Source organism: Chanos chanos, chromosome 7, assembly GCF_902362185.1.
Source record: "Chanos chanos chromosome 7, fChaCha1.1, whole genome shotgun sequence".
In the NCBI taxonomy this organism is placed as follows: Eukaryota; Metazoa; Chordata; class Actinopteri; order Gonorynchiformes; family Chanidae; genus Chanos; species Chanos chanos.
In genome coordinates this window covers 30,929,613-31,073,791 of record NC_044501.1, presented here as the reverse complement: position 1 = coordinate 31,073,791, position 144,179 = coordinate 30,929,613, and the positions used below count along the sequence as shown (strand labels likewise).

Genomic DNA, 144,179 nt, shown 5'->3' with positions numbered 1-144,179 from the left:
TTCTACAAAGACACGTTCGAACAGTATCTAGTCCAAGAAATGTCTGGATGTGTTTCTGACCTATGTGGTGATTCACTGACATAGAAATGAAAGGTTTAGCACTGAACGAACAAAGACAAAGCGCTTTACAGTGCTCCTATGGCTAGGTTAAACGAGTCACTGCCACTTGAAAATGAATGTCATTTTTAAAAGGTGGAACCAAGTGCTATCCTGCATAACGTATAATCAGCAAAGCTACTTCTTTCACTTTCATTCAGATTCAAAACCTGAGGCGTGCGTTATGTGCATGTGTTAAAAACGGATACTAATATTGGTGATAACCAGGAGTTGCAGACTGCAAATATAAGTTTTGACAGAAGAGTGATGTTAAAATCAACAACAAAGCAAAGATACAAGAGGTTTTTTTTTTGTTGTTGCAGAATGACCTCATCATTTCCTGTTCAGAGTTTCACAGAGAAGTGCAGGATTTCATATCCATTGCAGAAGTTGAACAGAGAATAGAAAATAAGAGAGAGAGAGAGAGAGAGAGAGAGAGAAAGAGAGAGAGAGAGGAAGCAGCAAGCTCAGCACAAAAAGCTACCACACCAAGCCAAAACCAAATTAATAGAATAAAATACTAGCTAAGTCTGCGTGTACAGTCCGGGCAGATCTTAAACCAGAGTAACCCTGTGGGCACGTTTATTTGCGCTTTAACTGGCAATGACTTTCCCTGATTCAATCAAGCTGCTCTGCAGTGACAAGTCCTCAGAGTGAATGATTCAGTCTCGGTTCAGTTATGAGCAAACTTTTCCAGGACGTCAACATCCCTGTCAAATCAGCTCACAGAGTGAGGATCAGAGAGCCGGGCTATGGGGACAGGCCATTTGGTCTCTGAACGGTTCCGGCCATAGCCGATGATTCGGGTCAGCGTGAGAGGCCGGAAGAAGACATAAACAAAGTCTCGTATTGCATTGCTCCTCAATCATCCAAGCGAGACTGCTTTTTAGGGAACAGCTGTGACGTATATGTGTGCGATGAGAGATGATACGAGAGAGAGAGTGAGACAGAGGGGGAGAGAGAGAGGGAGAGAGTCAGACAGAGAGAGAGAGAGAGGACAGACACAAAGAAACACCTGGAATCCATTCATACCAATTACAAACCTCCACATCTGGAACATAAGCAGCTCCCTACTACTGTTGGGGAAGGAGGGGGGAAAGACCAACCGTTTGATTGCTACTTTCCATTTTACTAGATGCAGGCCTTTGCCTAATCAAGCCACATGCACACGTACGCACAAACAAGCCCACACCGTACAAATTACAGGCCATTGTTTCGCCCCTTCTTCGCACAAAAACAAACATCCGCACGATGGTTCGCAAAGAGAGAGTTTCAGCGAGAGAGCTTACAGGGGCTCAACTACTTCCTGTCACATGATTGAGACAGGCAGAGAGGGGAGAGGGCGTGGACCCAAAACCAGGCCTCAGTTCCCGACGCAACACCGATGGTGTTAGAGAAAGTCAAACGGCTACCGGCCACCATCAGCTTCTTCAAAAGAAGAAGAAGGAGAAGAAGAAGAAAAAAAAAACGGGGACGAAAAAAAAAGAAAAAAAAGGAGGACGAAAATGGAAGTGCCAGAATCTCAGACCGCTGTGAAAACCACAAACTCTAAAGAGGGAACGGAAACATTCACCAGTAAACCTTGAGCTTAGCCCGCCCGCGAGTTTTAGGGCGTACACCGCTGCGCAGTCTATGTTGTGGCTCTTCTTTATTTCCGGGTGTGATGTGACGCTTTTTTGGGGCGAAGCTCGCCGAACGACTGCGAAGGCCTTGCGCTAAAAGCGGGACTGCGGAAAAAAAAACAAAAAAAAAATAGTCTCTGAGACTTGTAGGAGATTAGTGCTTTTCCATATGTGAAGATCGGTCTGCTTCAGAGATCGTTCCAGCTCCAGCTGATGAGCATTAGGCCACCATTTCTAAACATTCTGACTTTCTTTTTTTCTCTCTCTCTCTCTCTCACACACACACACACACACACACTCTTGGATCAACTACCTTGTCCTCCCCCTTTCCCTGACCTAAATGCATTTTATTAATACTGCATAAACTTGACATAAAAACCTGAGCACACAACAGCCTGCTCTTTCTTTCAGTCTTCCCCCCCCCCCCCTTTAGTCTAGGGGGAAACATCAGAAAACATTCCAGAACAAAGGATAACTATTAAAATAGGACATAACCTAGTAGAACCATAAAAAGATTGAGATCAACTCTCTGCCTTAGTTGGGTCTAGTGGCTGGCTGACAAGATGAGCTGATGGTGACACAGTAAGGAACAGACTCCTGGATCCCAGATGCAGGAACCAGGAACAGAGGAAAGACTGGTGTTCTAATGTCTAACAGGCTCCACAGTGTGGTCTGTGGATAACGTAGAGAGAACCTTATAACTTTCAAATGAATGGCTTTATACAGATAAGACTGAGCAGTCAATACGCTACTAATGAAGAAAGGGCGTGGCTGACTTCTGACCCACGTGAACAAAATTAATAGAGAGCAAAGCTACGAAGCTGTAGGGAATCCCCATGTGAATCGTTCCAACTCTGTGACATTCACAAAGCGATGCTTGTTCTCCATCCCCATGGCGATTTTTTTTTTCCCCTCTCTCGAAACGCCCCAAAAACAAGACGTATGTTTCTCCAGCGCATCCACTGACAAGCGAACTGTTCCTTCATTTCAAATATTATCACAAGACTAAACCATGGTCTTTCCATCTTTACGTCACCATCATCATAAGACTTCAAGAAAAAAAAACACAAAAAAACTAAATAATCAGCTGATGCCTGCTGGAGTTTCTGAGAAACATATTGGCTTATCTGATATCAACATTTGGGAGAAGACACTATATTTGTGCATATGTTTCATGATTTGTCTTGGAGAAAGAAAAAAATGTAGTTTGCACTGGGAATATGCACTGGGAATACTACTGGTTATATGGACTAAATGGACTAAACAGTGGGGTAAAAAAAAATCAAAGAACGATTATGAACAATTATGCTTCTTTTCATCTCTTGCTTTTGTAAGTCGTCAGAGAGGGAAATGTGGATACTCCTCCTCCTCTCTCTCTCTCTCTTTCTTTCTCTCTCTCTCTCTCACATACACACACACACACACACACACACACACACAAGTGTGTGTGGAGTCCATTCAAGTCCACCCCATACAAGCTCTGCAGAATGCCCTCAGAAAACACATTATAAGCACAATGACTACAACCTACCTCTAACTTCACACATACTAGTGATCCGGAAACGCAAATCTCTACATGGTAGAGATTCTGTTCCTCAGTTAGGGTTGGTCTATATTAAGCCCTGTTAGGGTTGGTGTATATCCAGTGCCTTGAGTCTAGCATTTTACACTTACAGTAACAGCAAGCAATCTCCCTGACAAATCTAGCCCAAACCTGGAGCTTTAGTTGTCGACATATTTTGTCATATAAGTGACTTTGTACTTCTACGGACAGACGTATAGTATTTTACACCATAAAATGCTTAGTCTAGTATGTTCACAGCCAGCGCATGTACTTGCTGATTTGAAGGACGGTAACGAGCAAGGCTGTACCTTTACAACACAAAGAAGGGGGTCTGGAAAACCATGTGTTCATGACTGAACAAAGTCAACGCATTGGTCAGGATATTTTCCTTACACTCCTCCATTTCTTAAACTTTGCGTTATGTAAATTTGATGTCTTCACTGAATCAGCGGGTCTTTGAATACGCATTCAAGTCAACGAAGCATAAAAACTAGCTCTGGATAATTAATATTCCACATGTCAGTTGTAGGTAGCTAGCTAACACGGCTCACTACCGGGTGAGTGACAGACGGAAAATAGTGGAATAATGCTCGCTGAAACGAGTGGCAGCAGTGTCACAAAAATACAAGAAACCCGTTATTCAATGGTAATGTGGAGTTAAAGTGAACAGTGGACTTCGCCAAAAGACAAGAGACACTACACTGGTGCTTGTTCTCGGAGCTGTGTCGAAGAGCAACGAATGTGAAGACAATTAAGGTTCGTTTGGCGTTACTGACCACAACAACCGATGTCCGCACAGCCTCTGAAACGCTTTGCCTGAGCTCTGCCGCCGTTCCAGGTTTGCTCAACCTTTTGGTAAATTTTCTCACTTCGGACATGGCTCCTTTTTAGTATTCCAAACAACGTAAAAGAGAAAGCGTGGACATGCCGAGGTATCGAGCGGCGATTCTGACAGATGCGGATGCACCAGCGGTGGCGTAGTGAGGCGGGGTTGTTCAACAGTCTCTCGCATCTTTGCGCTCCTCCTCCTCCTTCTCCTCAAGTTAAGGTTATCTCCTGTCAAATAATGTTGAAGCGAACTACTCGCTTCATTACCTATGTCCTTCTAAACAAAATATGTTGCAGCTTTTTGAGATTTTAAAAGGCAATTTTAAAGGACAGTTGAAAAGAAATTTAAGAAGGGTTCTTGCAAGTCACCGTAGTTTGAGAATAAAGCTTTGTTGTGCACAAAACAGCCGTGAACAAACTGACATATGACTAACAAGATAGCAGTTACGATCTGAAGCTCACACCTCGTTATCTTTCATACAAATATACTCATAGTGCAACCTCAGCACCTGCAAGCGAAGTTAGGCGCCTGATGCTCCCTGGTGGAGCAGCTGAAGACCTACAAGAAGCTACTGCAAGGTAGAAGGGTATCTGTTTCACATAGTTTAAGGATACTAAATTCACGTGGTACTTTAAGTCTTGAATCATTTTAGCCTAGGTTGATTTATTACATTAATGCACAGACCAGGGCTTCTTGTCACATGGGCAAATTGTCACATGGTTCATACCTCAAACACAATAGGTGCTATCTCAAAAATCAAATAGCTACTTTGTGTGACAACATGTTCAATGGTCAACTCCCTGTTCACATGTGGTCAAAGTCACTCTACTCTAAGGTGAGCACAATTTTCTTATTTTTCACCTTCAAAAGTAAAAAATGACACATCACATTTTATGTAAAACTTTGTTAGGTATGAATGTTCAAAATGATTTTTGTACTGAGGAGACATTAAAGTGTCTTTTGATACTTAAGCCTCAGTGCTGTGTTCAGCTAACCTTGAGATTTAGCCATAATTAGCACACATGTCAGTTAGAGGCAAGTTGTCTAAGTGACTTTGGGGCAGGTTGTGACATGTTGCAATCATGTTATGATCCTATGTTACGGATCACCCCATTCAGACTCCAGCCATGCCAGACCCCCAGCACCAGCACAGTCCTTCCCACCCCAAGCTAAGATGCAGACCTGCCATCAGCTCACCCTTTCCCAGCAATGTCAGTGCTGACACAAGTCTAGAAAAACAATTAGGAAAGGAAGAAAACAGCACAGAACAGCAATTTTAACTGACACACCAGTGAAGCAGGCACTAGAAATAAGGCACAATTTTGCAAAAGTCTGTTTCAGAAGACAGGGAGGTAAAGGGGGGAGTCGAAATCAGGATCTGTAAAGAGCAAGAAGACAGCTAAAAACAGAAAAATCCTAGATGAGTCATCATCAGATGAAGAGGAGTGCCTCTGCCTAGTCTGTGTGGAGCCATTCTCAAACAGCCGCCCAGAGGAGACTTGGATGCAGTGTGTGAAGTGCAACAAATGGGCCCATGATGTTTGCATCTCAGGCGAGGCAGGACTGTAACTCCGAAGATGAATCTGATTAGTCAGGTACGGATGTTTTGTTTGCTGTTATTTACGGATGATTGAGTTCTTTAATGATGTTCAATTTGGTTTTGAATTTGAAATAAAAAAAAAAAAAAAACAGTATTCACCATTAAGTAGTTGTGTTTTTATTTGTTGATAATCCAATGTGACAACTTACCCGACATAGTGTGACAACTTATCCGCTGATGGGACAAGTTGTCACAAGTGCGCATACTGTATTTAACTGTCTACAACTCTGTACTGAAATACGATATGAACATGTAATGAATACAAAATATGTACCCAAGACTTCTTTCTTTCATTTAGTATGACATTTATACCATTATACAATTGTGCCCATTCAGTGGAAGAAAAGTGTAACAAGATGCCCCAGTATTCCCAATTACCTGTCGGTCTACAACCACACAGGCAGGTATTGTCTCACTCTTTAGTAGTAAGGAGTGACCAACTCAATTAGTTCAAAAATTCGCAAGGCTCTTTATTAACTATCTAAAGCCCATGGTCTAATGCGCATGGCGCAAGTTCTTTTAGGACGTTGTTACCCGACTTTTGCTATTTTAAAAGGGCACAAAGTATGGCGCATGGTCTGAAGGGGCTGTGCTTGAGCACTTAGATATCCCAAAGGTGTGTTTTGGGAGTAACGTGCAATAAACCAATCAGAGTGTCATCTTTCATTCCCTTTACAAGCCACCTTCGCGTGCAATTTGGCGGACTGCTAATATAACGGCGTACTTAGCAAGAGCAAGAAACTAAAGAATCAAGGCTGAGGCGACAGACTTTCTCGTTCACAAGGTGAAAGCGCGAGCAATCTAAAGAGCAGACAGATCCCCAAGACGGAGCAAGCTTATGCTCATTTTCTATTATTTAAAATGTCCAAAATAACTTAAGTAGTCGGTGGACAAGGTTCTGGGCTTTTTCTCAATCAAATAAAGCGTTCCGTGTACTTACGAGGCTATGGATGAAGCATTTAATAACCAAATATTTGAATCGCATTTTCAGCGATCCAAACGTTCTCTCCATTACAGTGCGTTTTTTTTTTTCATGATAAATGACAAACACTATTTCAAGTACTGTTGTTGAAGTCCCCCTTTAGAATCTGTTTAAATTCTGTTGTGTATTACCATAATTCAAATAAGTAGCCGATTTCATCCAGTTATCTCTGTTATCACGTGTAACTCTAGATATCTTGATGTCCACAATATTATTTCACTACTATTTTTTTTTTTTACCGTAATTTTTTATTTTTTATGCAAGGGAATTTAACCTACTCGGATTTAACTCGGGGTTATCAAGGAAACTCAGGGTTGACAAACTCTGATTGCCTGGACTGGTGTCAAACGGTGCTACGAAGCTGATTATGGTGTCAGTTGATTCAGTGTTAACTTAATTGGAGTTTGTGCGCGTTCACATAAAAGGGGCGTGTTAAGCGACGCAGGAAGAGTTTTTGCGTGCTCGCTACTTTTCCCCCTAAGGGCTGGACGCTGATCATGATTGAATATGAGTAGTTTAAAGAGACATTATCGGCTAAATGTAATACCGTGACGGCCAGTAAAGCCAGGGAGGCCTGCTGGCAGCGCATTGCCCACGGACTGAACTCGTAAGAACAGTGTTCTCCTCGTATGTTCTCTATTTGGTCTTACGCAATCTTCTTTTATGTGTAATATGATTGAGATCTAAGGACACGTAAAACGGTGTATCTAAATATGTGAAAACAGTCAGGATAATTCCATTATAGCCTATACATAATCTGCATCTCTGAAACTGACCCGTTATGAATTAAGATCTATAGACATTTAGGCTGTAGGGCTACCTGTATGAATGTAATGCTATGGCTTTAAGAATAACTTCATTCTAACAGTCATTTCAGCTGTAGCCCCAGTGGAAAGCGCACCTGGCAACAAGTCAGCATGAAATATAAAAAATATTGTATCAAGTGGTGTCTGTTAATAGTTCTTGTCATTAATACTGAGTACAGATGTGTTGTGTAGCCTATGCTATTCATGTATTCACAGCAAACAGAAAAAAGGCAGCGATGTTGAGAACTGGAGGGCCACCTCTTGCTACACTTACACAGGCAGAGGAGCTGGCTATAGCAAACAATAGAGGAAGGCCTATAATGGAGGGGACAGTCAGTTCTGACCCTGGTGGCAGCTCAATGTCCACTCTTTAGACAGTTGTTTTGATTGCCCAGTTTAAAATAATTTTTATATAGCTCACATGCCTGTCTTATGTACAGTCAAGGGGGATACTATTGATGTCCTCCTGCCACCAGCATGCCCCTCATCTGACTCTCAGGTAGAGGTAAGTGTGGAAATAATTGAGGAGTTCTGTGGATTTATCAATGCTGATATACTGACACAACTTAACAGCTTTTCTCAAATTTTTTATTTTTCGGGAGGACTTGGGTGAGGAGACCGCGTCAGCCATGTCGGACACACACATCCAGGTTGACCCATTGCATCACTTGTACTTTTGTGTGTTTAACAGTGACTAAAAGGCTAATATTAGGCCATGTATGGCAAACTGTCGAAGCTGATATTTCCGGTCATACGTTTTTCAATGAGAATGAACCTTCAGGAGAACAAAGCTTTGGTTGGTTGGCAATCACGTTATTGTCTTTCAGGAGGAGCTAAATGAACCACTCTGTCCACCTATGGCTACCTCCTATCAAGCCCCTCAGAGAAGCCAAAGGGTGGCCTTACTTTTGCTGTTAAAAGGATCATTCATAGTGACCATCTGTAGCACTAATGATGCTGAATCCTGCATGCTATGTTCATTCTCTCAAATGGTTTTGCTGTGCAGCCTGAATCTGTAGGGCTCCAGCGGAGAGGGTAAGGAGCTTGAAATATCTTGGTGTCCAACCTACCGAGGACCTCTTATGGACTGACCACACAAACATTCTGACAGTGAAGGCATGCCAGTGCCTCTACTTCCCGCGTCGCCAGGCCAGGTTCTCCCCACAGGTGCTCAGGACGTTTTGCGTGGGCACCGTCGAGAGCATCCTGGCTGGTAACATTGCAGTGTTGTTTGGCAATGCCACAGAGCAGGAATGCAAAGTGCTGTCCAGGGTGATGCACTCAGCTGAGAGTGTCACTAAGTGCCCCCTCCCTGCCCTACAGGACATTTACCTATGGCAGTGCAGAGCCAGGGCAGGGAGGACAGTTAAGGACCCCAGTCACCCGGATCACGGCTTATTTTCAGTGCTGAGGTCAGGCAAAAGATACTGCCGCCTGAGAACCAACACCGAGAGACTCAGGAGGAGCTTCTTCCCTCAGGTGGTCTGGGTGCTAAACGAGGACACTTTTTAGGGGCTGCACCCCCAATCACCTCAAACCCCGACAGACATACACACCCTGTCCATTTATAGATATATTTACAGCTGCAGAGATAGCACAGAGGGGTACATATGTATAGACAGTCACAGATGTAGGCCCAGTGCCATGGGGGGGCGCAAGGAGGCATCCCCCTCCCTCAGATGGAACATCCCACCCCTTCAGTGAAGATTCAGGCCTAATCTGAATTTTTTTTTTTAATTTGTTTGTATTTTATAATACTAATACATAATTTAGCCCACCATAATTAGGCTAAAACCAAAGTCACATTCTAGCCTACATTTTCAAATCCACTTGACTGGTTGTCTGGGTGAGTGCGATCTAACAAACTATGCATAAGCTAGTTGTGCTGTGTTGTGCGTGGACTCCGAGTTGGCAACTTTCCCACAGGTAAGTATTTCAAGAAGGTAGCTAGCTTAGTTTGTTATCTAGCTTTAAACAAACATAATGGACATCTGAAAATGGATTAAAAAAAAAAAACATGATAGAGGACCCTGGGACTTGTGTATCAACCAGCAGATGCTCAGGACCACACAGGCAAGCCACTAATATGTCACTAATGCCACTAAAATAGTTTTGTTAGTTTCATAATAGTCTGCCTACAGGAAAATATGTGCCTGCTATGTTGCACTGCCTGTGTTAGATTCTCTTCTTCAGAAGCTCTGTTGAAATCAAGCTCAGAGTCACTAGCATGCGATGGTGTGTGGATGGTGCTTTCACTGTGATTGTCTCGACATTGTATGTATGTACGTGTATATGACGAATCAACACTTAAAGTTGAAAAAAAAAAAAAAACACTGGCAGACTACAGCCTTTAGTTCTTGACACAAGGTACGTAACAACATTTTTATTATACTGATGAAGTTTGGCAAAGTGGATCCTTCCTGATATTTGCTCTTATGTGCAGACAGCTGCTCTCCTCTCAACATTCGCTCAGATGAAGCTGCTGAGCTTTTCCTGAGCCCTGCTCAGGCGGTCCATTAGGTTCTGCATGTCTTTGCCTTGTCTGCTAATATCGGACTCTTCCCAGAGGATCTCATCCACGTTTGCACCATCCACCAAACCCAGGATATCGCTACAGAGAAGTCGAGCTGACTCCTTCAGCATGAGGTAACAAATCAGCATTGGCACCTGGTCTGCCAGACGGTGCTATCTTGGGTGTAGAAAAGTTGTTCCATTTCCAGCTGCTCTTTGATTGTCTACTCCACTTTGGCCTCCTGCTTTTACTGAATGTTGTCTATCCTGTTCTGAACGTTAGCAAATCATATCAACACAAGGTGTGTGTCCAAATTTTCCCAGGAAGAATGTCTTTTGATTCACACTTTTAGGTAATTCCTGAATGACACAGTGAAGGAAAGGGTAGTTTTGGAAACAGGTTTTGGATACATGAGTAAACTGTTTGTGGATGGTGTCTGTAGATTAGGTACACACACACACTGTTATAGCCATTTTCGTTTTACGTATTGAATTAAGATTTATGGTTAAGATATGAATAATTATTGAAAATTGTGACTGGGTAGTTTTGGATGTATATTTATGTTTTATGTACCGAACGTCGTGTTTGATGCCACGTAAGAGGGCAAAATCTATATGACGATCTATATGAAAGGGGAGCTTGGTAAAACACACTATTTTGACCACGCTTCTCCTCACCGATTCATGTTATAACCAGTTTTTCGTTAAGCATGACTATAAGGATTAATTTACAACCACTTTTCATTCAACTTCTTTTGCTGTAAACGGACAAAATAAATTATATATCAACGATACCCAAGGCGAGTGAGAAGTGTGCGTCAATCCAGCCAGGCTTGTACGTTTTTCCATGGCATGGAACGAATGGTCGACACACACACACACAGGTAAGAAATCAAGCTCTCAAACCAAGGGGCATCGCAGGAAAATCTACTTTGTGCATTTTATGTAAAAAAAAAAGGAGAAACTGATGAATGTGTTAGATGGGATTATGAGCAGTTACCTTTTATGATCTTCAGTGTGTCAATAGCTGGGCCTCTGAGTTCGATCACCAGTCTTTGCAACACCATCTCAAATTCACTATAGTTGTAGAACCCTGACAATTTCCTTCCTCTGTATTTTTGGTCATACTCTCTATCCACATCCTGCACAGTCTTGTGAACTGGTTGGAAAAGTTGATGAACAAAAATATAACACTAACATTTGACCAAAAGAATAGAATGGGAGTTTTTGACCCACTTGTAGTTCTCCGTCTTATTTCCCTTCGACATTCTTGCATTGGTATCATTTGTATTCTGCCTGTTTTGGAGGTCACGTTGAATAAAAGTATTTAATAAATGTAAATGTAAAACAAAGAATCAGTTTTTCTCCAGTTTGGGAAAAATCAGTTTCTCTTGTAATATTAGCTTCCATTGTTATGCTGACGTTACTCAGATTTTCTCACCTATCAAACACAGTGACTGCTCTGAATTGGGTAACCTTGAGGCATTTCTTTTTGCCACTAAGAGTTGGATGTCTTCAAGTTTCCTGATGCTTAATGCAGGAAAAACTGAAATGCTTGTCATTGGTCTCCTTGTGCATAAGCATCTTCTTAGTTATCTTACTCTAAATTTGACAACTGCATCATCTCTCAAAACTCTTCAGATAAAAATCTTGGTGTGATTTTTGAATCTAGTCTCTTGCTAGTCACTCGTATCAAAAACACAACCAAAACTGCCTTTTATCACCTCCATAATATTGCTAAAATTAGGCCCAAGCTAAGTATGGCTGATGCAGAGACTATTGTTCACGCATTTATCACATCTCGCCTCTATTACTGCAATGATCTGTACTCTGGTCTGCCTGCCTCTGGTACCAAAAGACTTCAACTGGTCCAGAATTCTGCTGGCAGAATCCTGACAAGACAAAATAAATTTCTACATATAAAATATCTATTATTGTTAATATATATAAATATTATAAAATTCTACATTGGCTTGTGCCAGCCCATCTGTCTGACTTAATTACAATTTATAACCCTCACCACACCCTGCGCTCTCAAGATGCTGGATTATTAGTCGTTCCAAGAGTTAAAAAGAAGTTCACTGGCTACCGAGCCTTTTCCGATCGCTCTCCCTTCCTTTGGGATAGTCTCCCTACAGAAATTAGGAAGGCAAACTCTCGATACCTTTAAAACCAAACAAAAGAATGATCTATTTTCTCTAAAATTATGGATAATGTAATTGCAATTTGACTATTAGGGAGGCTTTGTCTCTGCCTGTAGGCTCTCCTGTCATAGATTTAGTGCCGGTTTAGATGTCTCTGACAGTCTCTCTCCACTCTCTCTCTACTTTCTGTCTCGACTGTGTTGTTCTCTATAACTGACGTGTTCTCCTCTGTGTATGTGAGTGGTTGTTTTCTGTCTCTCACTGCATAGATGTGGCTCTCATCTTTAGGCTGGTGGCTTGACTCTGTCCCCTTGTCCTGTGTTGCCTGGCCCTTCTTGCCCTGCATGGTTCTGTTCCTCTTGTGCCTTTCACAGCCCTTAGCTTCACTGCATCTGTGCACTACATTATTTATTTGCTTTATTAAGTCCTGATACCCCACTAATGCTCTCCTTTTCCTCCCTAATCTTGCGTGTGTGTGTCTCTTATGCTTATGTATGAATGGCTTGTATGAGTGTGGCTGTCTTCCGTCCTCTTGATCCCTCCCTGTCAGTCTCCTCGTCATCGCCATCCCCTTCGTCCTGCTTTTGTCGACTTCAGTTTGTCTGCTAATGTGTTGTTTTGCATTATGACTATGTTACTTGTAATTGCCCACTGGGTTGGCACCTATTGCACACTGGTCTGGCCATGAAGGGGTCTCCTCTCTCTGTGGTCCTTAAGGGTTAACTGGTTAACATCTCTGTTCATGAGTCCACCATATGCACAATATTGAAAAGGTATGGTGTCCAGAGCAGGACATCTGGGGGGGCGCTGCTTACCAAACAAAACATCACTGCACGCCTGAAGTTTGCCAAAGAGCACCTTGACACTCCACAACGCTACTGGACTGATGAATCTAAGGTTGAATTGTTTGGGAAGGACACACAGTGCTACGCATGGCGAAAAATACGGCTCTGCATACCAACATGAAAACATTCCAACTTTACTCCGGTGAAGTACGGTGGAGGAAGCACCATAATTTGGGGCTGCTTTGCTGCCTTGGGTCCTGGAAAGCTTGCCATCATTGAGGGGAAAATGAATTCCCAAGTTCATCAAGGTATCCTGTGGGATAATGTTATAATTGTTTGTGTGGTATTAGGTTAAGCACATTGTGTTTGTCTACACTTGGATGTAGATCGGATCATGTTTTTTGACCAGTTAATTGAGAAAACTAGGTAATTCCAAAAGGTTCACATACTTTTTTTTTCTTGCCACTGTATGTGTGTATGTATATTATTTATTATATACACACACACTGCCTGGCCAAAAAAAGTCGCTATTTGGACCCTCTGGAGGCAGTGTTGCTTCAATTGGTCAGGTCTAGGCTCAGCAACATTATGTGGCAATGAAATGAACTCAGCTGATTACCTGAATGTACTGAATGACCAGGTTATCCCATCAGAGAATTTTTTTTTCTTCTCTGATGGCACAGGAATATTCCAGGATGACAATGCCAAGATTCATTGGGCTCAGATTGTGAATGAGTGGTTCAGGGAGCATGAAGAGTCATTTAACACATGAATTGGCCACCACAGAGTCCTGACCTTGACCCCATTGCAAGTCTTTGGGATGTGCTGGAGAAGACTTTAGTGAGTGGTTAGACTCTATCCTCGTCCATCCTCGTTACCATAATGTAAGATTAATGTGAGGTCTGCTATAAGAGATTTGCTAAGTCTCAGAGACAACAAACTTAAGGCATGATCAATCATTCCCTTTATTCCAATAGCATGATCAAGGGAGAGTGCACTCCAGTCAATTCAAGCACAGTCTCCCCGAAAACAGAGAAACACTGAGTGTTTATATAGAGGAATAAACAACTTACACATTACATAAGATGGGGTGGTCTCTTCTGGATATTATTCACATTTTCCTAGTTACGCTACTCCTGTTACAAGAACTCCTGTCTTGTCTTCACCACAAACATCCTTGACAGTTCTTTCTCTAGCGTAACCTTGGGGTGACTGGGGCGACTTGGGGTGACTGTCAGAAGAGTTTGGCACGTGTCCAATTCACTGCTTGCACTACATTCTTCATGTGCACGACTTCCTTTCTCTCTTATTTTCCACTGTGACCTTTTAATGACACTTAGGGTGTCAACCACAAAATGATATCACACACAGAACAGAACACTAATGTTTAGACAGTAATTAGTACGACTAAGGCGACAGCTGGCAGTCAATAGCAATCATCCATGGTTAATACATTCAAAATATTTCTCACAATGCCATTTGCGAATGACAGTCACATATGATTAGCCTGGAGAATTTTCACTCATACAGTGAAGAGGTTTAGTAATCAAAAGTGATACAGCTCCAGACAAATATAGAAAGATGTGTAGTGACTCACTGCATGACTCACAAATTCACATGTTATCTTGTAATGGTTTTGTATAATGTTATGATACATTGTTGAGGCTTGGCTTGATCCAGTGTTTTTTTTTTTAATTTTTTTTATTCAAATCATCTTTGCAGATCTAAGGGGAAATAAGAATAAAGGGCTTTCTTTCTTTCTTTCTTTCTTTCTTTCTTTCTTTTGAGTGACTCTCAGCTCATTTGCATACACTATGAGTGCTCTGCTTTGTCTTTAGTTCAGCTGAATTGCTGTACATCCAGCCAATAGAAATGCTTGATCACGCCTGGTTCTCTACTATAAAAAGGGCTGTAACGTTTCCCCCAGGTTATGCTTGCTTCAGATGTAGTGAAGAAACAATGTACAGTCTCTGTTTCATCTTGTTGTTCTCCTCTAGACTGTGTAAGTACACATATTGTTTCATTTGTCCATTTTATATGACAGTTCACATAAAGCTTAATGTGCTTGGGTTATTAGTGCACATGGATGTGGATATTAAATGTTAAAGAAGCACCTCAGCATGTTTGATATGAAAATATTGTAACTCTTGCTGATATAAAAAGTCTCAACTCTCTTTTGGATTTTTTTTTTTTTTTTTTTTTGCAGATGCAGACAGATTTGTTACAATTCAACAGGAGCGTGTGATAACTGCTGAGGTTGGGCAGGATGTGGCATTAAATTGTTTTTTCTCAAATAAACAAACGTTTTTTGTAGGATGGTACAAACAGAGTGTTGGACAAAAACTTTTCCCCATTGCCTTTATATACTATTTATCACCCATTATGGAACATGGATTTATTCACCGCTTCAGTGTATCACGCAACGGTTCTTATGCTGACCTGCATATCCACAGGGCTGAACCATCAGACTCAGGGACATATTACTGTGTTGTCATATTGAATTCTGAGCCATTATTTGGAGAAGGCACTGTTTTAATTGTTGATGGTAAGCATTCTTGTTTTTTTTCCCCCCCACTTTTACTATGCAAAGAGAATGAGAGGGAGTTCAGATAGTGTCTGTGGAAAAGGTTGTGATATATACCGCTCCACTGTTTGGAACATTCTAGAATGCATGTGAGGTGTAATATTGTTTCTGCGCTTATGAATTTTGTAGTTAGTGTGTCTTGTTTTGTTTCATTTCATTTAGTTTCTTTTTAACAGTCTTCCTGGGGTACAGCTTCCTGCTCTCTAAGTTTTCACTTTTTTTCCAACAGTCTGTGATCTGTGGTAGTTTCTATTATCTACTGATCAGTAAATGGTGGTTTTTGTGTCAACAAACAGAATTTGGAGATATTTCTCATGGTGTCATGATCTCATGCCAGCAAAAATCTTTAATTAATGTTCACAATATAATGATTAGTTTTGATAATAAATTGACAAATTCTCATCTGTTAGCCTTTATCACACACTTCTACATCAGTTGTATTTGTCATAGTGTTGACTATTCATTGGATTCTTAGTCTAATCACAGTCTAAAATGCCTTTGTAAACCTCCATTTGTTGTGGATTTGAAAAAAAAAGTGCTGACATGGAGATGAGTCATATATTGTTGTGTTTGCGCAGAGAAAGTTTCTTACGTGCACACACTGTGTCTCACTAAACTTGCAAACTTGTATTTACATTGAATTTCTATACAAGGTACAGCAAAATTCAGCGATAGTGCCATTCAGCAGCTGCCCATTTCCACTTTCCTTCAAACGGGAGAGAACGTGAATCTACAGTGCACAGTGCCAGCTGAGATCTGTGCAGGAGAACACAGTGTTTACTGGTTCAGACAAGGTTCAGGAGAATCCCATCCAGGAATCATTTACACCCATGGAAACAGGAGTGATCAGTGTGAGAAGAGGTCTGAGGCTGGTTCTCCTACACAGAGCTGTGTCTATCACCTCCCCAAGAGGAACCTCAGTCTTTCTGATGCTGGAACTTATTACTGTGCTGTAGCCACATGTGGACAGATATTGTATGGGAATGGAACACAACTACTCTTTCAAGGTAAGATGTCAATATTTTGTCTCTATTCTCTGTTCTTTACCTGGAGTATGGTTGAATAAAAACATATGAAATGTGTCCCAAAATATTGCTACAGTATTCCTTATGAATGTTTCTCCTCAGTTCTACGTAATGTACAAACAACAACTTCAATTCATTAAGATAAATTCATTTCATTAACGTTTTCAAATTTTAGATGATTCAAGTCTGAACACACATCGAGATCTGCTTGTGTACAGCCTGGCAGGTGGACTAATCGTAAACATCGCAATCACGCTCACCCTCTGTGTTCAGCTAAGGCTCAGACATCATGGCAACGGCAGAGGTAAAGACATTATTTGTGATCATGGGAACATACAACATTATGACATTAACATTGCAGAAGCATCTTCCATTCTACACGAAGGGCCTTCATCGCTAATAACTTAATTACAAGCATTGGCATATGTTTCATGATGTTTATCTTAATCAAGCACTATGTCGGTTAAGAGCTGTCATCCAGTTTCCCTCTCTGATTATGCTGATTTTGCAATATTTTGATGTTTTTCACATGGAATAAAATCTATTAGATTAAATTCCCTCATGTCTTGAGCTGACAAAGAAATGAGAAAAAATGCAAATAATGAAATTTCTTCTTCCAGGAAACAGACAACAAAACAGTTCTGCTGGTCATTACAGTGTACCCGCACAGCAGGTTAACAAAAATCACCTTTTTGGTTTATCAAATTATTCTAAATGTTTCATGATAATTATACTTACAATGAACAAAATGATCTTTTTTCTATCTCTCTTAAAACAGTAAATAATTATAAATTGTAGGTTTTACAATAAATTAAGTTGCACTAAAATGCATTAATTCAGATTCTTGTATCATTGTTCTAGCAGACTGACGATGACACAGAGAGGTATACAACTGTGAGATTCACTGTAAAAAGTGAGAGAAGAAACAGAATGAACAGAGAACAGAGAGATGAGGAAATCGTCTACTCTGGCCTGGTCTATTAAGAAGGAGGCTGAACCACTTCAAAATCAACTTCCTCTTGCATCGATGCACCTCTGCTGCTTTCATGCACACTTTTCACATACCACACGTTTCATAATGTTGGAGCTTGTCGAAGAGCACTCTCCTTCATGTTAGAGTGCCCTTTTATCTGCCAATTTACAGACCAACTGTTAAAAGTCTCAGTTTGGCTTGTTGAAGTAAACAGTGGTGCACAATATTCTTTTTCACACCCTTTCTGTTAGCCACTGGAGTATTAAAGCGAAATGTACAGGGTATCAGAAAACATGTTTTAAGAGAAGAAATAAAGCCTGACCTCTGGTTACATCAATTTTGCAAAGATGAATGGAAAGGAAGCAGAGTATACAAAGGTGATTTGATTTCAGACGTGTAGCATATTTATGCTAATTTGATCAAGTGCCCTTTCAGGATGACTACTGAGTCTACACATATTACCCATAAACATGATATGTAAGTTCCCCCCCCCCCCCTTTTCTTTTCTTTTGTGTGTGTGTGTGTGTACGTAATAATAAATTAAGTACTTAAATAAGTAAATGTGGAAATAAATGTATAAATAAATGTGTGAAAGTTCTCTTCTCCTGTTACCAGCACTACACTAAACAACACAGATAAGTTTTGAAGGAATAACAGTTGGACTTTTTTTTTAAACTGAAATGAAACACAGGAAGCATCAACCAAAACTTAAGGAGGGGGTAAAGCCAAAACAATAAACAAACCAAATCTAGCTCTTGGGAGTGAAATCTACCTTCACTAAATGGAAAAAAAAAACAAAATTTACAACAGAAACTAACCTCTTTCCCTAACTAACCAAAAACCAGAAGAAAACAGTTCAAAACAAAAAGGCATTCAACCTCCCTATGAAACTTTCCAGGCTATTTACAAGGTTATTTACAAATCTACGTACAACACAGGAAAAGAAAGAAACACATACCCAACAAAAAGGCAAACAAAGAGTACAACCAGTTATCAACAACATCCTACAACAGCAATAACAGCAACAACAGAAACAACAGTCTGAGGTTCTCTACAGCCAGTAGGAGCAAGGTTTCACAACAGACCCCTCCCCCGTTTCCATGGAGCTGAATTGCTTGCTGACAGGGAAGAGGAAGGAGCAGAGAGAGAGAGAGAGAGAGAGAAAGAGAGAGAGAAAGAGAGACAGCGCAACACCGTACAACTGCAACGAACAACATACAACTCCCAGACAACAGTAAAAGTACAATATTCACAGATGTAATGTGTGATACAAAACACTAAACAAAACAAACACCAAATAAATAAATAAATATATTAAATATGTCTTAGGACGCAACAACAAGCCGGTTTAGTTCTTGTGAAAATCCCCTCTTTGTAACTGTGATTGCTCAGAAGTGTACACCACTATCAACAACATTAATAAAATGAACATTTTTCATAATCTTGTGGTGGCCATGTTATTTGAATGCTAGATGGGTAGTGAGACCAGTTTTGGGCTGGCTGTCCTCACTTCCTGTCCTTACAACCAATCACATAACTTAAGTAAGTGTGTCAAAGAAAAATATAGAACACATTTTATTTTCCACTCTGGCTCTCGTTTCACTCCTCGTCCCCACTGGAGCGTTATTTACCAGACCTCTGACACAACGGAGAGGACAGACTTGCAGTGACTATGATTCGACTCTGTCTGTGTTTGCGGGTTATTTAGCATCGCAGGGCTTATCTTCAGCCCAAGAAGAGCGAGTCTTAATTCTCGCAATTTTGAAAACCAAGTTTGTTTTCAGATGAGGGAGGGAGGGACCAGGGTAGGACAGACGAATGAAGGAATAGGAAGTTAGGAAAAAACTTCATTTTGTTCTTTAAATTCTTTAAGTTGTGAAGACCTTGTTTTTCTTCAAATGTAATGTAGGCTCCATTTTTAGGGTGTTGTACATGCTTAAAAGAATAAACTTCATAATTCTCAAAATTCTGACCGCTTCCTTTGTTATTAACAGCATTTACTTGTATTTTTACTTTCAATACTTCAGTACATTTAATATCACAAAATTACTTTTGATACTTAAATACAGTAAATATCAGATACTTTAAGACTTTTACCCAAGTAATATTCTAATAGATGACATTTTAACTTCTAGGTGACATTTTCTGCTGTTGTTGTTCACACAAGAGTCCTTGTTCTCCCCTTCTTCCGTTATTGCACAGGTCTTTTATTGTAAAACAAGAGCAGAGACGTGGTTTTCAAATGTCATATTGAAAGTAAAGTTTATTTAAATTCGCTGTAATGGGAGAAAAGGAGCTGCAAGAGAGTGTTAATGCACAAGAAACAGCACCCTATTTAAATAAAAGTATAAAAGAGTGGGTGGTGTCTCTGTACTGTGATGCAAGCCGACTGCAGAAAGAACTAACGGGGGCTTACGTAGTTCGAGAGAAGAGTATTTACAACCGGCACACATAATTGTGAACGTGCACGCACTCACATTCACAGCGCACGCACACACACACACACACACACACACACACACACACAAACAACGCAAAAAGAGGTGCAAGCGGTTCTAGTTTATATGGCGCCTTAGGCGAACCTCCCCCTTCACCCCCCCCCCAACAAAAATTGTGTTCCCCCCCACCAACCAACAAAAACCCACACCATTCTGCACTAATTGTAATCTTTATGCAGACTTTTGGAACAACACAAATAAATAATCATAACATTTAATATTGTATAAGTGTCAGTACTCCTGTCAGGACTTTGTCTTTTGGCCACCCTACTGGCCATTCTGGGTATTGTGTTGCCATGTGCCTTTGTTTGTGTATTGCCATGTGCTTCTGTTTGTTCCTGTGCTCTCCTGTCCCCGCCCCTCACCTGATCTCTATTATTGCCTCATTTGCTTCCACCAATCACCTGTCCTTGAAGTCAATGGTTCTGTGTATTTAAGTCTGTGCTGGTATCTGTTCTCTGTCAGATTGTGACCGTTTTCTGTCTGTTCCTGCCTGTGTGAGTTCTGCCCCCTGTGATTTGTAAGTTTTACTGTGTTTACCTGGACCTGTTTCTGCTCGACGTTTCGGATTTGGTTGCCCTGTGGATCTCTGGCTTTGACCCTGTTTGTACTCTGTTTTTGACCAATCTTTTGCCTTACGTCTTGGAATTGTTTGCTCTCTGCACATCTGGATCTGACCTTGGACTGGACACTGTTTCTGAGATTGATTTTTGTTTTTTGAATAAATCTTATTTTACCCAGTGGGTCTGCGATTGGGTCTTGGTCCGTCAAACCCTCACAGTACAATCTGACCAAGATGGACCCAGCAGACCCCAGTCATGTGAAATCTGCCCTGGAACAGCAAGAAAGAATGCTGGGAAGACACCAGGCCCAGCTGAATTCCCTAAGCAAGACCCTGGATTCGCTTGCTGCCAACATCGCAGAATTAACAGTCCATATCCAGACTCTCCGGCCTTCCCAGAGTAGCCCACACGTCCCAACCACAAGTTCTTCGGATACCCTGACCTCCCCATCTTTGCCCTCTCCACATGTCCACGAGCCCCGCCTGCCTCCTCCTGAAAAATATGCGGGTGAGCCTGGCACTTGCCGTTCTTTTTTGTCTCAGTGTTCACTTATTTTTGAGCTGCAACCTTCTACATTTCCCACTGAACGAGCTAAAGTTGCTTACATTATCACTCAGCTGTCTGGTCGGGCGAGGCAGTGGGGAACAGCCGTCTGGGAGGTCAAATCACCTTTCTGTAATAATTTTCTGTCTTTTTCTGAGGAGATGACAAGAGTATTTGACCGCTCAAAGCATGGGCGTGAGGCTGCCCGTGAACTGCTACACATGCGCCAGGGGCGCCGATCTGTGTCCGATTACGCCATTGACTTTCAGACTCTGGCCACCTCCAGTGGTTGGAATCCAGATGCGCTTTATGACGCCTTCCTGAACGGCCTCTCCGAAGACATCAAGGATGAACTAATCACCCAGGACCTGCCCGACACCTGTGAGGCCTTGGTAGGCCTGGCCATCCGAATTGATTCACGGCTACAGCAGCGCCACCAAGGTAGAGTTCCTGGGGGTTTTCTGAGGGCATCCACCAAAGTTCCAGCCAATCAACCACCATTCCCATGTCTTTCATCCCCATCCCATTTCCACACTTCTGAGCCTGAACCCATGCAAATCGACCGTGCCCGCCTGACCCCAGTGGAGAGACAGAGAAGAATGGCTACCCGTTCCTGCCTGTATTGTGGTCAGCCGGGTCACTTCATTGCCACCTGCCCAGTAAAAAGCCGACGCTCTCCAGTAGGAGGAGGAGTACCGATGGGCGTGACTCCTGTCAAACTCTCCTCGATGCAACGCACACTTCTTCCTGCCACTCTTGAATGGGGGGACCAACGGCTCGAAATTTTGGCATTGGTTGATTCCGGGGCTGAGGAGAACTTCATCGACTCCTGCCTGGCCGCTCAGTGGGGGTTGCCCACTTCTACGCTTGAGGTGCCAATGGTGGCCCATGCGTTGAATGGACAGAGATTGGCAAACGTAACCCATGTCAGCACTCCGGTGAGTCTCAGTCTTTCTGGCAATCATCATGAACAGTTAATCTTACATGTCATTGACTCCCCTCAAGCTCCCATTGTCCTCGGTCACCCCTGGTTAGCCAAACATAACCCACACATAAACTGGAGCAGCAATAAAATTGTGGGCTGGAGTTCATTCTGCCTCTCTCACTGCCTCCGTCATGCTCAGACTCCTCTGTTTTCAGAACCTGAATCTCCTGAAGAGTTTCCAGATCTTTCAGCCGTTCCTTCCGAGTACATGGACCTGAAGGCCGTGTTCAGCAAGTCCAGGGCCACATCCTTACCCCTACATCGCCCTTATGACTGTGCCATAGATCTCCTGCCTGGCACGTCTCCTCCCAGGGGGCGCCTCTACTCTCTGTCCCAACCTGAAACGGAGGCTATGAATAAGTACATTCAAGAGTCCCTGACTGCAGGTATTATCCGTCCTTCCTCTTCACCCGCAGGCGCAGGGTTCTTCTTCGTTGAGAAGAAGGACGGATCCCTCCGTCCTTGCATCGACTACCGGGGCCTCAACGATATAACCATTAAGAACCGTTACCCTCTTCCTCTCATGACCTCAGCCTTTGAACTGCTACAGGGGGCATCAGTCTTCACCAAGCTGGATCTCCGCAATGCTTACCACCTGGTCCGAATCCGTGAGGGGGATGAATGGAAAACAGCCTTCAATACCACTTCTGGCCATTATGAGTACCTAGTCATGCCTTTTGGATTAACCAATGCACCTGCTGTGTTTCAGGCCCTGGTCAATGATGTTCTCAGGGATATGCTTAACCACTTTGTCTTTGTCTATCTGGACGACATTCTGATTTTCTCCAAGTCCCTTACTGATCATATTTCTCATGTCCGCAGGGTCCTCCAGCGACTGCTGGAGAACCAGCTCTTTGTTAAAGCAGTCCGGCTCAAGCTTCCTACTACTCTTCGACGCATTCATCCCACCTTTCATGTTTCCCGGATCAAGCCATATGTTCGTAGTACCCTGTGTCCTGCCCCCAAACCCCCTCCACCCCCCCGGCTCATTGATGGGTCAGAGGCGTACACGGTGCGCCAGCTGCTGGATGTCCGTCGCCGAGGTCGTGGGCTCCAGTACCTCGTAGACTGGGAAGGCTACGGTCCTGAGGAGAGGTGCTGGGTCCCAGCCCGGCACATTTTGGATCCCACGCTCATCAGAGACTTCCGCCGCCGACATCCAACTCCTTCTGCTACGACGCCTGGAGGCGTCCGTTAAGGGGGGGGTACTGTCAGTACTCCTGTCAGGACTTTGTCTTTTGGCCACCCTACTGGCCATTCTGGGTATTGTGTTGCCATGTGCCTTTGTTTGTGTATTGCCATGTGCTTCTGTTTGTTCCTGTGCTCTCCTGTCCCCGCCCCTCACCTGATCTCTATTATTGCCTCATTTGCTTCCACCAATCACCTGTCCTTGAAGTCAATGGTTCTGTGTATTTAAGTCTGTGCTGGTATCTGTTCTCTGTCAGATTGTGACCGTTTTCTGTCTGTTCCTGCCTGTGTGAGTTCTGCCCCCTGTGATTTGTAAGTTTTACTGTGTTTACCTGGACCTGTTTCTGCTCGACGTTTCGGATTTGGTTGCCCTGTGGATCTCTGGCTTTGACCCTGTTTGTACTCTGTTTTTGACCAATCTTTTGCCTTACGTCTTGGAATTGTTTGCTCTCTGCACATCTGGATCTGACCTTGGACTGGACACTGTTTCTGAGATTGATTTTTGTTTTTTGAATAAATCTTATTTTACCCAGTGGGTCTGCGATTGGGTCTTGGTCCGTCAAACCCTCACAATAAGTATAAAATTATGTACAAAAATAAAACTAATAACTATAAAAAAAAAACAAAGATAAATATCCATGTGTTGATTTGGCACTCGAGTCGCCTTGGTGGTGTGTAGAGTGGGGGGTGGGGGGGGGGCAAGAACAGGGGCATCCTAGGGGAAAATGTTCTTAATTTTGGCAGCTAATTGCACCATTTTCCCGCAGTCTGAAACAGAAACAGAAAGCCTAAAGGTAGTGGCGTTGCCAGGATGTCATAGCATATGCTACATTGCTACTTAATTTGATGCAGTCAAAACTGTGAAAACACAGACACCAGAGCTGGAGAGCTGGAGCCTTCCAAGCAGCAGTGGGACAGGAACGTATTTATTTTCAGCGTCCAGGGCAGCCTAGATGCAGTTATAAAGAAACTGTGCTGTACAGTCAAGTAGTCTCTGTTGGTCACTTCTTCATGAACATTATCACGTTATGTACCTTGTGATCTAGACGTAAGATTGGATGGTGATACGGAATGACATCATAAACGGGAGTCAAACATTAATCCCAGAACAATGTGGATTGGCCTGGCTATGAGCGCCCTCGCTTATAAGGGAGAACGTGTTTCTGCTTATTCTCATACAGAGTTTATATGGATCAGTTAAAGAAAGGCAGGTGACCCCACCCTCGAGCAGAGAAATATATCTCCCTGCACAAATCAGGGAGACTGTACATTAGAAGCGAGCTAGTTTATTAGAAGCGAGCTAATTAACTTCTCTATCTGTCTTTTGGCATAACGTGGATTGTGTTCATTAACATAGATATTCTGAGAGTCAAATCTCCCGCCGCCCCAGGTGCAGAATGGTCTCATATTATTCTTAATGATTTCGCACAAACCACCAAAAATGCTGCAATATGTCTGTGAAACTATATATTCACAGTATTATGAATGAATTGTGCTTAATTTGGTAGCATTTCATACTGTGACTGATTTTACTAATTGCATTAGAACTGTACAAAGTTAGGAGGTGTGCTATTTGATAGATTCCCCTGCTTCCCCTGACTCGGGATTTCAGTGAGGAGACCTGAGGTCAACCGAGCCCCGCCCATCTCCCCATCTCGTACTTCTGAGTGGGAGGCCCTCACAAATCTCACAATTCCAAATTTATTGTGCGAGTGCCCCATGCCACCCCCAGCAAGATGCCGCCCTGGGGAGCTACCTATGTTGCCCATGCCTAAATCCACCCCTGGGTGCAAGAAGGGGTTAGGTACAAGAAAAGCACATCAATTAAGCGTGCAGTGGCAAGGATTAATAATGGAAAGCCAGACTATGAGACCACCCCCCCCGCAGCATGACCGCCAAACACATGCCAGATCACTTTGCTCCTAAAGATGAGGAAACTAATACTGTAAAGAGCACGAGCAGTCGGTTTACCAAACAAGCAGGTGTAAAACAAAACTCAGGCCAGACAATAAACAGTAAAGCAAACAAAACAATAAACCCAAGCAGAACGATACCAGCCAAACAAACTCAGGCAGGCAAACTGACCAGGCTGCCTACCTGATCGGGTAAAACAGTACATGGTGAGCAAAACGTGATGAAAAAGTAAACTATAGGCAAAACAGGAAGCTAAAAACAAAATGTAAAGAAAAAAACTTCAAAACAAACAACAACAACAAAAAAAAACTCAAGGCAAAACAGCAGTTGCTATGACCCTAAAACACAATACAACGAGCGGTTAAGAATTGTCAAACGGTTCCAATAAAACACAAATATTAATAAATATAATCAAACTATTACCTGGACTCCCGCAGGGTAGCAGGTACTACTCCGAAGTAACAGCATGTTTGCTTAAACCAGGTCAGCTAAAACAAGATAAATGGTGAGCAACATTTTGAATTGGTTGGGCCAACACAAGTTGCTTCAGTAAACCTTAAAACATACCTTATCCAAGGGGACTGCCGGCACGAATCAGGGTGTGACTGGATCACAGATCCTGCAAGACGTTATTGGTTAGCTCGAGCCATAAACCCCATGTGTATAAATTGATGGCTATGAAGTACTCGCCTACTTAAAACCCACACTGAACCTAGGACACTGGAAGCAGGTTATCGAAACTCTTAGCAAAAACTCAGGCAGCTTATTTGCCAAAACACCATACCCACAGCAGCACTGGAAACCCAAAGAGTGTTCCTAAAACTCGGATAAAACTCGGTGCAGCTATTTATAGATTTAGGTTAAAATGGGTAATTGGATAGGCATTTCCCTACTCAATGGGCTAATTAAGAATCTGCGAGAGACACACTGTTAAGGGGGAAGGCTCCTCCCTATTGCATATAAACAGGAAATGTATAAATATAAAGCTGAATATATAAATGTAAAGCTGAATATATAAATATATTTCCTGAATATATAAAAGAAATTCTGAATATATAAATATAATTCTGAAAATATAAATGTAAAACTGAATATGTAAATGTAATTCTGAACATATAAATGTAATTCCGAATATATAAATGCAATTCTGAATATATAAGTACAGTTTTGAATATATAAATATAATTCCTGAATATACAAATAGAATTCCAAATATATAAATATAATTCTGAATATATAAATATAATTCTGAATATATAAATGTAATTCTGAATATATAAGTACAGTTTTGAATAGATAAATATAATTCCTGAATATATAAATGTAATTCTGAATATATAAGTACAGTTTTGAATATATAAATATAATTCCTGAATATACAAATAGAATTCCAAATATATAAATAGAATTCCTGAATATTTGAATGTAAAGCTGAATATATAAATGTAATTCTGAATATATAAATATAACTCTGAATACATAAATGTAATTCCAAATACATAAATGTAATTCTGAATATATTGTAGCAACCTGATGGGTCCCGTGGTTCCAGACAAAGGGACAAAAGCTTTAATTCGGGGAACTGCCATCAATCGCTGGCACGCTGCCGATCATCGACACGCCCGTGTCTTATACATCCCAGCTGGTGGTGAGCAAAACAAGTTTAACATTATCATCAGTAAAATTTCACAGTACAATCAAAGATAATCAAGCAAAAAGATTAAATAATTTAAATTTGAATGATGCAATAATCTGGACTTCACTAAGGGGTCCTTATTTTCTTGGTTTTAGGACCTTCTAAGTAGGGGAGCTAAATTTGACAGGGAATTTGCGAAGAGATGGCCCAAAGAGGTAGAGAAATAGTAAATAATCTCATATCAAGCGATGGTTTCATAGAAACCCTTGCTGCAAAATGCGACAGGAGCGACAGAACACTGTGTGCTAATGGCTAAACGGCAAGTTCCAGTGCACACCAAACTACAGAGGGAGAAGTCTGCATGCTATTTCGCCGAGTCAATTTGGAGAAGCGCATCAGGTTGTAAACAGGAGCAGGAAAACGTTCGCTTGGTTTAAAGCCTTGGTGAAAGACTGTGCAGACCTCTTCCTCCGTAGTTTGGTGTACGCTTGAACTTGCCATTGAGTTATAAGAATACCGCCGGTTAAGAGCTGGTTAAAAGATTATTTACTATTTCTCTAGCTGTTTTGGGCCATCTCTTCACCAGTTCCCTTTTGAATTTCGCTCCCCTACTAGAAAGGCCCTGTAGCATGTTCAAGTTCACCATGGTGTATAAAGTTATCAGATGTGCACAGTTTAGTTACAAGATGTATAGTTACAGGGGTTTATTTTGCTATAATGAACAGCTAGCTGTACACTATCTCGCTTATTACGCGGCTACTTAAAGCAATCAATTTGACACAAAATCTTGATAGAAAAATGATTCTTTTGATTTAAAAATTATTTTATTGCTTCTGCTAAAAAAATAGTTCCATAGCAACATTCTGTTATTCATAGCAACAGTCTGCTATTCAGATTCGTGTGTCTGCACTGAGTGGGGAAAGACATGAGGAAGTTAACTGTGTTCTGTAAGGCGTGGCTGTGGCCAACAACAGCCGAAAATAAAGACGTCAAGTTCTAAATGACATCAGTGCGAACCCTGCCGGCCCAATACCAAGAAAATAATGACCCCTTAGTGAGGTCCAAATTAGTGCCTCATTCAAATTTAAATTATTTTATATATATATACACATATATATATACTCACACACACACACACACACACACACACACACACACACACATATATATATAGACACACATATATATATACACACACATACATACATACATATAGATATATGTACACATACACTGCCTGGCCAAAAAAAGAAAGGCGCCATTTTGATCAGGAGCCTCTGGAGGCAGTGTTATGTTACTTCAGTTGGTCAGGTCTAGGCTCAGCAACATTATGTGGCAATGAAATGAACTCAGCTGATTACCTGAATGTACTGAATGACCAGGTTATCCCATCAGAGAATTGTTTTTTCTTCTCTGATGGCACAGGAATATTCCAGGATGACAATGCCAAGATTCATTGGGCTCAGATTGTGAATGAGTGGTTCAGGGAGCATGAAGAGTCATTTAACACATGAATTGGCCACCACAGAGTCCTGACCTTGACCCCATTGCAAGTCTTTGGGATGTGCTGGAGAAGACTTTAGTGAGTGGTTAGACTCTATCCTCGTCCATCCTCGTTACCATAATGTAAGATTAATGTGAGGTCTGCTATAAGAGATTTGCTAAGTCTCAGAGACAACAAACTTAAGGCATGATCAATCATTCCTTTTATTCCAATAGCATAATCAAGGGAGAGTGCACTCCAGTCAATTCAAGCACAGTCTCCCCGAAAACAGAGAAACACTGAGTGTTTATACAGAGGAATAAACAACTTACACATTACATAAGATGGGGGTGGTCTCTTCCAGGTATTATTCTCATTTTCCTAGTTACGCTACACCTGTTACAAGAACTCCTATCTTGTCTTCACCACAAACATCCTTGACGGTTCTTTCTCTAGCGTAACCTTGGGGTGACTGGGGCGACTTGGGGTGACTGTCAGAAGAGTTTGGCACGTGTCCAAGTCACTGCTTGCACTACATTCTTCATGTGCAGGACTTCCTTTCTCTCTTATTTTCCACTGTGACCTTTTAATGGCACTTAGGGTGTCAACCACAAAATGATATGACACACAGAACAGATCACTAATGTTTAGACAGTAATTAGTACGACTAAGGCGACAGCTTGCAGTCAATAACAATCATCCATTGGTTAATACATTCAAAATATTTCTCACAATGCCATTTGCGAATGACAGTCACATATGATTAGCCTGGAGAATTTTCGCTCATACAGTGAAGAGGTTTAGTAATCAAAAGTGATACAGCTCCAGGCAAATATAGAAAGATGTGTAGTGACTCACTGCATGACTCACAAATTCACATGTTATCTTGTAATGGTTTTGTATAATGTTATGATACATTGTTGAGGCTTGGCTTGATCCAGTGTTTTTTTTTTTTTAATTTTTTTTTATTCAAATCATCTGTGCAGATCTAAGGGGAAATAAGAATAAAGGGCTTTCTTTCTTTCTTTCTTTCTTTTGAGTGACTCTCAGCTCATTTGCATACACTATGAGCGCTCTGCTTTGTCTTTAGTTCAGCTGAATTGCTGTACATACAGCCAATGGAAATGCTTGATCACGCCTGGTTCTCTACTATAAAAAGGGCTGTAACGTTTCCCCCAGGTTATGCTTGCCTCAGATGTAGTGAGGAAACAATGTACAGTCTCTGTTTCATCTTGTTGTTCTCCTCTAGACTGTGTAAGTACACTTACTGTTTCATTTGTCCATTTTATATGACAGTTCACATAAGGCTTAATGTGCCTGGGTTATTAGTACACATGGATGTGGATATTAAATATTTAAGAAGCACCTCAGCAAGTTTGATATGAAAATATTGTAATTCTTGCTGATACAACAACTCTCAACTCTATTATAGATTTTTTTCCCCCTTTTTTTTGTTTTGCAGATGCAGGCGAATTTGCTGTACTTCAGAGCCATAGTTTGATAGCTGCTGAGGTTGGGTCGGATGTGAAATTAAACTGTTATTTCTCAAGGGATTATATATCTTTTGTAGGATGGTACAAACAGAGTGTTGGACAAAAACCTATCCCCATTGTTGCCTCGTTGTACTATAGCATACAAACTTTTCACAGCGGCTTTACTCGACGCTTCAATGTATCAAGAGATCACAACAGTTTTGACCTGCATATCTTCAGGGCTGAACCATCAGACTCAGGGACATATTACTGTGTTGTCACATTTAATTTTAAGACATTATTTGGAGATGGCACTGTTTTAATTGTTGATGGTAAGCATTTTTGTTTTTGTTTTTACCACCTATGAGACTTTTACTATACAAAGAGAATGGGAGGGAGCTCAAAAACAGATAGTGTCTGTGGAAAAGGTTGTGATATATACCACTTCACTGTTTGGTACATCCTAGAATTCTTGGGAGGTGTAATATAGTTTTGTGCTCACAAATAATGCAGTTAGTGTTTTTTGTTTTGTTTCATTTCATTTCATTTTTTTTTTAACATTCCTCCTCCGACCCAGCTTTCTAACAGTACAGCATCCTGTTATCTAAGTTTTCACTTTCTATCAACAGTCTGTGATCTGTGGTAGTTTCTATTATCCACTGATCAGTAAATGATAGTTTCTGCATCAATGAACAGAATTTGGAGATATTTCACATGATGTCATGATCTCATGCCAATGAAAAGCTTTAATTAATGTTCATAATATAATGCTTAGTGTTGATAATAAATTAACAAGTTCTCATCAGTTTGCCTTTACTGCACACTTCTATATCAGTTGTATTTGTCACTGTATTAACTATTCATTGGATTCTTAGTCTAATCACAGTCTAAAATGCCTTTGTAAACCTCCATTTGTTGTGGATTTGAAAAATAAATTGCTAACATGGAGATGAGTCATATTGTTGTGTTTGCACAGAGAGAGTTTCTTACTTGCGCACACTGTGTCTCACTAAACTTGTCTCTGAGTATCAGCACAGTTTAAAAGTTGCAGTTATAAATCTTAGGACAGCTAAAATCTATTATTTATATTAAATCTCTGTATAAGGTGCAAAATCCAGCGATAATGCTATTCAGCAGCTGCCCATCTCCACTTTCCTTCAAACGGGAGAGAACGTTAATCTACAGTGCACAGTGCCAGCTGAGATCTGTGCAGGAGAACACAGTGTGTACTGGTTCAGACAAGGTTCAGGAGAATCCCATCCAGGAATCATTTACACCCATGGAAACAGGAGTGATCAGTGTGAGAAGAGGTCTGAGGCTGGTTCTCCTACACAGAGCTGTGTCTATCACCTCAGTTCTTCTGATGCTGGAACTTATTACTGTGCTGTGGCCACATGTGGACAGATATTGTATGGGAATGGAACACAACTACTCTTTCACGGTAAGATGTCAGTATTAAGTCTCCATTCTTTATTTGGACTATTGTTGAATAAAAACATATGAAATGTGTCACGAAATATTGCTACAGTATTCCTTATGAATGTTTCTCCTCAGTTCTACATAATGTACAAACAACAAATTCAATTCATTAAGATAAATTCATTTCATTAATGTTTTTCCAAATTTTAGATGATTCAAGGAGTCTGAATACACATCAAGATCTGCTAGTGTACAGCCTGGCAGGTGGACTAATCTTAAACATCACAATCACTCTCATCCTCTGTGTTCAGCTAAGGCTTAGACGTCATGACGACTGCAGAGGTAAAGACATTATTTGTGATCATGGCAACATATAACATTATGACATGAATGTTCTAGAAGCATGTTCCATTCTACATGAAAGGCCTCTTGAATCGCTAATAACTTAATAATAAGAGTTGGTATATGTTTCATGATGTTTATCTGAATCAAGCACTATGTCTGTTAAGAGCTGTCAAGAGTAGTTTCATTCTCTGATTATACTGATTTTGCACTGCTTTGCTGTTTCTCAAATTAAATGAAATCTGTTCAATTAAATTCCCCCATGTCTTGAACTGACGCAGATATGAAAAAAGCTAATAATGAAACTTCTTGTAACGGGAAACAAACAACAGAATAATTGTGTTCATCATTGCAGTGTACACAGACAGCAGGTTAGCAAAACAATTTACGGAATTATTCTAAATTTAAAATGAACAAAATTATCTTTTTTCTACCTCTCTTCAAACGGTATACAATTGTAAATAGTAGGTTTTAAAATAAATGAAGTCACAACAAAATACATTAATTCAAGTTTTTGTGTCATTCTTCTAGCAGACTGATGATGACACGGTGAGGTATACAACTGTGAGATTCGCTGAAAAAAGTGAGAGAGGAAACAGAACAAAGAGAGAACAGAGAGATGAGGGCCTGGTCTATTAAGATGGAGGCTGAACCACTTCAAAAACAACTTCCTCTTGCATCGATGCACCTCTGCTGCTTTCATGCACACTTTTCAAATACCACACATTTCATAATGTTGGAGCTTGTTGTAGTTTCAGGATTTACATTTTAACTTATTTATGCTAATTTGATCATATGCCCTTTCAGAATAACCACTGAGTCTACACATGATATGTACAATCTGGTTCACTCTCATTCACTCATTTTCAAAGCTGTTTATCCTAATTAGTGTTGTGGGAGGAGCAGGAACCTATCCCAGTGTTCACTGGGCGAAAGGCGGGGAAACACCCTGGAAAGGTTGCCAGTACATCGCAGGGTAGACCCAAAGACAAACACACACACACATTCCTACCTAGGGACAATTTAATTTCTCGAATTCACCTAACCTGCATGTCTTTGGGAGGAAGCTGGAGCTCCTGGAGGAAACCCACACAGACATGGAGAGAACATGCAAACTCCACACAGAAGGGACTCTGGCTGCTCGGTTGGAAATCGAATCCGGGACCTTCTTGCTATGAGGCGATGGTGCTACCCACTGCGCCACCGTGAAAATCCCCTCTTTGTAACTATAAATGCTCAGAACTGTACACCACTATCAACCACATTAATAAAACATTTTTCATAATCTTGTGGCGGCCATATTATTTCCTGCTGAATGCTACGTGGGTAGAGAGACCAGTTTTGGGCTGGTTGTCCTCACTTCCTGTCCTTACAACCAATCACATAACTTAAGTTTCAAGTTTATTTAAAGCCCAATATCACTGTTTACAGTCTCAAAGGGCTTTACATGCCCACAGGATCACAACAGCCAGAGCAGGGCGGCACCCCCTGACTTAATCCTCATAGCAGACAAGAAAAAGAACCAGCCACGTGGCATGTTAAGTGTTTTCCTCCCCACTGATGCCCATTATATGGAAACAGCTTGGCGTGCCTTAATGTCCCAAAACAGCGATCAATGATCACCAAATTCATCTGACATCTCACATGTTATAAGCACTATTTCTAATTAAAAAAAAAGCGAAAGTGAAATTGAGTGAAAGGGGTAACGTGTTGGAAATGATTTACGTGTTTATTTGCATATAGAGCGGGGAAGTGAGATCCCATCTCAAGTGGTCATTTGAGACACGGATTCTAAAGCCAGGTGTAAACGGACGTACTCAGAGCCGTCCACTTGTGATCAGATCATCAAAATCGGATCTTAATGCAAGGTGTAAACAGGCCCTAATTTGAGTGTCACCATGGATTAAGTCTATTTTTTGCGAGAAAAATTTGACAAAATTGTGTGCGGTAATAGAGCTGGATTGAGGGGAGTGATTCTGGGTCAGTTTTGATCCCCTGCTGCCATCTTGAAATCTAACATGTCAAAATGTGTCTTTTCAGCTTGCAATGCGCATAAGCCGCATCACTCTCTCCTCCAGAAGACTTCGCAGTGCCGATTCTTCAATTCTGTCAAATATTTGTAGTAGCACTATTACCCAGCATTTTGACTGGCAATTTTTCCAATTAATTGTTTTTTTTCCATTCTTGTAATATTATGACTCTTTTCCCTGTAAAATTACGGTTCTTCCTTCAGAATAGACACAGTTTCTTGCACAATCTTTTCAAAGTCCTGATACTTATGATAATGTGGTGCTGATGTGCCAAAAGATTAAGTATTTTATTATTTGTGGAACCTTTACAAAAGTATAACTTCACAAGATGCTCCATGTAAGAAATTAGCCTATGTTAGTTGTGGCAGTGTCGTTAGGCTACTAGCTAGTTCACCTACAGGGTGTGCTCACGACTCAGTCTGCCTGCGTGTCACACGGTTGTGTCCTCCAATTGGAGCAGGTGGTGGCGGGGTTCACAATGTTCACACAGGCATTTATCAGTTTAGAGTTTAGTTTATTGGCTTGAGTGCGGATTAGGAACTGAATGTTAGTTTTATGAAATGATTTTCTTTTAAATGATGTTTATGGTTATACATGTTTATTACTGGGTTTATGAAAACCATAAACCAATATTGCATTTAATTGTTCAAAATGATTGGAATAGTTTATTGAAGAACACTTGTTAACACTTTAACATTCTAAAATTAGAAGTGTGATAAAAACAAAAACAGGATTGTTACACCCATTTCCACTTTTATTCAAATAGAAATACAGATACAAATACAAATACTGGGCTCTCCGCACACCCCTAATGTGGACGCACTCTCTCATCTAAGTGATTATGGAACACTCCCTCCATTTGTGTTTTAACAGAAAAAAAAACACTTAATAGGAACCAGTTAATACAAAATCACAATTCTCAGTTTCTCAATGTAACATGACAAATTTGTGTAAATAACAAGTTCTACATTGAGCCTGACACAAGTTTTTATAAGTACAGTTGATATAAAAGGTGACACACTCCTGTTGAAATGGTAGATTTTTGTGGTGTAAAAAAATGAAACCAAGATAAATTGTGCCAGAACCTTTTGTATCCTTTATTGTGAAATAGCAACCTATAAATTAAAGTGAAAAGCAATAAGATTGATTTTAGGGAAAAAAAAAGAAAAATAAAAAATGTACAATAACCTGCTCGCATAAGTGTGCACACCCTTTTATAATTAGGAACGTACCACAAATATTACCCTCATAAGCAGAGGTTTATCACTTGAGGACATAGTGTAGAAAACACCATTAAAATGAAAATAATAATCCCAAAATAATAATAATTTTTCTTTTTTTTTATCAATCCAACTTTAACGTTGTTACAATCAATAGAGTGACCCAGATGCAAAACACAGACTCAACATGGAAAGTAAATTAAAAGTCAGTTTATTGTAAATGTTGTGAATGGAGTGAAAGGGAGGAAGCGGCAAAGGGAATGAGCGTAAAGGAGCCGACGGCGGGTCAAACCAGGCAGGGCAGGTGAGCGAAGGCGGGCTGTGAGCATAGCGGGAAAGGAGACCGGCAGACAATGGGTAGGCAGGGCAAAGAGGCAGGCGAGGAAGGGTGATCCTGGATACAGGGAGACAAGGATTAGTTCTGTCAAACAAACAGAAGGGAGCTAGTTGAATTTACAATTCCAAATGGCCAGGGAACGAGCTCTAACCACACAGGCTGAATCAACGAACTGGTGGTGAATGGGTGAAAAAACCGGGCTAGAAATATTGTCGGAGTGTTGAGGAGATGAAGCGCAGATCTGCAGGCTGATAGGCGCCACACACACAATACAGAGACAATAAACACCAGGTGGAGCACAGGAGACGTGAGGAAGAGGGAAAAACACTAGAAACAAAAGGAAATAACGAAAACATGGTCGAAACCATGACAAACATAACAACACACAGGGACTAACGTCTTAAATGGGGTGGTTCAGTCAAATACAAACATCGTTGTAACGGTCGCTTACAATAATGTGACTCGGGTGAGAACAGGTATGAGTGAACCAGACATTTCACTTATTTTTGATAATCACATTAAATCATCAAACAAATACTATATAGAATATCAAACAAATCATTTTTTTTTTTACATGCCTCTCTTACGCCTAAGGTCTCCTTTTCCACCTCGTCTTCTGTGTGTGTGTGTGTGTCTCTTATGCCTAGGCATCAGTGTCTTGTATGTGTGTGGCTGTTTTCCTCCCAGATGTTCCCTGCCCCCCTCTGTCCTCTGTACCCCTCCCTGTCAGCCTGCTCGTCATCGCCATCCCCCTCATCTTGCTCTTGTTGTCTCTATTTTTTTTTGCTAATGTATTTTCTTTTGCATTATGATTGTATTACTTGTAATTGCCCACTGGGTGGGCTCCTATTGCACACCTGGCTGCCCAAGAAGGGGTCTCCTCTTTCTGTGGTCCTTTTCAAGATTTCTTCCAATTTGTCCCTATTACACCAGGCTTTTTGGGAGTTTTTTTTTATGCCCTCTCTGAGGATTAAGTCAGTGGGCACCATCCTGTTTTGTTTGTTGTGGGTATGTAAAGCCCTTTGAGACTCTAAAGAGTAATACTGGGCACTAAATAAACCTTGCTGTTGTTGTTGTTGTTGTTGTTTCTCACTCAGGAGTCTTTTCCTCCGCGCTTTTTCAGTGACCTCCTCTCTAAATGTCTCTCACACATGCACTATACACACAGACACATACGGAGAACACAAGCCCTCAGAGGGCACAAGCACACAGTGGGGCCTCCTCTCTCGCTCTCTCTCTCTCTCTCTCTCTCTCTTTCTCACATGTACCAAATATTCAGACACACAAAGTGCTCAATAGAGAACAACATAAAAACCAAAATTCCCCTTTTTTCTTTTTCTCGACCGGTCACCCGCAAGGTTACAAAATCCAAATTAACACTTTAACCTCCATCAATCGGACAACTGCAAATCAGTGCTTTTATCATGTGGTTTTATATTAATTTACATTTATTTATGTACACAAACGCCCAAAATCACTGTTTACAGTCTCTTGGCCAGCCAGGTGTGCAGTAGATGCTGACCCAGTGGGCAAATTGCAAACAACACAACGATGATGAAAATGAAAGCACAACTAGACAAAATAAAGAATAACAAAACAGCAGGGGGGGGTCAGCCGAGATAGCAGCGCAGGAAGAAGACAAGCCACGAAGCCGCAGCAGCCATCAGGACGACGATAAAGAGACGTGTATATATAAATATATGTGCACATATCTAACCCCTTTTTTACCCAGTCTCTTTTTATCGATTTCAGACGCGCTTGCCAGGTAGACGGTTGCATGGACTCCACACGGCCACGGAGACTTTTCCTTTGTGACAATAATAAACAGTCACTCTACTTTTGAATTTAACTTCACGTGGCTTCGTTTCCCTTCTAATCAAAATAATATGATATAAGAATGATTCATAACGCCTTACTTACTTTAATAATTTAAATGAGATTTGCTAAGTCTCAGAGACTTAATCATTCCTTTTATTCCAATAGCATGATCAAGGGAGAGTGCACTCCAGTCAATTCAAGCACAGTCTCCCCGAAGACAGAGAAACACTGAGTATTTATACAGAGGAATAAACAACTTACACATTACATAGGATGGGGGTGGTCTCTTCTAAGTATTATTCTCATTTTCCTAGTTACACTACATCTGTTACAAGAACTCCTATCTTGTCTTCACCACAAACATCCTTGATGCTTCTTTCTCTACCGTAAACTTGGGGTGACTGGGGCGACTTGGGGTGACTGTCGAAACAGTCTCTGCTTGCACTACTTCTTTCATGTGCACGACTTCCTTTCTCTGTTATTTTCCACCGTGACGTTTTAATCTCACTTAGGGTGTCAACTACAAAAATGATATGACACACAGAACAGAACATTAATGTTTAGACAGTAATTAGTACGACTAAGGCGACAGCTGGCAGTCAATAACAATCATCCATGGTTAATACAGTCAAAATATTTCTCACAATGCCATTGGCCAATGACAGTCAAATATGATGAGTCTGGAGAATTTTCACTCGTAGAATGAAAATGTTTAATAATCAAAAGTGATACAGCTCCAAACAAATGTAGAAAGATGTACAGTGAAATGCTGCCTGACTCATAAATTCACATGTTATCTTGTAATGGTTTTGTGTAATGTTAAGATATATTGTTGAAGTTGAGCTTGATCCAGTGATCGATTTCTTTTTAAAATTCAAATCATCTCTTCAGATTTAAGGTGAAAAAAGATGAAAGAGTTTTCTTTCTTTCTCCTGAGTGCCCCTCAGCTCATCTCTATACACTTTAAGATGTTTGACCATATTCCACCTGTCCTGGCTTCCCTTCATTGGCTCCCAATTCACGCAAGGGCGGATTTTAAGGTCCTCTTATTGACATAAAAAATTCTGCATAGACTTCCGACTTGCGCTGGCCTACTTTTCTGACTTACTTACACCCTGCAATTCCCCTCGTACCCTGCACTCTCAAGATTCTGGACAATTAGTCATTCCAAGAGGTAAAAAGAAGTCCACTGGCTACCGAACCTTTCCAACAGGCAGACTCTCTTCATAACTTTAAAGGCATCTATTGTCTGTAGTTTCTGGATAATATAATTTTGATATGACTTTGTTATGGACGTGTAAATCCCTTTGATACTACAAATAGAGATATTGGGCTCTAAATAAACTTGCATTATTATTATCATTATTATTATTATTATTATTATTATTATTATTTAAGCGCAATGCTTTGTCTTTAGTTCAGCTGAATTGCTGTACATCCAGCCAATGGAAATGCTCGATCACGCCTGGTTCTTTACTATAAATAGGACTGTAACATTCCCCCCAGGTTATGCTTGCCTCATATGTAGTGAGGAAACAATGTACAGTCTCTGTTTCATCTTGTTGCTCTCCTCTAGACTGTGTGAGTACACTTACTGTTTCATTTGTCCATTTTATATGACAGTTCACATAAGGCTTAAAGTGCTTGAATTATTAGTACACACGGATGTGGATATTAAATGTTTAAGAAGCACCTCAGCATGTTTGATATGAAAATATTGTAACTCTTGCTAAAAACTCTCAACTTTTCTTTCTTTGTTTCTTTCTTTCTTTCTTTCTTCCTGTCTTTCTTTCTTTCTTTCTTCCTGTCTCTCTTTCTTTTTTCTTTTTTTTGCAGATGCAGACAGATTTGTTACAATTCAACAGGATCGCGTGAAAACTACTGAGGTTGAGCAGGACGTGAAATTAAATTGTTTTTTCTCAAGGGATTATATACCTTTTGTAGGATGGTACAAACAGAGTGTTGGACAAAAACTTATCCCCATTGCCTCGTTGTACTATAGCGTACAAACTTTTCACAGCGGCTTTAATCGACGTTTCAATGTATCAAGAGATCACAACAGTTTTGACCTGCATATCTTCAGGGCTGAACCATCAGACTCAGGGACATATTACTGTGTTGTCATATTGAATTTTGAGCCATTATTTGGAGATGGCACTGTTTTAATTGTTGAAGGTAAACATTTTTGTTTTTGTTTTTTCCACCTATGAGACTTTTACTATACAAAGAGAATTGGAGGGAGTTCAAAAACAGACTCCACTGTTTGGAACATTCTAGAATACATGTGAGGTGTAGTATAGTTTTTGTGCTTACGAATAATGCAGTTAGTGTGTTTTGTTTTGTTTCATTTCATTTAATTTTTTTTTAACAGTCTTCCTCCAACACAGCTTCCTGTTGTCTAAGTTTTCACTTTTTTTCAACAGTCTGTGATCTGTGGTAGTTTCTATTATTCACTGATCAGTAAATGATAGTTTCTGCATCAATGAACAGAATTTGGAGATATTTCTAATGATGTCACGATCTCATGCCAACGAAAATCTTTAATTAATGTTCATAATATAATGATTAGTGTTGATAATAAATTATCAAATTCTCATCAGTTTGCCTTTACTGCACACTTCTATATCAGCTGTATTAGTCATTGTATTGACTATTCATTGGATTCTTAGTCTAATCACAGTCTAAAATGCCTTTGTAAACCTCCATTTGTTGTGGATTTGAATAATAAATTGCTAACATGGAGATAAGTCATATATTGTTGTGTTTGCACAGAGAGAGTTTCTTACTTGCACACACTGTGTCTCACTAAACTTGTCTCTGAGTATCAGCACAGTTTAAAAGTTGCAGTTATAAATCTTAGGACAGCTAAAATCTATTATTTACTTTGAATCTCTGTACAAGGTGCAAAATCCAGCGATAGTGCTATTCAGCAGCTGCCCATCTCCACTTTCCTTCAAACGGGGGAGAACGTTACTCTACAGTGCACAGTGCCAGCTGAGATCTGTGCAGGAGAACACAGTGTGTACTGGTTCAGACAAGGTTCAGGAGAATCCCATCCAGGAATCATTTACACCCATGGAGACAGGAGTGATCAGTGTGAGAAGAGGTCTGAGGCTAGTTCTCCTACACAGAGCTGTGTCTATCACCTCCCCAAGAGGAACATCAGTTCTTCTGATGCTGGAACTTATTACTGTGCCGTAGCCACATGTGGACAGATATTGTATGGGAATGGAACACAACTACTCTTTCATGGTAAGATGTCAATATTAAGTCTCTATTCTTTATTTGGACTATTGTTGAATAAAAACATCTCAAATGTGTCATGAAATATTTGCTACAATATTCCTTATGAATGTTTCTCCTCAGTTCTACATAATGTACAAACAACAAATTCAATTCATTAAGATAAATTCATTTCATTAATGTTTTTCCAAATTTTAGATGATTCAAGGAGTCTAAATACACATCGAGATCTGCTTGTGTACAGCCTGGCAGGTGGACTAATCATAAACATCACAATCACTCTCATCCTTTGTGTTCAGCTAAGGCTTAGACGTCATGACAACCGCAGGGGTAAAGACATTATTTGTGATCATGGCAACATATAACATTATGACATAAATGTTCTAGAAGCATCTTCCACTCTACATGAAAGGCCTCTTGAATCCCTAATAATGTACATAAGCATTTATTTACATGTTTCATGATGTTTAGCTTGAAACACCATGTCCATTAAGAGCTGTCTTAGAATTTCACCCTCTAATTATACTAATTTTGCAATTTTTTGCACTATTTTTCCAAAAGAAATAAAATCCCTTAGATTAAATTCCTGAATGTCACAGAACTGACACAGATATGAAAAAAAAGCTAATAATGAAATTTCTTCTACCAGGAAACAGACAACAAAACAATTCTGCCGGTCATTTCAGTGTACCTGCACAGCAGGTTAGCAAAAATCACCTTTTTTATCAAATTATTCTAAATGTTTCATCACAATTATACTTACAATGAACAAAATGATCTTTTTTCTACCTTCAAATGGTATACAGTTATAAATTGTAGGTTTTAAAGTAAATTAAGTTGCACCAAAATGCATTAATTCTGGTTTTTGTATCATTGTTCTAGCAGACTGATGATGACACAGAGAGGTATACAACTGTGAGATTCACTGAAAAAAATGAGAGAGGAAACAAAATGAAAAGAGAACAGAGAGATGAAGAAGTTTTCTGCTCTGGCCTGGTCTATTAAGAAGGAGGCTAACCCACTTCAAAAACAACTTCCTCTTGCATTGATGCACCTCTGCTGCTTTCATGCACACTTTACAAATACCACATGTTGGAGCTTGTCGAAGAGTACTCTCAGTCCATCGCAGGGCAGACACACAGACAAACACACACCGAATGGCAATTTAGTGTCTCCAATTCATCTAACCTGCACGTCTTTGGAGTGTGGGAAACCAGAGCTCCTGGAAGAAACCCAGACGCAGGGAGAACATGCAAGCTCTGGCCGTCTGGCTGGGAATCGGTCATGGGATCCCTTTGCTCTGAGGCGACAGTGCTACCCACTGCTCCACCGTGCCGCCCCAAGCTGGTTCAGTTTTTGTGAGAATCCCTTCTTTGTAACTGTAATTGCTCAGAAGTGTTCACCACTATCAACCACATTAATAAACTGAACATTTTTCATAATCTTGTGGTGGCCATGTTATTTGAATGCTAGATGGGTAGTGAGACCAGTTTTGGGCTGGCTGTCCTCACTTCCTGTCCTTACAACCAATCACATAACTTAACTAAGTGTGTCAAAGAAAAATATAGAACACATTTTATTTTCCACTGGGGCTCTCGTTTCACCTCTCGTCCCCACTGGAGCGTTATTTACCAGACCTCTGACACAACGGAGAGGACAGAGTTGCAGTGACCATGATTCGACTCTGTCTGTGTTTGCTCTGGCTCAGTAAAGTCTGTAAGTACAACCTACAGAAACAGACACACACACACACACACACACTGATGTGTGATTATTTATATCAATGTGTGTGCATATAAATATATCAGACAATAAAATACACAGAGAGAGAGATCACTGTAGAGATCACAGAGTTACAATGCGCATACACACACACACACACACACACACACACACACACACACAGCCAAAGCGTTCACACTGCCGTCTTGTGCACTGGCTCCATCTATAGGTCTCCCCAGGTCTTTTAAAACAGCCGGTTCCGGTTAACAATTAACCACTCATGGCAATTATGAGCACTGGGGAGGGCGGTAAACACACCCCAACACCACAGTCATAACATGTGTATATGTATGTATGTATATATATATATATATGCAGAAATACATTCTCAAGACCTTATATGTTTGTGTTTATATGGCATCTATGACACCAAAATATATGCAAAACCATGTATCCCTTCCCATGTCTCAGATGCAATGCAACTTGGTGAAATCTATCAGCCAGTTCATGTAAGGAGAGCTCAACTTGGGGACAGTGTGACGTTGCAGTGCTTTTACCCTTAGAAATACTTCCTTTTCGTCTGGTAAAGTTGGCAATCATTGGTAAGTGATTTGTAAGCTAATAAAAAAATTTCAACCTGTTGTTCTCATTTATCTACAAATTAATTATTTTTTTTTTTTTTTTTACAAAGGCCCTGTCTATGCCAACCCTTTTGAGGCTGCCATGGAACAACTAAAAGATCGGAATCATTCATAATGGTGAGCATCTAAGTCTTCCAAGGGTGTCCTTTGTCTCCTGTATTTTTTCTCACTTATATGAGAGAATCATGGACAATAGCTGAGAAATCCTGGGATCCCTTTTATCACAACTACACAATCTAAGCAATTTGATCTCAGCTCATGCACAAGCTTTCTGTTCATTCTGACACTAGTTTGTGGTAATGAAAGACCAGTTATCAACTTCAGTGCAAGACCTGCTGGCCTTTCCAAAGAAAATAACAGCTCAGAAATTCATTTGAATGTGCCAAAACTCATCAAATGGGACCACACAGTGTTACGGGATGTCTGTTCCCTGATTTTCATTGGGTGTGTAGTTTCCACTCATTTAGGAGCTTTGCTCTTTCTAAGACCTGTGTGCAGGTCTAGGATACTGAGCATAAAAACCATGATGGAACTATTTAACAGCTGAGTAAAATTAGCTCTACTCTATGGCACTGAAATCTGTCTAGTCACAAAAGACATTACAAACCTGTTCTGGATGTTTGTCCACAGATGCCTGTGCTCAATACCAGGAATTTGGGATACCAGGATTAGGAATGAATAACAATACAAGAAGAGATAATAATATAATATTCATCTAATTTAGAAAGAGGTCAATAGAAATGGATAGGTTGCACACTTAGGAAAAATCAAAATATTGTAACTGATGTTAAAGGAAAAACTGAGGAATGACCCACCAAAACACGTCAAAGATGAGCTGAGTAAGAAATGTGCTGCCTGGGTTTTGAGCTGGAAAAAAGTGATCTGTCCCACCCATGATCATAGACTGCGCCACACTGCAGACGAGAGAAGGAGTTTCACTTTCACTACAAAATGCACTGATACTCCTTGTCCAGTTGATGGTAGCATTGTATCATAGAACATGCGGTCATTCATTCATTCTTTCATCCAAAAAAACCAAAAACATCCCTTTGCATTGTTAGAGATGATACAAGTGTACGTGCCATTTGCCAATGACAGTCAAATATGATGAATCTGGAGAATGTTCACTCATAGAATGAAGATGTTTAATAATCAAAAGTGATACAGCTCCAGACAATTGTAGAAAGGTGTATAGTGAAACACTGCATAACTCACAAATTAATGTGTCATCTTGTAATGGTTTTGTGTAATATTGTATTGCTGAAGCTGGGCTTAATCCAGTGTCTGAGGTTTTTTTTGCGGAGCTAAGGGGAAATAAGAATATTACTTTCTCTCTTTCTTTCTTTCTTTTGAGTGATTCTCAGCTCTTTTCCATACACTATGAGTGCTCTGCTTTGTCTTTAGTTCAGGTGAATTGCTGTACATCCAGCCAATGGAAATGCTCGATCGCGCCTGGTTCTCTACTATAAAAAGGGCTGTAACATTCCCCCCAGGTTATGTTTGCTTCAGATGCTGTTATTTTCTTCTAGATTGTGTAAGTAATAAACCTCTTTAATAAACCTCTTAATTTTTTTTTCTTTAGCCAAGACACAGTAAGGGCAGTGATAGTGTGATACTGTCAAGTCATTTTAATGAACATTTTAATGATGTGGAATGCAGTCTAGTGGCATAGGAAACTCATGTGAGAACTGAGAAATTCCTATAGAGACATGCAGCAGATCCATCTTGATTGTCAGTGGCTTCTGTGAGGGAAATTTGGAGTCTCCTCGTGGAGAGTTGCAGACAAATCTTACAGACAACAAACTCCACATGTAATGAATCAATCTTTATTTCATGCAGCAACGGAGAAGAAGCACAGTTCTCACTGAGGTTAAGGAGTGTAGAGCCTCTCATACAGCGAGACAAACTTTCAAGGGTGTTCACTCCCTGAGTGGTACAGACACAGTTCACTCAGAGGCCTTGTCTTCTACATGATAAATGCTCTCTGTTCTAGGACACAGACACATTTTGCAGCATATAGTAATTAAGCAAGCACAGGTCTATTTAATATTAATACTTCATCATGACAATAATCATGAGACACATTTTTTCCTCTAAAAGTCATAAAGCAGAGCAATATTTTTTTGCCACACTTCTATGCTCATAAACCACTGGCAGACTACAGCCTTTAGTTCTTGACACGAGGTCGATAACAACGTTTTTAATGTGCTGATGAAGTTTGAGAAAGTGGATCCTTCCTGATATTTGCTCTTATGTGCAGACAGATGCTCTCCTCTCAGCATTCGCTCAGATGAAGCTGCTGAGCTTTTCCTGAGCCCTGCTCAGGCAGTCCATTAGGTTCTGCATGTCTTTGCCTTGTCTGCTAATATCGGACTCTTCCCAGAGGATCTCATCCACGTTTGCACCATCCACCAAACCCAGGATATCGCTACAGAGAAGTCAAGCTGACTCCTTTAGCATGAAGTAACAAATCAGCATTGGCACCTGGTCTGCCAGCCGCTGGACCACAATCTGAGAATGAATGAGGAGATAGGCATAACAGCACCATTCACAAGTACAGTCTTAATAGATTCACAGAGGGACTTCCAAAGGAGATTGTGAAATTTATGAACAGGTTTCACAGACAGTCATATATGCAAGTTTCTTATCTGGGCATTTCGGCAGATTTTGATGCCATGTTCACTAAACACCAAGTGGGTTACTCCAGTTTTTAAAATCTAATTAGTGTGAGAAATCTTATCTTGTGGATCAAAAAAAGAAAAAAGAAAACCAGCTAAAAGCCTACCGCATAATAGGCCTTTAGCATGTCAGGGTAACTGGTCCTGTTGTCACAGCCTTTCCCGTTGGTCTCTTGGGACTTTTCACCTTTTTCTTCTTCTACTTCTTCTTTTCCAACAAACAGTCTTCCAACTCCCACCACAGTGGTAGTCTCATTCAAGATTTTGAAGTAGGTGCTATCTTGGGTGAAGACAAGTTGTTCCATTTCCAGCTGCTCTTTGATTCTCTCCTCCACTTTGGCTTCCTGCTTTGACTGAATGTTTTCTATCTTGTTCTGAACATTTTTTGTGAAGAGGCAAAAATGGCAAATCATATCAACACAAGATACTTGTTCAAATGTTCCCAGGAAGAAATCTATTTTGATTGACACTTTCAGGTAATTACCTGAATGACACAGTGAAGGAAAGGGTAGTTTTGGAAACAGGTTTTGGATACATGAGTAAACTGTCTCTGGATGGTGTCTGTAGATTAATCACACGCACACAAACACACACGCGCGCATGCACACACACACACACAAATGCACGCACACACACACAGCTAAGAAATCAAGCTCTCAAACCAGGATCGCAGGAAAATCTACTTTGTGCAATTTTTGTAAAAAGAAAGAGAAACTGATGAATGTGTTAGTTGGGATTATGAGCAGTTACCTTTTATGATCTTCAGTGTGTCAATAGCTGGGCCTCTGAGTTCGATCACCAGTCTTTGCAAGACCATCTCAAATACACTGTAGTTGTAGAACCCTGGCAATTCCCTTCCTCTGTATTTTTGGTCATACTCTCTATCCACATCCTGCACAGTCTTGCGAACTGGTTAGAAAAGTTGATGAACAAAAATATAACACTAACATTTGACCAAAAGAATAGAATGGGAGTTTTTGACCCACTTGTAGTTCTCCGTCTTATTTCCCTTCGACATTCTTGCATTGTTATCATTTGTATTCTGGCTGTATTGGGGGTCACTTTGAATAAAAGCATTTGCTGTATGAGTAAATGTAAATGTAAAAAAAGGAACAAAAACACCCAAAAAAACAATTTTGTCCAATTTGGGAAAACATTTATTGTAAATGTAAAAAAAGAAACAAAAAAACAGTTTCTCTTAGTATATGCCTAAGTATACTTACACAATGCTTTGGTTCCATCAAGATGATCCATCCACTTTTTAAACTCAGACCGCAGGAGAACAAACAGGTTTTCCTCAGTCACCATCTCTCCTGATGCTAGACGGTTGATCTTGTCATTGAACCTGGTTAAGGTCTAAGTGAAAAGGGTTGACCCAAAAAAAGGAAAGTTTTCAAACCGCTAAAGATCTTCTACTGAAGAAGCAGACTGAGATGATAAACTGTTATGAGGCAAAGCCAAAGCGTCATACACCAGTATAACTGTCTTGTGATGAGGGAAACACAACAGCAAATATAGAAAAGAATTTGTGGGTTTAAGATAAGGTGGAGATCACTTACGTCGATGAGGAAGACTTTCCTCTTTTTAGGGTCCAGAGGTGGACCAACCTCACACTGAGTAAGATCCCTTCTAAGGTCCCAGAGCGTCTTCTTAATCTGCTCTGAGAGCAGTGGCAGCGAGTTCTATCCAGAGAACAAAATTCATATGGTCAGAGCTGCGGAGCAAACTTTATAAATTCAGAAGAGCTAGTGTATGCATCTGAAATGACAATACCTAAGCGTTCTGTGTTTCGTGTTCAAATATTTCACTGACATTTTTATGCACATACGTAATTACACTGAAAGTGGATGGTGCTCTTACTGTAATACTCATTGTAATGCACATGATTTCCACAGTTAGAATCCATAGGGCATATACAGAGTAAAACTGCTTGATTTTCCTACAGCGAGTGTTGATAAGATATAGACACATTTGTCTCATAAGATATTTTCTCTGAATGTCCAGACTGAATCATTATTGCAATATAAATGATTTAAAATGGCTTGGATATAGTTTTCAGTTTCTATTCAAATGTTATGTTTCAAGTCTCCTTACTGATCTTGTTGCAGAACCAGGTGGTGGAAGAAGTGTTGCACTCACTTTAATGTGGTCTACCAGCTCTTGAGTTAGCTTGTTGGCAAGACATTGAGTAGTGGCTTTCTCTTCAAGCAACAGACTTCTGTCAGAAATAAATGTTGACATACATCTAATTACTCAAACAAATACAATGTGTCTCTTTTAATATTTTAAAAAAGACATATGCCATGGAAATTTGTTCTTTTGGAGTTACTTGAAGTATTCATGGTCCTTGAAGAATTCTCTCTCAGATTGCATGGCGTCGGTCAAAGTCATTTTGTCATCAATCTCCTTCTGCCCACGACATTTAACAATGATGTAACCCTTACTCAGAGGTATAACCTGATTGTGAACTATCTCCAAAATGTTCTTTTCTGTTCCCTTGTCTACCAGGTCTGGCTTGGTCAGAATAGCTGTTTGGACCAAAAAAGAAAACAACAACAACAGCAACAACAACAAAATCAAAAGTCAAGTCGTACAAAATGAAGTTTTACATATAGTTTTTTGTAAAATTTCATCGCTTTTTTAAAGCACTATATCAATACAGATGGCATTTTACTTTCTCCTAAGCTACCTGAAAAATGCATAAAAAGAACTTTTACCAAGAGTACGTTTGCCCTTAGGATCCACTTCTTGTGCCATTTTCAGTGCTTCCGTTGTCGCTATGTCAACGTTGCATGGAACAACTACCAAGATGATGGTTTCATTCTTTTCAGTGAATGACAAGATCAATTTTTTTATCTAAAATGACAGCATTAGCAGATAAGCAAGTTAGAAGTTCCACTTTCCTTTAATGACTGAACAAGTGTAGAGAATAAAAAGCTCAAAAAATACATAAATGAATGAGCAAGCTAATAAATGCATTCTCTGAAACTGACTTGGTCCCCAGTATCATCTGGTTGGCCTTTGACAGGCACCCTGGCAATTCCAGGCAAATCAATGAGTGTGAGGTCAGACACTTCTGGTGACATGATTTCCAAACTGATCAGTTCATTACAGATTCCAACACCTTCTCCTGCAAGCTCATTCTGAGCTGTTGAATTAAAGAGGAAAGCTACAGGTGAGTTGAGACATTATTTTTGAGAAAATTATGTTTTTTATGATGAGGGAGAGCTATGCTTTGGCGGACACAGATGCCATCTCAGAGGAATTACTGAAGGTATGTTTAGTACTTTGCACTCTGTGTATGCCTAGTAAGAGTGGCTGGCAGGCAGCGGTCTCTGAAGTTCACAGAGTGTGTTGCCTGTTCTTACTGTTGCTTTGTAAACAAAGAGAATAGCAAGAGATTAAGAGTTTAATTTACCAGTGTTCACTTTTTCCTCAATCAAAGATGGGTCAACAAATTTGATAGACTTGTCTCTGTAAGCTATGACAGCCTTCCAATGGATTCCACCCTTCAGTTTGCATAGTTTGAGTTCCAGTGGGCACCTGGTTACAATACCTGAGGATGGGGGAGTGCATAATACAGTTATTAAAATTCACTGACTGTTATTAGAATGTTTACTGCTGTGACTGCAGAGGTGCATTTGACTACAATGTAGGGCTGTGCAATTAACTGAATTTTATTTTCAATCACAATTTTGGCTTCCAATGATTATGAAAACAAGATAATCGAAATAAAACGATTATTGTACCGCATCATTTATTTAAATGTATATACAGTCATGTGTCGCATAACGTCTGGCCACATATTTGTCCATGGTCCCATAAGGTTAAAATAGTGTTCAGAAATCCCAATCGGAGAATGGGATGTAGCAGACGTAACCGGACGTGGCGAATGCAACAACTTCCCGTGCGCAGCAAGTATCTCATGTCTCTTGCATACAAAGTGATTGCGCTGCCAGGCGTATAATGATACATATATAACCTATAATACATGTCTTGATAGTCATAATAAGCGGCTGTGTCACTGGCTTGTGTATGTACTGAACTGTACTTTCTATCGTTATTTTAATGTGAACTTTCTGTAATTTAATGTATGACAGTGTACGCTTCGACTCATAGGCAGCAGCATCCAATCTCGTTTATTTTGCTATTCAGTTGAATTGTATTTATAGTTCAAGAAAATCCACTGTTAAAAAGGTTTTTTTTTTAAGTTCAATAAATGCGTGATGTTTTGAAAGTCAATGAGTAATCGTGTTAAATAATCATGATCTCAATGTTGACCTAAATAATCGTGATTATGTTTTTTGCCATAATCGAGCAACCCTACTACAATGTAACAGTGACTACATGCATACATAATTGCACTGTGCCTACCAATTATGCAAATGCACAAAGCCTTACTATGTAGGATTTTTAATGTAATTTGGGACCCAGTACTCTAATATTGTTGGATATTATTATCACACAAAAGTTTAACTACTAAAAGTAAAATGGCCTTTTTTTTTTAGATTTGTCTGACTTAAATTTGATCTTTGCATTATACATTTGCTAAGGCGAAATGAGGAGATTGTACTTAATCTGTTTGACATATATGAGAAGAGAAATGAGACAAAGCACCCTACCACTTCCTCTAGGTAGTGCCACCCCAGAAAGAGCTTCCAACACAGAGCTCTTCCCAGAACTCTGGTCTCCAATCACAGCTATAATTGGCAGATTCAACTCTCTCTCGACGCCGATCAGCCTCAGTGAATCGATCAGATCAATGTATGGACGCACTTTTTCATCCAAGTGACTAAGGAACACTCCCTCCATTTTTCTTTTAAAAGCAAAAACAGTTAATAGGAAATCACAATTCTGGGTTTCTCAATTTAACATGACAAATAACAAGGTCTACACTGAGCCTTCCACCAATTTTTTATATGTACAGTGGATATAAAAAGTCTACACACCCCTGTTAAAATGGTAGGTTTTTGTGATGTAAAAAAATGAAACCAAGATAAATTGTGTCAGAACCTTTTCTACCATTACTGTGGAAATCATCCATTCATTCATTTTCTAAGCCGCTTATCCTAATTAGGGTCACGAGTAGTGCTGTAGTCCATCCCAGTGCTCATTGGGCAAAAGGCGGGGAAATACCCTGAACAGGTCACCAGTCCATCACAGGGCAGACACACAGAAAAACACACTCACACACACATTCACACCTAGGGGAATTTAGCATCTCCAATTCGCCTGACTTGCATGTCTTTGGACTGTGGGAGGAAACCAGAGCTCCCAGAGGAAACCCACGCAGACATGTGGAGAACATGCAAACTCCTATTGTGAAATTGCAACCTATAAATTAAAGTGAAAAACAATAATAATGATTTTGGGGGGAAAAAATTAGAAATTTGTCTCAATTCTGATGACTTGTTTACTGAATCGTGTAGTGAAATAGATCTGATAGTTCCTCTGTGGTCTTTGTTGTTTGATGAACAGGTCTTCCCACTTACATTGTTTGGCCCTATGTTGGGCCTCCGTGACCACATGGGCCTTATACCTCCTTTCCTTTACCTTTTTGCCATTTCTATAGACTGAATATGAAAATCATCTTCATGATCACAAATTCTCTTGGGACTTTTGTTTGTTCCAACTTACAATGCCAATAAATTCCACACTAAGGGGGATTTCTTATATTATATTCTATTATCTATTAAATTTTATCGGATTTTACATCCTATGACATGGTATAATCAAAATGCATCACAAATAGTGACAATGTCTTCAGATTCAGGGACCTCTGAGAAACCTTCCTGTACCCCCTTCAAACCAAAATTTATATTTTTCCCAGTGAGCAATAACACCTGCTTGACAGCTTTCACAGTTTTCTAGTTAGTTTTCTAATTAGATCGATCTGATCTTTGAACAAGATTTTTCTACTCACTCCAATTTAACTAAAAAGCAGAATGAAGCATTACAATGAAGAACTGATTATGAAACTTGGAGACAAAGGCAGTTGTAATGTCGTTTGGACCAGATAAAAATATGTGGCTGCAGCCCAAGCCAACTAAGTGATAGCAGTTTCTACATACGCCTAACCACTAATCCTTTGGACACAATGAAAAAAGAGTTGAAGGAGCTTCTCATCAAAGCTAAAACTTATAAATGGATTACTAATAAGGAGTTTGAATATCTATGTCCTACTGACCTGTGTTTAGCAACCTTCTACATGTTTCCCAAGATACATAAAGATCCACATAATCCATGAAGCCGCCCCATAATCAGTGGTATTGGCATGTCTTCTGAGCCACTTTCAAAGTTTACTGATTTTTTTGTCAACCCTTATGTTTCTATGCTCCCATTTTTTGTACAGGATACTACAGACATGCTAAAGAAGTTAATTGCTCTGAAAAATATTGGAGATGCTTCATTCGCAACCATGGATGTCAAGTGTCTTTATACAAATATTGACCATACAGAAGGGCTTAAGGCCATTGAACGTTACCTTATGTCTAGACAAGGGGATTGCATGGCACCTAATGAATTTATGTTACAACTTACTGGGTGGACACTTAAAACATAATGTATTTTGCTTTGAAGATAGTCTATAGAGACAAACCAGGGGAAAAGCAATGGGGACCTGTTTTAACCCTACTTTGCATGTTTATTTTTGGGATTTTGGAAGGAGAAATTTATATATGATATCTGATAAGTCTAATCCCTTTCTCGAAAATGTAATCTTTTACAGCCGCTATATAGATGGTGTCTTTTTTTGCTTCAAGGGCACAGGGCACTCCTTGACTTCCACACATGTCAATTCTGTTATCTTGAACATAAGAGTGACTCTGCAATACAGTAAAAAGGAAATCTTTTCTAGATCTGGTGATCAGCAAAGAAGATAATGGAAATTTACATTCATCCATCTTCAGGAAAACCGCAGACTGCAATATACCTCTAAGACCTGTCAATTTCCATCCACCACCTTATCAGTAACATCGCTTATAGACAGTTTCTCTGCCTCAAGAGAATTTGTGATCATGAAGATGATTTTCATACTCAGTCTATAGAAATGGCAAGGAGTTTAAGGAAAGGAGGTATAAAGCCCATGTGGTCACAAAGGCCCTACATAGAGCCAAGCAATGTAAGAGAGAAGACCTGTTCATCAAACAACAAAGACCACAGAGGAACTATCAGATCTATTTCACCACCTGATTCAGTAAACAAGCTATCAGAATTATAGACATAATCATGGGCAGCTGTGGTCTAAAGGGTAGTGAACCGGGCTTGTGACTGGAGGGTTGCCGGTTAGATTCCCAGGCCCCACGGCACTTAACCCCAATGCTCCACTGTGTTCACTACTGGTGTGTTGGAGGACAAATTCACTACTTGCTGTTCACAGTGTGTGTGTGCAATCATTGAAACTTAACTAACTTAAACTTAAGAAACTGGGAGTGACCCCTCCCCTAAGAGATGTCCTCTGTGAGGCACCCTTGTTCTAGTTCATAGCCACCTCACAGCCCCAATGAGAAACCGGTGGCTCCAAAGGCCAAAAGGAAAGATGTGGTAAATGTAATCACTGTGAAAACACTTTCTTGTCAAGAGTTACTCGAAAGAAAGAAAACCTTTTTATTCGTTTTTCCCCTTAAATTCACCCCTTGTCAAGAGCAACACTTTCACTGATGCATTTTCAAACAGATCTTTCATGATGAATTCGTTTGCTAATTGCAATACAACCTTTGTGGTCTATAGACTTGAGTGTGAAAGTGGATACACAAATGGAGCAGATGTTGGCAGAACCAAACGAAGATTCAAGGATAGCATGGCAGAACATAAAAATGCCATATATCCCAGGAACCCGGCTGACCCCATGGCTGTCCATTTCCAGCGGACAGGACACCCTACCCCCTTGTCTTTGAATCTGATGGCGAGAGAGGTGGTCCCTAAGTCCACAAGGGAGGAGGACCGACTCAGATCTCTCCTTCAATGGGAGATCTCACCTCATGACCAAGCTCTCTGTTCATGCTGACACCAGCTTGTGGTAATGAAAGTCCAGCTATCAGCATCAATGCAAGACCTGCTGGCCTTTCCAAAGAAAATAACAGCTCAGAAATTCTTTTGACAAAATGTGTCAAAACTCATCAATTGAATGGGACAACACAGTGTAAGGGCATATCCCTTCCCTGTGTAGTTTCCACAAATTGAGGAGCTTTGCACTTTCTAAGACCTGTGTGCAGGTCTAAGATACAGAGACTAAAGACCATGATGGAGCTATTTAACAGCAGAGTAAAATTAGCTCTACTCTATGGCACTGAAATCTGTCTAATCACAAAAGACATTACAAACCTGTTCTGGATGTTTGTCCACAGATGCCTGTGCTCAATACCAGGAATTTGGAATATCAGGATTAGGAATGCAGAACTCCAAGAGATAATAATGCAATATTCATCTAATTAAGAAAGAGGTAAATAGAAATGGATTAGGTTGCACACTTAGGAAAAATCAAAATATTGTAACTAATGTGGGAAAATAAAAGAAAAAGTGAAGAATGACCCACCAAAACACCTAGAAGATGAGCTGAGTAAGAAATGTGCTGCCTGGGTTTTGAGCTGGAAAAAAGTGATTTGTCCCACCCATGATCATAGACTGCGCCACACTGCAGACGAGAGAAGGAGTTTCACTTTCACTACAAAATGCACTGATACTCCTTGTCCAGTTGATGGTAGCATTGTAGTATAGTAGATGTGGTCATTCTTTCTTTCTTTCTTTCTTTCTTTCTTTCATTAAAAAACAAAACAAAACAAAAACAAAAACAAAAACACTGCAGACAACACGCTGAGACCCTTTGCATTGTTAAAGAGAGATGACATGAGTGTAGACGCCACTGGCCAATGACAGTCAAATATGATGAGTCCGGAGAATGTTCACTCATAGAATGAAGATGTTTAATAATCAAAAGTGATACTGCTCCGGTCAAGTAAAGAAAGAACTGTTTAGTGAAACATTGCATGACTCACAAATTAATGTGTCATCTTGTATAGGGTTTGTGTAATGTTATGATATATTATCGAAGCTGAGCTCAGTCCAGTATTTGAAAACAAATAAATAAATAATATATATATATATATATTCAAATCATCTTTGTGAATTTAAGAGGAAAAAAGAATAAGAAGGTTTTCTTTCTTTCTTTTGAGTAACTCTTGGTTCATTTCCATACACTATGAGTGCTCTGCTTTGTCTTTAGTTCAGCTGAATTGCTGTGCATCCAGCCAATTGAAATGCTTGATCACGCCTGGTTCTCTACTATAAAAAGGGCTGTAACATTTCCCCCAGGTTATGCTTGCCTCAGATGTAGTGAGGAAACAATGAACAGTATCTATTTCATCTTCTTATTCTCCTCTAGACTGTGTGAGTACACATACTTTTTCATTTGTCCATTTTATATAACAGTTCACATAAGACTTAATGTGCTTAGGTTATTAGTGCACATGGATGTGGATATTAAATATTTAAGAAGCACCTCAGCACGTTTGATATGAAAATAGTGTCACTCTCGCTGATATAAAAACTATCAACCCTTTTTCAGAATTTTTGTTTGTTTGTTTGTTTTTTGCAGACGCAGACAGATTTGTTGTGGATGTAATTCAAAAGGATCATGTGAAAACTGCTGAGGTTGGGCAAGATGTGAAATTAAATTGTTATTTCTCAAATAATCAAATATCTAATGTAGCATGGTTCAAACAGACTGTTGGACAAAAACCTATCCCCATTGCCTCGTCGTACCATCGCTCACAAACTGCTCAGTTTTTCAATGGCTTTGATAAAAGTAAACGCTTCAATGTATCAAGAGGTCTCAACAGTTTTGACCTGCATATCTTCAGGGCCGAACCATCAGACTCAGGGACGTATTACTGTGTTATCACATTCCTTTACGAGCAAACATTTGGAGAGGGCACCATTTTAATTGTTGAAGGTAAGCAATTTTGTTCTTGGTTTTTACCACTTTTACTATACAAAGACAATTGGAGGGAGCTCAAAAACAGATAGTGTCTGTGGAAAAGGTTGTGATATATACCACTTCACTGTTTGGAACATTCTAGAATGCATGTGAGGTGTAATATTGTTTTTGTGCTTACAAATAATGCAGTTAGTGTGTTTTGTTTTGTTTCATTTCATTTATTCTGGCACAGCTTCTTGCTCTCTAAGTTTTCACTAGTACTAAGTTTTCTTTTTCAACAGTCTGTGATATGTGGTAGTTTCTATTATCTACTGATAGGTAAATGATGGTTTCTGTATCATCAAACTGAATTTTGAGATATTTGTAATGGTGTCATGATTTTATGCCAATGAAAAGCTTTAGTTAATGTTGACAATACAATAATCAGTGCTGATAATAAATTAACAAATTCTCATCAGTTTTCCTTTACCACACACTTCTACATCAGTTGTATTTGTCACTGTATTGACTATTCATTGGATTCTTAGTCTAATCACAGTCTAAAATGCCTTTGTAAACCTCCATTTGTTGTGGATTTGAAAAATAAAGTGCTGACATGGAGATTGTGTATTGTCATATATTGTTGTGTTCATGAAATTAAAGCTAAAAATCTATTATTTACTTTGAATCTCTGTACAAGGTGCAAAATCCAGCGACAGTGCTATTCAGCAGCTGCCCATCTCCACTTTCCTTCAAACGGGAGAGAACGTTAATCTACAGTGCACAGTGCCAGCTGAGATCTGTGCAGGAGAACACAGTGTTTACTGGTTCAGACAAGGTTCAGGAGAATCCCATCCAGGAATCATTTACACCCGTGAAAACAGGAGTGATCAGTGTGAGAAGAGGTCTGAGGCTGGTTCTCCTACACAGAGCTGTGTCTATCACCTCCCCAAGAGGAACATCAGTTCTTCTGATGCTGGAACTTATTACTGTGCTGTTGCCACATGTGGACAGATATTGTATGGGAATGGAACACAACTACTCTTTCAAGGTAAGATGTCAATATTAAGCCTCCATTCTTTATTTGAAATATCGTTGAATAAAAACATCTGAAATATGTCCCAAAATATTGTTTCAATGTTCTTTATGAATATTTCTCCTCAGTTCTACATAATGTACAAACAACAAATTCAATTCATTAAGATAAATTCATTTCATTAACGTTTCCAAATTTTAGATGATTCAAGGAGTCTGAATACACATCGAGATCTGCTTGTGTACAGCCTGGCAGGTGGACTAATCATAAACATGACAATCACTCTCATCCTCTGTGTTCAGCTAAGGCTTAGACGTCATGACGACTGCAGAGGTAAAGACATTATTTGTGATCATGGCAACATATAACATTATGACATGAACGTTCTAGAAGCATCTTCCACTCCACATGAAAGGCCTCTTGAATCCCTAATAATGTACATAAGCATTTCTTACATGTTTCATGATGTTTAGCTTGAAACACCATGTCCATTAAGAGCTGTCTTAGAATTTCACTCTCTGATTTTGCAATATTTTGCTGTTCTTCAAATGAAATGAAATCTATTGGATTAAATGCTCTCATGTCTTGAACTGACAAAAAAATGAAAAAAAAAGCAAATAATGAAACTTTTCCTACCAGGAGACAAACAACAAAATAATTCTGTTGGTCATTACAGCGTATCTGGACAACAGGTTAGCAAAAATCATCATTTTTTTTTTCAAATTATTCTAGATGTTTCATGATAATTATGCTTAAAATGAACAAAATTATCTTTTTTTGGTCTTTAAATGGTTTTTAAACAGTAAACAATTACAAAAAAATAGATTTTAAAATAAAAAAATTTTAATAGGTTTTAAAATAAGTCACACAAAAATGTTAATTCAGGTTTTTGTGTCATTCTTCTAGCAGACTGATGATGACACACTGAGCTATACAACTGTGAGATTCGCTGAAAAAAGTGAGAGAGGAAACAGAAAGAAGAGAGAACAGAGAAATCAGGAAATTGTCTACTCTGGCCTGATCTATTAAGAGGGAGGCTGAACCACTTCAAAAACAACTTCCTCTTGCATCGATGCACCTCTGCTGCTTTTATGCACACTTTACAAATACCACACGTTTCATAATGTTGGAGCTTGTCGAAGAGCACTCTCCTTCATGTTAGAGTGCCCTTTTATCTGCCAATTTACAGACCAACTGATAAAAGTCATAGTTTGGCTTATTGAAGTACACAGTGGTGCTCATAAACCCCCCCCCCCCCCCCCCTCCATGTTGGCCACTGGAGTACTAAAGCAAAATGTACAGGGTGTCACAAAACATGTTTTAAGAGCAGAAATAAAGCCTCTGGGCACATAAATGTTGCAAGGATGAATGGAATTGAAGCAGAGTATACAAGAGTGATTTGGTTTCAGACGTGTAGTTTCAAGATTTCCTTTTTAACATATTTATGCTAATTTGATCAAGTGCCCTTTCAGAACAACTGCTGATTCTACATACATTACTCATAAACGTGATATGCACAAACTGGTTCAGTTTTTGTGAGAATCCCTTCTTTGTAACTGTAATTGCTCAGAAGTGTACACCACTATCAACCACATTAATAAAACGAACATTTTTTCATAATCTTGTGGTGGCCATGTTATTTGAATGCTAGATGGGTAGTGAGACCAGTTTTGGGCTGGCTGTCCTCACTTCCTGTCCTTACAACCAATCACATAACTTAACTAAGTGTGTCAAAGAAAAATATAGAACACATTTTATTTTCCACTGGGGCTCTTGTTTCACTCCTCGTCCCCACTGGAGCGTTATTTACCAGACCTCTGACACAACGGAGAGGACAGAGTTGCAGTGACCATGATTCAACTCTGTCTGTGTTTGCTCTGGCTCAATAAAGTCTGTAAGTACAACCTACAGAAACACACACACACACACACACACACACACACACACACACACACACTCACACTCACACGTGTGAATACATGCTCAAGATCTTATATATCTGTGTTTGTAATGGCATCCATGATAACAAAATATATGCAAAACCATGTATTCCTTCTTATGTCTCAGATGCAATGGAACTTGGGGAAATCTATCAGCCATTTCATGTAGTGAGAGCTCGACTTGGGGACAGTGTGACACTGCAATGCTTTTACCCAGAGAAATACTTCTTTTTGGCCTGGTACAAACAGAATGTCGGAGAGAGACCTCAGATTTTGGCATCAGTGTTCAAAACCGGAGATGTGACCTTTTACAATGAATATAAAAATAATCATCGCTTCGAAGTACAAAGGGATACTAAACAATTCCATTTAAATATTTCAAATATTCAAGAATTGGATTTGGCTGTGTATTACTGTAGCAGAACATATGTGTCTATTATGGACTTTGGAGATGGAACTTTTCTAACCTTACAGGGTAATTTTAAATTATTCCATACTATACTATGCTATGCTACACTATGCTATTCTATACTATACTGTATTATGCTTTACTATACTATACAATACTACACTACATTATGTTACATTATACTATATTACTAAATTAAGCCATGATTTTAACAATTATGATTGACAAAAAGTTCTACGCCAATCAAAAGTTAGGGGTTGCCTCTCTTTGTGCATTAGTTTTGTATGGAACCTATCCAACAGAATGTGAACAAATGAGTCAAAGAATGATAAAACGGGAATCTTAGCAATAATCTCTGGTAATATTTGGGTTTAAACTTTCAAAAAAATGCAGTCATTACAAATGTACTACTAAAATGTATGACATCAGATTAGCTCGTATTTCTGAAATCTCTGCTATTTCCTCAGGCTCAGAGAAACACTCTGTTCTGCAACCAATAGTGACTAAAGTTATTCAACCAGGAGACACCAAGACTTTACAGTGCACAGTGCCAGCTGAGATCTGTGCAGGAGAACACAGTGTTTTCTGGTTCAGACAAGGTTCAGGAGAATCCCATCCAGGAGTCATTTACACCCATGGAAACAGGAGTGAGAAGAGGTCTGAGGCTGGTTCTCCTACACAGAGCTGTGTCTATCACCTCCCCAAGAGGAACCTCAGTCCGTCTGATGCTGGAACTTATTACTGTGCTGTGGCAACATGTGAAGAGATTCTATTTGGGAACAGAACCAGACTTGACTTTAGAGGTAAGCAGTGATAAAAGATGTCCAAGCCAGCTGGTGTTCTTCTAGCTTGTGATATCTCATTTCTGATCTGAAGATAACACCAGCCCACTTCAAATGTTCAGTGGCTTTTAACTTGGCCCACAGATCATATATACACAACATGCACAGACATGGTATTTATCATCACCAAAAAGCATTGTTGTTACGTTTAATAGCTATAATACATACCCTCATGACAGCATCCTGATATAATCTGGTTGTATCCTGTTTTTTTGTTACAAGTGTATGGTCTGTTTCTTCTGTATAATTGGTTACTATTTGCTAATTAAGTGTTTTTTTTTAATGAGACTAAATCTCAAGGTACTAATGTACTGTTAATTTCAACATTAGGCCTTTATAAACCAAAAGAAATGTAAGCTGCATTGGCATTTCCTTGCATCCTATACAGAGACGTGTAACACGGATCATCTTCTTGTCGGGTGTTTGATGGCGGCGCTAGCTATGTGTGTCATCCTGACCATAGCTCTGGTCTCTGTTTTGTGTAAGATGAGGAAGCTAAAATGCTGTCGACAGAACCGAGGTGTGTGCCCCTTTACTGACCAGTTTAGTCATTATCTGGTTTTATCTGTGTTTTAGCCATTACCTTGTAAACACTATAAAAACACAATGTTTTTCTCATCTTTCTAAAAATAAAGAGGCTCCAGACCAAAACAGTGCCACTAAGCACAAGGCCGAAGAACCCTGTAGGCCGAAGGTAGGTAGAGATGTCAGCGACTCATGCTAGTTTACAAATACATATATATTTACGGACATTAGAAAACGGAGTCTCCTCCATGATACCTGTTCATTTCCAAAATGGTGATTTTTTTTTTTTTTTTAACTCTTTGAGACCAATCTAGTTATGGAGTTCATAATAGTGATAAAATGTCTATCATGTGTCGCCTTTTCCAAAATGAAACAGAGATGTGCATCCTTGCGTGTCATTGTAGGAACAGCAAGAGGAAAACCAAGATAATCTCAACTATGTGGCTCTGACTTTAACCAGTAAGAGATCCAAAGTAGAGAGACAAAGGAGCTCCACTGAGAAGGAGACGCTTTACTCATCAGTCAGGTATTCGAACCGCAACTGACTCGTCATGACTCGTATCTCTGAGAACATTGTTCAACATTTTAAGTCTTGTTCTTTGTATATTTTGCAAAAAAAAAAAAAAAAAAAAAGAATCCATTGTCAAATGTAACTACTCTTTCATCATCCATGTGTACATGAAGACCTGCTAAAAATGTATTTTATCCTATCAGTCATTGGTATTGACTATAGATGGCCAATAATATGAAAACAGAAAGATATTGTATGTAAGAGAATATCTGCACTGCTTCTGGATTACAAGATCATTCCTGCTGTATCTGCACAGTACCGGACATTTTATCAGTCAAATATTTCAAAGTCAGTGTTGTGTTCTTCTTGTCATATTAATCTTGTTCTATTTGGCGTGTAAAACATTTTTTCATTTTTTTGAAATAAAGAAATTACATAGAAACTGCTATTTTTTCTTCTGTGAGTGTCCTCAGAAGTGACTTATAAACCACTTACCATAAACATTATTAATTATTATTATTGTTATTTATTATTGCTATCTACATTACAATTGTTGTTTATTTTAACATAGGGTAAAGTGTGGCATAGTGTAAATATACGCCTAATATTCTGAATAAATATTATGTGTGAGAAAACAAAGGGAAAAAAAAGAGTATTAGTTCTGAAAATGCAGTTAAACTGAGGTGCACGATGTTCTAGAGTTCATGTGTCGTTTAAGACGCTGTCTCTGTTTCATCTAAACCTCTTCAGTTGTTTCCCGTGTATCAAAGTTCCTCTGTGGTCTACAGGTTTTCATAAGCATCTCCTGTTCGTCTCTGTGAACAAGAAGGTGAGGCACTTACGTACTGTTAACATCAGAAACCCCACACACACACACACACACACACACTCACACACACACACACACACATCTTACATGCACACTCTGGCTATCAATATTCTATACCACAATATTTTAACAAAATGTTCACAACCTCAGATCTGCAATGTGTCTTTAATAATAGGCCTTACAGCAGAATAAGTTTGACCTTACTTTCACTGCCAATTGATGCATGTTGAAATGTACTTGAAAAGAATGCATAGTGTCTGTGGACAATGAATGAGGACCACAATTGTGTTAACAGTACGTATTTAAGTATACACTTAATGTGTTCATCTGCTGTAGTATTGGGCTGTGTTTCTTGGAGGTATTTGCTGTTTAGATATGAAAACACTGAACTCAGCAATGTGTCTGTAATTCATCAATCCATCAATGGAGGGCAGCAGTGTACAGTACTGATGATCATTTATGCAATGTCATGAATGTCTTCTGTAAACATATGTCTAACTGTAAAATGCATGTTTGTGCAGTTTTGATACCCAAACCAAAAATATTATATAAAATAAGCTGTAATAACATTTCAGAGTTTGATGTGTACATTTATGCAAACTTTATCTTAGAATCTTGTTTGTTTGAGTTCACATCTTTCTCTCCTGCTCTCTCTCTCTCTCTGTGCCTGTGTGTGTGTGTGTGTGTGTGTGTGTGCGCGCGCGTGTGCGCACGTGCATACATCTGCACATCTGCTGAGTTGACAGGGACAGAGAAAAATGTGCATCAAATTTCATTACATTCCCGCAGCCTATGTAAGCTCTAACGGACAAAGACACTGGACATAACCAAATCCAAACAACAAAGATTGATTCTCAGAATGGTCCACATGCATGGTGGAAAAAAACCCCCAGTCTATTTATACTGTGGCTGGGTTTTTTTTTTTTTTTCCGATGTTTGGGCATGTCAATAACAAGTGACCACAAACACCCACCCACGCTATACTGTAGGTAAACGAGTCATCTGCAGACGCACTGGGTTGTCTTTCCGATGCACTGGTGAAACCCTGTCATCTATGCACAAACTCAAAAGACCCTCACATCACTTTTTCTCTGTGGTCTTCAGCACAGGATGTTTGTCTGCAGTGTCACTACCTGTTATTCATATGCACTGTATTTGTTTAGCACGTTGTCAGGGGCTGTTTGTGACAACAACCTTCTGACCTGAAGTATAGAAATAGAAACCTGGGGGCTATCTGTAAACTTGTAAAGACGTTTAAAGATGTTTGACTTTTTGATTCATAAAGAAAAAAAAACACATTTTGCTTATCATAGTGCGCCACATGATCTACAACAAGATCCTGCATTTTTGGACTTAATGTTGAAGGGTTAAGTCTTGTTTAGCTGTGGAGCAATTCAACAATGTAGGTGGATTTTCTTTGTGTTTTCTTTCTTGAAAAACCTTAAAACTCAGTCATTACTATACAGACAGAAGGACAGATGGAAAAGTAGGATGGTGGATGTGATAGCTTCCAAGAGTGAAGCACACAGGTAAACTATGCTTTTGATTGCTGAGTTGCTTTATGACTGTTAAATGGCTAAATTATTGGCTCTAATATTCCATTTTATGATGTTTTTGATAAGGTTATGGGCATTCATCACAAAGACTTTGTTTTCAAATGTGGGCTTAACATATATTTGCATTGTTCCTTTGTCGGATGGTGGTGGTACAACCAGAGGCCAGGTTGCAGAGAGAAATGCAACACAAGCTGCTTCACAGTCAAAGGAGCTTTGCATGAAGAGGAACAACCTTTCAGAGCTCCCACCAATCAGCGTCCTCAATGGTGCACAAACAGCACAAGTGTCATTCCCCCAATCAGCCGTTTGTCAAGCCCATCTCTCTCTCTAGCTCTGTGTCTTTCTGCAGGCCTTGTGCAGTCCCCATGCTGGAATCCGGTCCAAATATGTCACAAAGCATTAGCCACAAACTCTGATCCATATTTCACTACATCACATAGACCAGGCTTCAATATTCCACAAAATCTTAAAATCTGGAGTACTATAATTCACATGAGTAGTCCTTTTGTTCCCATATAGTTGCATTTAAAAAAAAAAACGTGTAGGCATTTTATAGAAACTGAGGAATGTAACTTCTCATTAGGTCCTGTCAGTCAAATGGAAAGTTTTGTAAAAAAAAAAAAAAATGACTTAGATGTATATTCATTCATAATGACGACAAGACCTGGAGTCTTTACATTGAATTGTGCTACAACACCATACACACCATTGGTCATTTCCCGTGTGTGTCACACAGTCATCTTTCTTTTTTCTCTTGGTGATACACCAGCCATCAATCACCAGCCTTCTATTGGTGGTATATCCACCATCATCCCCTTTCAGCCAATCATGTTTCAGCAGATTTGCCTTTCAAAGTGGCCAGTCGCATCAAATAGTGCTAAAGGTTTTCTTGAGGTACAGTCAGCCAGGCGTCTCAAATGCCAGAGCATATATATACACACAGTCATGATGATGGTTTTACTGGTATTTACTCTCTTTAAAATGTGTGAGTACACGTTTCTTGTATGCCTTTCTGTGAAAAAAGATACATTTGATGAAAGTATATTTCTAAAACACTAACTGTAAACCTTTCTCTCTTTTCCTCCAGATTTAACTCATGCTCAAGAAACTTCTGGACTGTCTCATTTCTTAACAGCAGAGCTGGGAGAGAATATAACCATCGAATGCCATCGATCACACAAAGCCGTCAATTCAATGGTGTGGTACAAACAGAGCATAGGCAAAAAGCCGAGGCCAATAGCACTCTCTTATAATTACTTAAAAGATGTCAGACTTTTGGATGAGTTTGCGAATTCGCGTTTCAATGTAACAACAAAAGACGGTGGGTTCCATCTTCACATTGCACGGGCACGGCAAGAGGACATGGGAGCGTATTACTGCGGAACAGTGTTCCTAAATCAGCTGGATTTCTTATCAGGGACATTTTTGAATTTTAGAGGTAAATGTGATGTTTATTTTAAAATTCATTTAAAAGGGAAGAGGGTTAAGTTAATGCAGAGAAAGGGTTTGTTTGTTTGTCTGTCTGTTTGTCTGCTTATTTGTTTGTCTACACTGATCTAAAGCACACCACCAGGTGCTGAATACGGTTATTTTCTCTTCGTTTTGAAGGAGTGCAGTCTGAAAAAAGTCAGACTATTGTACAACATCCCATAACTAGGTCAGCTGGTCACGGTGACAGTATTACTCTTCGTTGTACAACTAACACTGAGAGATGTTCAGGAGAACACAGTGTCTATTGGTTCAGACATGGTTCAGGAGAATCCCATCCAGGAATCATTTACACCCATGGAGACAGGAGTGATCAGTGTGAGAAGAGCTCCGCGGCTGGTTCTCCTACACAGAGCTGCGTCTACAACCTCCCCAAGAGGAACCTCAGTCTCTCTGATGCTGGAACTTATTACTGCGCTGTGGCCATGTGTGGAGAGATACTGTTTGGGAGTGGTACAGAACTGAAGATTAAAGGTAACATTTTACTGGATCATTTTATTGGCTTTCTGAGAAAAGCACAGTGCAGGGAATAACTAAGAAACCTGACTGACCACAGTATCAACTTCTGAAAACTAAAACATTGTCATCTTTCTCTCTCCATCTTTTTTTCTTCACAGAACAAATTGCTTATGATCACGTAATTGTAGCTTTGGGGTCAGTTAACTTTTTGTTTATGACAGTTATCTTGGTACTTTTGGTTGACCTGTGTAGGGACAGGACTAAAAGGAGAAAAGGTGAGGTTTGCCATAAAACTTTACTTTCATATTCACATAAATATGTGGTCCATTTTTCATGTTAGTACATTAAAATTTGATTCATTGAACCAGAAGTTGATCAAAGGACTGTTCAACACTGTCATCATTATCATGTACTGTTTGTTGTTACGGATATTTTAATGCAGAGCATACAGATGAGGCACTCATTCTGTTTTTTGTTTTTTTTTTTAATTTTTTTTTTTTATTCTTTGAAGCATCAGCAGACAACATGACTGCCCGTGTCCAACAGGTAAACTTTGGCTCTCCAAATTTGTACATTCTGAAATTCAGGTTATCTTTTTTTTTTTTTTTTCATTGTCTGTTTTTAGTTTTCTCCATGACCTCTTAGTTACACAAACAATACTGCAGTAATTCTCCATTCCATGAACACAAGTCGCAAGTCAAGAGTTTGCTTAACGTTAAGTGGTTGTCTAAATTTGCTATACACGAACACAACTCACTTTACTTTGAATTACATGTACTGTACATATACAATGGTGAATTATCTCTCACCTGTTGTTATCTTTACTGGGCAAGAGTGTACGTTTACAGGTTTTTGGTGTCTCTTCCACACAACATATATATATATATATCTACACACACACACACACACACACACACACACATATATATATATGCAGCATCATTCTGCCTATCACAGGTTTCTAAAGATGCTGAATAACTGAATTAGATGTGTGAGATGTGTTTGAGGGGAGCTTGTGAAATAATCTGCACGTTCTTGGGCTCAGCAGAAACGCAGCCACTTAACCTCATTTTCTTTCATCTCACAGACGGAAAACTCAGATGTCTTAGATTATGCGACAGTGAATTTCACCGCCGACGCATCCTCCTCCAAAAGAGGAAGAGTGCAGTCCACCAGAGCCAGGGCTGTGTACTCTGAGGTCAGCCACTACCTAAGCAACTGAACTCTGACCCCTCAACCTGGCTACTGACCTCTGCCAAAATCTGAATGCATCTTCGATATTAGTCCCGACATTTCCTCAGTGATAGTTGATATGTAAATATACTTTGACGTAAAGTTTACTTTTCATGACTATGTAAATGTATCTTTTCCTCATTCTTTTACTGTTTAAAAGTTGACATTGCTCTGCGCTGTTTTGCACAACAAGCCATTCCTGTGGTGTAAGCTTTGAACAGATAATTCAGCTAAGCATTGAAAAATTTTTGCTTCAAGTATCTGTCAAATTTTTTTTCTGTCACATTAAAGGAGAAATTGGTTTAAATTCAGTTACTGTAATTGTCTGATCAGCAGCAATTCTGTGCATTATGAGTATCTTTTGTTTGGCTTAAGTTCCACAATAACTATTTGTTCTGGTATTACCTATGAAACATATTAATAACGTACACAAAAGTAACTATTCATAAAACTCAGTATTTATCAGGTCAAACGTCAAACTAAGATGTTTCTCCTCTTTGTCCTCTTGTTCCTAACTTTTTTATTTCTCATCCCTTTTCTTGTGAAAAGTATTACTGTCAGAGTTCCCTCTATGTCGCTTTTGCACTTTCAGATTCTTGGTTCATGCAGACTTTTCCTCTCTGATGTGCAATCAGTCACATAAGACTGGTGAAAAAAAAGGGGTTTATGTGATTTTCAGTTATAATTTTGATCATATATTTATGTCAGTGTAGTGATATCTATGATTGACTAGGAACTGATTCTACAATGGTTCAGAATTCAGTGTATTGGCATATATGGTATATGGTATATGGTTTACCTTGTCTCCTCGGCCAATTTCTGTACTCTGTGGTCTTTTTCCCAAATCACAGAAACTATGCAAACATAAAGATTTCCTCCATCTGGTGACGTCACCGTGTTTCACTGTAGAAACCAGTAATGATGTCAGCAGAAGCTTCGGACATCAGAACTTTCTTTTGTGAGAAAATGAAAAAGTTTAAGCAGACTGAAAATGTAATAAATTTGACTTTCTTTTTGGAATATTTTGAACTTCAAATCATTGTATTCTACTGGGAGGACAATGTTATTGCAGATCGTTTCCTAATCACACATCCCTTGTACATTCAAACACACACACACACACACACACACACATGCACACATCCACGCGCATACACATGCACACGTGTGCACACACACACATCCACGCACACAATTTACAATTTGGTATTTAGCAGATGCTTTTAGCCAAAGTGACTTACCATAAGTGCATCAGTCAGATCCTATTACCTCATAAACAGAGATCACAATAAGGCTGTACAATAATTACCCTTCGTATTACACTCCTGGAATTCTGTGACAGTGAATGATAAACACAAACACAAGACAAGGTTAGTATTTTTTCTTTTATATATATATACATACATGTGTGTGTGTGTGTGTATATATATATATATATATATATATGTATGTATAAAGAAAGGGAGGTTAGGCAGTGGGGGACAGGTGGGTTCTGAAGAGGTGGGTTTTCAGTTTCTTGCAGAAAATGGCAAGAGATTCCGCAGTCCTAACTGAGTGAGGGAGGTCATTCCACCACCGCGGAGCAATAGTGGAGAAGAGGCGTGGTCGGGAAGAACGGCTCCCGGGTTCCTGAAGTGAGGGGACCGTCAGTTGACCAGAGGTGGTAGAGCGGAGGGCTCTAGCAGGGACATACACACACATGTGCAAACACACACACACACACACACACCAGCAAGTGGCACTGTAATGAGTGGCATCTGCAAACTAAAAACAGAGAAGTAAAACAGATGATATTCACTGAGGATATTATAAGTGATAAGTAACACTGGCCTATATAATCCTATAAAGAATGATATTTGAGATACCAGCTCTAGCACCACTAAATGAATGAATACCACTAAATGAATCTCTATGTAAAAATATGAGGTATTTATTAATGGCAGACAGAGTGAATACAACCGGGAGAGGACAGGCAGCGACACAATACTTTCCAAAGAACAGGCACAGACAGGCAATAAACCGGATACAACTAGATAATATTAACAGTTCAACTATTTACGCAACCAGAGAAACACTCAGCACACATTCGTGGCAAATGTAGACTTTGCAATGTGACGGTAAAACAGAGGGGCTTACATAGAACGGTGAATGAGTGCAAAGGAGTGAGAACAGGTGAGGGAGAGGATGAGTGAGCAGACCGGTGATTAGTAAACCGGTGACTCAGATCGTCGAGTGGCTAAAATCGGTGAGGGAGGAGACCAGTTCATTACAAATGGTAAGATGCAAAATATTAAATACAAATATTAAATACAACGACCAAAACAGCAACGACAACGACAAAAAATTGTGTTAACTGCTTTTATTTTGATGAATAAAAAAGAAAAAACATCATAACTTAACTGTATAAGAAGATCTGTACAGGATGAATCCATGCCTTTGAAGGTCCTGTTTCTCCAAAGACAGTGTAGACAGACACATAAAACGAAATGACAACTTTTATGTATTGAACTTTCATGTAGCTCAAGCTAGCAGAACATGGTCTTCCACCACCATGGTCGTCCACTCAGTGTTGCCTCTGCCAGTGTTTGTATCCCAGAGCATCCACCTCTCACCATCACATCTCCACATACATCACATTCTTGTGGAAAAGTGAAGCATTTTCTCTGGCAGTTGTCATGGCAACTGAAGAACCTGTCAGACACACCCAAACAGATGCGTTTCTCTTGGCCTTATGGCCTCCTAGCTTCATGTGGAGTGTGTGTATAAGAGTATGACTGATAAAGGGTAGTCAGAGATTCCTTTTGGTTTCAGTGTTTTATGGACACAGGTTATGGTTTATTCAACAACACGTTTAATTTTCAGACTTTAATCAGTACCAAACTATAATTGTACAGAATACTGAATCAGAGGCCAAGAATCCTATTTGTTGCTGCTTCAAACAGTGTATGAATGCAATGGAATGCAACAGTAACAGTCTGAATCTTAGTCTGGACTTCAGATATATCACATATGTAGTCTAAAACAATCTGGACATTGGACATATCAAAGATGTAGTCTAAAACTCAGTTTGGACTTCAGATATATCACAGATATGGTCTAAAACTCAGTCTGGAGTTTAGATAGATCACTGATATCATCTAAACCTCAGTGTGTACCACAGATATGTTATAGACATTGTCTAAACCTTAGAGGAACACTGGCTTACCAGGAGATCATTTGTGGCCCATTTGTATAGAACTATATTATATTAAGACACACAAGCTATCAGCAAAGTCAGTAGACCCTAACAATTAATTAACACAAACTGTACAAATGAATTAATTAAGTAATGTCAGCCCCCCAATCTCTTTGTGCATGGTCTCTGTGTATATGCGTGTGTGAGTGTGTGTGTGTGTGTGTGTGTGTGTGTGTGTACGTGTGTGCGTATGTGCGCGCGTATGTGCGTGCATGTATGTGTGTGTGTGTGAATGAGAGGTATGACAGGGAAGTTGGACACCTGCCCCTGTCCTTGTAACAGCCCCCTTTTCAAATTTCCTGTTAAAACAGCCAATAAGACATGCCGGGGTCACATGCCTGCCAGTGACTGTACCACAGTAGCGGTTAAAGAATGAAGCTTCACTCCAAGTAATGTGAAGGAGACCTTAAAGCAGTCATGACTGCTCTGTACATGCCCCTACTGACATACTTAGCAATTGGTAAGTAATACAATGTCATTAAAACTTCATTTGAGAGGAAAGAAGGATCTAGGGTGTTGAATGAACATTTGCATAGCAGTAACATGACAATAGCTCTTCATACAGTGTAACGTTATTTTCATTTCATTAGGTGGTGCCCTGTCTATTGTTCATCAGATGGATCCAGTACTCATAACTCAGGCTGGGGCGAATGCCAACCTGTCTTGCTTTTTTCCAAAAGACAAGGCAACAAGTGTGATGTGGTTGAAACAGACAATCGGACAGGGTCCCGTTGTTATAGCGACATCTTATTATCATACAAGTCCAGCAGAACTTGAGAAGAGCTTCAACAAGAGCAAACGTTTCATTCCAAACAGAGGAATCGATAGTTTTAACCTCAGTATCTCGAAGATAGAACCAGCGGACTTGGCTACATACTACTGTGCAGTATCCCTTGTGAACAAGGTGACATTTGGAAATGGTACTCTTTTGGTGGTAAAACGTAAGTTACATTTTTCATTATCATTGTAACATTTTCACTCTTGCACATTGGCAAAAAGATGCTGAAAAATAAGTCAAGTAAAGTGAACAGACCTGCGGTTGATTGGCTTGATGAAATGTCAGTGCTTTATCATTCAGCAAGACTTGGGTGTACAATTATAATAATCATATTAAAATTTGATAACACCTGTGGTGTTCTTTTATGTCAATATCAGCATAGATAAGAAAAATCCTATCTGTTCGTCTAAGCTCAGTCTAACTGCATATCTAAATCATGGTGTATTATTTTATGTCAATGCACAGCAAAAGACAATTCTCAAATTTCACAGACTCAAAACGTGGTATTTTATTTTCAAGGTGCTGATCTTGACACACACACCATTCTTCAGGAGCCAGTATTTGGGTCATTTCAACCAGGAGATGATCTGTCTCTCCAGTGTAAAATTCACGCCAACATCTCTACAGCAGAACGAAATATTTACTGGTTCAGACATGGTTCAGGAGAATCCCATCCAGGAATCATTTACACCCATGGAAACAGGAGTGATCATTGTAAGAAGAGGTCTGAGGCTGGTTCTCCTACACAGAGCTGTGTCTATCACCTCCCCAAGAGGAACCTTAGTCCATCTGATGCTGGAACCTACTACTGTGCTGTAGCCACATGTGGACAGATATTGTATGGGAACGGAACAGAGTTAAATATTGCAGGTAAGTTTGATATTTCCAGACAGAAAATTACACACACACACACGTGAAAAACCAAATACAGTGTCTTTTAGCTGAATGCAGATGATGCAAAACATAAACCTAAATGCATAAACCAAAGTAAAAACTAGTTTAAATTTGTGAAAATTAAAAATGTGAAAATTAAAAATGTTCAGTGAATAATTTGATGATTGATGATGGATCATTGTTTCAAATATACTCCAAATGTTTCAGCTTCTGATGGTTCAAACGACCAAAGCACAAAGTTCATCGCTTATGGCCTCGGAGTGACGTTATTAATGAGTTTAACTGCCAACATCATACTTTTCCTAAAAATGAAAAAGGCCTCTAGTTCAGGTATGGTTTTTATCTTAAATAGAAAAGCAATGAAGTACAAAAATATAAGCACAGGTAATGAGGGGGTAGGCAGTCATCCTTCTGTCGTGTTGCATAATTGAAGGATTGTGTTCCTGCTGTAATCTAATAATTAAGGATTACGATATGCCTACTGTTTTGACCAAGCAGGAGGAAGATAATCTATACCCACCTTAATGCATTCTAACTTGTTTGAATAGGTATGCAACCTTTGTAACCAATATTGTCAGAGCTCATTTGGCTTTAACTGACTGTGTAATTAGAAAAAACAGACATACCATAAAACCCAGTCCATCTTTCTTCTTAGGTGAAAGAACAAAGGTGGTAGAACCTAGAGACGCCCATAGCAACATTTCCAGAGAACAGGTAATTGAAGAGCATGTTAATTCATTTCATAATGATGCAGTTGAAGCTCTCACACTTTATGGAGTCAATAAAACGTAAAAAAAAAAGATGGTTCTGTAATTAATAGTCTGACTACTTAGGCCTGAGTGAATAGAATTAAACATGGCAAAAGAGAACTTAAAGCACTTGCCTCAAACCACTAGTTTAAAAGAGGAAAAATGTGCTTGACAGTGCAGAAAGTAAAATATTCACTCAAATTGAATGCATGGGATATGAAAAGGAATATGATATGGACATTAATTTCACTTTCAGTATTTACAGCAGTGAATATGAAGCAAACATAGTAAAAAAGCAAGCACGCGTACTAGTAATTATTTGCAGAAGAATATGCATGAGTTTATGGGGCTATGAATTAAGTTGTGACAGTGGAATTACATTTATTTTCCATCTTTTATTTCAGCTTTGTGATGATACTGAGCCGACCAGTCTAAACTATGCTACTGTGACATTTCATGAGAGAAGACCTGGAAATAGGGTTAAGAAGACAAAACAGGACCCTGTCTATTCCGGACTGCTCCTGTCTTAAATGCAAATGTGAATGTTTTCACCGCAGAACATTGATCACAAAGCAGCCTTCTTGAAGTAATCAGATGCTGATTTGTAGTGCAAGTTAGGTTATTATTTCATCTTCAATACTATAAGATTTGTCACCACAAGAAATGTACTAATCATGTGAAGCTGCACCTTTTGCAAGTCATACATTTCCACTGTAGTCATGGCTGAATAACCTGTCTCTGTAAATGTTTCTCTGTGTGTGTGTGTGTGGGGTGTGGGGTATGGTAAGTGGTCTGTGGTTTACGCTCACCCCCGTGAGTATCCGAAGAGCATTTTAGGCACATTGACTACCAGCTATATTACTGAACCTTAATGTGTACTGTTGTATACATGATGCCTTGACAATAATCGAAAACCAGCAAACCACTAAAACCAAAATCTATGTTTCCTGTTGGGTCTTTTTGTGACTACACTCAAAATAAATGCGTTTTGGGCAATTTCATTTAACTGTAGATGTCTAAATTGAACATTATAACAATAGTGTCAGAGGGAAAGGCCTTGCATGTGAAAAAACCCACCCACTCTGTCTGTGTGACTGACGCTTCGTCTGACTGCTGTCTCACATTTCAAACTCCACCTATCAGAGAGTGGACTCAATACTCAACTTCTTAACTGGGAACAGTTACTCAACTTCTCCCCTTTCTCCTCTTATTGTTCTACAGCAAGCTCTTGCTTAGTCACACTCGTAACGCACAAAATAATTGCATACAGTCAAATTGCAGCTGTTGTAACCACATTTATGAAAGGGAAACAACCAACTAACCTGCACAGTCACAGTTTTCACTTATGTTTCTTGTCATCACTGTGGTACTTGCCATCTCTTTATCATGAAAGATCACAGACATCTAATCACAGGGCAAATTATAATATGATCAGTATCTGAAATCACAACACAAACTACCATGTGTTATCACAGAAGTACAGGGTCATCTAAACTGGACTGATGGCCTTAACAAATTACTATTCTGGGCCTAGTGAGTTAGTCTATAGCAACAGTTTCATTTATCCATCTCAGCCATCGTATTTATTAAAAAGATGACATTTAAAAAAAACACAGAGGCATGAGAAGTTATACTGTAGATCTGTTTATTAGTTATTCGTTATGAAATTCAGATACTTGTAGGACATTAAGGCATATTCAAAGTTGTGCAGTTCATGAATCTTTCTGTAGAGGGCAGTGGTATGAATGCATCTCACTGGGTTTCAGTTTGCACTAAAAACTGCTGAGGAAGGGGATAAAAGCTTATGTGCAGCTTTAAAATAATGTTGTGTTGTTAACATTTTAAAATAAATTACAAGTAACATACAGTAGAGTAGATTGTGTGAAGAAATATGAAAATATGTGTGTGTGTGTGTGTGTGCGTGTGTGTGTGTGTGTGTGTTGCATGTGTGTGTATGTGTATGGCAAGGTACATGTACATGACGAGGCTTTTGAGGCAACTATCTCTGCAAACAGCTACCACATGTTTAACATGTATAATCAACTTATAGTAATACAACGCTGTTTTTTTTTTTTTTTTATTTTGTCTTGGGACTTATCAGTAGCAAACCGCCCAACCGCCTCTGTATGCAATGAGAGACAAATGCATTTGTTCTGCGGTCTGTTGCATGCTCAACTCCTCTCACTCCTTTTGAGTGGTCTTTCTGGGTAGCCTTTGCACACACAAACAGACCCTTACACCTCTTTCTCTCTCTCAGTTTCAGTCTCTCATTTCTCTGTGGTTTCTAGCACAGGATGTGTTTCAATGTGGTGAACTGACCTGTTTTTCTCATTCTCATTTGTTTCTCATTTACGATAAAACTACCACGGCTCTCATAAGATAAATGGCACACTTCAGAAGGAAAACTCACGCAAAACCGGATAAACCAAACAGTGTTTAAGACTGTTCAAGTAAAGTCAACTGAGAATAATTAGGAATGATGGAAGTCATTCAAAGGAGTTTGAAGCTTTCAGTAATGAGTACAAGAATATGCCGTTTGCGGTGGCGGCACTAAATGAGAACAGACTCATATCTGCTGATGGAAAGAGGAGGAGTCTAATAAAGAGAATGGTGAAGAAAGGGGGAGAGAAGTGGGTGGGGAGATGGGGGGAGAGAGAGAGAGAGAGAGAGAGAGAGAGAGAGGACACTAAAAAGAGCAAATAAAAACAAGGCCTCTGTCTTCTGTTGAGAACAGTCATGGCCACCCTCACTCAAGCCTATTCAAACATTAGTTGAGTGTTTTTGTTCCATCCATGATCACCGGTGTCCTTTCTGAGCCTAATGGACCACACAAGGACAGAGCTTACAATACAGCAGTTACAGTGTATCCCGGTGTGACCTTGGTAAATAAAATAACCTTTGAAGGGGTCACTGGCATTAAATGTTATGTAGCGTGTGTATCAAGCCTGCACGACAAGCATGCCCTTGTTTTGTCCTTTAAAAGTCAAAATGGTGACACAACTGCTTTTTGGTGTGTCCATCAAAAGTGTTTCACAAAGGAGGAGGTACTGATTCATGAAATGCATGTCAGGCACAAAGGTATTTCTGAGGAGATGAACAAACCTGTGTAGGTGGTGTAAGCTGTATTTGCTTAAGGTGTAGCTTTAGACTATTGAAGATTAACCATCTTGCACGTTGTCAAAAAACAGGCTCGTGAAAACGCTGAATTACATCACTGAAAACAACGCAAAAAAGAATCACAATGCTACCAGGAAAACTAGTAGCACAAAATCTCAGATGTGGGAAAAACAAACAAACAAACAAACAAACAACAAAAACCAAAAACCAATTTCATTCCACGTCATGAAAACGAACATCAGCACAGCTTTTTCTGTGTGACATTCCACCCTCACACTTGCTGTCCAAAAATAAAGTCTTGCCGTTGAGTCTGGGGTTTCAGTGGGCGGTAGCAGAATGTGACAGGTTTTCATGAAACTTGCATTCTACAGACAGACAGACCATCCATTGCCCGACCACTTCAGAAGAACTGCGCCTACACTGATGGTAGCATCTATAAAAAAAGAAGCTGACCTGCATGCTTGTCCTATAAGAATCTATTTTTGCACCTGATCGGAGCTTGGAAATCACACGCTGTCCAAGCCATATTAGCTTATTTAAGTCACCATCTCTCCCATCACACTAGAGCAATGTGTATTAGAACACAAAGCCTAACCAATCTGACTGTTAATGGAATATTTACCACGTTCATACCAACTGCTTGTTTTTCAGAAAAATACATAGAACTGAGGATATTGTACGTCAAACAATAGCTGACTTGTGTAAAAAAATGGAATAATCCTCTGAAATTTATGTCGGATTAAAATACATTATTCATTAGTAGCATTGGCAGACAGCTCCAACACCAACAGATTTTAATTTGCTGCTATGATGTAGCTGACTTACAAGACTATGAAGTAACAGGAAGGCCTTTCTGCTTTGACTTTCATCTGACTAGAATGCCATGTTTGATAGTTACCTAGAATATACTGGCTCTTCATTTTGGCCAGTTCAGGTTGGTAAGATTCACAACTAGGCCAGAACTGTCAACTGAGCCAAAATCTTGACTATAAAAATCTTAAGAACTCCTAAGAGCCTCAAAGATGATCCCAACATTTATTCCATTGATTCAACATTAGTCTAATAGCTTTGAAAACTTGGTTTCTATACCAAGTATAACAACTATCTTGATTTACACATTGGGTGCATCAGTGACCAGTGAAAATCCCATTTTTGAAATATGATGACATGACATGGTTATGAATTGGTTGGGAGTGATAGCTTTGGTCTGTTGTGGTACCCCAGCCTTCCTCCAGAGGCATATGATCTCAGACAAACCCTGTACAAGTCAACTAAATGTTTTTTTAACATCAAAATTCTTGATTCAAAGCTCTTTTAAGAGACGATACAGTTTTTTATGTTGTGTTGGTTGGTTGACAATACGCATCTAAAACCAACTATTCCACAGCGTGAGAACACTCTCAGACGCAGTTTTCTGTCACAAAATGGGAGAAAATGGGTGTCACCTAAGAGGTCTGCTGACTACAGGAAGAACACGCATCTTGTTTCAGCCCTGAAATTTATCTGTTCATCTCTTTTCCAGCCAGATGAGAAGTGCCCTTCACAAAGAAGCACTGCGATGACTGGTCTGGCTTTTTTTGTCTTGATTCTTCAAATATCATGTGAGTGTTTTTGTTTATTTTTGTTTTTTAGAAATAACAACAGCACCATTTCTTTCCAATTCTTGTACAACAGAAAAAAAAAAACTGGAACAGATCAAGTTTTTTGGTTTTATTTGTCATTTATTCATTTTGAGACGCTCACAAGTTTACGCTACGTTTCTACAGTTTCAGCTGAAAATCCAAGCCCCACTGTCTCTCAGCCAAAGCCATCACTGTCTGCTCCACTGGGAGGCTCTGTCACTTTGGAGTGTAACACCACTGCAGAAAAAGCAATGGATTGGATTTGGTTGAAGCAGAGCCCCGGACAGAAGCTAAGACCCATTGTGTCAACGTATTATGGAACTGAACAGTTTCAAGACGAGTTTTTGGGTGACCCACATTTAGAACTCCAAGTAGCAAGTAGGAATTCAACATTAACTATAACAAGTATTGGGGTCGTTGATACAGGCTTCTATCACTGTGGTATAAGATGGTATGATCAGTTTTATTTTGGAGATGGTGTACATCTTACAGTCAAGCCAAGTGGTGAGTGAAAATCTTTGAAAGACTGGATTCTTTAAACAAATAAACAAGTGAACACCTAAAATTATTAACCAATTTAAATTTACATATATACATTTCACATTTTGTGCAGATTCAAAATTCACTGACGTTTCTCAGAAGCTTGAATTTCATCACATCAGTACCGGAGATAAATTAAATCTGCAATGTACAATCCATACCAAGAGCTGTAAAGGAGAACACAGTGTTTATTGGTTCAGACATGGTTCAGGAGAATCCCATCCAGGAATCATTTACACCCATGGAAACAGGAGTGATCAGTGTGAGAAGAGCTCCGCGGCTGGTTCTCCTACACAAAGCTGCGTCTACAACCTCCCCATGGCAAATATCAGTCTCTCTGATGCTGGAACTTATTACTGCGCTGTGGCAACATGTGGAGAGATACTGTTTGGGAGTGGCACTAGGATTGAGATTGAAGGTAATGTCTTTTTACAAGTCACATATAATTATAAAAGCACATAATTTTTTGTTAGAGCTATGAATTAACTAAGAAAATGTACTAGATGTTTCACAGATTAATTTCTTAACTTTTCCAACAAGTCTTCAGAGTTTGGTCTTTGATGCCCTTTTCCAACTGCTTTTAAGGCCACTCAGATTAATACAACTTTCTTCTTATGACTTTACTTATATAATTGCATCGGAGAGCTACTACAATATCTCTTTTTCATTCTTCTTCTTCCATGTCAGATGGTCTTAACATGACCCTGGTCCATATAATCCTGGTCCTTGGATCTTTTCTCATGATCTCAGTATTCACAAATCTGATCATTACTCTTTTATGGAGGAGAGCTGCAAAAAAAGGTAAAAAAAAAAAAAAAAGCTAAATCTTACAGTGTGCTATAGGTCACAGGTGCATTATAAGAACAGTCACACTGTCAGAATGAGCCAGAAAGGTTGAGCAAAAAGTCAAGAAGACAAATGTAGAATTGAAGTAGAATCAATCAATGACAGGTCTTTATCAAACATAATCAGTTAATCAAAAGATTTTATGTACACCAGTGTTTAAACAGCATTTGACTCCAAAATGTGCTTATAGTAGATTCTGGTGCTCCTAGTAGATTAAAATATTTCTTAATAGTAAAGTTTTTGGCTTTGAGATATCAATGCATTTTGAGTGTTAGATTTGTTAACCTATATACATACGACTACAAGTGTGGAGGGGGAAGAGAGAAAGATGTATCTACAAACAAAATATATTCAGAATGATTGTTATTGAAACCATTGGTGAGCACTGCTCGAAGCAAACTCAAGTTAATAAGTATTGTGACTGTGATATGTTTATTGTGTTCTGCTAACACATGACACATAATATGTAATGACTTTGCTTTCTTACATTTGACGTGTGGCATGAAAATTACCCATATTCAATCAGATTCTTCAAACTTATAGCAATACTTGTTGATTCAAAACCAGCTACTGTTTTTTTTTAATTAGAGATTTTGTCCTTTTTATATCTTTTGAAGGTCATCACCATGCAGACACTCTTGCGCAGGTATATGTGATACTCTCGCAATACAATTTCCCTTATTTAGGCATTATCATCATCACACTATTGGCTCATTTTGGGATGAATGAGATCCTTGACTATATTCCTATTGACTATATTCCTATTGACCGTGTTGGATTTTACCCCTTTTGCAGAATCCTGACGTGGATGTTACAAACTATGCTGCACTCAGCTTAAAACCACAACAACATCAAAATGTGAAAAGAAGACAAGAGGAAACGGGTGTTGTGTATGCTCTTGTGAATCCCCACTCGTAATTCTACACCAGTGTTAAATGAACACTCTCAGAGTAAATTTAATACCAGTCAATGCACTGTCTATCTTTAATCTGCACAAAATTGTCTGAGTAGGGAATGCTGCACCTTACAGGTTTAAAGTGTTATTCTGCTTCCACAAACTATTTCATGCGTCTGCTTTTTATTCTTATCCACATTCAAATGACCAACAAACTACAGAGTTAAGCTTTCAAAAATTCTATTTAGTAGCAAACACAGTGCTGGAGACAACAGGATGAATGGAATTAGAGCTTTGTAACATGTCTATCAGAAAAAAAAAGTGTTTAAGTGTTTAATGCAACATGGCAGCGCACCATGAATTGTGATATTACTCTAATAGTTGATGACTCAGCAATTAATAATTATTTATTATTAATCAAATCTGATTATTCTGTGCATAATGTTATTCAGCACTGAATGCTCCTCTGTTATCTCTTCTAAATTTTTTTCATTTTATGGATGTCAGACAAAGTCCTGTAATACTGAACTTGATACTTGATACTTTTCTTCAAATTAAAATATTAATTTATGTTAAAACATTAAAAAGGCCTGGAACAATTGAATGTGTTGTGGTTGGTTGTTTTGGGCATCCAAATTAGGTGTGTCCCTCTGATGCTAAGCAGACCAAGTATTCTCAGAAAAATGCTAAATGCTGTCATTACCCCAACCAGTACTATCAATAGTGGCAATTTCAGCACCATGGACAAGGACACATTCTGCTCAGTGACACACCAGTGGTACTTCAGCAGCTGCAAATTGACATTTTCATATTAAGGGCTCCAGACAGACAACTTCATCCCCAATTGCAGCCTGATACAAAAAATGCAGTAGTATAACTTGGCCATGGAGTATTTTTTCACCTTTGATTGGTGTATGTTAAAAAAAGAACTTACAGAGATCTTTGTGGACTATATCAAGGCCCAAGCTGCTAGACCAAGCTGCTGGTAGTTTTCAATAAAGGTATATGGTGCTCTAACGGAGCTCTTTTTCTTCACACTATGTGCTTAAAAATGATATGATAAAAATGAGGACAAGCCCCAACCTCTGATTCTCCCCAATCACTCAGCCCCACCCCCAGCATACACAAACAAACACCTACACACATATGCACATACTCTTCCCCACTCACAAATTCATTTAATTAAAGATTATGGTTGGGTATCGTTTCAATTTTATCAATTCCGATTCCAATTCTGCTTACTGAAACCTGTTGTTATCGATTCTTGGTTCCGATTCCAATAATTTTGGGGGAGAAAAAAGAGCAAATCTTTCAAGAACAAAAATTAACCTGACTTTTCTTGGCATATTTAGGCTATAATCAGTAACTGTGACAGTCAACTGTGTCAGGAAGGTTTCTTTTTCCCTACATTTTCAAAAATGAAAGGAGTTTCTGTACTAGAGGGGAGTCTCTGGGGATGAACCAGAGGTGGAGGGGTACTCTCTGAAATCTTAGAAAAATATGTATTAGAATAATTTGTAGACATCATTTGTTTACCTTCAATATAAAAGGCAAATGTTAGCTCGTCTCCGTTTTGTACCTGACCGTGAGACGTTGCTGTTAATGTTAGCTGTATTTGGGGCATTATTGTGGCTGGGAGACATTGAACATGGTGCATTCTTTCAGAATCAAGCCATGTTGAAGTAAATGTTTCTTCATAATGGAGGTGCTTCCTCCCTTGCATGAAATATCCTTACTGGAGGTGTTGCATTTTGCAGTGTGTCATTATCTTTTTTAGTGAAGCTGCGGTCAGCCATGGTCCAGGATGTAAACAGAAGTTTCTCTTTAAGTGCCCGGTCCATCTCGGCTACCTGATATGTTCTGCACACGCGTGTGCCTATGTGATCAGAAACACAACTTATTCCTGCCCGTTTTACAGTACTCTTGGACATGAACACTGACCCAGCCATATGCCACTGGATCCGGAGATTTCTATGGAACAGGCCACAGAGGGTGAAGGTAAATTATCTAACCTCACGCCCCCTTACCCTCAGTACAGGAGCTCCTCGGGGCTGTGTTCTCTCCCCTGGCTCTTTTCACTTTACACCAACCGCTTCACATCCAACCATTGTTGGCCTCATCTCTAACAATGATGAAACCCAGTAACGCACGGAGCTGGACCAAGCTGTCACTTGGTGCACAAACAATGACCTCCTGCTCAATACAGCCAAAACCCAGGAACTGATTATTGACTTCCGATGTAAGCTAAACCCCAACATACCCATACAAATAAATGGAGAACCCATCACCATCACTGATTCTTTTAAATTCCTTGGAACATACATTTGCAATAACCTGAAGTGGAAAACTAACACCGAACATATCGTTGCAAAAGCTCAGTGACGACTTTACCTCGTAAGGCAGCTTAAAAAATACCGCATCAAGCCTCAACATCTCATCCTGTTCAACTCAGCCATCATTGAGTCCATCATCACATCTTCTATTACAACATGGTACGGAAGCACGGACAGTCAAACACAGAAAAAACTACAACGGATTGTCAACAAGGCATCCAAAATCATAGGCCTCCCACTCCCCTTAGTTGAATCCCTACATACCCACCGGACGTCAACGTGAGCGAAGAGGATCATCTCCAGCCCCACACATCCTGCTCATCACCTCATCCAGCTCCTTCCCTCAGGGAAAACTGCACTGTCCATCTCTTACAAAGTCTTAAGATGCTCTCAGAGTAGCCCAAAATTGTGATCCATTTTCAAACTTTGAAATAACAACAATATATACATTTTAAAATTATGGATAGAAACTTGTGAACAGAGTCGCATAACCCTCAAATTAAAGTTCATTATGACTTATACTGGGGTACCAACTGGAATACAGATACAGAGATATAGAAAAGTAAAATTGTGGCTTTAAGCTTGACACGGATTACTGACATTACTACTGTGGTTAAATTCAAACACCACCCTAAACTCTAAAGGCAAATGTACTACTAACAATCCCCAGAGGATGGCAGTGAGGCACTGCACAGAAGAGGTGACAAATGAGGACATAATGTTTAAGATTGGGAAATGTATTATGTCATTACCTGTCTGTTAAAATATTTTGCATGATGACATTACTTGTAGTGGAGCATAGTGGATTTTTCCTGTTATTTCACTGTGCACCCACTAATACCCACTAAGGCAACGACATGCCGGCTAGCATTAGTACTCCTGTCAGTGACCTTGACTAAGGCACCTGCAAAAAGACCTGGATTTGGGCCCCGGGCGCCGGCACCAGCGGCTGCCCACTGCTCTTAGCTCATAGTGTGTGTGTGTGCTCACTGGTGTTAGGATGGGTTAAATGCAGAGGCTCCATTTCACCGCTCACTGCTCAGTGTGAGTGTGACAAAGTAGTTCTTCCATATTCTTCCTATGATAGTCTGGCCGTCAAACACAACTATACCTTACGGGGCGTTTACTAAAGCAACTTTGTTTTCTCTGTTATGTTTGGTACACCTTGCTTATATGTGATGTAACTATTACCCTTCATGTTCAGGCCCCAGGAAGAAATGTGACTGGTGCTTGTCTACACCAGTGGCATGACAGAAACACTATCACTTAATCTGTGCAGTTAATCTATTTACACAACAAAGACCTACCTGAGGAAATTTGGTATTGTTTGTTTATTTGAATATCTGGCCCTTCTGCAATGTATTAGCTAGGTACTCCAGTCTTGCATTGGCACTTCTGTTTGAAAACATCTTTGGGATCGGCGTGTTCCAAATAAGGGTCTTTAAGGTTGACATTGCACATTCTCTCAGGCTGTTTTTTGGGGTCAGCCAATGAAATCACACCATGCTACCCAATCTCAGAATACTACGGTATATATAGCTTAGTGCTGAGCCAGTAACTCCCTCACACCCTGATGTGGGTAAACTTGGAAAAAGAAGACAGAATGAACAGATTGTTTATGACAATTGTCTTCTTGTCACAAGCGTGTAAGTGTGATTACAATATATGACTTTTTTTTTTCAGAAACTCTTCTCACTTTACTGAAATTATATGCCATGTTTTTAAGATATGCTTTTTAACCGCATTCCTCATCTATGTATAAAACCATTTGTTTGAACAGCTGGAGGACTTTTTAAGATTGTCCAACCACGCCCTACGTTACTAACCGAGGTTGGGAAAGATGTGACGCTAACGTGCTTTCATCCAGAAGGACAAATAAATAAAGTGATGTGGTTCAAACAAGCTATAGGACAGAAGCCTCTCCTTATAGCAGATTCTTATCACCACTCTCAGCCAAGTGAATATCGCAACAATTTCAAAGAGGGTCAGCGCTTCACTGCGACGAGAGGACATGGTAGCTTCAATCTGAGTATTTCAAAGACGGAAACGTCGGATTCAGCTACATACTACTGTGCTGTGTCTTTCATAAATATTGTTTCCTTTGGAGATGGTGCAGTTTTAATAATCAAAGGTGAATCATTCTTCCTCATTAATGCTGGAGAAGTTATTGAGAAGAATACAAAAACGAAAGCATTCTTTGTCTTCATAACATTATTAAGTTTGTCAGTGTTGGATAAGCATACTCTCTTAATAGGGCCGGATGACAACAGAGGAACTATTCTACAGGAGCCTGTACTGGAACTTATCCAGCCAGGAGCCAGTGTGACTCTCCAGTGTAAAATACTCACTGAGATCTGTGCAGGAGAACACAGCGTTTACTGGTTCAGACATGGTTCAGGAGAATCCCATCCAGGAATCATTTACACCCATGGAAACAGGAGTGATCAGTGTGAGAAGAGGTCTGAGGCTGGTTCTCCTACACTTAGCTGTGTCTATCACCTCCCCAAGAAGAAACTCAGTCTCTCTGATGCTGGAACTTATTACTGTGCTGTGGCCACATGTGGAGAAATACTTTTTGGGACTGGAATCAGCATAAAAACTGACGGTAAACCTTTAAAGTTTTGTCCTGTTCCAGCAACCAAATCATTCTACTTCATGAATTAATCACAACCGATTCATTATGAACTGATGAAAAAATGATAAGAACCTTCCTGACAGTGATGCAGACAGTAAATAAAGAAGGCAAGATGGTAATGTATACTATGCTGATATTTATAGATATAGATATTATCATCACGGCATTTGTGCCAGTCACTTAATACCAACCTACTATTTTGATTTTCAATAATGTGTGTCAGGAATTGCAGATCAGTGCTGCTTTCTCGTACATCCACATACATAATAAAATTACACTTTTTTTCTCTCTCTCTGTGTATTTCAGATAAATCTTGGGATCACAGTAGATACATTTTTTCTGCATTTGGGCTGTCAGCAGCACTGATTTTGAGTCTGGCTATGAACATTGCTTTTTGCATAAAGAGGAAAAAATCAGAAACAGCAGGTAAATTCCTTGAAGTTAAACTTTTCTCAAAACAATCTCTAAATTTATGGAAGAGAAGTTGTTGCCTATATTTAGGTCATACTTCATGTGTATAATGCCCACATTATTCAACAGGTGACAACATGAGGAGCGTTGATGACCAAACAGACACGCCAGGTTTACAGGTTGGCAGAAATTTTGTGTGTTGCAGTTTTTGTTGAAACAGAAGTGTAGTTCTTTACATAGTCCTGTAGTCCTTTACATACTCGTTTAAACAGACTTAAGTCTCCTACTTAAATCCGAAGACTAAAAAAATCCGATTTGGAGTAAATTGGAAAAAAAAAGGTAAATAATTATACTCTGTGGACTCTTTTGTTCCTGCAGGGTGATGGTGTTACTGAGTTGAACTACATCGCTCTTAGATTCTCAGGCAGAGGCATGACTGTAAAGACAGAAAGAGGACATGAAGAAACGCTGTATACCGGACTGAATTGTATGGAATGAATAGCAAACCTTTATATATATGCGCTGAATTCTTTGCTGACTTGAAGTTGGAACTGCAAGAGGTATTTTATTCATTCTTTTGTACATTGATTCAGAGTTATTTTATATGTTGAACACATTTTGCTTGCTAACGTTTGAAGCACCACACACTTTATGGATACATAAATACACACGATTTATGCAGATTATGACCCTAGTTAAGCCAAATGATAAGAACAAGTAGTTACATATAAAAGGTGTAATTCTAACTTCCTTTTTACAATCGTTCTTTCTTATTCTACGCATCTTTTTTTTTCTTTTACTTGAGCTCCTTTTTTGGCTGGAACAATTTTGCTTATAATGATTCATGATTGATATGATTTTAAAAAATCATCAAGCTAAATCAGTAAATCAGCTTACTGAAATGCCTTCTGAGTTGACAGATGAAGTGAAAAGCTACAAATGTTCTCCTGACTTGAAATTCTGTTTCCGAATACATACTGCAACAACGATCAGTGCAAGTTTCACATCTACCAGTAAAGAGGAATTTCTTAAATTTGTCTCTAAAACTTATTTAAAAAAAAAAAAAAAACATGGTTGGGCTGTTATCACACCAAAATGTTTTATTTTTCTGTAACTGAGCCATAAATAGATTTATTCCCATTCATCTGAGTGCCGTCAACAAGTTATTATTTAATGTTGTATTATATAGTAAATGCATAAACAACACAATATGCGGTTGTTAATATCACACAGTTTCATTTGCCAGCAGTTTAATGCAGTGGCTTAACCATTTCGGTCCGGGCCCAGATGCCGAAAAATCATCCGTATGTCCGAGAGTTATGAAACAGCCCCCTCACACTACACTGCATTGCAATACACCAACACTGAAGCAACCGTGTTGTTTACTACTGTACACATGTAACATCCACTATCAGAACGGTGCATTCCAACTAGAAACCCGAATTGGGTCTGTCTCAATAAATTGAAGTACTAAGTTCTATTCGTTACAGACGCATTTGTCACACCTTGATTTCTTTAAGATCAATTCTCGCGTCAATGGGAATTTTCAGCTGAAACAATGTGGTGCTTACGCAGACTTCACTGATGTTCTAACCTGACGCGAATGATGCTCGTTTTCCTCGCCCAGCTCGCTTTCACACTCACACGGTCTATAAGGCCATGCTTCACAGTGATATTTTAGTTATTCTAACATTTTTAATGGTTTTATTATCAGTTGCAATATTATGCCTGTTTTAAGATTGATCATGGTGTTTAATACCGTTGAAATTAATACTATCTTGAAGACTGCCCATCTATAAAATAATGGTAAAACATCACCACAATTGAATAAGCGGAGCTCGAAGACGTTTTTATGTACCTGTCCTAGCATGCAACCACCACCTTCATGATCTGAAATGTTGTTTTGCCGCAGTCACATCATTGTTAGCATTTTCACATTTATTGAGAGGGGCCCAGTGTCCTAGTTAGTGGGCCTAGCACAGCCCCTCCCTGCCATCATGGGCACCCCTTGAACTTCCTGCTGTGGTTGGGATTTCAAAGCAGCCGTAACCTGGTTGCCAGCTTTAGAGTTTTAGATGATTACCTAACTCACTACATAGGATTAGATAACATAGCATCTTGCACATCGTTGGTCTTAAGGATGATTCAACTTATTGGCTAAATATTTTCAGGCAAATAAATAAACCATTGGGTTGATCAGCCTTAAAGAGAGCATGAAACATGTTATCATGTGAAACTGAGAGCTTCAAATTACAGAGGTCAAAGTGACAACACAAATTCCCTGCTAATCTTTTTTTTCAGCTTTGAAATTCACTACTGTGTTTGCTTTGCAAAACCAATTTGCTTTTGTCGCCCCGTAACATCATTGATGTGGGTTTAGCATTGTAGCTAATGCTAGTAATGTGTTTTCAAAAAGATAGCCTAATGCAACTAACACAACAGAGCTGAGTGTATCACACCTGGGTGCAAAAAAATCAGTTTAATATGAGAATAAGGCTAAATTTTCATTGATTAGAGAAAAATTAATTAAGTCTTTTTGTATGAATGAACTCCATTCTGGTGGTGAGATAAGCCTGTAATCAGAAATTTGTAGAATAAGAAAATCATAAGCTCCATTCTGGTGTATTCAATGCTCAGAGAGGTGAGGTGCCACATCCTGCAACTTTTAAGTTCTGTGGCACACCATGTTCTCGGTGTCTGAGACCAGTGGAAGATCAGACACAGCTGCAAATGGAAAAGGTGTCAAGGTTCACTCTGGGTAAACTTGTCTGCAGATTTCCCATAGTGCCACTTCTCGTAATGACTAACTTGCTCAATACATGAGGCATGTCTCCCTTTGTCAGATATTCATTTGGTTAAAACTGTGGGAGTTTAAGGAAGGTAATGATATAAGGAAAGTGATAATGGAGAGAACTGCCATTTCTGCTATTACCAGAAATTGTATTGAATTGAGTTGAACTGAATTAAACTGATTTGCATTGGATTGAATTGTAAGGCTATAATGAAGCCAAAACCAATCAGGAAGGTTTGCTACATTAATCCACTGCAGCCAGGCAACTGATATGGGATCACAACACAGATTTCTAAAATGAAAATGTGCTTAGATATCTGACAAAATACAGTTCACATATTTTCCGGATAAATTTAAGGTCCCAACTGATATCCCAATTGATAAGCATCATTTAAATTTATCAGTAGAAAACTGTTAATATGTTACAGACCCCACACCACACAGCGTCTCTCTGTTTGTTTATTTAATAGAGGTTATCGTTAAGTTTGGCTAGGAAGAGAAGTACACACACACACACACACGCACACATGTACACACACACACACACACACACACCACACATATGCATAGAACTGACAACATGCATGAATGCATGCCTGCTTCCACCCACACACACACAGACACAGACACACACACACACAGTGTCAGAATGAGTCATCATGTTGACCTACTCTTAATATCTTTGTTCTTCATTTTGTCTTATTCCATTTATAACTACTTCAAACATGGTAGGTAACAGTTCATTCATATGAAAGAGCTTCAAAGACTTTGTGTAATGGGCCCTGTTAACTGTCTACTAACAGTTGTTAAGTTGTTCAGAGTTCACCTACTCTGTTTCAGTCACTATACATGAGAACAGCTAATAATTACTAATCACACTATTTACTCTTAGCCTTGGTGAGATGGTGCACATTATGAAAATATTTTGTTACACGTACAAATATCTATGTGATTGGTGGAAATAATGCAATGCAACTGAGAATGAAGTTTTGAATGAGTGTCTTTCGTGTATTTATGCATTTTATGTCTAGAAGCTTCATCACTCAGCTCCCTTTTAATAGACTCATGAATTGCATGCAAGCTAAATTAAAAAAAAAAAAAAAAAGCACAATGGGAAGACACAGTGCATTGAGTACAAATAAGATGACAGTGATACAAATAAGTTTGACAGTGGGAAAACAGAAAACAGTGTGTGAACAGTAGACAGTGTGCAAACAAAAGTGCAAAAGGCAGGGAGTGCAATATAACAAAGTGTGTATTGTAGAACTGTATCCAGTATGTAAACATTTACAGAGAGTACAGCATGGTATGTACTTGGATCAATCAGCCGTAGTGTGCATGTGTTTACGAGTCTGGGGGGGGGGGGGGGTGTCAAAGCAGAGTATGAAGAATAGAGTCCAGAGAAGATGGTGGCAGCATGGTGTTCAGGAGCTGGACTGCTTGGGGGAAGAAACTATTGCACAATCTGACAGACCTGCTCCTGATGCTGCAGAGTTTCCCAGATGGGAGGGGGGGTGAGCAGTCCATGGGAGGGGTGGCAAGAGTCAGCTACGATGCTGGTGGCCTTGCGCATGGCTCGGTAGGTGGAAATGTCCTGTAGGCAGGGGAGAGAGGTGCTGGGGATCCTCTCTGCTGCTCGCACAACTCTCTCGAGAACTCTCTCGTGACAGTTCCCATGCCAGACAGTGATGCAATTGGTCAGGACGCTCTCGATGGTGCCCCTGTAGGAGGTTTTGAGGATGGATTTGGGGAGGTGCACCTTCTTCAGCCGTCAGGGAAAGTCCGGGCGCTGCTTGGCTCTCTTGGCCAGGGAACTGGTGTTGTTGGTCCAGGAGAGGTCCTCTGCAATGTGAACACCAAGAAACTTGATGCTCTTCACTCGCTCCACTGTGGCACCACTGATGCTGAGTGGAGAGTGGACAGCGTTGGACCTTCTGAAGTCGACAATCATCTCTTTGGTCTTGTCAACGTTAAGAGACAGATTGTTGACCTTACACCAGTCTACCAGCCGTCGCACCTCCTCTCTGTATGACTTGTCATCATTGTTGCTGATGAGCCTCACCACGGTGGTGTTGTCGGCAAACTTGATGAGGTGGTTCATGCTGGAGCTGGAGGTGCAGTCGTGGGTCAGCAGCGTCAACAGCAGTGGGCTCAGCACGCACCCCTGAGGGGCTCCAATGCTTAGTGTGATGGAGTTGGAGCTGTTGCTGCTGCCTCCCAGTGAGGAAGTCGGGAATCCAGTTGCAGATGGAGGTGTTGAGCCCCAGCAGGCCGAGCTTAGCCATCAGTCAAAACGGACAGAGAGACTGCAAACAAACAAAAACACGCCGTATTCATGGTCCAGAGAAGCCGCTGCAAACTATCGCGCCGCCATCATAATGACCTGCAGACTCCAAATAGACTATAAACCAAGGTCCACCAACCAAATCAAGACAGGTCATAAGTATACAAGTATGCAGATACAAGTACATCGTATTGCTTAATTAAGTAGCATAATGTCAATACCATGTATCAGTCCACTATCATTTACATCAGCGGAAAGATTACTATGCAAAAAAGTAGGAGGAGCAACAACTGAAGAGTAAGTCTTCAGTCTACACAGAAGAATCATGTTCCATTAAGGCCTCAGTGAATTACTCTCTCTTTCACGACTATAATCTTTCTTAAATGTGGACAGTAACATGAACTGAAGATTGACCTTTGTTAGTGAAGCAATGAGCCCATGGCGAATTTCAGATCAAAGAATTAGCATTTTGGCAATAAAACTGAGATGAAGATTTTGACATTTCAGCAATTCCTGATTGTTGATTTGCTTTGAACAATGGACAACAAATGAACAAAATGAACTAATCAAAGCTGTCCTTTAAAAGTTGCACTTTTTTTTTTTTGCAGCAAGATGTTAACTTTGTTCACACCATGTGAGTGGGCGTATTTGTGTTTGTGTGTGAAAGCACCTCAGTGTGTGTGTGTGTTTTGTACTCTGTACTGCTATGATTAAAATTGTTGTTATTCTTTATATTTGTCATTCTTTCTAAAGGATCAGTGAATTTGCTTGATTCAAGAGAAAAGAACCAATATGTCACGTTCTATCTCTGGTTGATATCCAAAGACAAAGAGAAATTATCAATCCTCTCAGTTATATAATGACTCCTAATCTTGAGAGTCAGACACAACAATCCAGTCCCTGTGTTTGTGGTTTTTCAACAATAGCGTGCAAGTACTTTTCCCGTGAACAAGTATGCATGTGATCGTGGTCTTTATTTTTAGTTGATGACATCTGCCCTGTTAGTGGTGGTGTATAAAAGGCTAAGAAGAAAGCCTGCCTCATTTTCAGTGTCAGGAGAGGCTGGCCTTTGTAAAGACAGTAACTCTGTACGTGCTACAATGACTGAACACCTCATGCTTCTCTTGTTCCTCTGTGAAACATGTAAGTTGCTCATTTATCATTGTGTTAATCAAGTACATTACTACACTGCTACAAAACTAATAGCCACTTTAGAGACAGTATTAACAACTGTCAGGCTGTAGGAAACTATGTGAGATCAGTGTCTCTCTTTTTTGTGTATTTAGATGTAACAGTTGGTGGAGAGGTACCGGTGCACCTAAAATGCATGTCCTGGAATAGACGTTCTATCAACTTTACTTGTTCCCGGACAGAAGGAGTCACTGGACAGGGGTCAGCATTTATAGTCTCATCTTGTAAGTATTAACTCTGATCATAACAAAAAATAAAAAATATTGGTAGATGAAAAAGAAAATTGTGTGTACTTCTTCAGACACGATCATCAGTCAAAGAATGACAGTACAGAATCCTCGGACTCAGCTGCAATTTACAACTGCGTACAGAACACATATGGGACGGCGACCCCTGAGACAAGAAGTTCAGCCAGTACAAGTGGTAAATTATTCATGAAGTCATTAAACAACATATATATTACAATGATTAATATTGTGTTAATTATTTTTCTTATTATTCTTATTATTCCTATTCTTCTTCTTCTTATTGTTATTAATATTATCTTTTAGTAAGTCTTCTCTTGCCATACTGTAATTTCACAGATCAAATGGTCACAGTATAACTGATTCTTATTAAGATTGATTCAAAGAGGAAAAAGTATGTATTTTTCTGAATTTATAAAATCATGTTTTCTTTTTATATTTCAGAATGTCCAAATCATCCAAATAAAACACTCATTGGGGTCTTTATCTGGAATACCATTGTTTTAGTTTTGAGCTGGTTTATCAACGTTACCCTCTGGTTTAGACTAAAGAGAAAACAACGTAAAGGTAAAAGGTTTTGACGAACACGAGACAGAAAGTGAACAGTTCAAGAGTGACAAATGCCATATTCGCAGACTTCTTTTTAACTGAAACTGCTTTTTTATATTATTCTTTGTGTTATGGTGTATGCAAGAGATGGAATTATCATGATTTGTTAGCTTATGTCTGCATTAAAATGTGATGCTCATTTAGTGACAAAAGGTTATTGGTTCAGAGACTCTGATTATACAAGTCACTTTTAGGGAGAAAGATAAATGATCGTTCTTGTTTTTATTTTTAGCACAATCCAAAAACCAGCAAGCGGAGGATGCAAGTGGACCTGCTAATACATCAGATGAACTGGTAAGTGGTCAAGACTTTTAAAGGTCAAAAAAAAAGAAAAGAAAAAAAAGATACTTCGCTATCGCTGATTAAATGAAAAGTTACGCATTCCATTGAACTGTTTATCTTTTTTTTTTTTTGGAAGAAATTTACTGCAAATACTAACTTTCTTATAAAGCAGTTAAATAATTAAAACGTACACGTAATTATGATATCACCAAAACATAAGAAACTATAAAGCATTTTCCTTACAGTCTGACGATGATGATAAAGTGAACTATGCTACTGTGAAATTCGCAAAGGACAGACCGAAAAGCAGGAGGGAGACAAGAGAGACAAATGATGAAAAAGTCGTCTACTCTGGAATAAAACAGCGAGACAAGGACTGAGTGGTTTTTAAATACAGTGAAGTTCCTTAGTTCATTTGTTTTTTTCTTTTTGTCGTATTTATATTGTATTATAGTTGACTGCCCGTATGTATTGAATTGAAAGTACTCGTAGCCATTGTTGGCATCCATCGTCCTCTTCTTGTCTTTGTTTCATTAGAAACAAAACCAGGTTTATTAAAAATATTTGAATAAAACAAAACCAAACAGTATTGATCGCTCACCTTCAGATGAATAACTGGAATATGAATAACTTGTGCTGGGCTTGTCACTGATGCTCAGGCTCATGACAAAATTGTAATAGCGGATGTAGTTATTTGCCACTACAGATGTAGAAATATAAAAATTATCCAGAAAACCATGATGTATGTAGTTGACCTCCATTAAGGTTTTCAGGTGAGAGAAATAATCAGTTTTACATGTATAATGATGATATGGAAAGGCTTTAGTGGTACCGAACCTGATTTTAATGTAAAATATGCAGGAATAATAACTGAAAAAATAATAATGATGATGGTACATTTTCCAGTCTTCATTCACAAAGGTAAGGCAAGAACGTCCATTCTCAAAGTTTAACAAACTGGTCAAAGTACTTGAAGAACACTTTTTCTGTACTTTGATTTTGCACTTGTGGACTCCTATGCGGCTACACATATATCTCCTACCAGAGAAGTTTACCGCTGTTTAGAGTAGGTCTAACACTTTAATGTCGGCCCTAATACTAGACAGTAATCGGTTTAGTTGGAGTCCTTTTTTTTGGCAACTTTCCAGCATTTTTCCTCTAATTCATTATGCTGAGAAACTGCCAATTTTTTCATCACGTCTGATACTAATTCCCTTTCCTAACGATAGCAGATAATGAGAGAATACAACATACCTGAGGGTTTTAATGGAAATTCCTTTTATTGGACTTTTGAGCATAAAGGATTGACTGACAAGCAAATTTCTTTTTTTCTTTTTTTTGAGAGAGGGGAGGGGGGGTATAAATAATTTCTTATTATCTTCTGCAACCATTTATCAGGAGCATGGCTCTCGCGAAACACACACACATACACACATGCATGCACACACGCACACACACACACACACACACACACACACACACACACGCACACACACACACACACACACACACACACACAGAGCCTTAAAATGAACTACAATTAATCAAAGATCACATAAAACCAACAGCGACATCTGTCTAAGCTTTATGTTCCCATTGATATGATGGACATTGGTATTCACTGGTATCATGGAGTGGCAACCGTCTGAGCCAATGACACTGATACTCATTCTTCTCTACCAATTATGGTAAGGTCTGGGAAGAACTCTGGGTGGTCTTTTATATCAGTCAGCCAATGATTAACAAGCCAGAGCTACAGGTCTGACCGACAGCCAATGTTGGCACACAAATGTGACAACATGTAAATACCATAAGCTTTCACACTCTGCAAGTCAGCATTGCCTGTCCTTGAAACAAATAAAGGCAATCTTAAGTTGAGTCCTGGTTGTGAGATGTCGGTGCTAAATGGACGGTTTGACTGCAAACAGTTGATAGTTACTGAAATCTCTGAAAGCGTAAAACTGAAAATATTACTGAAAGTAGCTGGAAGAAACTGAAAGTAGCCCAACATTACACATATTTACAAACCAGAGATCTCTGCGTAAGGGTATTTGATTGTTTGTTTGTTTGCTGTTTGTCTCTTTGCTTATTTTGAGTGCAGCCAGTCTGCGGGTCCACCCACGTGTTAAACGGCCTTTAGCTACACTGTGGCCTGCAAAACAGAGTGTTGCATGCAGAATCAATGCAGTCTCAGTCATTCATGCTAGCCTTCAACTATGAGGGAAGCCTCACACAAACGTCTACACAAAAAAAAAGTCAAAACCCAGTCTCAAGATGCGGTACAGTAGATAAGATACGTTTTTTTGTGGTGTCTTGACCTGCTTTCAAACTTTCCATAGACCCTGCTTCATAGTTTAAGAAACAGTCAAGTAAGCTTTTTAATTCACAAAGACCTTAAGAGTTTCATGAACAGAGTCATTTTAAAAGCGTCATTCAGATGCTTGCGTTGTATCATCAGTTCAGCAGATTGTTTCATAGCATTATCTCTACAAAACCTCTCTGAAGACAACAGAACAGGTCAGTCTGGTGTGTTAATTCTTGGTATGAAAATATACTCGTAAAAGATTTTTCAGAGATTAATGCAAGCTATTCTTTGAAGCAAGGAGTGGGTGAGAGATCATAGATTACATATGTAACAATGTGTCATATGTGTGTAGTCCTTAAGAGGAATAAATTGCATTTGAACATATGTTTAGCCTAGTTCCAAATCTACAGAGGGCCTCTTGTGTGGCCTACAGCCACTGGTTGCGTATTGTTCGAGGAAAATGTGTTGAATTGTAAAATAAAGTTGTGGAAAAGGAAAGAATACTAAAGTTTATGGGTAAGCTCGCCCAGGGCTGAATCTCAAAACATGATGATTAGATAAATGACTAAGAAGAGAATTTGTGTGTGCGAACTGCCATGTAGTGAGTGAGTTATCCAAGCCACATCAGACCGGGGCCTTGTTTCAGAAAGCGGATTTAGTGAAAACTCAGAGTCGGTAGTAAACCTCCTGATAGAAGAGCCTTGTTTTGGCTTTGTTTTGCTAGGAGAATGAAGCCATAGGGCTCTTCTGTTAGGAGGTTTACTACTTACTTTTAGTTAACTAACTCTGAGTTTTCACTAAACTCGCTTTCTGAAACAGGGCCCAGCTTTTCTTACTGATTTTAATATGATATATTTCCAACACAGCATTAAAACTATGGAATGTCACACATACTGAGTGTAATATTCACAGACGCAGTTATGTTTTGAATAATTTAAGTTTTAACATATCGGAGGTGTATATTAGAGGTGTATGTAGGCATGGGCGACATGGGCAGCCACCCAGGATGGCATCTTGCCGGGGGTGGCGTGGGATGGAATGGCGACATTTACGCAATTGGTTTTCTATCACTCATTCGCATATCGCATCAATGACATCATGTCACCTGATTCTACTTTATGAGCTAGGTAGGCTACTGCCTGGGAGGGTCTCCCACTCAGAAGTACGAGATGGGGAGGGGGTTGGGGTTCAGTTGACCTCAGGTCTCACCACTGGGAGCCCAAGGTAGGGGGAGTGAGGGAATCTATCAAATAGTGCACCTCTAACTTTGCACAGTACTTATGCACTTAGTAAAATCAGTCAGACTACGAAATGCTTCCAAATAAACCACAATTCATTCAAAATACTGTGAGTATACAGTTTCACAGACATATTGTTGCATTTTGTTTCCTGGTTTGTGCGAAATCATTAAGAATAGTATGAAACCAGTCTGCACCTGGGGCATCGGAAGTGGGACTTTTGGATCACTGAATATCTATGCTAATCAACACTGTCCACGTTATGCCAAAAGACAGAGAGAGAAGTTAACTATTGCAGCGGTAACCTAGCACTAATGTACAGTCTCCTTGATTGGTGCAGGTAGATATATTTCCATGGTTGGGGGGGGGGGCTTCACCTGCCTTTCTTTAGCTGATCCATATAAACTCAGGACGAGAATAAGCACAAACATGTCTGTTTTTTCACAGTTTTGATTGCATCAAATTAGAAGTTGCGAAGTTGCAATGTAGCAAATGCTATGACATCCTGGTAACACCGCTGCCTTAAGGCTTTCTGTTACTGTCTCAAACTGTGGGATGGTGCATTTAGCTGCCAGATTAAGGAAAATTTTCAGTGGGGGAGGATGCCCTCGGACCCCCCTGCAGGTCTCGGTTTACCCCGTGTACTTACCTTACCACTTTGAAACTCATTCCGGCACCACTGGTCTGCACACCACCAAGGTGAATTGGTTTAGTCTTGGCCCTTGGTTGACAGTGTTGGGGAATGGGTAGTGTATCGATGCTCGAGTGCCAAATCAACACAAATGGTCTTTGTTACTTCTTTTTGATATTTATGAGTCATATCTTTGTATGTTTTTTTTAATATTTATACAGTTTTAAGTGTTATGATTATTTATTTGTGTTGTTCCAAATGTCTGAATAAAGATTGCAGTTAGTGCAGAATGGTGCTTGTTTTTGGGGGGGTGGGGAGAGGGCTGAAGGGGGGTTTCTAAACAACAGAAACAGCAACAACAACAACAACAACAACAACAACAACAACAGAACCTAGAACCGACATAACACTGCATACATCGTTTTACTGGGTGGGAAAACAACAAAGAACTGAATCTTCACAAAAGGAAGCTGCACAAAAAAGTAATTGATTTACAGTTTTCTCTTTTTTTAGATTTTACATTAGAAAAAAAATGCTGAGATTTGATATGAATCTTAACCTGACGAGATTATCTCAAGTGTTTGACCTTAAAAGGAAACATACCCTTGAAAATATGTTAATGTGTAAAGCAGTTTCCTTTACTTTGCTAAGCAGTTTCCCTTGCCATGCACTCGTTTGACTAGATGACACATTTTTGTGTTGGCAGATCAGAAAACATTGGTTTCTTAAAGACTTAAACCTTTGCTAACCACATATGACCCAGTGGTTTGTGTTTCAGGGGAGTATGTGATATGACCTTTTAGATTGTTTCTTAGTGTTTGCGATGTATTTCTTCACAACAACAATAAATATTTTCTTCACAATAACAATAATTATTTTCAAAAGTATCTATACTAAAAACTTGATTAATGGAGAAGGAAAACGATTACCAAAGCTAGTAAACAAAGAAACACATCAAGCAAAAACAAAATAAACAAACAAAAAACACATATGTAAAGAGTGTTGTTCATGACACGTCTATATGACCTCAGATTTTTATTAAATACATTTATTGAATCATACATCATGGATGAGAGGTCTGCCCCTGAACAACATTTACAGTAACATCACAAAGTATTAGATGTTTGCTCGTACAATAGTGTTTTTTTTTCTTCTTTACTCTCCTGATCTGCCGTTTTCTTGTTCGACCAATCAAATGTCAAACAGCCATTCAAAACCACCTCATATTCACCAATCAGGGTCAACACATGTTTCCTTTTTACAGTACTGAGGGCCTGCACCCCCTCAGAAATCAATTTTAATCTTCAGAGCAAGGAGATGTGCATGGTTTTCATGGTCTGTACCTTTCTCTTCATCTTAAAATTTGGTAAGAGACAAGTTTATGAAATAAACAAAACTTCAGTAGAAATGTATGTTAGAACAAAGCAATGATTTCTGTGTGCTTAATATTACTTATTTTCTTTTTATTTAGAGGAAACATGGCCACAAGCCATCTCACAACCAACTTCATTCCAGACAGCTAAGACTGGAGACAACGTAACAATAGAATGCTACTTGCCCGAAAAAGATTATAATATGGCTGTTTGGTACAAGCAGAGTTTAGGGAAGATGCCTAAATTCATGGCAAAAACTTACAATTACTTGAAAGAGATTGAATTTGCAGAAGAATTCAAGGGCGCACATTTTAATGTGTCTGTTGACAAAGGAACTTATCATCTAAAAATTTCTGTGGCAAACCCTCAAGACACAGGAGCATATTTCTGTGGCATAGTGTCCTTAAATGAACTGCGATTTGGACCAGGGACATTTTTACTGATAACAGGTAAGCTTGAGGCATAATTTATATGGTTTCTTGGCTTCTCATAATTCATTTGCTCATGTGCTCTTACGGGACTGTAATACTGTTATTGGTTTACAAATTCTAAATTTTGATTTTAGGTACAAATTCCACTGACAAAATTGTCCTTCAGCAGTCAGTATTGGAGCCAGTTCACTCAGGAGACAGTGTAACTCTACAGTGCACAGTACTCACTGAGATCTGTAAAGGAGAACACAGTGTCTATTGGTTCAGACATGGTTCAGGAGAATCCCATCCAGGAATCATTTACACCCATGGAGACAGGAGTGATCAGTGTGAGAAGAGATCTGAGGCTGGTTCTCCTACACAGAGCTGTGTCTATCACCTCCCCAAGAGGAATCTCAGTCTCTCTGATACTGGAACTTATTACTGTGCTGTGGCCACATGTGGAGAGATACTGTTTGGGAACGGAACTACACTAAACATTTATGGTAAGTTTAGATTCCTTCTGCCAATGCTTCACTTGTAGCTCTGCTACTTCTACAAGGATATCTATTATTATTATTATTATTATTATTATTATTATTATTATTATTGTTATTATTGTTATTATTATTATTATTCATCCAAGTAGCTGTAAAAATGAATACTGATATGTCACCATTACAGATTATGGATCCCAATATGTCCCCCAAACCTTTCTGGCATTGGTTTCTTCAAACATCATATGTGTAATTATTATCATTGTACTCGCGGTAGAGCGCTGTCGAAAAAGAAGAAAAACAGCAGATTCCACAGGTGTGTTTTTCTTCAGGACTTTCTTTGCTTTTATAGTTGTCCATGTTGCTGCTGATCAGTTCTTTGAAATGTCTATGAAATTTTCTTATGACTGTTTTCATTTACTTTTAAGAGTCCAGAAATGGTGCAAGACCTCCAGTTAATCAAGTAAGTGCCAAAGTTACATTGCTGAAATAACATTATGAGTTTCAGTCAGTGTGTATGATTGTGAATTAATGACTACATAAACATCACTCTGATGTGAATTCTCACATGTACTCTGTACGGTCCTATCTCTTAACCCTTAAAGTTCATTTGAATTCGTTCATATCATACATTTTAATTCATTTTAATATGCTCCACTGTTGGTCGTCTCTGCTGTAAATGTGTACAGATTGTGATAAAGGCTTGGGTATTAGTGAGAGCTGTCTGCTTTCTTACAGGCTGAAGACGCTGAAGTCTTGAGCTATGCAACTGTGAGTTACACCGGAGGACATTCTTCCCTTGGAGGAGCTAGTGGAGAGCGATCCAGCAGAACCACTGCCCTGTACTCTGAGATCAAAAACCACCCACAGAAGTAAACTTTGCAAGGTTTCCTGAACATCTTAACATAATCCACCCAATTTCCTTATGGACTGTACGCTTCACTGCTAATCCAAAAATGATTTTTTTCAAAACATGATTTTTCTTCCTTGTTACTGGAATTAACATACCAAACGTACTGTACCAAACGACACAGAAATGACCTCTGGTGGACTCTGTATGTGGATGTAAGTCATATAATTACCAAGAAATGATTGTATAGTCATGTATATGATTGACCTTGCTTGAGTTAGCACCATAGTCTGTAGTACAATACACAATATTTGTACCACTTGATATGTTTTGTATAACTTTTGTTCTGTTAATAAATAAAATAATTTGTGGTCAGCTCTCTAATCCCCAATCTAAGCAGTGTTTATGTAAAATGTTACAGTATTATGTTGCAAAAGCATGTGATGCTGTATGGGGTAGCATTGGCCGATATATGGAGCAAATTAAGAATGTTGTTAACACTGTACGCTTATTAATTACTAAAACTTGAAAACTGTTGATTATGCTAACAATCAGATGGTGTGTGTGTGTGTGTGTGTGTGTGTGTGTGTGTCTGCGCATGTGTGTATGTGTGTCATATGTATACAAAATAATACTTCAAAATTTGTGGTAAACATAAATAGTCCTAAGGACCAGTCACTGACAGCAACCCAAATTTCGATCAGAACTCACATTAAGTATATTTCCTGTCAACATTTGCTGAGGAACCAGGCCCGATATTGATCATTTTTCTGTGTCAGCAATATAAAATAAGCTGTACGACTCTTTATCACCACCTACTGCTCTATGTGGTCACTTTTTCGGTTACAGTTCAAAATTATGTCAACTGAGCAGTGCACAAAAAGGGAGGGCGGGGGTGTGAACAACCACAAATGAGAAAGCACAATCTGTGTTTGCCAAATATAGTGTGTTTGTATTCCCTCTGTCATTCTTCTTTTTTTAATGCCCTCTGTGTCATCTAATTTCCTCCACACAGTATATGAACTACCAACCAATACAGCAAAAATGATCATCCCACATTTTTCCCTTGTTGCTGGGTGTATAAGTAGATTGCCAAACAATTGAGTTAACAAACAAGCTTTTGAGAAAGCTCGGTTTTACTCATAAGATAGAAGTTTAAGTAGGGCCAGAATGTAAAGGAGACATAAAGGAGACTTGTAGCTCACTGCCAGAAGTTCCAGCGGGTTAAAAAAGCTGGCCTCTCCATCTGCTCATGCAACTGAAAACTTGTGAGGGAACCAAATTCAGCCTAGTGTGATTTGCAGGATAATACACAGAGAAATATGCATGGAAAAAGTTAACAAATTGAAAGGGTAATAGAACTGCCAAAAAACTGAGCTCCAGAGAATCTGATTCCGTCACTGGAGTGATATTCTCCACATGGTAGGCAAGACAAACTAAACTGTGATGTCGGCACTCTGGAAGTGCCGTGGCACAACAAAAGACCTGGGTGATACTATGGGTCACCCTTGATCTTTCCCTCCCCTCCTTTCCCCTTAGCCTGAAAAGAGAAGAGTAACGATCCTACCTGTTTGCACACACCTGCATTTCAGCAGAAATGTATCTTAGTAATGTTAACAAATGTCATGGTCTATTATCCCTATAGAATGCCCATGGAGTAAGATCCATTCAACTGCATCTTCTGTTCTGTCCGGTCTTGGAAAACAGGGTGTGTCTTATACACAGCTACCCTACATCTACATAGCATAAAATGAGTACACCACTTAATACCAACTACAGTCATCTTCAGTCTCTGACATTCTAGCATTCTTTCCCCAAACTAAAGCTTACAGTTATCACAGTTCCAAGCAACAGCTCAGAGCTTGAAGAGGTTCCGTCTAGCCTCCGAGTTTATTTATTTGTAGAATTTTTAAGGCTGAATCAAAAATGACACCAGGATTCCTGACATGGGTATGTACATTTAAGGACAGAGGCCCTAACTTTTAGTTCTGCTGGGATTTGAGAGGCCAAACAGCATATCTTCCATTTTGGGTCCATTTAACCAGAGGACGTTTCTATCAATCCAACATTTAGTGTCCTCAGAGGCATCAAAGAAGGGAACTCAAAGAACAATCATCACCAGTTTTTTTAGCAGGACAGACAGTTGTGGATAATAGGTTCTAAAATAGGGCCTAGGGTGGGAAACTAAAACAGGGCCTAAAAATGGAGCCTTGAGCTACCTCAAGGGTGATGGGCACTGAGAAAAGGAATTCCCAATCTTAATAGAAATATTTACCACTCCCACTTCTTGAACATGAAAATAGCTGTGTTTATATTTTTACCTCCTCCCACTTGGGATCAGTGCAGACAATGAAGCACATCTGAGGGTAAAGTTTCGAATGAATGTCTTTTGTGCACTCACGAAGTCAAGACATCAAATTCATTTCTTATGAAAGTAAATTCAGTGCTGTGCAGTGAGTAAACTTCACTCCCTGACACCTCAAGAGACGTGCTGGCGACCAAGGCTAGCACCCATGGGTTTTAGCCTCCCTGCTAACGCGCCCAACTCCGATGCCAAAGGTCGCGAGGTCAAGTCCAGTGCGGGACTGCGTTTGTCCATTTACACAATGCAGGTAACACTTGTTGACTGTGTAATGCTCATTCCCATCAGGAGAATGTTGTGGCTAATATGTCACATTACTTTACAGTACAGTGTGGAAGAAAACTATGCACGTTACAGGTAAATTATGTAAACAATGAGATTACAGTATAATCAGCTAGATAGTAATTATGTTGTTTCATGTGAAGTTTGACAACACGTTGTACTATGTCAGCAATGTATACATACTGTTTGTGTGTGTGTGTGTGTGTGTGTGGATTTGCATATTTATTAGCTCTTTACTGTTTTTGATTGAAACTGTCGTTATTCTTTATATTTGTGCTTCCTTGTGTAGCATCAATTCATTTGCTTGCTCCAGTCATCATCATTTCAAGATGCTATACTGCAGCAAGACAGATAAAAATCTTAACCTTACAGATTAATAACACCGAATCCCAATTTTGATAAGTAGACACAGCACAACCCTGTTTCTGTGTTTCTGTGTGTGCTTTTTCAATAACAGCATGCAAGTACTCTTCCCTTGAACTAGCATGCATGTGATCGTGGTCTTTATTTTTAGTTGATGACATCTGCCCTGTTAGTGGTGGTGTATAAAAGGCTAAGAAGAAAGCCTGCCTCATTTTCAGTGTCAGGAGAGGCTGGCCTTTGTAAAGACAGTAACTCTGTACGTGCTACAATGACTGAACTCCCCATGCTTCTTTTGTTCCTCTGTGAAACATGTAAGTTGCTCATTTATCATTGTGTTAATCAAGTACATTACTACACTGCTACAAAACTAATAGCCACTTGAGAGACAGTTTTAATGTTTCTCACATAGTGTTATAATGGCTGTAGGAAACTATGTGAGGTCAGTTTTTCCGTATTTCGATGTAGGAGTTGGTGGAGTTATGACGATGCGATCTAAAATGCTCCACCTGGGGTGGTAGTTCTACTAAGTTCATTTGCTTCTACATAAAGGAAGTACTTGGAGAGAGGTCAGTATTGTCAGTCTCATCTTGTAAGTACTAAATAATCTGATAAACAAGAAATGAGAAATAGACACAACTGCATGTGTTTCTTCAGAGTCAACAACTTTCATTTGAACATCACTACGACAAACTCAGTCTCAAACTCAGCAATGTGTAATTGCACATGGCAGGAGGAAACATCTCTAGCAGAAACTCTGCATGATACAAAAGGTAAGCTGCTTAAATCATGAAATAGCAGATATAAATATTATATTGTTTGTGTCAGATATTAAGTCTAAGTTTGAGAGTGCAAATGATATCGAAGTTCTGTTCTAGTCATTAATTAACAGTAAAAAAAAGCAGTCCATTAATTAATATATATATATATATATATATATATATATATATATATATATATATATATATATATATACACACATACATATACATACTTCTGTTTACTTAATTAATCTAACTCAAATTACAATGTAATACTTTATATTTTTCTGAATTTTAGTGACATTTGGTTCTCTTGCTTCAGGCTGCCCAAGCTATCCAGATACGACCCTCTTTTGGATCTTTTTATTGAATGCAGTCTTGAGCTGGTTCATCAGCATTATTCTGTGGGTCAGACTAAAGAGAGCACAGCGTAAAGGTAAAAAGGCTTAGACATAAACATAAAACAGCACCTGAACTAAAATGTTTTTTAATTTCATTTGACCCATAGATATCCAGCCTGAGAGTGAGAAAAGCCAATGCAGAGACTTGTCTTATGCACTTTATATGCCTGAAATGGCATTTTCTTTTAAATTCTGAGTGTTATGAGGAGCATAACATATATAATAATCGTATTATGTTACTGCATACACAGTATTGACAATAGCCTATAATTACTTTAAAATGGGATCTATATCTAAATACATGAGGTTACTGGTTGGTTGCTCCTCAGAAGGGGGTTTGCTTTCAGAGAGAAAAAAAATGATTTCTTTTCTTTCTATTTTCAGCACAATCCAAAAACCAGCAACAAATCCAAGCGAATGCTCCCACTGACACATCAGTCACCCGGGTTAGTAGTAACAGCTTTGAAAGTTTAAAGACAGTGATGTAAAGGCTTTACTGATATAATCAAAATCGTACCATACTGTTTACTATTTCTTTGGTATAAGTTTTCCACTAAATACTAACTTCCTTCTTAAGAAAGATGTAAAGCTGTCAAAAGCCTAAATCATGTAAGTAATTATAATATCACCAATGTACTGAAAAACAAACAAATCTAAAAGTATAAAGCATTTTCTTTACAGTGTGATGATAATGATAAACAGATCTATACTTCTCTGGAGTTCCACGAAGAAAGAACAAAACGCAAGAGGGAGAGGAGAAAGATGAATGACGAAACAACAGTTTACTCTGGAATAAAATGTTGAGACAAGGTCTGAAAGCTTTATAAAGAAAGGAAAGCACTCTGTTCATTGGTTTTTCTTCTCTGGAAATATTTATGCTATAGTTGATTACTCAGATTTATTGAATTAGGAGTAGTCACAGTGATTGTCAGCACCCCTCATCCTCTTATTGAGTCTCTGTTTATACAGATGTATGAATGTATTAGAATAAAACCAAAGAATGACCGGAAACTCTGCACTGCTTCTTTACCTTCAAATAGTTGATTGAACTCATTGCATTTGGATTGTTTGTTAATATATTACTGTTTTACTGAACCTGATAGAAAGTGTACGATGAAAACATACAAGTGCAAAAAAGCCAAGACCATGAAAACACACATGCACACACACACACACACACACACACCCTTCTCTGTTTGTCAGCCAGTGATTGACATACCAGAACTACAGTTCTTACCTGCAATGGTAATGACACACAAACATAACAATATGTTAATTTCATAATCTCCTCACACACTGCAAGGCAGCATCTTTGATCATTGAAACAAATGAAGACAAAAGTTAATCGCGCTCAGAAAGAGCCCGAATCTATAGTTTAAGACTCTAAAAAGTAAATGATTGGCAAAATCTTCAAAAATCTAGAATTGAACATATGAACATATGAATTGAACAAAATGTTACACATGTTTACAAGTCATACACCCTTACATATGGGTATTTTTGTTTGTCTGTCTCTTTGCTGTTGTGGCTGTGACACTTAGTCCATCCACGCTTTTAGCTACACTGCATCCTGCCAAAGACCTTGCCGTCTGTGGCCATTGCATGTTCAGTCATGAATTTAGCCCCTCTTTAGTGTGGCCCCTCTCATACTAATATCTGAAACCCTGTCCCTGGATGTGGTTAAGTGCACAAGGTGGTTTTTTTATCGTTGTTGCTGTTGTGGTGTTTTGACATGTTTAATTTTCCCATGCTGCCTGTTTGAAAAAAAAAAATGGTCAAGCAATGTTGTTCATTCATAGAGACCTTAAAGGTTTCATAAAACAATCATTTCAAAAATATCATTTGGGTGCTTATAGTGTATGAACCAGAGCAGACTGTTGTCACACATTATCTGCAGAAAACTGCAAATTCTTGCTATGTGAATACAATTGTAAAACGTGGAAGAGAACGTAACTGTGAGCTATTTTTTCAAGCAGGAGGTGGGGGAGGGATCATAGATTACATACATAAGGGTTCTTTTGTGCCTGGAGCTATCATGTGAAATAAATTACATCTAAACATATGTTTATAACCAAATATCATGTACCAATCCGCTCTCTCTGATTTTATGTTTTTCCCTGCATAACATTAATGGGTTTTTTTTTGCATAGCATCCAAACATACTTCCTGATTTCATCTTTCCTGCATTAACAGTCTATCTTTAGACTGGCTGGCCTGGCCTGTGCTACGCTGTATGTTATGTATCTGATCAGAAATATACAACAACAATATTAACACTCAGGGACAGATTTAGGCCTTCTTGTCATCTGCATCCTTAATATATCCCTCAAACAGTTTTATTCCATCAGTACTGGTGACACTGCCACACTCGATGATGAACCTAGCACATTCGCCGAGTCTGAATTTCATTTTGATGTCACCTGAGAAGGCTCAATTGTCTGGATCAGTTGCATCTGCTTGATCTTCCCGACAGCTTGGTGTTATCCATGTACATTAGGTGTTGTATCCCTCCAGACTTCAACTTGTATCCTACACCTGATGTCTAGAGTAGCTAGCCCAGAGGGCTAAGGGCCACACAGTTCAGTGCTCAGGAAACAGCATCGTCCTGGTTTATGCCAGCCTTATTTGACAGTGAACCCAGTTCCTTGCCATTGTGTGTCAATTGGGTCCACCAGGATGTCATGGATATCTCAATCAACTCAATCAAGTTATCTCTGGGTTGATTTTGTGCAACTTGAGTGATTCCATGATCCAGGAGTTTGGCACACTGTCCTAGGCCTCCTGGCTTTCAATCCACACCATTGGCAAGTGAGGCCTCCATGAGCTGGCTCAAAGGCAAGGAGGTTCTTCCTCTGCATGTGCTCAGTCATGCTTTTAGCTATTAATTGAGCAGATTCCATGTTGTCAGTAGGCATACGTTTGGCCAGTAGCTGCTAGGGATTGTGCCCTTCTGAGCAGACAGGTCTTTCCTTGTAGGATCCAAGGTGGTAACTTATTTGGGTGTTGGAGGAGCTCTTGGAGCTGGTTAGCCAGTCTTTTGTATACCACTGGTAGGTGTTTCATCCAGTAGGCTTGTATTCAGTTCAGTCTAGCTGCTTTCCAGGTTGCCATGTTGCTGATCTTTCTTTCAATGTTGCCGGGTGTAACTGACATCGATATTTTGATAAATGTTTGCGCATCAGTTAGACCCGCTGCTTTCTCACAGGTTGAAGATGCTGAAGTCTTGAACTCTGCAACTGTGAGTTACACCAGTAGACATTCCTTTCTTAGAGGAGTTGGTGGGCAGCAGTCCAGCCAAAAGACTGTGTCAGGGTTCTTTCCTGAATTGTTTTCTCTGTTGTGCCCCTGCTGGTCATTTCTGGTGTTAGCTGACTGCTTTTTGGTATGACCTCTGCTTGTTTTTTGGATCCCACTCTTTGTCAAGTGTATTGAAAGACTGTTGCGTGGCACAATAAACATTCCTAATTCATTCGTTGGCGAGTCCTCAACTGAGTCCTAAGTTTTCCCTGACACACTGCCTTGTATTCTGAGATCAAAAACCACCCACAGAGGTAGACTTTGTAAGGTTTCCTGAACACTTTGAGCACAATATCATTGGCCTCATTTGCTAAAAGTCTTTATGACTTTCCTCACACTGACTTTCATTTTCAACCTATGCTTTTTGTTTACTGCTAATGGAATCAAGTAGAAAACAATTTAGAAAACAATTTCACACAGAATTTACCTCTGAGCTCCACATGTGCTTGTATGTCATAATCTCTAAGAAATAATTGTATAATTATGTATCAAATCAATATTTCTTGGAAAAGCTCAATGGCAAAGTCATCTCTTTTGTGTAATATTACTGTTTGTATTGTATTGTAGTAATATTAGTGCCACTTGATTTGTTTTGTGGAACTTTTATTTAATTAATGAATGTCATTTGTGGTCAGTGGTCATGCCCTAGTTCTCTCTCTCCCCCTCTGCTGGTTATTTTTGTGTTGTTTTCCTAGTTGCTTCCTGGTTTGCTTATTTCAGATCATCAGTTGCACCTGTCGGGCGGCACGGTGGCGCAGTGGGTAGCGCTGTTGCCTCACAGCAAGAAGGTTTCGGGTTCGGTTCCTGGCCGGGTGGCCAGGGTCCTTTCTGTGTGGAGTTTGCATGTTCTCCCTGTGTCTGCGTGGGTTTCCTCCGGGAGCTCCGGTTTCCTCCCACAGTCCAAAGACATGCAGGTTAGGTGAATTGGGGACACTAAATTGCCCTTAGGTATGAATGTGTGTGTGAGTGTGTTTGTCTGTGTGTCTGCCCTGCGATGGACTGGCGACCTGTCCAGGGTGTTTCCCTGCCTTTCGCCCTATGTGCGCTGGGATAGGCTCCAGCACCCCCCGCGACCCTAATCAGGATAAGCGGTTTAGATAGTGAGTGAGTGAGTTGCACCTGTTTTGGTTAATCTTGTCACGTCAGTACCTGAACTCAATGTTTCATTTGCGGTGCCTTATGCTAATGAAGTCTGAGCAAATTTGCACATGCATCCAGCATCTCCGTTTATAACATCCGCTTTCTTATCTCCAGCTGAGTGCTACTTGTATGCAGTGTTACTGTATCTTGTGGTGAAAGCATGAGATGTTGTCTGCATCTGTCAGTATATGGAACACACTGAACCTCAGGATCAATCAGGTTAATACTCTACACCAATTAATTAATGAAACCTGAAAGCAGTTCGGGTGGCACGGTGGCGCAGTGGGTAGCGCTGTCGCCTCACAGCAAGAAGGTCTCGGGTTGGATTCCCGGCCGGGCGGCCAGGGTCCTTTCTGTGTGGAGTTTGCATGGTCTCCCCGTGTCTGTGTGGGTTTCCTCCGGGAGCTCCGGGTTTCCTCCCACAATCCAAAGACATGCAGGTTAGGTGAATTGAAGACACTACATTGCCCCTAGGTATGAATGTGTGTCTGAGTGTGTTTGTCTGTGTGTCTGCCCTGTGATGGACTGGTGACCTGTCCAGGGTGTTTCCCCGCCTTCCGCCCTATGAGCGCTGGGATAGGCTCCAGCACCCCCCGCGACCCTAATTAGGATAAGCGGCTTAGATAATGAGTGAGTGAGTGAAAGCAGTTCTTTACAATAATAAAATAATATGGCATTTTGTTGACACTGTGTTCACGAGAAGAGACATATTATGCTATGTAGTTCTATTTATTTATTTTTTTAATTTCCATGTGAAGTTTGACAATACATTGTACTAATGTACATTGTGCAAAAACACATGCACTGAAAGTTCTAAACTGAGTGTAAGTGTGTATGTGTGTGTGTGTGCGTGCATGCACACACGCACCTGCTGTGACTATGTACATCATGCATACGTACAAAGACAAGTCAAACAACAGCCCTGCTATACAGGCACAATACAAAATACCATAAGGCTACACCTATTGCTCAGAGGTCATGACTTTTCAAAAATGTGAAATACAGACAAAAAGTGCTGAGGAACAGTCACTAAACAGAAACCAAGTTTTCTAAGGAAATCTACAGTCAATATATTTCCCAATAACTGTTAACTCAGAAGTTGACTAGATTGTGGCATTCATTGCCTGTCGAGGTGGAAAGCAGAAAAAAAAGAGAAAGAACAAAAGACAACAAGCACAACGCACAATACGTCCCGTACAATAAATTGTCACCACCCACGGCTCTCTACGTTCAGATGTCATTTCCTGTCAGCAGTGTCAACTGAGCTGTGTGAAAAAGGGAGAAAAAAAAATTATGACCATGCATACCCTGTATGTCAACACCCACAAATGAGAGAGCGGAATCTACCAATCAAAGAATGTGTGTCTTTCCTCAGTCTCAATTTTTTTTTTGTCCTGAGCATCATCAGAGTTCTCTCATGCAGGGAGTGACCAGCAACCAGCAAAAATGATTGTTGTACATTTCTTCTTCGTTGCTGGGCAGATATGTAAGTTGGCAAATGTTTCAGTTAACAGCTGGCGCTTTTGTTAACAAAGCTCTGTTTTATTTATAAAGACGTTGAAGTGAAAGGAGAAATTCTGATATTGTACAGTCATGTGGAATACACGTCCAATATCTTCAGCACTGTTTTGGACTGCATATTTAATTGCTTAAAATTTTAGAAGCATAATAAGAACAAAATATTTTGTGTTAATTTCAGCATGTATTTCTTCAATGGTAAGCGTGTTACAGAACAGGAAATCTGTGTTAGTCCCACTTGGAGGTACTGTCCGTTTCGAATGCAGTATCACAGCAGAAACCCAGGAGACAAAGGTCTGGTTGAAACATCGGCTTGGACAAGGAATAAAGCCAATTGCTATATCATATTATGGTGAAAAGACATTTCAGGGAGAGTTTAAGAATGATCCTCGCTTCACAATTACAATGGATGACACAAATTTTGATCTGACTGTGTCGAAAATTAATACTACAGACGTTGCACTGTATTTTTGCGGCATACAGTGGTACAACAATTTTCTGTTTGGAGAGGGAACTTTTCTCATATTGAATGGTGAGTGAGGTGATGCATTTATGTGTATATTGGCTTTATTATTATATTTTTGCATTTGGAGTGAATAAATGTGCTATCAAAATATTGTTCTTTTCTGTAATTTTAGATACCTCTCCAGTTCAAGCTACAAAACCACTTGAATTGCATCAAATTCATACAGGCACAAGTGTGACTTTGCAGTGCAGTATCACTGCCAAGAGCTGTGCAGGAGAACACAGTGTCTATTGGTTAAGACAGGATTCAGGAGAATCCCATCCAGGAATCATTTACACCCATGGAGACAGGAGTGATCAGTGTGAGAAGAGATCTGAGGCTGGTTCTCCTACACAGAGCTGTGTCTATCACCTCCCCAAGAGGAACCTCAGTCTCTCTGATGCTGGAACTTATTACTGTGCTGTGGCCATGTGTGGAGAGATACTGTTTGGCAGTGGAACCAGATTAGACATTTATGGTAACTTGTATTACTCTACACAGTACACCTATTGTACCCTGTAAAAGAAATTGGCAGTGTCATCATCTGAAAAGTGTATGTGTGTTATTTGATCATATTTCAGTTTCAACTTGTATTTATTCATTCATTCAACTACTCATTGAAGTGGCTTTGCTTCCTGGGACATTCAAAGTTAATTTAATATATTGGATCCTTTTTTCACACGATAAACATTCATAAATACCTTTGCGCCAATAAATATCCTAGAGTCAAGACTGCAGTTTGAAGAGTTCTGCATGCTTACCAGAACATTTAGAAATGTTGCTACAGTTAAAAGAAGTGATTAAAATATCTATCCACTCTGGAAACATATTAACGTTACTCATTGATGGTTGTTTGTTTTGAGCATTTTGAAAAAAAAAACAAAAACAAAAAAAAAACAAAACATTGCTTCAGTCTCTCTTGAAATTGTATCTGATAAATTCTTGCTCATATATTATAATTTCCAATAAGAGAGAAAAACTTTCACTACTGCTCATATTAACACTGACAAAAATGACATATTTCTTCTCTTTGTCGTGCCACAGGGGATCCACAAGAAACGTGGAACCATGTGAATATGTTCCTGGTTGCGATCATCTCTGTCTTAGTTCTAGCCATCATGTTCCTTGTATTCATGTGGAGAAGAGCCATACAGAGGGGTAAGATGTCAGTCTCTTTTTCTCCTTCTGAAATCACCAGGAATGGAATTAAAACCCGAAAAAAGTTCATAGACACCTAAAGTACAACCCATTTTAGGTAGTTTTTTTTTTTTTTTTTTTGATGTCTTGGTCTACTATTTCTATAGTCCATTGGCTCACAAGATAAAATCACAATATGAAATGGTGCTTTTAATGTTATGACAGTTATACAATATATTTAAGCAAAGACAAAGACAACAATAATGATTTAATATTTAATAAAAAAATCTAGTGAAGGTAATATTGGTGTTAAAAAACAAACTAACACAAGCACAGTGACATGACATTTTATTTTCTCTTGTAGCAGTTTCAAAAGAAAAGCCATCAAGGTATACTGAGGTAAGTTTGGTCTTTTATGTCACTGCATTTTAACAAAAATGTGACAAATTGCTTACTATGAATATATAAGACAATGATTACAAATGATGCCTTCTCTCTTACAGACTTGTGACATAGACTCAGTAAACTATGCGGCAGTGAATGTCAGGTTGAACAGGCCTCAGTATGGAAGAAGAGAAGAATCAAATGTAATGTATGCACCTATTAGGCAACCACACTGAGAAAGTTCTGACAGTTTTAAGTTTTATCTCCATTATTTTTCTAGATGCTGTTTATTAGTCAGACCTGATCATTTTAGTTTTTTATTTCAAAAATGTAAAATTGTGTTTGGTAGTTTAAGCAGTATTATCATAGTGAAGTTTACTGGTGTTAGCATGTGAAATGAATATGAATATGAACATGGAATGAAACAAAAATGAAAAAAATTAGATATTTGACAAAAAAAACATACTGTGTTTCTTGTATCCACTCTGATTTTCCTTATACGCTCTCTAAGTTTCACTTACTGAATATGTAGAAATTAGGAACTGTGATTTAACAAGTTCCTATACCCCTTGTAACTTATATTAGTTTCTGAATTCTTGATGCACAACAGTCACTATACTAAATCATTCCTAAAATATCATTGACAAATGTTATCTCTCAACATGTGGTCACTTTGATACAGAAATCTTAATCATGGGAAGTTTTTTAATATCTCTATTTCACAGTTAATGACAGAAGATACTGTGACATTTTGTTACATTATACTTCAAAATTCATCATGTCAATCTAATAATTCATACATCTATATTTTGTAAATTCATAAAAGTAATAAATGATTTAATTTAATCCATTTTAATCAGACTAAATTATTAAATAAATAGATGACCACTGCTGTTGTTTCACTAACAATGGTCTTGTTTCAATCTGACATGGTTTGTCAACAATATCATTGAGGTTTTTCATCTGGTTTTACTTGCCAAAGTAGACTATCAATGAACACATGTGACTGGAAAGAAGAAGATTGTTTATCTTGAATATTCCAGCCATGTATCACTGTAAAGTGGATTTCCCCAAGAAGATAGTTAGGGGAGACAGGGGAAGGGACTAATTGCTCTGAATTGAAATGGGCCATCCTTCCACTTATCTGTCATTTTCATGGTACATCAAAGATATACTGAGGTATCCACCAATATAATAGTAATACCTAAGGCGTTAACATAAATTGTGATCGGTTTAACTGTCTTGTTAAATTGTTTGTGCCTCCATCTGTGACCCACCACGGCAGAATCTGATTATTCTAAAAATAATCCTCTGTCATGAAAGAAGAAAAATGAGTCAGTCAGGAGGAGGTGCCAGAGAGGGGCACATTACTTCCTGTAGAGTGAGTGACAGGAAGTTGAGGTTCAGTCCAGAGTGAGACCTGCTCGAGTAAACTATGTCGGAGCTCACCTACAAATTTAATAACTGATGGAGAACAGATGCTTCAACTGATAAACTGGATGAATATGTGTCTTAATACTACTGACAATCAAATGTATTTTAATGGACATTTTTTTTTCTATTTTTAGAGCCACTTACATTTATCATAAAATGCAGTATAAAGAAATGTGAGAACACCAAAAATCTTCAATATTTGAATTTGGTTTATTCTCATGACTACCAGTATGTTGGAGTTTTTGAGCTGTAACATTTTATACACATTTCACCAACCTGTTTGGCTACTGCACTGGAATACGAGGTCCGCTACAGTTCACCTCAGCAAGTTTCAATCTCTACTGAGTCTCCTCTTCCTGTCACTCACTGCACAGGAAATGATGTGATTCATTTGCTCCTCCTCTTGACTCAAGCTCCAGTCTTCACAAAAGCTACCTGCTCTTCTGACACAAAATCATCAAACAACACTGTGGAACTACATGGACTTAACTATAACTCATGTTTTAGATCAGTCAGCACAGGAGGATATTGTGTACAATTGTGAAACTATCTCACTCATGACTCTCATTCATAAGGATACACTAGTTATACAACTTAAGAACATTGACATTAGCTTAACATTTTGTTAAATCTGACCTCAAAAATGGTAAAAATACATACACTTAATCAAAATATGTAAAGTAATTTATGAATATTTCAGATAAATATTTGAACCTTGACATTTTATAGAATACACACTGATGTGATGTTTAAACAGTATTTTGTACTTTGTTGAAGTGTTCAGCAATCTCCCAGTTTTGAAGGCGTTAAGGCACAGCTACGGTCAGGCTGCTATGACAGTTAAGCACATCAGACATTTCCATATCACTTTACTGGTGTCGCACCACCTTGCGCCGCATTTAATTTGTTAGGTGTGACTGCGAGACATGATGTTAACACAGGAAGCATGTTGCAAGGGTTGCACGAAGAGTGTGAGAGCATTTTATCTCATGTCATTTTGATTATAATTGCATAAAATATGCCAATGCTTGGGTTTTTGATATTCAACTCAAATCAACCCACTGGGTAAAGGAAATGGCCCCTTTTTTTTAGTTGGAGAGAACCAGTGAAATTCAGCTTAGCAGCAAAGGTGAATGATGAAAAAAAAATGTCTACTCTCTGTTTAGTTCTGTGTATCTGCATAATTGGTAAGTGTCAACTAACCTCTGAAATATATATCTGATAAAGCTATATCTGATATAGTTGGTATTGCTTCACTAATTTCATTTTTTTTTTTTTTAAATATTCAGTTTTATCTGAAGAGTGTGATCAATCCACCATATTGCACACTGTGAGAGTTGGTGAGAGTGTAACAATAAAAAGCAATTTGGTGAATGGGAGTGGTAAAACTTTGCTTTGGTACAAGCAAAGCACAAACAAGACACTTCAATGGGTATCAAGAAAGACACTCCATTCAGGTCACTCCATTGCCTCTTCCTTTTTTTCATTTAACAAAAAAGAAGAAGAGACCAGCAACAGAACTCTTCTGTTTTCTCAGCAAGGAGCCAATGTGACTCTTCAGTGCTCCATACAACCAGTGAAACCAGTCTGTGAAGGAGAACACAGTGTTTATTGGTTCAAGCAAGGTTCAGGAGAATCCCATCCAGGAATCATTTACACCAATGGAGACAAGAGTGATCAGTGTGAGAAGAGTTCTGAAGCTGGTTCTCCTACACAGAACTGTGTCTATCACCTCCCCAAGAGGAACCTCAGTCCATCTGATGCCGGAACCTACTACTGTGCGATGGCTGCTTGTGGGGAAATATTTCTGGGCAGTCAAACTAAACTGAGCATAGAAGGTATGGTAATTTCATTTCAGTTTAACCATCATAATCATCCATTCTGTGTCTTGCTGGAACTTATTACTGTGCTGTGGCCACATGTGGGGAGAAACTATTTGGGTGCGGAAGAAGACTGGACGTTCAAGGTATTTATATTTAGACTTGCAGTATCACTGTCTGTGCAATGTGTACTGAACCTTTTCACTATACAATTTCAGAAAGTCACCACAGTCATTCCCAGATGATCATCCTTACATGGCTGTCCATCATAAGAACTGGAATACTTCTATTTGTCCTGACCCTATGTCTTGTATGCTACCAAGCCAGCGAATGACAAACTGCAAAGGCCAAGGTTTGAAGTTATATTCTTGTAATACTATTATTTTAAATTCATGTTGATTTCTTGTGTATAATAAATACAAGGCTGGGTCAGATTACTTTGAAATCTAGTCAGTTTCTGAATACAAATTACATAGCAGTTTTTGTAATTAGTAATGTGATCCATTGGATTACACACACAAAAAAAAACATGATCTCATCTGAATACTTTTGGATTAACTTTGGATTACTCCAAAATCAAACAGTGAAAATATTGCACCTTATACTAAAACAATGGATGCAACCACAAAACTTTGAGTTCCACAAATATTTTTTTTTCTCTTCAAACATCTCAAAACATTTTCAATGCAAATAAAATACATTTTGCATATTCAGCATTTACCGCGATGCACCACCTGGGCGGGGACCGGCCCACATAATCAGGCACTCAGGGTCAGCAGCAATTTCGCATCCCCACCGGACCCGCCTTGAAACACTGATCAAGGACTCTAACGCACGTGTGAGTCTGGAGGTGAGCCGAGACCCTACGGCGCTATGAAAGTGAGGGCCAACGCTGGTTGGCCGAGGTGGGAACTCCGCGCTACACCGTGGGGCACAGCACTGGCCCGTCTCATCCTGTGGCATTCACACTTGGTCAAATTGTATGTCAGACTTGCTTTTCATGAGTCAATAGCATTGGTTATCTGAAAAAAAAAGAGTTTTATAATTTTAAAATTGTCGTATTTTAAAGATGTCATCAAAATGTAATCAAGTAATTCTTGACAATGTCACTATAACCGGATTGTACTTTTTTTCAAGTGTAATCTGGGCTCATTGTAGTTACTTAGTTTTTGTTATCTGATTACGTAATCCTGATTACATGTAATCCATTACTACCCAACCCCAAATAAATATTACTGTAGTAGACCACTGTAAGATCTGAAGAGTTTGTGCATCAAATACTAGTAAAATGGCTCTACTAGGCAGTACAACACATCTATGATTTATGAGTAAGAAATATGATTCTGGGTTGATTTCTTTCCTTTTAATGGGTCATCCACTCTGATTTTTTATCATCTTGGGGTTAGTTTCACTTACTGAACATGTAGAAGTTAGGAACTGTGATTTAGCAATTTGTCATGAGATAAAATCACTTTGTTCCTATATCCCTTGTATCTTTTATTATTTTGTTTCTGAATTCTTCACTGGCATGTATAATAGTCATTATATCAAATGAATCATTCCTAAAATCACTACTTCACGTTAGCTCTCCACATGTGGTCACACTGATGCTGTCATGTCAATAACGGGAGGTTTTTAACATCTCTATATGACAGTCAGTGACAGTAGATACTGTGACATTTTGTTACATTGTACCTCAAATTTCACCACTGGAATCTAATAATTCATACATACATATTTTGTAAATTTATAAAAGAATAAATGATTTAATTTAATCAGTTTTTAATCAGACTGAAGTTGAATAAATAAATGACCACTGCTTTTCTATCAATAACAATGATGTTGTTTCAATTTGACATGGTTTGCCAACAAGAACGTGCCGCCTTGGCTGTATTAGCCTATGACAGTGTCATTAGAGCTGCAATAATTAAGTAGGAAAAAACATGTAAAGCAATATGGTCAATACTGTTCAAAAAAGCACCAAAAGAGTGACTAGTTTAATTAACGATCACTAGCAGTATGAACTGGTTGACTAATCATAACGTCATTGAGGTTTTTCATCTGTTTTACGTACCAAACTATCAATTAAAATGTGTGATCAAAAAGAAGTAGATTGTTTATCTTGAATAACCCAGCTGTGTATCACTGTAAAGTGGATTTCCCCAAGGGGATAGTTAGGGGAGACAGGAGAAGGGACTAATAGCTCTAAATTGAAATGGGCCATCCTTTCACTTATCTGTCATTTTCATGGTACATCAAAGATATACTGAGGTATCCACCAATATATTAGTAATACCTAAGAGTATGTCTCTTTTCAAATATTATTGCAGGCTTTAACAGAAACTGTGATCGGTTTAACTTTCTTCTTAAATTGTTTGTGCCTCCATCTCTGACCCACCATGGCAGAATCTGAGACCCTTCATTCTAAAAATAATCCTCTGTCATGAAAGAAGAAAAATGAGTCAGTCAGGAGGAGGTGCCAGAGAGGGGCACATTACTTCCTGTAGAGTGAGTGACAGGAAGTTGAGGTTCAGTCCAGAGTGAGACCTGCTCGAGTAAACTATGTCGGAGCTCACCTACAAATTTAATAACTGATGGAGAACAGATGCTTCAACTGATAAACTGGATGAATATCTGTCTACATACTACTGACAATCAAATGAGCTGTATTTTAATGAACATTTTTTTTCTATTTTTAGAGCCACTTACATTTATCATAAAATGCATTATAAAGAAATGTGAGAACACCAAAAATCTTCAATATTTGAATTTGGTTTATTCTCATGACTACCAGTTTGTTGGAGTTTTTGAGCTGTAACATTTTATACACATTTCACCAACCTGTTTGGCTACTGCACTGGAATGCGAGGTCCGCTACAGTTCACCTCAGCAAGTTTCAATCTCTACTGAGTCTCCTCTTCCTGTCACTCACTGCACAGGAAATGATGCGATTCATTTGCTCCTCCTCTTGACTCAAGCTCCAGTCTTCACAAAAGCCACCGGCACTTCTGACACAAAATCATCAAACAACATTGTGGAACAACAGGGACTTAATTATAACTGATGTTTTAGATCAGTCAGCACAGGAGGATATTGTGTATAATTATGAAACTATTTCACTCATGACTCTCATTCATAAGGATACACTAGTTACACAACCTAAGAACACTGACATTAGCTTAACATTTTGTTAGATCTGACCTCAAAAATGGCAAAAATACACTCACTTAATTAAAATATATAAAGTGATTTATGAATATTTCAGATAAATATTTGAACCTTGACATTTTATAGAATACACACTGATGTGATGTGTAGACAGTATTTTGTACTTCACTGAAGTGTTCAGCAATCTCCCAGTTTTACTTTTTTCACAAATATTCAAAACATTCTTGTCTAGTAATTGCTAATATAATGAAAACTTGGGTACAACAAGAGTAAATTCAAGGGTAAAACATGTCCTGACTTTTGCCAACACATGTTCTAATTTGAAACTGTATCATAATGGCCTCATCTGACACTTTTGTTGTGTGGTGAGTGCACTGATCACAGTCCACTAACCATACAGACGTTAAGACACAGCTACGGTCAGGCTGCTATGGCAGTTAAGCACATCAACCATTTCCATATCACTTTACTGGTGTCGCACCACCTTGCACTGCATTTAATTTGTTAGGTGTGACTGCGAGACATGATGTTAACACAGGAAGCATGTTGCAAGGGTTGCATGAAGAGTGTGAGAGGATTTTACCTCATGTCATTTTGATTATAATTGCATAAAATATACCAATGCTTGGGTTTTTGCTTTAAATTCTAAAAATGCATGATAACCGTGTTTCTCTTTTTAAGACTTGAGGTGCACAGATGATATTTCTTATATATGTTTAAACACACACACACACACACACACACACACGCACTACTGAGACCTGAGGTGCATGAACGAACTTCATTAGAAATATGTGTAGACTATAATACATAATAAACATTCAGTAGTTGCTGCATTCAAAGGTAGACGGGACAAAATCAGCCTGAAAAGCAGCTGAACACAGTGGAATGCTGTCATGAATACTGAAAAGTATTCATTTACTTTTAGCTATATAAGACAACAAAATGCAAATTTGGTTTTCATTATGTGAAAAAACATGAATAATCACTCAACCCAAAGCATATCCATTCATTTATGTCAGAAAACTTGATCCTCAAAAGCCTTCATTTATTTTTTTTCTCCAAAATGGCATGGTAATCCCACTCTGACAGTAAGTCAGTTGAATCAAACAACCATTTAAAGCAACCAATCAGGTCACAGAAGGAACCATCTGATTCAGACTGTACAACTCAGATCAACCCACTGGGTAAAGGAAATGGCCCCTTTTTTTTAGTTGGAGAGAACCAGTGAAATTCAGCTTAGCAGCAAAGGTGAATGATGAAAAAAAATGTCTACTCTCTATATTGTTCTGTGTATCTGCATAATTGGTAAGTGTCAATTAACCTCTGAAATATATATCTGATAAAGCTATATCTGATATAGTTGGTATAGCTTCACTAATTTCTTTTTTTTTTTTAAATATTCAGTTTTATCTGAAGAGAGCGATCAATCCACCATATTGCACACTGTGAGAGTTGGTGAGAATGTAACAATAAAAAGCAATTTGGTGAATGGAAGTGGTAAAACTTTGCTTTGGTACAAGCAAAGCACAAACAAGACACTTCAATGGGTATCAAGAAAATCACTCGATTCAGGTCACTCCACTGTCAGATTATCACCTGTATATGACAACGGTCGTTTCTCCGTGGACAACGAACATTTTAACCTCCACATTCAAGCAGCAAAAGCAGAAGATGCAGGAACATATTACTGTGGAAAGTTGCTTTCAGCCAGTGCAACTGAGTTTGGGTTGGCAAACGTTTTGATGATTATCGGCACAGGTGAGGAATTTCTGTACAATCTCCATGAAAAAAAAATGTGAGTGAGGTCATCAAGAATACAAGTCATCTGAGAGCAACATATGAATACGTACAAAAAATATTCAAGGCAGCCAGTTTTTAATCTTCATTTCTGTTCTGTCTGCCTCTTCCTTTTTTTATTTAACAAAAAAGAAGAAGAGACCAGCAACAGAACACTTCTGTTTTCTCAGCAAGGAGCCAATGTGACTCTTCAGTGCTCCATACAACCAGTGAAACCAGTCTGTGAAGGAGAACACAGTGTTTATTGGTTCAAGCAAGGTTCAGGAGAATCCCATCCAGGAATCATTTACACCCATGGAAACAGGAGTGATCAGTGTGAGAAGAGGTCTGAGGCTGGTTCTCCTACACAGAGCTGTGTCTATCACCTCCCCAAGAGGAACCTCAGTCCATCTGATGCTGGAACCTACTACTGTGCAATGGCTGCTTGTGGGGAAATATTGCTGGGCACTCAAACTAATCTGAGTATAGAAGGTATGGTAATTTCATTTCAATTTAAGCATCATAATCATCCATTCTTTGTCTTGCACGTGGAGAGATCTTGGAGGGGAGCCAAACTGGGTGTAGAAGATGGAATATGATGATTCATGATGATTTGGGGTTATACCTTTGTTTTCTGTAAGAATTCTGTAAAGATAATAAAATCTTTTGCTACAGGTATGTCTGGTTGGAGTCACATGTGTAATATTATGAAGGAAGAATGTTGTATCAAACAATATTGGAGAGATACAAAATGTATGTAGTTTAAAAGTGATGAAAACACGTTTTTACCCACCCACCCCCCTTATTTTCCAGAAAAAAAAGATGGTTGGTATCCAGTGATTCTTTTGTTAGCTTTATCACATTTAATATCTTTAACTGTGATACTAAGTCTTGGAGTTCAGCTCTGGAAATATCAACATAAAAGTGAGTTCTTATTTTTTTTACTGACTTTACTGAGACTTTGGAGAGTAAAATTTTATAGCTTATTATCAATATAAGTTTCATCTGATATGGTATTCAAAATGTAATGTATTGTATATGTATTATCAAATTTTCAAGGTTCTTTGAATGGCCAGACATCCCCAGTAACTCAGGTAATTGTTCACAATTTTTCTTTAAACTCTGAGTTATATTGATAAAACTTCAAATAACAATGGATATTACAGAACAATTTATTCTGGTCTTATATTCTGACAAAAATATACTGAGTACATGGCAAAACATAGAAAACATTTTGTTTTTAAAAGTTAACATATGATGCTGTTGCTGCTGCTGCTGATGATGATAAACAAAAGCACAGTGACTCATACCTTTTAAGCACAGTGTAATATTTTTATTTGTACAAGAGAATACAGTCTCATTGATTAAAAATATCACTTCTTGTGCTGCCATACAACATGTACCACTTTTTCCATTTTACCTCCATTATTTTTTACACTATTGTGCCAGTCCTTTGGGCTGCATGCCATCACAGTGCATAATCTCAAGGTATAATGACCGTTACTTCCCTTATGGGTACAAAACCTCTGTAGAGGACCAACACCAGTTCTGAAGATGATGACACCCTTAATTATGCGGCTTTGGAGTTTGGTAATCCTTCAAACTCAAGACGACAGAGAGCAAAAACCAGAGATGACCAGACGGTATATACCAGTATTGTTGCACAGTAATATGGTGAAGAGCAATGGAGTTTGCAGTTTTGAAGCAATATTCATACTACTTACTTTGCAGTTTCATAGCAATATTCATTACCTAACATATCTGTTACAGTTTTGTTTCAAGGACTACAGTTCAATTAATATTTTTTCAGCTCATTGATATCTTATCATGTTTGTTTTTGTCACCTGCTAACAGTGGTTTAGTTTGGTACTCTGATATTTATCATCTTGTTCAATCAAATTAAATTAAATTATGAGATTGCTGGTGAATTATGAGACCGAAAAACAGAATAATCGATTTCATGTATGACTGCTAATGATAACCCACAATAAATCATTTTTCTCTGAATACTCAAAGGAATCGCCCTTGACTAGTCTGTTTATTGCTGAAAATTGGTACCAACCACTTGACATGTATCTAATGCAACGAGTAAATGGAAACTGACAAATGAAAGTTTTAACCTCTCACTTTGCTTTTGCTATTTTGCACACAGACAGACTCCAAATGTTTCAAGCAGTATCACCTCACGTGAAGTACGATGTGACACTACCTACAGTCTGAAAGAGGTGATAATGAATCATACCTAATTTCCTGTACAGCATGAGTGCAGAGAGACAGAGCGACAGAGTGACACTTTCTGAGGTTAACTATTGCAGACTTTGCAATTACTTGTTGGAACATAACAGAACGTTCAACTGAGGCTATATGATAGTAAATCTTAAGATTTCATTCCTGCAGATTGTAGCATGAGCCTTAACAGATCCTTACTTTACATGCAATGACACCGCTTCAAGCTTCTGGAGTCCAAGTTGTTAATGTGAAAAACAAGAAGAGCGACATGAGAAGCAAACACTTTCTTTTGCCAAATAAAAACCATAACCGTATTCATCAATAATTATGAAACAATTCATGCTATTATCTACTGACATGCTACCAAGCATTCAACTTAAACCATTAAGCGCTGAAGCAGAGATTACTCATGTGAGTAAGAAACATGCATAATCCCTGTAGGTTTGTTCTCTGGCAAAGCAACAACCATGAGAGAGCCTGTCTCTTCTCTGCTCACAAGAATGAGACATCGTATCAACATGCATGGAGCACAATGGATTATGAATTCATTACATTAACCACTCTACCACCTCATCAGTATGACTCCTCCCTTAATCTCCACATTCAGCCTGTCTGGGCCAAGAGATGTCGCAAATGCACATTTGCCAGAAACAGTTAACACGGTTCTGCTAACACTTCTACGACGGTGTTAGAAAGTCATTGGCTCACCATCCTGTTCCCTCCTGTTTGTCAATCGTCAAAGGTTACTTAGTTAAGGCTGCAGTAAGGTAAGGTAAGGCACAGCGCTTAATTATCACTGTTGTCGATTCATTTGTGAAATGGAGAATGCTAAGATTAGTCATATGATTTTTTTTTTTTTAATGAAAATTGTAAACCCCCAGTGTGATTTTTGTGGCCTAAATTGTTCAGCTATTCTTGAGATAGCAGAAAAACATTGGTTCAAATTCTCATCTATGAATCTGACTTTCTGGCCTTACACTAACTTCTTAATTACATCAGAGGCTGTAGGTCACAGTACCTCTGTGGTCCCAGGATCTTGGATGAGGAACAGGTTAAGCTGAATCACTGAGTTCCATGATGTACAAACCCTTTGGTGCTCAGAAGAGTGGAATAGGCCTTATAGCAGTTGGAGAGAATCATGTTTGCATTCCATAGTATAATGTCCACATCTGCTTTCTGAACACTCACAGGCCAAAGACCAGAAGAAATTTAAAAGAAAAAAAAAAAAAAGGACGTGGAGGTGAACATTTTTTACTGAACCAACAGTTAAGGACAAAAGGGGGGATAATTTTTTAGCTGTAGGACTGTGACATACCTTCACCTCAGCTGAGCAAGGAGTAACAATGCAGGCAGCACAGGAAACCAGGGAGCAGGCTTTGGAAGTGGAAAACAGGCATCTATGTTGTAGAAGAGGCAAAGCAGCCGAATGGTACTCTAGAATGCGTCTTATAAGTTAAAAAACCCAACAGTATAAACAGAAGGTATGTAATATAACTGCACAGACAGGGGGGCACCTAATAAACAGGCCACTGAAATATGAATTTGAGCCTGTTTATCCGCAAGTAGTGACTCAAGTACAACAGTATGGGTCACAACACCTACAGGGAACCTTCATTTCCCCATTCTAAGGGATGGGATTAATGTTATAATTAGATGACTCAAAGGGGAAATCAAATAACACCTTCAAACTCTGCCCCAACAAAAACAACAACAACAACAACAACAAAAGTAAAACGTTTCAGAAGAAGCCTGTCAGTTCACTCTTCCAATAATTATTACTTTTCTCTATAGACCTTCAGTTTCCCAGGGCTCTATGAAGTAGGTTATGTGCAGTCAGTTATGGTTTTGTCACACCATTTTCACTCTCTACTTCATTTCCTGGTGTTTTTGAACCGGTCTTATGGTTTACTCAGAGCACAAATAAAGAGACAGGGTTTGCAACTAAACACTTGAAAGAAGAGAATCTAACATGGCTGGAGGGCTATTGTGGTCATTCAGACATATTCAATGGAAAATATATGATTCATGATTAAAGCCCTCTGACGTCTGCTTCAACTACCACAATGTTTGTCATGGTACACCTTTTTTCTTTTTTTTTTGACTCTACACGTATAAACTATGTAGGACAAGAGAATGATACAAAAGATCGACCATTCTGTCCATCCTTTATTATAATCTGGGTTAGGTCAAGTTACCACAAGTCTCTGGGGCCAACAGCCACAACTAGAACACATAAATAGCTATAAAAACTACCAGTAAGAATAATGCATACTAAAATTATGTTTTTTTCTTGTGTAAATTTCTAAATATGGATATTTTCATTTTGAACAAGAATGTGCACTTATATATGTGCAGTAGATTAATGTTCACATAATGTTTAGGATGTTTAGTTCCAGTTTCCTGCAAAGAGAAAAGAAGACCCTGAACCTTCGGTCTTTTCTTTTTTTAATGTACATATCTCTGTTTCTCTTTTTTTGTTTGTCGAATTTAGGAGAGCAGCTGAAAACCATGGTGATCCTGGCATTCCTCATGCTTCTTAAGGCAATCAGTAAGTTTCTTAGAGAATTTCACTCAACAAAATGGTGTTTTCGTGCATTTAGCAACAACGATCCTGACTGCTCTTGTGTGTTTTCAGATGGGGAAATTGCACAAGTCCCAGGCTCACCTCAAAAGAATGCTGTATTGCTAGCTGAGATGGGTGAAGATGTGGTCCTGAAATGTTTCTATAACACAGACATGGCCGTACACTTTTCATGGTATAAACACGTCTGGGGCCAAAAACCTCAGCTCATATCCACAGTCTACAAATATGAAACTCAAGCCGTATTTTATGATGAGTTTAAGGATAACCCTCGATTCGCTGTGGAGAAAGCAGAAGGCATAAATCATCTGAGGATTTCAAAAACGTGGTCTGAAGATGCGGCTACCTACTACTGCACTAGTGCCCACTCCAATGTGGTTGGATTTAATCTGGGGATAGAACTTATCGTGAAAGGTAAGCTCTGCTTCACATGCCGTTCATGTTGTTGTGGAATGTTAAAAAACACACTAGTCTCATTCATGTTTCTGAGACATAGTAAGTGTGCAGGTGATGGGAGTAACAATGATTTTCCGAAAATTCTTAGCATCTTTGGACCACTGAGATATACGCTTAAAGAACAAACATATTTTTGGAGCTCCCTGAGGAAATATTTTGTAATATTTCACTGTAAATTCTATCCTGAACAAGGCCACAAGGAAATTTAACTGCTGGAATAAATTTAGTTCCATTGTTTAAATGAAGTTGATCGTGTAGGTCAAGAATAAATGTTCTCAGTTAACTGTATTTTAACATTTTTGTATTGTTTCTGCTCCCAGAACAGATATCTATGAGCTTAGTTTTTAACAGTGTTTTCTACTTTGCTTTTTTTCTTTCAAACAATATATGGAGGGCCAACTTGTTTCACTACGTGCATGCCAGGTTTCGTGTTGTTTGTCTCTTTATTTGTGTTAAGGGGCCAAAACCAAAGGCTTTGTGGTTCAACAGAATTCCACATCACAGCTTGTCAAGCCTGGAGCCAATGTAACCCTGCAGTGTACCATTCATCCAATGGGAGAGAGCTGTGCAGGACAACACCATGTTTATTGGTTTAGGCAAAACTCTGAACAGTCCTATCCTGGAATCATTTACACCTATGAAAACTCCAGTGATCAGTGTGAGAGGAGCTGTGTCTACAACCTCTCCAAAAGGAACATCGGTCTCTCAGATGCTGGAACTTATTACTGTGCTGTGGTCACATGTGGGAAGATACTGGTGGGGAATGGAACAAGAGTGGATATTCAAGATACAGGTATGTATCACTCAGTGTAGTTAACCGTAACTAAGTATACACACGTTCAGAGAGTAACACAGAGTTACCTGTTTCCTCAGGAGATTCGTGCCACTCTCAGATGACTGTGCTTACCTGGATGTCCATCGCGAGAACTGGATTTCTCCTCTTTATCCTGATCTCTCTGAATCTGTTGTATCAGATCCGGAAATGACACACAGCAATGACAAAGATGGAATGTCACTGACGCATTTATTAAAAATCAGGGGTGGCATTCTGACATTCACATTCACGCACTGCTCAGTTAGAGTTAGTGCCGCTTGCTGTAGCGTGGTCTGAAGACTATGTCTCTCTCTGTGGAAATAAAATATCTATACGGAACAATACCAGTCTGTGTGCTGTGCTTCAGCTCCATTCCTCCTCTTATCCGCTTTGTTTGTTTATGAACTTTTTTTTCCTGCTGATCTCCATAATAAAGAGAAAGAAATACTTCGCAATGGTATTTTTCATTAATACACAAGAAAAAAAAAAAAGATTTATTCAAATGTATAAGCATGACTTAAGACCAACTTCCTAACCCGGTGAGTTATACTGTAAGGATTTTTTCAGACAGAAACAATAAGATAAAAAACAGGACAAAAGAAGTAGGTTGAATAGAGTTATCAGCCTTAAAAAAAAATCAGTTGTCAATCAATCCAAAGAAGTGATTGATTATTATGTAGGTCCAGACCAATCATTGGATTTTGGCTCTTAAAGGCCATACTTGACTACATGGAAAACAGTTCAAACATTTGTCCTTTCCGTTTAAGATACCTGGAAAGTCAGTTAAAACTGATGACTGACATTAATACACTTCTGTTGAAGGGTATAGACAGCTGTGACATAATCACAGTAACCTAACTCATTTAACATTCTTTACCTCTATGAAGGGTTTTGTTCAGGTGCTCAAGTTGTGTTGTGATAAAAGGGGGATTACCAAAATCATGTAATTCAAAAAGAATTCTATTCTAGTAGATCTGAAGTGAGGCATATGTAACTATGGTTACTGTCTTCTCTATTGTGGCCTGGGGCCTTAGGTTCTCAAGCTTTCACAGGTAGCTTTCACTTCCTGGACAGATAAGATTTGTAGAGCACAACTAAAACCACAAACTTGATATCATAACCATCTTCAGAGGTCTGTGATAATAATCTGATCTGATAAAAAAAGGCTTTAGTTTTTCAACACTTACCATGCATCTGTATCACAACGGTTCACAAGTCATCTTTGTTCTTTGTTACAATAATGAATCGACAAACCACATCAGGGAAGAGACTGTCAGAGATAACAGTATTGTAATGTCACCTGAGGACACAAAATGGTAGTCTTTTTAGGCCTCAAGCCATGGGATCTTCTAAGCAGTTATCCAAGCTTCTCCTCTACCATTTGCTAATACTATACTGGCAGTAAGATAGACCTTATCTATTGTTGTTCAATCAAATTGCTCTGACCTCGGCCAGTACTTGTTCGGGGTGATCGGGCCACAAACAATAAACATACAAAAAACTGACATCCCTCACTGCAGAGTCTGTCCATAAGAGGTCAAGAGGCCATAGTCTGAATGTGGAGGAGGTGCTTAAAAACTGAAGCATCATTTCCTGTAGAGTTACTGAGAAGAAGCAGAGGCTCAGTGCAGTACGAGACCTGATGAGGTCAGCTACTACAAACTTCACATAGGTGTTCATCTGATAAATATCAGTCACAGTGTGAATTGTTTTGAACCCCCCCCCCCCCCAAACTGTTGTTTTTCACCTCTTTTGGGGGGTCCAAGTATTAATTAGCGGGGTCAGACCCCCTCAATCCCCCCTGTAATTCGAACCATGATATCAATTAGGCAACAAAGGAAACTGGCCAACAACAAAATGAAATTAAATGACTGGGGAAATACTAGTAATTATTAGAATAGTCATTAACATTAGTAGTAGAATCAGTATTGGTAATAGGACTAGTGTAGTTTTGTTAATAATGATGGGCTTTAGTGTAGTTTGGATTTGTGTCCTGTCACAGCGCATTTTGTACAGTTCAAAGAAGGTGACACAAAATGTTATGTATCAAAAAGAAACTTTTACTGTCAGTATTGGGTGTATGACTTTGAGGTGGATGTGTGTGGGTTTTTTTTTTTTTTTTTTTGTGCCTGCAGTAGAAATGGCTGACCTGCTTGCATTTTACACCACCCAGTGTTTAGAAACCACACGCACCTTTCTCACAAGCAAACACTTCTGTGCTTTTTCCACTAAAACAGACACAAACATCCTCATTGTCTTTGAGTGACACGTTATTCGATTTACAAGACAAATATTCATTACAACTTCGAAAGAACGTCAAATTTATTAAGAAAACCTTGAGTTTTTTAAAAGTACTATTATTATTTTTTTTTTTTTTTTAAATAAGTGGCTTTTTGTCAACACACAGAACTGTGACCATGTCATTGCATATGGAAACTCATTTACCTAAAGCTGCTGCAAAAAATGACAGTAAAGATAAATTAGAGATCATATTTTTATAATATTCCCTTCACATGCAGAAAACAATTAGGCCTACTAAAAAATCACTCATAATAAGAAGTCAAAAGGGGGTGCTGCCACGCAAATAAGCTCAGTTCTCCCCCTTTTGGCAAGACAAGGAAGAACATCCTTTTTTATAGCTTTTTATTGAAAGCATAAATAATTCCAAAATTATGTAGGGAAAGTATTGATATTACTTTCATTGAACTGGAGAAAGTCAGTAACGGTGTGCTTCCACTGCAGCGAATTTCACTTGGCTCTCATTCAGGTTCAATGGGAACGAAATTCAATCTGATTGGCGAAATCGGAGGCGAATTCACTGAGGCAAGTGAAATTGAGATAGTGAATTCTCAACTTTATGCAAATGGAAACCAGTCAGTTCAGCATGTGATGTGTTTGGTACGTGACGTTCTCTAGAGAGGTGGGAGTAACAAAAAAAGTCTGACCAAGATGGCGGAGGCTAAAGGCTACATGTAGCATGAAATCACATATACGATTTAAAGATGTATGGTCAACCATTTGTGTCTACATCAACGCGAGTTGTTGTTTACAGGTTATGTGAACATAGTCAGGGCCAGAGCGGTAGAAAAAAACTCTCTCAACGGCTCTGGTCGGGGCAAACAGACCATTGCAGACCTTCATTTAAGCACTCGAACTTTTGAGCGAGGTGACTTGCTTGCTGTTTTCACGACTGCTCCCCCAGAGTGAAATTCGCAAGGTGTTTCGCTGTGTGGGAGGCTAAATCAATAAAATTTATTGCTGTGTTGGTAAGATTTTTACAGAGAGAACGCTAATAAATTGCCCTAGTTTTGCAGGGACAAAGTTTTAGTTTCTTCCATTTGTTTTTTTAATTTATTTTGTGTGTGTGTGTGTCACACAGTCACATTGATACAACATGCTAATAGATGTTTCCTTGCAGAAAACATCTGTCACCATTTAGACACTGAGCAAAGGTTACACAACTTGTCTTGCAGTCAGTTTATGTGAGGAAACGCACCTGAAAGGTGAAATGTTGAGAAAGTGAATGCATCACTGTGGTTAAATGTTTTCAGGGAGGGTTATTGCTGAACATTAAACAAGGTACTGTTTGAGTGTATTTGCAGCCTGCCAGTTTGAAATCAGCTCACACTGACTTGTCAAGTTTCAAGTTTGACAAGAAAAAAACAAAACAGACTTTTCTCCATAATCAGCATACTTCAAAACACTGTCATGGATGGTACACAGCATTATCATAATGGTAGTAAGTTACTTAGCTGAAGTAGCAAAATCGTAATTGCAAGACCCTGAAAGCAGAAAGACAGAAACAAACGAACAAACAAACAACCATAACAACAAAAAAGATAATGGATGGTTGAGATAAGATGGTGGAGTTTAGCGTTTGTTCATACAAGAAGCTGAGAAAGACAACGCGAATATCAGTTACAGTTCAACTGTACTCAAAGTGCCTAAACTCGACCAAGTTATGATGGAAAATGGAGTGAAACAAATAAATATGCATTGCATTTTAAGAGGTTTGGTAGCCGACTGCCAACGGCATACTTGGTTAGGAATTATTTCGTAGCTAGGTAACTGAGCTGACACACTAACGTAAATCTTTCTCCTAACCTAAGGAGGGGATACGCAGAGATCGTAACATCCATTAGAACTGTTGTGCAGCTAAACATTTGTTAATTTACGTGTTTGTTAATTTACGATTTCTTTGTAAATCGCCCTGTAATGTCGGAGAACCCCACAGCAACGACTTTAGCTAGCACCACGGCACCCTTCACCAAAATGTAGAAGCATACACAGTTATAAACAAATTGTTCTGCTGTCCTCATTGGGCAACTGAACCACTAAATACCTGATATAGTGGTCACAAATGGAGGGGAAAAGTTTGCGGAAATTTGCGTCCTGATGTGTTGTGGACAAATTGTGCTAACACAGCACAGCGAACTACATCACGAAAACTTTTCTTTTCAGGGAAGGGCTAGACGAATTGACGCAGTACAGCTGTGGAAAAATAGCGTACTGAAATCAATGCACAATGCCGTTTTTTTTTCCTCAAAATGCAATAGTGCCATGACAACATCTCCAAAGTTCTCCCATGTGGATTCTATGAAACACAAACTGAATGTAGAGCTATACCAACATAGCGGGTGTTTTTATGAATGCTGTCGTCACGAAAAATCGGTTTTCATGGGTCAATGTCCATTCTGCTAAACTATTACTATTATCTACTGACTATTGTTGTTGTTGTTTTTAATTATATGGACAGTTTAATTAATTTATTTTAGTTAAATGTTCATACACTGATCAACATTAATGAAGGAAGTACCATTGTTGTAGAAGGGCCTTCATGATGTCATTGTCTTTATGATGTCATCAGCAGTGGTGCCCATAAATTGCCCAACACACTGATGCCAAGTCAGAGTGTTCTAGAGCACTGAAGAGGATTTCAAAGACAGAAGAAGAGACAGAGAGGAAGAGAAGAGATGTTTGAGAACAACAGTGAAGAGAATGAGAAAAAATTTAATTGGGGTGACATCTGTGATGAGGAAGAGGAGGAGGAAGAGGATATTTTTGAGCTGATCGAAAGGCTGGCCAAAAATATGATGACTTATCATGATGACATCCCAGTTTATAATGATATTGAGGAAAAGGACGGTGGAAAACACAGTGAGGAAGAGATGGAGTCTGAGGAGGAGAATATGGAGAGAGCTGATAACATAGAGAGAGAGGAGGTGATCAAAAAAAGGGAGGAGAAGGACCAGATGGACCAACAAGAAATGGACAAGAAGAGGAGTGTGATTGAAAGACAGGAAGAAAGGAAGAGAAAGGAGAGGAGGATTGAAACTGGAAAGGAAGAGAAGGCTGTGAAAGGTCAAGGCCAGAAGAAGGAAAGAAAGAGACCCTTCCATACGAGGAGAACAGTCAGAGAAGAGACAGGAGGTGTGCTGATGTGCACCATTGACATCCTCAGAGAACAGACACAAAAACAGCAGTACAACCAAGACCTGAGGAGACCTCAAACCAAGGAGAGAGCGGTCAGACTGGAGAGAGGTCAGCTGGTCTGTACTGTTAGTAACATCCAGAGAGACAGGGAAACACAGACAGGAAACAAGAGAGAGGGTCGTTGTGAGAAGGGTAGAAGGAGGGATTTGGATGAGAGAGGAAGAAGAGAGGGAGGGAGCCCAGTTTGGCCTAGGAGAGATGGAAGAGGGCTTCACTGTGACAGAAGAGCAGTGAAAGATGGAAGACAAAGGGCATCATTCCCTCAAAGAGAAGAGGACTCTAAAGGGAGAAGAGCTCTTCTAAACCAGCAGACAGAGCAGCCCAAAATTAGACAGAGATATGAAAGAGAGGTCGAAAAGAGATGTTACAAGCAGGAGGAGAGAGAGAAGGAGAGGAAGATGACTCCATCAGAACAGAGGGCAGGAGGGGAAGGAAAGAACACAAGGAGGAGAGAGAAACTGACCCTTTTGCCCTACATGCAGAGGGCTTTTATGGATGCTGTGAAGAGCTGCCGTGATACACCAATTCCAGGCAGAAACAGAGCTTCCTAAAAGTGAATGCAGGAGAAGGAGGGGAAGAAGAGGAGAGGAGAGGATCAGTGGAGGAGAACAATTGTCTTCAAGGAAAACAAACAAACAAACAAACCAACAAAAAAGGCTCACACATACACACACAAAAGCACATATCAAAAATTAAAAAAAGACACACAAAGAAATCAAATGATTGTTCACGAGAGTTTCTGTTTGTAACAGTGTGACACTCTGTGTAGTTGATATAGAGGAATTTGAAAGTCTGGTTCTTCAGTTCATGCCTCATGTAGCCAATAAAGCAACTGCAGTAACACGCATTGAAAACTGTCAGTAAAAATCCTGCTGAGGAGAGTGACAAGTTAAAGCATTCAAAATCTGATGGAACATAAATAAACGTTAGTTGGACATGAAGTGCTGCATTGCCTTGGTAACAGTGGAGGCTCGTCTATTGAGGAAAGGGAGGACCATCCTCCCTAAAATTTCTGAGAAAAATAAACTTCAAAGAGAAAAGTAAATACACGTAAATTCACCACTTCGATGTCACAAAAATCGTCTCCCCATGTCAAAATACCAACAGCACCCCCTAAAGCAATTGAAAAGTACTGCACAGAGGTCCGACCTCCCCAAGCCTCCCATTGATGTCCATTATAAACGGTTGTTACCCCAGCGGCTCGTGAGCCCTGGCTTTTAACATGGGGGTGAATGGCCGTACACTAAATTGTCCCTAGGTATGATTGTGTGTGTGAGTGTGATTGTCTGTGTGTCTGCCCTGCGATGGACTGGCGACCTGTCCAGGGTGTTTCCCCGCCTTTCGCCCTGTGACCGCTGGGATAGGCTCCAGCAACCCCCGCGACCCTAGTTAGGATAAGCGGCTTAGAGAGTGAGTGAGTGAGTGAGTGAGTGAATGGCCGTAAGGGAGGACGAACCTCCCTTTGGGCGGGTCTAGCCAGGGGCTCTGGATTTAGCGCCTAACATCAGTGAACCAATCAGCGGAGCTGACTGCGCTGGTCAATACCCAATCAGAGTTTTGAGGGAGGGGGTTATCAATGATATGATATCATGCAAGAATCTTGTCTTGTGTCATTAGTCATACCGTTGAGATAACATTTGTCGTGTTGAGTCGAAAAGTTTTTTTTCTGTTGGAAGCTAGTTTTGTTAATTGCTAATAAAGCCGCAATGGAAACAGAGGACGTTGTCCATGTTTTATTAAATAATACACCATTCCATTCGTTGGACTACAGTGAGAAGGTCAGGGTTAAAGCAGCAGGGAGACCAGTTCCAAAAATCAAGATTAATAAACCAAATGGTAAGGTCAGTGTGTTCAACACCACATGGTATGAGAAATACCCATGGCTCACTGGCAGCCTAAAGAACAATCGACTGTATTGCTGGCCTTGCCTGCTAATGGGGAAATCGCAAACGTGGTCTGTTCAGGTGTTTAGTGACATCAAGAATTTAGATAGGGCAACAAAATGCCACGATAAATGTAAAGACCACGTTGGTGCTGCAGTTCGATTGAAATTGCTGGGCAGGATACCGATTGATCAAATTGTGGATGAGGGTGTACGGCTGCAAACCGCGCAGCACAATGCAAAAGTGCCCCGTAATAGAGATACCCTGAAGCGCCTGCTTGATGCCACTGCTTATCTGGGCATGCAAGAGTTGGCATTCAGGGGGCATGTCGAGAAGGTCAATTCAGACAAGGGAAACTATAGAGAGCTAGCAGAGGTGATTGCACGATATGACGATTTACTTGCAGAGCATTTGCAGTCTTCATCGGTGTTTACCGGCATGTCTAAAACCATCCAAAATGATTTGATTTCAGCAATAGCCACCTCAATTAAAAGCGAAATCAAGCAGGAATTAGACACGGCTCCCTTCTTCTCTTGGCAAATTGATGAAACCACAGACATAAGTTGTCATTCACAGCTCTCAGTCATCGTCCGATATGTAGATCATCAGGGCAGTATTCAGGAACGTTTTCTGGGTTTTTTCGATGTGTCAAGTGGGCGAAATGCGCAGTCGTTGTCCGAGTTTGTGCAGGCCGAGATGTCAGGGTACAATTTCACGGAGAAACTCATTGCACAAACTTCCGATGGTGCTGCAGTGATGGCCTCAGATCTAAATGGCTTGCAGGCTAAAGTAAGAGAAGTGGCTCCTAGTGCAACGTTTGTTCACTGCTACGCCCATCGCCTAAATTTGGTCTTGAGTCAGGGCGTCAAGTTTATCCCCAAGGCAAAAATCTTTTTCGCTACTCTGGGTGGTTTCACGTCTTTTTTTTCCAAATCCAGTAAGAGAGTGGCAATGCTTGAGGAATTTGGTTGTGCTAAAATGCCTAGGAATGCTCCAACACCTTGGAATTTCTCATCCAGGGTGGTGAATACAGTTGCCTCTAATTATGACAAACTGATAGAGACGTTCACGGGCATCGTTGAACATCCGTCTATGGATGACGAGACCACACGTTTGGCTGATGGATTGAGGGCTAAATTAGAGGACTTTGATTTCATGTTTTTACTTTTTACTTTTGAGGAACTGTTTGAAATACACTGATGTTGTATTTGATATCTTGCAACGCAAATCAATGCATGTTTCCTTTTGCAAAAGGCGCATAGAAAACCTCATGCAAGTGCTAGATGAGCTAAAATCAGAGAGGGCCTTTGACAAGACATACAGTAAAGCTGCAACAGTGACAGAGGACCCAGAATTAGCTCACAGCAGAAAAAGAAGGCAGGGCCAGCAGGATCAACGTCAGGTCTATAAAACGCTGTATGATTCCATTCACGACAACATCAGGGCCCAAGTCACTCAGCGCTTTCAACATCTTGACCGCTTGCATTTCATGGAGCTTTTAGATTTTGAAAAATTGGACTCTTTCAAAACAGAATTCCCAGCTCAAGCACTGGCCAACTTTTCAGAAACCTATGGCCATCTCTTTGATGAGGTGAAATTGAAAGTGGAACTGCAGCATTTTTATAGTGATGCAGAGATCCATTCATCTCAAAAACTGTGTGATACCATTAGCTTCATGAAATCCAACAGTCTTGATGAAGCAATGCCTGAGCTGTACAGACTAATGTGTCTGATTGCCACTATCGGTGCCACTTCTGCAGGGGTTGAGAGAAGTTTTTCTTGCCTGAAACGAATAAAAAGTTATACCAGAAACACCATGGGACAGAACAGGCTGAAAAATTTAGCCATCATTTCAATTGAAAAGAGGATTCTCAAGTCACTTCAACAAAATCTTCATTGGTATGAGCAGGTCATAGATATCTTTGCTACCCAGACAGCCAGGAGAGTCGACTTCTTTTTCAAATGAATGCCCATATACCCTCAGTAATTGGCTTAAACGTGGCACATCCCATTCAGTCTAAGACTACAAATGATCAGTTTCAATCAGTATAACAATCTGTTTTTAAATTCTAGCAATTTGGCTTTAAAACATCAGCATGCAGCAATTTACCACATTTTAAGTATGTTTTTATTGGCAACTAGTTTGGTGTAATCTTCAAATTCATTTTTATAGTATATGGTCATGTACTTTATTACATTTTTATAGTATAACTGTCATTCCCAGGCTATACACATGTAGTTCTGTCGTCAGACCACCCCTTGAAAACTTAAGAACAGCTTTCACAGCACAACATTGCCCACTATATCCCAAAAAGACACCAGTTAGAATGCTAGCAAGCTTTTTATCAGTACGTACTGTGCTGTTGTTGTTTTTTGCCTGTCTTTTAGGTGGTTAGCTCACTACTTTTAGACCAAAACTCCTTACTGCTGCTTTAAATGTGTCTGGGTTTTACATGTCTGCAAATGCCCTCACCAACACCCCTCCACCACTTCCACCACCACCGAATTTCACCAAGCACACCTTCTTTCCTCCCCTACTTTTACAACCACCAGCCGCCACTGCTTGGTAATCAGTAGTGGTAGGTCCACACTAAAGTTGAGCAGGGAGTGGCCGTCTCCAGTTTATATATATATATATATATATGTATACACACACACACACACACAGACACACACACACACACACATATATATACACACACACACAAGGACACAACGGGGACACTGAGGACAGAGACAGACAATAATTAGGTAATCGATCAGACAATGAGGAAAAACAGGGCTCTGACTGGCCGGGAGACAAGAAAATAGAGATGGAGCCATGACAGAGAGAACTTGAGTAAAAATACATTTGTTGTTAAAAAAAAGAAAAGCTTTCTTTGAAAACGCATTCCAAAATTATATATGAAGGCAACCACAGACCGCATAAATGGGTGAAAGCGAACAGAGACCTGGAAATCTGCATTCTTATACAACAAAATGATTATTTCTCTCAGGTTCACTTAAACATTGGAAACCTGCTAGGCATTCAGTTCAATTGACTGTACTGCATAGGCTCTGAGCCCTGACTACCTTTCAATAAGTTTAAAATCTGTTATGGTCCTCTATTTTAAAACTTAATGTTACACTTGTTTATAGAGCAGGGCTTTGGCTGAGGGGCTTACCTGACCCTTCACGCATCGGTTCAATGTTGCCATGCATCAGGGGTCAGCGCACAATTTTTTGGCTCGTCTAAAATAGGAGCGGGAATGGTGCATGATTCAGCTCATGTCTCAAAACATTAAATTAGTCTGAAGTATTGTCTCCCATGGCACCGTGCAGTTTCAGCCCTGTCCTACAGAGGGCATCCTGTCCAGACTGCATTCCACATAATGGCTGGGATTTCTCTTTATTCACATATGAATCTTTCACCTTTTAATTAATGATTGCCATAAAAGAGGAACCTCAAAGAGTTGCCTGAACTTTTGGATGCCCGGGCACTGCTGTGTCATCTTAAGGTGTCAAAGGACAGGAGCAGAACTGTCAGCCTTCATTTGAGTTGCGATCGAGGCTCTTCAAATTTGCTGTTGTCAGACTGATCATAAACAAAACAACCTTTTTCCCTTCTGCATGTAAGTGCAAATTCTGCAGTAGTTAAACTCAGGAAATCTCACTCAGCACTTGCCCTCCACAGGAAACGAAGTACGATTCGTTAACACCTCCTTCATATTTGAACATGAGTCAGACCCCAGACACCGGACTTGGAACAACAAACTACTCAATTTACTGAGGTATGTCTGAATTGTTAGATTATTTCAGTTTGTGAACTGAATTATGAATTATACCTTTTTTACAGTAAAATGTGGAATCATTCTGAAAGGCCCAAAAAGCAGTTACACCACCAAGGGTTGGCTATTAAGATGGGCAAGAATCTCACGCCCCTATTCTTATTGAGATCCTCTTCATTTTATAATAGTATACGACAGAAAGAATCCTTAAAAGCATAAAACGCAAGTATTTTTCATTTATCACCGATTTCATCATGTCAGTGACATCAGACTCTGATGTTCAACCATTGTTCTGTTTCCTGCTCTGAAGTTATGTTCACAGTCGCCATTCAAATAACGTCAAGCTTATTGTGGTATACAGCTAGCCTTCACTTCCCCATCGCCGGTTCAGCAAGAATCCTGCTCAAATATGATAACTGTTTATTTGAATTTTACCCTCCTTTTTCCAATTTGGCATCTCCTGTTGCCTGTTCTGTTATAAGTTTTCTATCATGGGATGACCCCTGTGATGGTCTGGCAGGACATTCAAAATCAGTCAACTGCTTCTTTTCACCGTCCCAAGTGTATCTCAGTGGGAATACAGGCCGTGCAGAGTGTCTTGTCTGGGTACCCTCTGAGAACCTGCCCAGTGGTGCCAGTTGCTTGCCCCAATTCAGCCATTAACACTTGCTTTTTCTTGAGACCTCATTACACCTGTGAGTAGCACTGTGGTAAGAACAAATTTACCAAATCTACAAGTACTGACTCACATACAGCAGTATGGGGCAAAGTGCAATAGTCATATCACAGATGGCATACTTGCCCAATCTAAGTGATGAAACTCAACTGATGGCTGGGCAAAATGAGGTCAGGTAGGCTGAAGCCAATACACAGGAATACAGAAACTAACATTAAACAGGGGTGGTAAACAAAGAGAAGCAAGGCCAGAAAGATTGAGACTTCATAATTCAATTATTTACTCTGAAAACCTCCATTGTTCACACACACACACAAAAAAAAAAGTCAAAAGTTTCCAAAGAAGCCTTTCGCTTCGCTTCTTTCAGTAACCATCAGTTTTCTCTCCAAGTCTTAATTTTCCCAGTGCTCTATGAGGTAGGTCTGTGTCCCTCCATTTTCACTCTCTACTTCATTTCCTGGTGTTTTTGAACCAGTCTTATGGTTTACTCAGAGCACAAATAAAGAGTCAGGGTTTGCTACTAAACACTTATAGAGTCTACCATGACTTCCACTTATCAGTTCAGACATTTTCAAGGCAAAATAATATGATTCTTGATTACATTTCCACAAGTTCAAGGAGCCCTCTGACGTCTGTCTCAACTATCACAATGTTGTCATGGTGCACTTTTTTTTTGCCTCCATATGTATTAAAGTATGTAGTACAAGAGGGTTATAAAAGAGATCAACCATTCTATCCATCCTCTTTTATAATCTGGGTTAGGTCAAGTAACCACAAGTCTTTGGGGCCACCAGTCACAAACTAGAGCACACAGATGTCTAAAGAACAACCAGTAAGAGAAATGCATACTAAAACAATATGTTTTTTCCCCTGTATAAGTTTCTTTAATTATTTTGATTGTGCACTTTTATTCATATGGTAGAGTAATGTTTTGCCTGAGGTTTAAGATTTTATGTTCCAGTTGCTAAGAGGAAAAAAAGCCACAGAACTTTGTCATTGTTTCCCCCCCTTTTTTCTGTCTCTTTTTCTGCTGTTGTCTGTCAAAAGAAGGGGGACAGCTGACAGTGATGATTTCACTAGCATTCCTCTTGCTTCTCGGAGCATTTGGTAAGTTGTGGAGGGAATCTCAATAGAAAATACTGTTTCTGTTATTTGTTATTATGCTATAGTGATACTGAGTGCTCTTCTTTGCTTTCAGATGGGGCAAATGCACAAGTACAAAGCTTACCTCAAACGAATGTTGTAGTGTCAGTTGAGCTTGGTAAAGACGTGACTCTGAGTTGTTCCTATCAGACAGAAATGACCATGCACTTTTCATGGTATAAACACATCTGGGGGCAAAAACCTCGGCTAATATCAACCATCTACAAATACGATACTCAAGCCATATTTCACCATGAGTTCAAGAATAACCATCGATTCACTGTGGAGAGAGATGAAGGCATAAATCATCTAAGGATTTCAGAGGTTCAGTCTGAAGATGCAGCTACCTACTACTGTGGTAGTGCTCACTCTAATGTTATTGAATTTGATATGGGCATAGAACTTATTGTGAAAGGTAAGTTCTGCTTCAAACATCATGTAAGTTATCATGTAAAATTATAATAATGCCGTGTTTCCTGTTTCTGAGACACAGTAATGTAGTAGTGACAGGAGTGTTGGTAACTTTAAAAAAATTCAGAGCATCTTTGGATTACCAAGATCTTATTTTTGAAAATCGGTTACCTACAACTGCGCTAGTGCTCACTCTGTTATTGAATTTGATGTAGGCATAGAATTTATTGTGAAAGGTAAGATCTGCTTCAAACATCATGTAAGTTATCATGTAAAATTATAATTAGTGCCATGTTTCTTGTTTCTGAGACATACTAATGTAGTAGTGACAGGAGTATTGGTGATTTTAAAAAAATTCTGAGCATCTTTGGATAACCAAGACCTTATTTCTGAATATCCTGAAATAATGCTTTTGTTATATTTTGTTATAAAAAATATTACCCTGAGAAGAAGGCCAAGATTAAACTGCTGGATGAAATTTGGATCCAGTGTTTCAATGAAGTTGACTTTTTGGTTTAGGAATAAATGTGTTTAGTTTCTGCCCCATGGACTGACTACACAGTTTTTTTTCAGTGTTGTTGTCTTCTTTGCTTGTATTACTTAAGATAATGTGTAGAATCGCATTAAAAATGTGAGTTTTTTTTTAAATTTTAAGGGGCTGAAGCCAAAGGCTTTGTGGTTCAACAGAATTCCACATCTCAGCTTGTCAAGCCTGGAGCCAATGTAACCCTGCAGTGTACCATTCATCCAATGGGAGAGAGCTGTGCAGGACAACACCATGTTTATTGGTTTAGACAAAACTCTGAACAGTCCTATCCCGGAATCATTTACACCTATGAAAACTCGAGTGATCAGTGTGAGAGGAGCTGTGTCTACAAACTCTCCAAAAGGAACATCGGCCTCTCAGATGCTGGAACTTATTACTGTGCTGTGGTCACATGTGGGAGGATACTGGTGGGGAATGGCACAAGAGTGGATATTCGAGGTATGTATCACTCACTGTACTTAACTGTGACTAAGTATACACAGGTTCAGAGAGTAACATAGAGTTACCTGTTTCTTCAGGAGATTCGTGCCATTCTCAGATGACTGTGCTTACCTTGATGTCCATCACGAGAATTGGATTTCTCCTCTTTATCCTGATCTCTCTGGGTGTACTGCATCAGATCCAGATGTGACACACAGCTGTGGCAGAGACGGAATGTCATTGATGCATTTATCTAAAATCATGTTTAGCATTCTGACAGGTTTCAGTACTGTTCAGTAATTGTGATGTTGGCTTACTGCTGGATTGTCTGAAGAATATGGGTTTATGTATTCAGTTTTACACAAAATATGTAATGAGTGATAGCATAAATCAAAAGGGAAAATGCATCAGAATTGACATGTATTTTGTATGTGGTCGGACTTTAATAAATTATTGTAGGAATTATACATCATGGAGCACTTATGTCTTACTATTTCAGTGTATTTAACATTCTATTTCACCCTGTCAGTTGTAGTAGACCTAGAGTATATTTTTGATAAATCATGATGCGAAGTCTCTCTTCAACAGTCTGCTGTCAGACACATGTTTATATCTCTAATTTCTTCCTTCTTCTTGCTTGCTTTGTCGCAAGGATGTTAAAGGCATTTTTTGTTTGTTTGTTTGTTTTCACTGTTATACCAATCTCCATAATAAAAAGCAAAGAGAGAACAAACCTTTGCAACACATCTTGTCAACTTGTAAACACATCACTATTCCTGTCCTTGATGACTTAGACCACACATAGAGGCATCCGTACTTTATTAAAACAAAGAGAATTTGTTTATAATAAGACATAAAGTCAAAAGAAATACTTTGAATAATCAGAAATGGTAATAGCTGTGCTCTGGAACTTACTGCCTTGATCATATGGAAATTTCTGTGTATTCTGAAGTGATCTGAAGTATTGGCAGTACAAATAATTCAAAACTGGTTGATGGTGTGATGTTCCATTAGTAGTAGCCAAGCTGCTGTTAGCAAACCATAAGTTAAATTAGGGTGACTTGCAGCCAAAAAGACACAGACTTAAATATGTCTGTATTACCCCTTAAGTTGTCAGAAGATAAGGACAAACATGCATTATCTCCGCACAGGACCATTTTTTCTGCCCCAAGTTCATGGTCTGACTCAAACAACCCAAGAATTTCCAAACATAATACCAATGACCACTTTTGCATTTTCTGAAAATGTCAAATTATAATTTATAAAACATGTTGGCTTAATCACGGGAGGTACAGCGGCTGCCACTGAATGTCAGTGGGTCAATGGCTAGCAGACAGCCTGTGGAAACCCCCCCGACAATGTCATAGATGTTCCAGTCATTTAACATAGACACTGCTAAAGGCTCATTTGTGCATATTATAGACATTGTAATTCTTTACCTCAAAGTGCATGTCATGCAATATGTAACCCAAGAACACAAAGAGCAACAACCTCCAAATAACCTCATTTCAGTAATTGACACGCTTTTTCAATGAAGTGTTTTTGAGTAACATTTTGACTTAGGTCATAAGGCATGTAAGAGAACAGAACCAATAGATGAATGTCCCATCGCAAGTCAGAGGGTTTGACCACACCAGGTAGAACAACAAAATGAACTGCAATAATGTTGTGTAATTACATGAGTTCACCAATTTGTTCTTGAGGTCTAAAAATGACCCATGCAGGTATTTGAAGTATGGAACAGTGTACAATCATAAGGTTGTAGGGGCATTAGATCAGGGGTTCTCAAACTTTTTAGGGCCAGGGACCCCTTACAGGGGAGAAGATTTTCCAAGGACCCCCTCATAATCATAACACCGATTAAACATATGTACGCTACCATTTGTACTCTTATATGCCATTGGAACTAGTTGTATTATAAAACCTTTCAGCCGAAATACTTCAGACCTGCTTCACAGAGATCACAGAAACACTTTTAGAACCACAGCACAAGATGACTGCACTCAAACACGTTAACTAATTATACCTTTTCTTAATCACGCAGAGTCAGTCCAACAGATCCAAAGGAGAAGTGACTAACAACACTGTTGCTCCATCTTGGGTCCGTACAAGTTTTGTGCTACTTTGTAAACAAAATACTCTCTTGCTAAAGATAATGGAAGGTGTTGTGTATGGCTTCTGTGGCATGGGTCTTGGAACAGAGAGGGAACCATATTTTTCTCTCGCATGCCGGCCTGTCACGACGATACACCAGTAACGCAGTACATATTGACACTGAAAAGAAACCGTATCAGCAGTTTTTTTTTTTTTTCCCCCTCTCTCTCTGTGCTGATATCGTTTACTGCATGGTCAGCAGTCTTGAGGTGCACAGTGAGTTACAAAAGGTGCTGTTCACACATTTATCGGACATTCAGCCATTCACAGCAAATCATAAAATCCTGTAAAAAAGCCTTCAGAGGTAGAAGCACTAATGATCACATCTGAAAATCTTTTTCTTTCAGCCATTTTTTTCTGTAAATTTGCTTTGTCCCATCTCTTAGCAAATCCCTTCGTTTACAATCAGTACATACAATGCCAACATTGGGCCTCATTCACCAATATGCTAAGATCCTAAGAAAAAGTCTATGTCAGATTCATGACGTGTTCTTAAACTGCAGAACTGTTTGCATATTTGTTCTCATAATGATGAATCCCATTGTCCTCATAAATTGAAAGCACATGCCAGTTGTTCCAATTAGCATAGGTACACGCCCCACCACTCCCCATAAAAGGGCATAAGAGTGCAGGGCCATGTGCACACAGAACTCTATGGAGGCCCGTTTCAGCCACATCAAAAAAAGAAAAAGTTTAACTGCAACTTTATTTTGCAGAATTCCGACTTTATTTCTTGGAATTACGACTTTTTTCCATAACAACTGTGACTTTATTTCTTTGAATTCTGAGGGTTTTTTTTGTGACTTCTAACAACCAACAAGTAGCTTGAGCCACCACTTCTCCTGCTTTAATGGTTCAATGCAACGCGCATACACTAGCAGACAGAAGCGAAGGCTGCAATGGCTGCGTCTGCCGACATAGAGAAGCCTTCACCAAAATGTAGATAAATAAACAGGTGCAAACAGGAACACCAAAACTGGATATAAAACAGTGCAGCCAAACAGTGTCTTCAAATGAAACAAACAACAATAGACAAGGGACAGGTCAAACACAAGGGCTTAAATACAAGAGGAGAACTAAACAGGGGAAACATGATTGGTGGAAAATTAACAATGATGAAACAAGGTTAACAAACAGAATAAACAGGATCAGGTGAGGGGCGGAGACAGAAAGAACAGGGGAGCACAAGACATTTCAAAAACAAAAGTCCAAATCAAGGTGCAGGCTGTGACAGAGTCCCCCCCCTTAAGGGACGGCCCCCAGACGTCCCCCAAAAAGAAAGTCTAGAACAGACCAGGTGGGTGGGGGGGCGCACAGAGGGATGACCGAATGGTGCAAACGGGTCCCCTCTGTTGCCGAGCAGGTGGGGGGTTGGTTGGACATGGGAACAGACACGGGTTCAGGGAACAGGAACGGAGCAGACATCTCCAAAACAGGCTCGGGAACAGGTCAGGACTTCAGCTAGGGAGCTGGGCCAGGGAAACGGCCTTGGGAACAGGTCGGGACTTCAGCTAGGGAGCTGGGCCAGGGAAACGGCCTTGGGAACAGGACAGGACGTCAGCTAGGGAGCTGAGCTGGGCCAGGGAAACGGCCCCGGGAACAGGTCAGGACTTCAGCTAGGGAGCTGGGCAGTGGAACCTCCATGGCGCGCTGGGCAGCGGAGCCTCCATGGCGCCCTTCGAGAGCCACTCTTTTGGAGGAAGGTGCTTCTTGGGGATTAAGGGGGCCAGAGACAGGAACAGGACCCGGAGACCCAGGAGCGGACACAGCCCAAGAGATAGTTGGACCAAGCACCACAGTCCCTGTGGTGCCTGGATCTAGAGCTATATGTTTTATAGTTGTATGTGGTGTCTGGGGCTCTGAGACTGTATCTGTGCCAGTGTGCTTAGTGGTAAATGTGTGTGTGTGTGTGTTTATCTAGACAAGAACTGTCCTTCTGCTTGCACTTCACAACATTTGGTGCTCAAAAACCACAAAGTTTTTTTTTTTCACTCCTGTGTGTAGAAACATATTTGAATGTAATTTTCTAACAAATATTAACTGTAATTTAATGGTATATTTAAAAATCAGTAGGACAAAATTTCATTATGCCTGTATATAGTCTGATAGTGAGTTCCCTCTATCAGGAACTTCTACTTTTTTAGTTTTTCACTCTCTACATACTTTTCAGAAAAGCAGACAGACAAAAAAAATAAATAAAAATAACTGAGCCCTGTGGTAATGACAACAGATTTTTTATTTTTTTTTTGGCAAGAAGCCTTCCTCACTGCAATGAGGAGTACTGCAATGACAGAGTTTTCTTCTTTGGACAAAAATGGTGTGTATTCATTTTACAAAGGTGTAAACTTCTAATATTTGTTGATTTTGTGTAATGATTCAGAATATGTCCTCATTTTTTTACAGCCAGTTGCTTTACCCAGTGAGGTGCAGTTTGTGATGGTTTTAAAAATGTTATTGCAGTTCCACAAATGACCACTGGAAGCAGGAATCATCATAGCACAG

The 144,179-nt window shown here is 39.3% G+C and overlaps 7 protein-coding genes, 1 pseudogene and 2 gene segments (V, D, J or C); 8 read left to right on the top strand and 2 right to left on the bottom strand.

The window, feature by feature from the left end:
• The window catches only part of dock11 (dedicator of cytokinesis 11), a 71,473-nt gene extending 67,313 nt beyond the window's left edge, over positions 1–4,160 (bottom strand). Inside the window, exon 1 of the mRNA XM_030779521.1 lies at positions 4,059–4,160. Within this exon, the coding sequence (XP_030635381.1) occupies positions 4,059–4,160 (102 nt within the window). The remainder of the gene's footprint in view (positions 1–4,058) is intronic.
• A 22,585-nt stretch (positions 4,161–26,745) lies between these two features.
• LOC115816217 (signal-regulatory protein beta-2-like) lies at positions 26,746–31,544 on the top strand. The gene is made up of 4 exons (XM_030779181.1): positions 26,746–26,860; positions 29,902–30,135; positions 30,909–31,244; positions 31,534–31,544. Exons 1-4 carry the CDS (start codon positions 26,746–26,748, stop codon positions 31,542–31,544), a joined length of 696 nt encoding a protein of 231 aa, XP_030635041.1.
• A 3,457-nt stretch (positions 31,545–35,001) lies between these two features.
• Positions 35,002–40,522, top strand: LOC115816216 (Ig kappa chain V region K29-213-like). The segment is given in 4 exon segments: positions 35,002–35,008; positions 38,914–39,144; positions 39,871–40,221; positions 40,512–40,522. Coding segments are annotated over 4 exon segments (600 nt in total).
• Positions 40,523–44,861: 4,339 nt separating this feature from the next.
• Positions 44,862–50,817, bottom strand: LOC115816215 (interferon-induced GTP-binding protein Mx2-like; annotated as a pseudogene).
• Positions 50,818–53,051: 2,234 nt separating this feature from the next.
• Positions 53,052–56,515, top strand: LOC115816213 (immunoglobulin alpha-2 heavy chain-like). Its single transcript, XM_030779180.1, has 4 exons — positions 53,052–53,247; positions 54,846–55,202; positions 55,867–56,217; positions 56,505–56,515. Exons 1-4 carry the CDS (start codon positions 53,052–53,054, stop codon positions 56,513–56,515), a joined length of 915 nt encoding a protein of 304 aa, XP_030635040.1.
• A 1,759-nt stretch (positions 56,516–58,274) lies between these two features.
• Positions 58,275–60,463, top strand: LOC115816212 (uncharacterized). The gene is made up of 4 exons (XM_030779179.1): positions 58,275–58,617; positions 59,019–59,354; positions 60,029–60,087; positions 60,323–60,463. Exons 1-4 carry the CDS (start codon positions 58,275–58,277, stop codon positions 60,461–60,463), a joined length of 879 nt encoding a protein of 292 aa, XP_030635039.1.
• Positions 60,464–69,646: 9,183 nt separating this feature from the next.
• Positions 69,647–78,613, top strand: LOC115816211 (uncharacterized). The gene is made up of 6 exons (XM_030779178.1): positions 69,647–69,689; positions 69,820–70,170; positions 70,527–70,877; positions 76,534–76,767; positions 77,141–77,347; positions 78,462–78,613. Exons 1-6 carry the CDS (start codon positions 69,647–69,649, stop codon positions 78,611–78,613), a joined length of 1,338 nt encoding a protein of 445 aa, XP_030635038.1.
• Positions 78,614–80,619: 2,006 nt separating this feature from the next.
• Positions 80,620–84,547, top strand: LOC115816210 (uncharacterized). Its single transcript, XM_030779177.1, has 5 exons — positions 80,620–80,668; positions 82,784–83,134; positions 83,258–83,608; positions 84,179–84,228; positions 84,428–84,547. Exons 1-5 carry the CDS (start codon positions 80,620–80,622, stop codon positions 84,545–84,547), a joined length of 921 nt encoding a protein of 306 aa, XP_030635037.1.
• Positions 84,548–109,281: 24,734 nt separating this feature from the next.
• LOC115816209 (Ig kappa chain V region K29-213-like) lies at positions 109,282–109,903 on the top strand. The segment is given in 2 exon segments: positions 109,282–109,408; positions 109,515–109,903. Coding segments are annotated over 2 exon segments (516 nt in total).
• A 23,926-nt stretch (positions 109,904–133,829) lies between these two features.
• LOC115816208 (uncharacterized) lies at positions 133,830–139,734 on the top strand. Its single transcript, XM_030779176.1, has 4 exons — positions 133,830–134,304; positions 138,201–138,560; positions 139,212–139,541; positions 139,625–139,734. Exons 1-4 carry the CDS (start codon positions 133,830–133,832, stop codon positions 139,732–139,734), a joined length of 1,275 nt encoding a protein of 424 aa, XP_030635036.1.
• Positions 139,735–144,179: the final 4,445 nt, after the last annotated feature.

What these genes read in the sequence shown, in the direction of transcription:
- LOC115816217 (XM_030779181.1), top strand. Translation starts at nt 26,746, where the DNA reads ATGGGTCCCGTGGTTCCAGACAAAGGGACAAAAGCTTTAATTCGGGGA. An exon ending in CTTATACATCCCAGCTGGTG is followed by an intron (nt 26,861 to 29,901) that starts GTGAGCAAAACA and finishes TATCTTTTGTAG; the next exon opens with GATGGTACAAACAGAGTGTT. An exon ending in CACTGTTTTAATTGTTGATG is followed by an intron (nt 30,136 to 30,908) that starts GTAAGCATTTTT and finishes TCTCTGTATAAG; the next exon opens with GTGCAAAATCCAGCGATAAT.
- LOC115816213 (XM_030779180.1), top strand. Translation starts at nt 53,052, where the DNA reads ATGGCAGAACATAAAAATGCCATATATCCCAGGAACCCGGCTGACCCC. An exon ending in ACCTCATGACCAAGCTCTCT is followed by an intron (nt 53,248 to 54,845) that starts GTTCATGCTGAC and finishes TGTTTTTTGCAG; the next exon opens with ACGCAGACAGATTTGTTGTG. An exon ending in CACCATTTTAATTGTTGAAG is followed by an intron (nt 55,203 to 55,866) that starts GTAAGCAATTTT and finishes TCTCTGTACAAG; the next exon opens with GTGCAAAATCCAGCGACAGT.
- LOC115816212 (XM_030779179.1), top strand. Translation starts at nt 58,275, where the DNA reads ATGGAACTTGGGGAAATCTATCAGCCATTTCATGTAGTGAGAGCTCGA. An exon ending in AACTTTTCTAACCTTACAGG is followed by an intron (nt 58,618 to 59,018) that starts GTAATTTTAAAT and finishes CTATTTCCTCAG; the next exon opens with GCTCAGAGAAACACTCTGTT. An exon ending in AACCAGACTTGACTTTAGAG is followed by an intron (nt 59,355 to 60,028) that starts GTAAGCAGTGAT and finishes CTAAAAATAAAG; the next exon opens with AGGCTCCAGACCAAAACAGT.
- LOC115816211 (XM_030779178.1), top strand. Translation starts at nt 69,647, where the DNA reads ATGACTGCTCTGTACATGCCCCTACTGACATACTTAGCAATTG. An exon ending in TACTCTTTTGGTGGTAAAAC is followed by an intron (nt 70,171 to 70,526) that starts GTAAGTTACATT and finishes TTTATTTTCAAG; the next exon opens with GTGCTGATCTTGACACACAC. An exon ending in CACTAGGATTGAGATTGAAG is followed by an intron (nt 77,348 to 78,461) that starts GTAATGTCTTTT and finishes TCCCTTATTTAG; the next exon opens with GCATTATCATCATCACACTA.
- LOC115816210 (XM_030779177.1), top strand. Translation starts at nt 80,620, where the DNA reads ATGCCACTGGATCCGGAGATTTCTATGGAACAGGCCACAGAGGGTGAA. An exon ending in ACAGGCCACAGAGGGTGAAG is followed by an intron (nt 80,669 to 82,783) that starts GTAAATTATCTA and finishes TTGTTTGAACAG; the next exon opens with CTGGAGGACTTTTTAAGATT. An exon ending in TGCAGTTTTAATAATCAAAG is followed by an intron (nt 83,135 to 83,257) that starts GTGAATCATTCT and finishes CTCTCTTAATAG; the next exon opens with GGCCGGATGACAACAGAGGA.
- LOC115816208 (XM_030779176.1), top strand. Translation starts at nt 133,830, where the DNA reads ATGCAAGTGCTAGATGAGCTAAAATCAGAGAGGGCCTTTGACAAGACA. An exon ending in CATAGAACTTATTGTGAAAG is followed by an intron (nt 138,561 to 139,211) that starts GTAAGTTCTGCT and finishes TTAAATTTTAAG; the next exon opens with GGGCTGAAGCCAAAGGCTTT. An exon ending in CACAAGAGTGGATATTCGAG is followed by an intron (nt 139,542 to 139,624) that starts GTATGTATCACT and finishes TTTCTTCAGGAG; the next exon opens with ATTCGTGCCATTCTCAGATG.